This window comes from Tursiops truncatus, chromosome 11 (assembly GCF_011762595.2).
Source record: "Tursiops truncatus isolate mTurTru1 chromosome 11, mTurTru1.mat.Y, whole genome shotgun sequence".
NCBI classification, from domain to species: domain Eukaryota; kingdom Metazoa; phylum Chordata; class Mammalia; order Artiodactyla; family Delphinidae; genus Tursiops; species Tursiops truncatus.
In genome coordinates, this window is record NC_047044.1 from 16,668,422 (window position 1) to 16,812,600 (window position 144,179).

The 144,179-nt window shown below is 41.8% G+C and overlaps 1 protein-coding gene across 2 annotated transcripts; it reads right to left on the reverse strand.

Moving 5' to 3' along the window:
- Positions 1-50,075: 50,075 nt before the first annotated feature.
- On the reverse strand, positions 50,076-87,773 carry C11H12orf75 (chromosome 11 C12orf75 homolog). 2 transcript variants are annotated; one of them, XM_073788242.1, is made up of 6 exons: positions 87,474-87,773; positions 73,060-73,084; positions 56,163-56,198; positions 55,262-55,341; positions 53,877-53,907; positions 50,076-50,949 (listed from the first exon to the last, which is right to left on the reverse strand). In XM_073788242.1, the coding sequence occupies exons 1-6, from the start codon at positions 87,517-87,519 to the stop codon at positions 50,901-50,903; spliced, it is 267 nt and encodes an 88-aa protein (XP_073644343.1). In that variant the 5' UTR covers positions 87,520-87,773; the 3' UTR covers positions 50,076-50,900. The 2 variants fall into 2 exon arrangements, with proteins under 2 accessions (XP_073644343.1, XP_004325703.1); XM_004325655.3 differs by having other exon boundaries at positions 53,877-53,912; positions 87,474-87,765.
- Positions 87,774-144,179: the final 56,406 nt, after the last annotated feature.

Below are 144,179 nucleotides of genomic sequence, written 5' to 3' on the forward strand. Positions count from 1 at the left end.
CTACACGCAGAGGCGGGGCCAAATCCAAAGCTGAGCCCCTGGGAGCTGTGAGAACAAAGAAGAGAAAGGGAAATCTCTCCCAGCAGCCTCAGAAGCAGCAGATTAAAGCTCCACAATCAACTTGATGTACCTGCATCTGTGGAATACCTGAACAGACTACGAATCATCCCAAATTGAGGAGGTGGACTTTGAGAGCAAGATTTATGATTTTTTTTCCCTTTTCCTCTTTTTGTGAGTGTGTATGTGTATGCTTCTGTGTGAGATTTTGTCTGTATAGCTTTGCTTCCACCATTTGTCCTAGGGTTCTATCCGTCCGGATTTTTTTTGTTTTTTTTCTTAATAATTATTTTTTTATTTTAATAACTTTGTTATATTTTATCTTACTTTATTTTATTTTACTTTCTCTTCTTTCTTTCTTTTTTTCCTTCCTTCCCTCCGTCCTTCCTTCCTTCCTCCCTCCCTCCCTCCCTCCTTGCTTTCTTTCTTTCTTTCTTCTTCTACTAATTCTTTCTTTCTACTTTTTCTGCCTTTTATTCTGAGCCGTGTGGATGAAAGGCTCTTGGTGCTGCAGTCAGGAGTCAGTGCTGTGCCTCTGAGGTGGGAGAGCCAACTTCAGGACACTGGTCCACAAGAGACCTCCCAGCTCCACATAATATCAAATGGCGAAAATCTCCCAGAGATCTCCATCTCAACACCAGCACCCAGCTTCACTCAACGACCAGCAAGCTACAGTGCTGGACATCCTATGCCAAACAACTAGCAAGACAGGAACACAACCCCACACATTAGCAGAGAGGCTGCCTAAAATCATAATAAGTCCACAGACACCCCAAAACACACCACCAGACATGGACCTGCCCACCAGAAAGACAAGATCCAGCCTCATCCACCAGAACACAAGCACTAGTCCCCTCCACCAGGAAGCCTACACAACCCACTGAACCAACCTTAGCCACTGGGGACAGACACCAAAAACAACGGGAACTACGAACCTGCAGCCTGCAAAAAGGAGACCCCAAACACAGTAAGATAAGCAAAATGAGAAGACAGAAAAACACATAGCAGATGAAGGAGCAAGTTAAAAATCCACCAGACCTAACGAATGAAGAGGAAATAGGCAGTCTACCTGGAAAAGAATTCAGAGTAATGATAGTAAAGATGATCCAAAATCTTGGAAATAGAATGGACAAAATGCAAGAAACATTTAACAAGGACCTAGAAGAACTAAAGATGAAACAAACAACGATGAACAACACAATAAATGAAATTAAAAATACTCTAGATGGGATCAATAGCAGAATAACTGAGGCAGAAGAACGGATAAGTGAGCTGGAAGATAAAATAGTGGAAATAACTACTGCAGAGCAGAATAAAGAAAAAAGAATGAAAAGAACTGAAGACAGTCTCAGAGACCTCTGGGACAACGCTAAATGCACCAACATTCGAATTATAGGGGTTCCAGAAGAAGAAGAGAAAAAGAAAGGGACTGAGAAAATATTTGAAGAGATTATAGTTGAAAACTTCCCTAATATGGGAAAGGAAATAGTTAACCAAGTCCAGGGAGCACAGAGAGTCCCATACAGGATAAATCCAAGGAGAAATATGCCAAGACACATATTACTCAAACTGTCAAAAATTAAATACAAAGAAAACATATTAAAAGCAGCAAGGGAAAAACAACAAATAACACACAAGGGAATCCCCATAAGGTTAACAGCTGATCTTTCAGAGAAACTGCAAGCCAGAAGGGACTGACAGCACATATTTAAAGTGATAAGGGATAAAACCTGCAACCAAGATTACTCTACCCAGCAAGGATCTCATTCAGATTCGATGGAGAAATTAAAACCTTTACAGACAAGCAAAAGCTGAGAGAGTTCAGCACCACCAAACCAGCTGTACAACAACTGCTAAAGGAACTTCTCTAGGCAAGAAACACAAGAGAAGAAAAAGACCTACAACAACGAACCCAAAACAATTAAGAAAATGGGAATAGGAACATACATATCAATAATTACCTTAAATGTAAATGGACTAAATGCTCCCACCAAAAGACACAGATTGGCTGAATGGATACAAAACAAGACCCATATATTTACTGTCTACAAGAGACCCACTTCAGACCTAGAGACACATACAGACTGAAAGTAAGGGGTGGAAAAAGATATTTCATGCAACTGGAAACCAAAAGAAAGCTGGAGTAGCAATTCTCATATCAGACAAAATAGACTTTAAAATAAAGACTATTAGAAGAGACAAAGAAGGACACTACATAATGATCAAGGGATTGATCCAAGAAGAAGGAAGAAGATATAACAATTGTAAATATTTATGCACCCAACATAGGAGCACCACAATACATAAGGCAAATACTAACAGCCATAAAAGGGGAAATCGACAGTAACACAATCATAGTAGGGGACTTTAACACCCCACTTTCACCAATGGACAGATCATCCAAAATGAAAATAAATAAGGAAACACAAGCTTCAAACGATACATTAAACAAGATGGACTTAATTGATATTTATAGGACATTCCATCCAAAAACAACAGAATACACATTTTTCTCAAGTGCTCATGGAACATTCTCCAGGATAGATCATATCTTGGGTCACAAATCAAGCCTTGGTAAACTTCAGAAAATTGAAATCGTATCAAGTATCTTTTCCAGCCACAACACTAGGAGACTAGATATCAATTACAGGAAAAGATCTGTAAAAAATACAAACACATGGAGGCTAAACAATACACTACTTAATAACGAAGTGATCACTGAAGAAATCAAAGAGGAAATAAAAAAATTCCTAGAAACAAATGACAATGGAGACACAATGACCCAAAATCTATGGGATGCTGCAAAAGCAGTTCTGAGAGGGAAGTTTATAGCAATACAATCCTACCTTAAGAAACAGGAAACATCTCGAATAAACAACCTAACCTTGCACCTAAAGCAATTAGAGAAAGAAGAACAAAACAACCCCAAAGTTAGCGAAGGAAAGAAATCATAAAAATCAGATCAGAAATAAATGAAAAAGAAATGAAGGAAATGATAGCAAAGATCAATAAAACTAAAAGCTGGTTCTTTGAGAAGATAAACAAAATTGATAAACCATTAGCCAGACTCATCAAGAAAAACAGGGAGAAGACTCAAATCAGTACAATTAGAAATGGAAAAGAAGTAACAACTGACACTGCAGAAATACAAAAGATCATGAGAGATTACTACAAGCTACTCTATGCCAATAAAATGGACAACCTGGAAGAAATGGACAAATTCTTAGAAATGCACAACCTGCCAAGACTGAATCAGGAAGAAATAGAAAATATGAACAGACCAATCACAAGCACTGAAATTGAAACTGTGATTAAAAATCTTCCAACAAACAAAAGCCCAGGACCAGATGGTTTCACAGGCGAATTCTATCAAACATCTAGAGAAGAACTAACACCTATCCTTCTCAAACTCTTCCAAAATACAGCAGAGGGAGGAACACTCCCAAACTCATTCTGTGAGGCCACCATCACCTTGATACCAAAACCAGACAAGGATGTCACAAAGAAAGAAAACTTCAGGCCAATATCACTGATGAACATAGATGCAAAATTCCTCAACAAAATACTAGCAAACAGAATCCAACAGCACATTAAAAGGATCAGACACCATGATCAAGTGGGGTTTATTCCAGGAATGCAAGGATTCTTCAATATACGCAAAACAATCAATGTGATAAACCATATTAACAAATTGAAGGAGAAAAACCATATGATCATCTTCATAGATGCAGAGAAAGCTTTCAACAAAATTCAACACCCATTTATGATAAAAACCCTGCAGAAAGTAGACATAGAGGGAACTTTCCTCAACATAATAAAGGCCATATATGACAAACCCACAGCCAACATCGTCCTCAATGGTGAAAAACTGAAAGCATTTCCACTAAGATCAGGAACAAGACAAGGTTGCCCACTCTCACCATGCTTATTCAACATAGTTTTGGAAGTTTTAGCCACAGCAATCAGAGAAGAAAAGGAAATAAAAGGAATCCAAATCAGAAAAGAAGAAGTAAAGCTGTCACTGTTTGCAGATGACATGATACTATACATAGAGAATCCTAAAGATGCTACCAGAAAACTAGTCGAGCTAATCAATGAATTTGGTAAAGTAGCAGGATACAAAATTAATGGACAGAAATCTCTGGCATTCCTATACACTAATGATGAAAAGTCTGAAAGTGAAATCAAGAAAACACTCCCATTTACCATTACAACAAAAAGAATAAAATATCTAGGAATAAACCTGTCTAAGGAGACAAAAGACCTGTATGCAGAAAATTATAAGACACTGATGAAAGAAATTAAAGATGATACAAATAGATGGAGAAATATACCTTGTTCTTGGATTGGACGAATCAACATTGTGAGAATGACTCTACTGCCCAAAGCAATCTACAGATTCAGTGCAATCCCTATCAAACTATCACTGGTATTTTTCACAGAACTAGAACAAAAAATTTCACAATTTGTATGGAAACACAAAAGACCCCGAATAGCCAAAGCAATCTTGAGAATGAAAAACGGAGCTGGAGGAATCAGGCTCCCTGACTTCAGACTCTACTACAAAGCTACAGTAATCAAGACAGTATGGTACTGGCACAAAAACAGAAATATAGATCAATGGAACAGGATAGAAAGCCCAGAGATAAACCCACGCACATATGATCACCTTATCTTTGATAAAGGAGGCAGGAATGTATAGTGGAGAAAGGACAGCCTCTTCAATAAGTGGTGCTGGGAAAACTGGACAGGTACATGTAAAAGTATGAGATTAGATCACTCTCTAACACCATACACAATAATAAGCTCAAAATGGATTAAAGACCTAAATGTAAGGCCAGAAACTATCAAACTCTTAGAGGAAAACATAGGCAGAACACTCTATGACATAAATCACAGCAAGATCCTTTCTGACCCACCTCCTAGAGAAATGGAAATAAAAACAAAAATAAACAAATGGGACCTAATGAAACTTCAAAGCTTTTGCACAGCAAAGGAAACCATAAACAAGACCAAAAGACAACCCACAGAATGGGAGAAAATATTTGCAAATGAAGCAACTGACAAAGGATTAATCTCCAAAATTTATAAGCAGCTCATGCAGCTCTATAACAAAAACACAAACAACCCAATCCAAAAATGGGCAGAAGACCTAAATAGACAATTCTCCAAAGAAGATATACAGACTGCCAACAAACACATGAAAGAATGCTCAACGTCATTAATCATTAGAGAAATGCAAATCAAAACTACAATGAGATATCATCTCACACCAGTCAGAATGGCCATCATCAAAAAATCTAGAAACAATAAATGCTGGAGAGGGTGTGGAGAAAAGGGAACCCTCTTGCACTGTTGTGGGAATGTACATTGGTACAGCCACTGTGGAGAACAGTATGGAGTGTCCTTAAAAAACTACAAATAGAACTACCATAAGACCCAGCAATCCCACTACTGGGCATATACCCTGAGAAAACCATAATTCAAAAAGAGTCATGTACCAAAATGTTCATTGCAGCTCTATTTACAATAGCCCAGAGATGGAAAGAACCTAAGTGTCCATCATCGGATGAATGGATAAAGAAGATGTGGCACATATATACAATGGAATATTACTCAGCCATAAAAAGAAACGAAATTGAGCTATTTGTAATGAGGTGGATAGACCTAGAGTCTGTCATACAGAGTGAAGTAAGTCAGAAAGAGAAAAACAAATACCGTATGCTAACACATATATATGGAATTTAAGGAAAAAAATGTCATGAAGAACCTAGGGGTAAGACAGGAATAAAGACACAGACCTACTAGAGAATGGACTTGAGGATATGGGGAGGGGGAAGGGTAAGCTGTGACAAAGCGAGAGAGAGGCATGGACATATATACACTACCAAACGTAAGGTAGATAGCTAGTGGGAAGCAGCCGCATAGCACAGGGAGATCAGCTTGTGACCGCCTGAAGGGGTGGGATAGGGAGGGTGGGAGGGAGGGAGACGCAAGTGGGAAGAGATATGGGAACATATGTATATGTATAACTGATTCACTTTGTTATAAAGCAGAAACTAACACACCATTGTAAAGCAATTATACCCCAATAAAGATGTTAAAAAAAAAAAAGAAGTTTTAATGATTTCTGAAGATTCTGAAAATCTGAGTTTTTCCTGGTTGCCCCATCTCTCTTGCTGACTCCACAAAGTAGAAGACCATGGATGACTCTGAATACCTGGCTGACTGTTTTATTTATTTATTTATTAACAGTTGATGGGACCCTATTTATTTGTTTATTTATTTTATTTATTTATTTTTGGCTGTGTTGGGTCTTCGTTGCTGTGCGTGGGGTTTCTCTAGTTGCGGCGAGTGGGGGCCACTCTTCGTTGCAGTGCGTGGGCTTCTCATTGCGGTGGCTTCTCTTGTTGCAGAGCACGGGCTCTAGGCGCGCGGGCTGCAGTAGTTGTGGCTCCTGGGCTCTAGAGCACAGGTTCAGTAGTTGTGGCACACGGGACTTAGTTGCTCCACAGCATGTGGGATCTTCCTGGACCAGGGCTCAAACTGTCTGACTATTTTAAATGCCAGCTAATTATAGGGCACTCATTAGAAATCATCTCATAGAAAACAAACTTATGGTTACTAAAGGGGAAATAGGGGAGGGAATAAATTGGGAGTATGGGATTAACAGATGCACACTACCATATATAAAATAGATAAACAACAAGGATTTACTGTATAGCACAGGGAACTATATTCGATATCTTGTAATAAGCTATAATGGAAAAGAATTTTTAAAAAGAATATAGATATATACATGTATAACTGAATCACTTTGCCATACACCTGAAACTAACACAATATTGTAAATCAACTATACTTCAGTTAAAAAAAGAAATCATTTCAAGTATAACATCTCTTTATTGATCTGAAAAAAAAATTGATATTGGCTGTCTATAAAAATAATTTGCATTTCATTACTAGGAGGAGTCATTAGTGCTGGGAAACCATGGGAAGCAAACCCAACCCATGAAGACCCTTGGTTTCAAAAGACAAACTAACCACTACGAATTAATCTAATTATTCAACCTCTTCCCATCAGAATAACCCAAAACGACTGGACTTAGGTGTTGAAGTAGCTCATCCACATCAACCTTCAAGAGGTATCCAATGGTTGAAGTTCCATGTTTTCCAGGTCATGTCAGTTTTGCATTCTTCTCCATAATATATGCATTTGTTTGCATATCAAAATGTTTTTAGGTATTTGTCAATTAAGTTACTTAATTTTTTTCAACAGAGTTTACTAGTGACATCTACTCTCTGGTTTGAAGCACCACATGCATCTTGCAACTTCTCACACATTTAACCCACCACCAAACACCCAAGGGTCTTACAGATCAGAGAAACTGGTATAATGATGCCCCGACACTATGGGTTCGGCTGGCTGCTCCTCAGGCACCTGTTCTGGATACTTTACAACATTAACTCATTTAATTATCACAACCACCTGTGAATTAGGTACTAGCCATAGTCTCATTTTACCCCTGAGAAAACCAAATCACAAGAGGTTAAATGACTTGCCCAAGTTCACATAAAGTGTGCTGAGTAGAATTAGGATTTGAACGCAACATTTAGCTCTGGACCGCTAGGCTAGCCTGCCTCTCAAGTCCATTGGTTCATGACAGAGAACCAACCTGCCAACTGTGGACTATAATAAAAGAGTGTGTTAGAAACAGACAGGAATGTAAACAGGCACAGACTTTGCAAGCAACTTGTCAGTATCTGTCAAAATTTTAAACGCTCACCCCCTGTAACCTGGCAATTCCATTTTTAGGCATCCATCCTAAAGATTTGCAGATATGGACAACAAGACACAGGATATGTGTCTTGCAGAGCTGCTCTTGCAGAGCTGCTTTTAAAAGGGGGAAATTGGAAAGAGTATAAATGTCCATCTATCCGGAATTTCTTAAATTAACTCTGGCACATCCATACAATAAATTACCATCAGGTTGTTATAAAGAACAAGGTCAGTTTTTACATGTGGCATAGGAAATCCTCTAAGGTACGGGGTTAAGTAAAAAAGGCAAACCGTGGAATTGCTATGTACAGGATGAGGCAGGGATTTAAGCATTTAGGTTGAAAACAACATAAAACAAAACCGTATTTTTGTACATGAAGCCAGGCTCCATGGCAAATAGTAGTAGGGGTTTCTGTATTTAACAATGGTTAGTGATACTTCCGAGAGGCAACGTAGTAAAGGTTACAATTAGTCACAGGCACGCCGGGAGGGTAGGAAAATGTCCCGCTTTATCCAAGATGCTAGAGAAACCAGAAGAACATCCTGCAGGATAACAGGGGCAAATCAAGAAGGACTTTGGGGGATGTTGCAGGGAATATGGAATAATGATAATCCCCACCCCACCTCCTGACTGTTCAAAGGTTGTCTGCATCCCACAGACAGATGTTCCAATGGTTGCTTAAAGTCACCCAGCTACTTAGGAACTGAGCTGGCAAGAGATAGCCGATGTCCTGTAAGTCCAAGGCTGCTCCACTTTCAATGCAGTCAACTCTGGATTGTTGATTCTTAAGTTGCATTCCAAGTGTTTTCAAAGACTGTCTTAATCTCCGGCACAAATTATACAAACAAACTAGAACCCAGGTTATCGGACTCCAGAGGCCCCCGAGACATGTTCAAGGAGAGCAAAAATGTCCTTCTCAATAAGAAGCTTTGATTTTGCATGCTCAACCTGTGTGTGGGCTTTTAATTTTCAATTCTTGGTATTTTTCTCCATTCTGTTTCATTGCAGCCATCCACCAATAAATACTTTTTAAAATTCTGCCCACTCTCCTGGGCCATCGCATCTCTTCTGGTACATTCTGTCATTTGGTCACTCTGCTGCACTTTGTAGACCTTGCTTTTTTCCGCCTGAAACTTGAAAGGCCCAATTACATTAGCCCAGAGTCCGGTCAGATTACTGCAGGGATGCTGCCCTCTGCCGGCCATCGCCAGGCATGACCCTTTAAGAGGGACACCTGACTCTAGAATTCAGGCAAATAACAACAGCTATTATGTTCTGCCTCCTTTACATGGATTATGCCATTGAAGTCTCACAACAGCCCCATGACATTAGAAATTATTATCTACATTTTCAGAGGAGAAATCTCAGTCCCCAAGGAGTTAGGTAACTTGCCTGAGATCACACAGCTAACAAGCAGCAGAAACAGTATTTGAACCCAGGGGTATCTACCCTGCTAGCCATTATTTTATACTGCCTCCCAGAAAGGAAGATAGCTAACAATTTTTGAGCAACTGAAAGGTCAGTTAATTAACTTTAAAAAACTCATTTTCTTACCTGTGGCCACATGACCAGTAAGGCAGATCTTTCGGGGTCCAAAGCATTGGCTTCGTCTCTGTGTCACTCGTGCAGATGCACTGGCCCTAGGAGGTCACTGGCAAAGGGCACAGTGGACTGACAGCCTCCAGCTGCTGTGCTTTCAGCGTGTGCACCGAGGCCACACTCTTCCCGGGTTCACCCCACCAGTGACTGAGCACCAGGCATGGACCAGATCCCGCCATTTCTGCCCAGTGCAGGACTCCTCTAAGGCCACCTCTGCTGGACACTTCCTATCAGCCTGCACCGCAGTCTGAGGCTCTTTCCTACCCAGTCCCCCTTCCTGCCCTCATGTCACAGGTGTCAGACCCGCATTGTGGCCTGAGGGTCCCCCACCCACCCTTGCCCCCTGCTCCTTTATCCCTCACAGCTGTTACCCCCAGTAAATTCCTTGTACGTCTCATGTTCGTTTCTCAGAGGACCCAAACTGACCCCCTTTTCAGCTCGAGTCATCCAAGGGCACGTTTCTCCTTCAGTGGAACCACCAGTACTTATTATTGTTAATTCCTGTATACCCTGAAAGAACAAAGTATCAAGAAAAGAAAACATCAACGTTCCACGCAAATGCTGGATCTCTCCATGTGTACGCTAGGAGCTAGTGACGGGCCCATGGAGCACCCCAGGCCCAGATCAATCACACACGCTTGGGGGTGGCGACTGTCTGTGGAGGTGCCAGGCTCTAGGGTTCTTGTCCCATCACCCACCATCCCACATGAGGTGGTCCTGGCAAAACTACGAAGAGAGCACTGTTTGTTTTCGCAGTCTGCCTACCTGCCAAGAGCCACATTCCTTACGTGCGTCCCTCCTGATCACATCTCCGAACGTGGAATCCCAAGTGGATTTGTCCACCTGGCACAAGAATTTACCCTCCACGATGTTCTCACCTCCCTTCCAATAAGTAGATCTTACACCTTCCATTTAACTACCCATGTAACATGGATCAGGTGCCCCGGTGGTCAGCCATCAGTCTGGCAATTTGGCGACTTCCCCCAGGTGAATCCAACACTAATCTTACCCTCACGTTGGTCGCATCAAGCGGAGGAGGTTAGTCGTGAACATCAGCGACTATCCAGCAGGATAAACAGCCATGAGAAACAGCAGTGTGGGGGAGGGGACGTCTGGGATTTGTAATCTGAAGGCCTGGACCAGCGTCCTGCATCTGCATCTTAGGCAAGTTCCCCATCCTCACCCAGCCTCGTTCCCAATTTTTCTATAAGTAGAGACCCAGAGAACAGTATGTCCTTACCACGGGCCACATGCTCTGGTAGATAAGAAGGCTTTGAAGTCAGGCAGACCTGCATTTGACTCCTGGCTGGATAAACCTGAGCAAGGGATCTGGTGTCTCTGCACCTCAGTTCCTCCATCTGTATAATGGGTACTAACACACATCTCGCAGTGCTGCTGTGACCATTAAGCGTGGTATGTAGGGCTTCCCTGGTGGCACAGTGGTTGAGAGTCCGCCTGCCGATGCAAGGGACGCGGTTCGTGCCCCGGTCTGGGAGGATCCCACATGCCGCGGAGCGGCTGGGCCCGTGAGCCATGGCCGCTGAGCCTGCGCGTCCGGAGCCTGTGCTCCGCAACGGGAGGGGCCGCAGCAGTGAGAGGCCCGCGTACCTAAAAAAAAAAAAAAAAAAAAAAAAAGAATGGTGTGTATGTAAAGTATCTGTTATAGTAAATATGAGATACATGGCTGCTATTCACCAAAATCTTTTGGTTAGAAGAAGAAAAAATCATAAGGTATAACTCACCAGACAGAGGTTGGCTGTTACTGTTACTATAAATGCCGCAGAAGGAATGGAATTAAGGGGTCTGGAATCCAAGGAGAGGGGGACTTAGCTGAACCAGGGAAAGAAGAGTCAGGCTGTGGACAGGCAGAGGTGGAGGGGACAGCAGCCCGGGTGTGGGGACCCGCAAAGGCAAGAAAGCACAGGGTCTACTGGGGAAGCTGGCTGGAGCCCATTCCCTAGGGGCCCTGTTGGGTGAGGACAAAAGAATCAGAGAAAGGAAGCCAGGACAATGCCTTCATGAGAGGAAAGTGTGGCTTGAGAGCTCATGAGAGGAAAGGAGGCAAGAGAGGGGCCTCAGAGATCTCAGGCCCCTGGCAGCTTCCGAGGAGTTTATAATCCCACGGGGAAACGACACATGCTGTGGGCACAGTTAAGTAACATCCAAGACACTGTGGGAAGGAGGGGAGAATGGTAGCGTGGCTACAGGAGCTCCAGAGTCACTTGCCCGGGGACAGGGGAATGAAGAGAAGATTCTATCAGACAAGAGGGAGAAGGCAGGTGTCCCAGGCCCGGATAGCCAGAGGCCAGGAAGCAGCAGAGTCACAACCAGGCTGCTCTTTCTACTTACATCACACTCGCCAGAACTTCCCATCCACTAGCCTGACCGTCGTGGGGCTGAGGTGGGACTAAAGGACGGCCACCCCTCAGCCTGCTCCACCACCACTTCCCCACCAGCCCGGGTGCAGCTGTGCTGTCGGGATGGGCTTTAAAGGTAGCACGTGCCCTGCAGTGGGTGTTCCGACCGAGAGCCATAGCAAAGGGCAGTTTCATGCTGAGCCCACAGTGCGCATTCATGTTTTGCAAGTCCCTGCACAAGCCCACACTCCTGACTATGCCACAGGCAGATAAATGCACATAACCGCCTCACTCCCTCTGGGGCTGGCTCTTGCTGGAGCAAGCCTTGCACCTGGGAGGTACTCACATGTGGGATAAATGAAGAAATAAATGAAAAGGTATCCCTACGTCCAGTTGGGCGGGAGGTGAACTTCAACCACCTTATCATGACCAAGTGTTGAGGAAATTCTACTGAACTTTACAAAACGTGTGGTGTGAGGGAATCTCTTGTGAAAGTGGGGGGCAGGGGGGTGTGTTTAGCCTCCTGGAGGTAACAAGAGAGAAAACAGAGACAGCACATCTGGATGCAAACCACAAGAGCTTATGTCCTCAAAACTGGTGAAAATCTTGATAACAGCTGCCTGTTTTCACCAGTTGTGGAGATGGCTGGCACAGGGGCAAGGGAGTGGCCGAATAAACTGCAAGCTCAGAGAGACAAGGGGGCCCAGGCTACTGTCCACTGGCCTCTTAGTTCCCTGCAGCCTGACCTAGAAAAACCAGTCCAAAGGGTCCCAAAGAGCAGGCTCCCAAGACCCTGAGAGGAGAAGGAACCACCTGGCGGTTGGCAAACGGTCTCTTCCACAGGCTCAGCAGCTGAGCCCCACACCCTGGGGAAATGGCAGGTACCCGCAGGGATCCTTTCAGTCTAGTGAAGCAAGACAGCAGCAGCGATGTCAGGGAAATGCAGAGCCTGGCAACAGGGAAGGGCACCTCTTGGCAGCCGCTCTACCTTCATCCACTCAGTGGGGTTCGAGGCACTAGAGACGGCATTGGGACCACACTTAGCAGAGGAGATGCTGAGCCCTACGTGTTCTGGCGGGGGCATTTTAATGTGGAAGGTTCTTCCCGAGACTTTGAAAGGACTGTGCTCTGACGGTCAGTTTACCAAGGAAAGATATGAGGCCCACAGTCAAGCCAGGGTGTGTTCTTGGTTACGTGACAATTGGAACAGATCCCACGGGCTCAATTCCTGTTTGCAGACTGGACCCCTGTCATGTCTGGCTTTCCATGTGTCCAAAGCATGAGGGTTAAATTGCGTCTGTCAAGTTGGCTAGGCTTTGGTACAAACACTAGTTGTTGGTCAAACACTAGTCTAGATGTTGCTGTGAAGGTATTTTGTAGCTGTGATTAATATCTACAATCAATTGACTTTAAGAAGATTACCTTTGATAATGTGGGTGGGCCTCATCTCATCAACTGAAGGTCTAACAGCAAAAAAATGAGGTTTTCCGGAAAAGGAATTCTGCCTCAAGACTGTGATGTAGAAATGCTGCCTGAGTTTCCCAGCCTGCCAGGCTGGCCTACAGATTTTGGATTTGCCAACCTCCACAATCACGTGAACAAATTCCTTAAAATAACCCTCTTAGTGTACACAGACACATACTGTATTCCATTGATTCTCCTTCTCTGGAGAACCTTGTCTGATACACAGGGTAGTTATTAACATTTCAGGTGTGAGGTGAACAGAGCAGTAGGTGTCAGATAAAGGGGTGAAGCCAAGAATACGATGCTCTCACACAAGTGTCCTGGGAGGTAGGTTGGGGCTGGAATTAGCCCCATTTTACAGATAAGGAAACTGACACTTGTCAGCGATGTGTCCCAAATCTCACATCTTATGGATGGTAGAGAAGAGATCTAGATCCTAGTCTTCCTTCTCCAAATGCCTTGTGCTCTTTCTACTACATCTCGGAACCACTTATAACCTATAACCAGTCTCTCTGTGCCACCCTCTCCATTCAGAGCACACCCTCGGGCCCCCATTCACAGTGGAGCACCTAGTCACAGACAGCCCTGCATCAGCTGAACTCCGGGCCGGCTCTAAGTATGATACTCCTCCACCCTCTCCATGCTGATGGCATGTCAGTTCTCCAGTACCCAAACACAAAGATACTCAGCCATCTTTTACTTCATCTTTTTCTCACTCCCCACATCTTATCACTTAAGTTTTAGAGGTTCAGCCTTAAAGATGTCTCACAATCTGCCCTCTTTTTTGTATCTCCCCACCGAGACCACACATGCTCATGCCTTGGGTTCCTTCTCACCCATGGGCTGAGCACCGAAAACAGATTTTGAGAACAACTGAGCTCTTGTGGGATGGAAGAAACCAGTGGAAGAAAGACCAGGTGCTGATTTTTGTGACCAAAGTCTTGGACTCCTTGGACATTTTTAAATGCCTTTGCTCCAACAATTCTCCTTTTATTGTCAAACAACCAAAAATCACTTATCTACTATGTTTCAGATGCTAGGTGGGCTTGCTAGAGCATTTCTAAATGGGGACCATATCTCACTCCCTGGGGAGTATTTGGGGAATTTCCAGGGGCATTTTTTGATCACAGTGTTGTGGGTTTGGGGGGATTTGCTGCTGGAAACTAGCAGGTGAGGCATAGGACAGTTCTGCACAATAAAAAATGATCCCCATCCCACGCAATTTTCAAATGTCCTGCTGGAAAGACATATAGACAAAATACAGACATATATGTACATATAGACAAAATATATATATATATAGACATATAGACAAAAAAATCGTAATTTTCTGATTATAATTTTGTCTCACATATAAGTATCAAGGTACTTTTTGCACATTTTTAATATATATTCAATGTATATTGTACACAAGGAATGCAACAAGTCAAATGGAGATGGCATTGATGTGCTTGTTTGTGGGAAATCACTGATGTCAACACACTCAAGGAACAGCATGGGCTGCATCACACCTGCACATTGGTCTGTGCTGTGGGTACAGAGTAGGCATGCAACCGCAGTGTTGTCTATCTCTGTGGTCCGGCCCCAGCATTGCATTCTGAAACACTACATGCCATGTAATTACAGGTTCCTTTCCTGTTTTTCTCCTTTGTAAAACAGTTATGCAGGCGGGAATGTAAAATGCTGCATCCGCTATGGAATACGGTGTGGAGGGTCCTCAGAACATTCAACACAGAATGACCAATGATCCAGCAATTCCACTTCCGGGTAGATACCCCAACTAATTGAAAGTGGGGACTCAAATAGACATTTGTACATCCGTGTTTCCTGCAGCATGATTCATAATAGCCGAAAGGTGGAAGCAACCCAAGGGTGCATGGATGGGTGAAAGAATAAACAACATATGGTATAGACATACAACGGAATATCATTCAGTCTTAAAAGGAAGGAAATGATGACACATGCTACAACATGGATGAATCTTGAAGACTTTATGCTAAGTGAAATAAGTCAGTCACAAAAGGACAAATACTGTATGATTCCACTTATATGAGGTCCCTAGAGGAGTCAAATTCACAGAGACAGAAAGTAGATGGTGGTTGCCAGGGGCTGGGGGGAGAGGGAAGAGGGAGTTGCTGTTTACTGGGTACAGAGTTTCGGTTTGGGGAGATGGAAAAAGTTCTGGAGCTGGATGTTGCCGGTGGTTGCAGAACCATGTGAATGTACTTAGTGCCACCGAACGGTACACTTAGAAGTGGTTAAAATGGTAAATTTTATGTTACGTATGTTTTACTACAATTTTTTTAAGAGTTATGCGTTTTATTGGTTTTTATGCGTGTATCAGCAGGATAGTAAAGAGGGCATTTCAAAATATTTGTTTTTAAAAGGAAACATTACAGGGAGAACAAGCTGTCTAGAATTTTATGCCCTTAGCGCTTTACGGCATATTTTATTTTGTCGGGAGACTTTTTGGCACCCCTTGAAATGTGTGGAGACACCTAGGCATCGCTAATGAAGGGCTGGGGAATGTTGGGACACAGAATGTAAGATCCCAGGGGACTCAGAAAATTTATACTTGAGCTTAGGAGAATTAGGGCTGAGAGAAAAGCTATTCAGAGTCCATTTAAGTTTGATGTGAGCTAGCATGTCTGGGACTGCAAGCATTTTATATTTATGGAGCTTCTCATGCTTCATGACACAAAAGCTCTCTACCTGTAGAGTCCATTAGCAGAGGTAGCTACGGCAGAGTGCAAGTCATGTCTGCCTTGGCCACGTGAGGACTGTCCGTGTGATTTAGGACAAATGTCTTAACTCTGAGTCCCATTTGCCGCAATCTGTAAGACAGGAGTAATATTTACCCACCTTATTATGAATACCTCCTATTTATTGGATACCTGCTAAGGGCCAGTTTCTTGGCAGACGTTGCATCATTTCATCATTTAATCTTCACAGCTGCCCTGTGAGTTAGGCATCATCCCTATCACATAACTTAGGAAACCAAAGCAGATGCTGTCGGTCCCCCAGCCAACTCCTCCTGGCTCATGGGAGGGCATAAATGTCACTTCCTGTGTCTCTCTGGCTGCGTGAGCCTCCTCTGCCTAAAAACAGGCATCCGGGAAGGGCCGGGGAGATGAAACCCCATGAGCAAGGCTCAGGCAACGAAGGATGGGAGTTGGTGGGTAAACAGTCCAGCACCCTCACCCGGCAGTAGAACAATCCAGGATGTGCCCTGCTAAGTCTCCCAGAGGCCCCTGTGGGACTGAGACCCGCTCTTGGTTTTCCTCCCTTCCCTGCCTCACGCCCCACATGCCCCACTCTATGCTTCCTGGAATCAGCTCCCAAATAGACCACTTCCCTCAAACACTTGTCTCAGGCTCCGCTTGCGGGGGAACCCAAAGGAAGACAGCAGGGGAGACTCAGAGAGTGAAGTTACTTGCTCGCAATCCCACAGTCAGAAAGCCTGGCTGAGCCCCAGTGGCCAGCCCACTCCTGAAGGCAAAGTCCCTCTGCCTTCCACCTCCCCTGGGCGTTGGGGACTGAGTGGGACAAAGCCGATGAAGAGGAGGCCTCCCTGCACAGTAAAGGGTCCTCATGTTTTCACCTGACCTTCATCATAGCCCTGGGGGCTGGATCAGCAGGCTAGTTCTAGGCCCACTTTATAGGAGATGGAGGCCCCTTGCACAAAGTTACTGGCTATTAGTGACCAACGGCAAGATGATTCTCTGCTCCTCCCAACCCGTTCTCCATGTGTCCCTGCCTTTCTCTGTGACCAGGAGGCCAATACTACTGGACTTCATCCTCAGGCCCCTCACCCTCTGGCTTCCAGGTGGGGTCAGCCAATATAAGGCATGGGCAGCAAGAGAGAAAAGGGGGGTTTGTGAGGCCCCCCTCTCTCCGAGGGGCTATTAATTTTAGCAGTGACTGCATTCCTCTACCTGAGCCACAGCTCCTATCCGACCCCTTTAATTTTTAAAAAACACTTGGATTTTCCCAGGTTTTATTAGAAATCTAAGATCCTGAGAAAGAGGGGAGGAAATGACAGATGTCTGCTAAGACCCCAGGACACTTTCCAAGGGCTAGTTTGCCCTGACCCTGTTTCATGGCTACAGCTCTCACGCCCTTGACTTGCCCTTCAGCAAATGTTATGGCTTCTGGCTCTTGCTGATCCCAGGGTGTTTCTTATCCCCTACCCACACCTCCATAAATCTATAGATAATCCTTTCATTACACCCTCTCCAATTAACCCCTTTGAGGTACCATTCTCTTCCTTTCTGGGACTCGGGCCTGAAAGGCTTAGCAACCAATAAGAGGGGGAAAAAATATAATCCTTATGGAGCAAATACCATTTTCCAGGCCCAGAACAAAGCTCTTTTCATTCATGACACTCACGGGAAGGCTGTGAGGTGGGTATAATTATAAGTCCCATTTCACAGATTAACAAACTGAGGCTGTCATGATACATGGACCAAAATCCAGGTCAGTTAGAATTGACAGTCCACGTTCTCTCCCCTTCCCCACAAAGACTACACTGTTCTCTAGCCAGACTTGCCTTTATTGTAAATAACTGTTGGGACCACAGCCATCCAGCCTTGACCTGGGCATGTCAGGAAACCCGAAACACCCTGCCTGTGGCTAGGGTGTAGCATCTTTGTGGCCAATGAGCGTTCCATGAATGGAAACAGCCTTTCCCTTCTGTGAGGAAAGGCAGGATTTCATATGAATGTGTGATGGCTGGCAGGGGGCCAAGAATAAGAGCAGGAAATGGGAGCCCGAGTGAGATAACTGCCATGAACATTAAGGGGAGGGGGCAGAGTAAACAGAGGACTTTCAATTTTGCAAAGCATTGGAGAGCTCGTTGGATTAAGGAATGGCCCTTGGAGAGAACTGGGGGATATTAGGAAAAGGGGGAGACAGCCTTGGCAGGCAGCAGAGACTAAGTGCTGGTGGAGGAATTAAAGGGTGGGGCGAATGACTAGGAAACCACAGAATAATGCAAAACCCAAAAGCAGGCATCTGAAATGTGCAAAAGAAAAAAATAAATTATAAGGCAAAACATAGCTGACCAGAGTTTGTGCTTAGTAGCCGAAAATACTCAAAACAACATCTTGGAATGAGAAACACATGGATTAAGAAGCAACTGTCATTCGATTTAGCAGCTTGAGAAATGTGACTTGTCCCCATGGGGGTTTGGAGGAGGAACTAGTCAGAAAGAAAGAGTTCAGAATTCTAAATAAAGTTGCGGGGCTGAATGGGCCCACAGGGCTTGCCCCAGTACTTGACAATTACGAATAAAATCCAAAATACCAGATTTCACAAGGTCCATTAGAATATAGAAATGTTCTTCTCCCTACTCTACATCAATCCACAGCTTACCCATTATAAAATACTGTCTAGCTATTTAGCACCTACATTCCAGACACTTTACATATATTATCCCTGATTCTCCCAACAACCCTACAAGTAGTAGTATTGTCCTCTTATACAGATTTGGAAACTGAGGCACAGAGTGTTTGAACAACTTGGCCCAGGTCACACAAGAGGTTGGTGAGAGGTTGAAGAAGGAAGGAAACCCAGATCACACTTTCTCCCAGCACATTCCATTACCCCATGGAGAGTCTCAAAACCTAGGCTTTCTAGATGGCCCAAACCTCTCTTTTCAGAAGGAAAAATCAAGGAATGGAGAGGGGATAGAGATGCCTATGGAAGTGGTGGCCCTAGAATTTGAGTGGAGATCTATGGGGTCTGGGGAGAGAAACCTTGAGATCACTGAACCCAACTCCTCTATTTTATGCTGACTTGATCCCTCCAAGATCTCGAAGCTGTGGCAGCAGGGAAGCACATTTGTCAAGCACGGTAGCACATCCTCCTACTATTCATGTATTCATTCGTTCATTCAACAAACATTTTTAAGTGCCAAGATCTATGTACTATGAAAATATTTTTCCAATAAGCAACTGGAAGGTGTTAGATTTGCATTTTCTTTTGATTTGATCTTTCTTTTTCACTTTAGCACATTTCCACTGAATTCACTGCATCAGGTCCTCAAACGCTCCTCCAAAAACTTTGTGCAATGAATAATCAGCAGACTGCTATCTTTAGAACATTTATGATCAAATAGCAGTCCCTGGTTTTCTCCAGTCGTGATTGTGTTTTCTGTTCAGTAACACTGACAGCTCTGAAAGCATGCATTTTTCTTTAGCAAATATGAATGGTAAAGGCCTCTTATATTCCCTTTTCTGAGCTGAGGAGGGTAATTGAAAGGGTGCTTTGTAAAAACTCTGAAAAACACATGAGTTTACCTAGAGTTTTATTAGAAATCTAGAAACCTGGGAAGGGGAAATAAAACCATGTATGTTTGCCAAATCCCAAAACATTTTCCCCATTTGGTCAGATCAAGTGCCAAGTTCATGCTGGTCTACTCATCAGTAAATTTTTGCTGTGTAACAAATGACCCCTAAAACTCAGTGACTGAAGGTAATAAACACTTATCATTTTCCCTGATCCTGTGGGTCTGCTAGGTGGTTCACCTGGGCCTCTGGCCTGGCCTTGGATGAGCTAGGTTGCCACACTCACGTGTCTGGGACTTACCTGGGTTGAGTGGGGCCCCTCTCCTCTCAGGGGGCTGGCCTGGACTTCTCCACATACCGGTGAAAGAGCTCTCAACAGCAAGAGAAGGGCAAGGCTCAGTGGACAAGCACGTTTCAGGACTCTCATATCACGTGTGTTCCTTGTCCCATTGGCCAAAGCCTGTCATGAGGCCAAGCCAAATTCAAGGGGTGGAAAAACAGACTCCACCTCTTAAGTGGGTGGATCTATAAAAATACTGTGGCCATTTTTTTTTCATATTCCCTCAGCTGCTGGGAGTTTTGCTGGCTGAGGTCCCTCAACTATCAGCCCTCTCGAAACAGCTCATGTTTTCCTGAAGAAAGCCACCTCACTCAAGGACGAACCTCCTTCCCAGGGGCAGCAGCCTGCAGTGGTAACTGGTCACTACAGGGATATAAAGGCTTAGCCCCTTGCCCAAACTTGAGACAAGTCCAACGGGTCATCCCAGCTTCACAGCTTCCTCAGTGGTCAGCTGAGGCCTTTACTGAACGTGAATTTCAGTCGAACTCCTCTGTCTGGTCAGTCCTGCTGACTTCCCTTCCACCACAGGTGTCCGTCCTGATCACATCTCCCAGAATACCTATCACAATCTAATCTCTGTCCCACTGGCTGCTCCCTGGGGACCCCAACCTGACAGATGATGCCAGGAGTAGTCTGAGAAAGCAGATGCTAAAATGGACTCTGAGGCTGTATCACCTGCCAGCCGACAGGCAATGAAAACCCCATTACTGTTGATACGCAGAACTAATTTAGCCCCTGACACAGATGGCAATGAAACTGGTAAAACTTCCACCAGTGGTGAAATGGAATGGGATACTGGTGGAAGAAATGGTCCTAGAGGGTGTGACATATCAGGCTTTTGCAAAAGATGGAGGAAATAGTCATTATAAGGAAAATGGAATTGAATGGCCATCACTGGAGAACAATGTATGCTTTGGAAAAAAGATAACAAAAGATTGCGAATGACTAACAGTAAATAAAAGTTTAAAAATAAGCACAAAGCACAAAGCCCTCCTTAGCCTCACATAAAGAAAATTCTTATCTCCTGCAACCAAAGACTAAGTTCTCAACCAAAGAATGGAAGGAGTTGGGCTCTTGATGCCTTTGTGAAGCAGAGCCACTGTTGTCAGCTCAGGTGTTTACATGAGAGAGAAATCAATTTCTACCTAATTGAATATATCATTATTTGGGGTCTATTTCATATCTAGTCCAAGTTATACCCTGCTACAGGCTGAATATTTATCCCCCAAAATTCATATGTTGAAGCCCAATCCCCAATGTGATGGTATTGGAAGGTGGGACTTTGGAGAGGTGGTTAGGCCATGAGGATGGAGGCCTCAGGAATGGGATTAGTGCCCTATAATAGAGGCCCCAGAGAGCTCCCTTCTTCCTTCCACCATATGAGGACACAGTGAGAAGTTGGCAGCCTGCAACCCAGAAGAGGGCCCTCATTCTTAATGTTCCATCAGCAAGTACCAACTGGGAAGCTCTCCAGAACAAACATCCCAGTTTCTTTAAGAAATAAAGGGGAAAATAGAGATAGAGACAAAAATCTAGAGATTGTATCAACAAATCACAATATGGGACCTTATGTGGATGCTGACTCAAAAACTGTTAATAAAAAACCTTTCAAATTTGTGAGACAACTGGAAATATAAACATTGGCTGGATTAGTTGGTGATATTAAGAAATCATTGCTAATATATTTAGGTGAATTAATAGGCTTGTGATTATGTTAAAAACAAAATTCTAATATTTCAGAGATGTACACCAAACTATTTACAGATGCAACGGTATGATCTGAAATTTGCTACAAAATAATACTGAGGGAGATTAGGTGGAAGTATAGATAAAACAAGTTTGGGCATGGTTTAATCATCGTTGAAGCCAGGTGACGGGTACATGAAGATTTATCATATGAGGCTGTATATTTTTGTGAATGTTTGAAATTTTCTACAATAAAAGTTAAAAGAAAAACATGCAGAGGGACCTGATTTGATGGGTGGGTGGCTGGATGTGTGGGTGATAGCAGAGGGAGTTTATAATTCAGAGCCTTATGTTTAAATTAGGACAGGACCTCACCTAGTGGTTGCATGCCCAGGAAATGGGGAGGAAGTGGTAAGATAATCTGGGTTATTGAAGTACCACCCCAAGAACAAGGCAGGAATGTCATCAGAAAGACCTAGCAAGAGGTGGGGGGAAATCAGCATGGTAAACACATAGACACTTGCTGCTTATGACTGCCAGACTAATTTCCAGATCCCACCCACTGGCAGACACAGGGCACTCAATGTACTGCCAACACTGTGTAGATGGATTCCAGAACTGGGCAGGACTGAGCTTGCCAGTGAAGGTCCCCCATGCCTCCAGCCAAGCTCGGCAGGAGGAAGGCAGACAGTAATACCTGCAGTGGCTTAAGCCTCTGGAGGGAACACTGAGACAATGTTAGGATTGGAGTGGGAGTGCATAATAGAAAGGTTCCTTTCTGGGAAAAGTTCTCAGCCTCTATATGGTTTAGGCTACCATGTTGGAACCACATGACCCGACCCCTCTGGTCACAGCTGACCGATCCAAGAATGCACACTTAACCCAAGGGGGAAAATATCCATAGACTGAGCTTAGTCCATCACATTTCTCCTCAAGAATGCAAACTAGTAAACCAAGAAACCCAGATTGAGAACTGCAGACCACACCATCCGATAGTAGAGGCATTGGATTTAGAAGGTCATTGCTGTGAACTGAATTTTTGCGTTTCCCCCCACCCTCCAAAAAATTCATATGTTGAAACCTAATCCCCAATGTGATGGTATTTGGAGGTGGGGCCTATGGGGGGTGATTAGGTCATGAGGGTGGAGCCCTCATGAATGGGATTAGTGCCTGATAAAAGTAACCCCAGAGAGCTCCCTCACCTCTTTCTGCCATATGAGGAATCAATGATGAGTTGGCAGTCTGCAATCTGGAAGAGGACTCTCACCGGAACCCAACCATGCTGGCACCCTGATCTCAGACTTTCATCCTCCAAAACTGTGAGGAATAAACTCCTGTTGTTTATAAGCCCCCCGGTCAGTGGTAATTTGATATAGCAGCCCCAACAGACTAAGTCATGTGTTCCCAAAATATGCATGTGGGTTTGGCTCCTACTTACCTGTGTGACTTGGGGTGAGTTGCCTGTTCTCCTCGAACCTCAGTTCCCTCACGGATAATGGGGGCATAATAAAGGTAACTGTTTCAATGTGATTTTCAGGATAAAATGAAAATACTTATGAAATACTTACACAGCAAAAGTTTAATAACTACGAGCTATTGTGATTCATACTAGCAGGGTTCATGCTACCCTAGGCTGTGGCTCTGTTTGTCCACGTGAGAGCAAAGGAAGCCAGTCACAAGAGGCAACCACACTAACCTATGCTGAGCACTGCCCGGCACCAGGTACTGTGCTAAGTACTTGACAAGCGATAACCTACTGGAACCTCTCAGCCACCAAGAGTCTGACGACGCTCACTTCACCAGCGAGGAAACAGGCACACGCCGATTTGCCAAAGGTTTAGGAAGTGGCAATGGCGGGGATGAACATCCAGCTTCCGCGTCCTGAGCCCATGCCCTCAACCACTCTGAGACGCTTATGCAGATGAGGAAATGGGGCTCAAAGGAGATTATGCAGCCCCAAGAAATTGCAGGAGAAGGGAACCCCTGCACTGAGTGAAAGCCAGAGAGTGTGACTTGGGGCCCGAAAGTCTGGACCCGGGTCCTCTGAGGCCCAAGCATCTTAGTTTTCCGATGAAATAACAGTCGTAGCCCTTGAGTGAGCCCCCCTCATTTTTTTTAAACTAAAGTCTACACTTCATTCAAATTTCCTTTGCTTTTAGGTAATGCCCTTTTTCTACTCCTGGATCCCATCCAGAATACCACATACTTTTCGTTGTCATGTGCCCTTAAGGCTCCTCTTGGCTGTGAGAGTTTCTCAGACGTTTACTGATTTTCATGATTTTACAATTATGAGTACTAGCCAGGTATTTGTAGAATGCCTGTCCATTGGGATTTGTGTGGTGTTTTTCTCTTGGTTAAACTGCGCTTATGGGTGTGGGGAGGAAGATCACAGGATAAAGTGCTATTTCATCACATCCTATCAAGGCGACATGCTATCGATGTGATTTATAACCGTTGATGTTGACCTTAACATGGTGCTTTTTATTTATTATTTAATGCTCTTCTAAGTAAAGTTGAAAATTTTAACTATTAGCATAAATTATAGTCCATCTTGATATTGTACAAAGATGTACAACATAAAGAGCAAATATAAGAGCACTTGACTCGTGCAGAATTACTCAAATTGCATAATTCATATTTTGTAGCTCATACATACATGTGTATTTATTTCTTCCCAGAACAGTGGAAATGCTGCACAAAGCTGACTCAACTGTTTTTATTTTACTTCTTGGTACGTGCACATGTGCACATTCTGCACATGTAGAATGGAACTGGAACTGCGGGCTGTTCTGTCTTTCCTTCTTTGTCATCATTTTCAACATAAGTGGTTGGCAACTACGAGGAAGTAACACATATCAGAAAGGATATGATTGGGTTTCTTGGTCATTTGTGTTTCTTGGAATGTGCCTATGGGTTGGAAGTTCCAAGTGGAACAAAAAGAGTGGCCTCTCCTGAGCCCCCGCTCATTTGAGTGAAGTGTTCTGTTCTCCGTTCTGACTAAAACAACAGGAATCATGATGTGCTTCCGTCACCCACAGGAGAATCCTCTGTACTAATCTGCTGCTTAAGGGGTCCTGGTGCCAGGAAAAACATCGTGTCATGGGTTTACTCACTCAAATGTCTGGCTCTTCTAAGGGAAGTTCATTCCAACCCTACCCCGTCTAACGGTTGCTCCTATATGGCATCCCGTTCACCAGAGTGAACCCTCCGCTCCCCTCACAGAGAGGGCCTTGACTGAGAGACAGGGGGCAGTACATGGCCAGAACAAGATGTAGTGTGGGGCGTTCTCTTTGGAGAACATGTCCCCTCAGGCACGAGTCACAGAATAAACTGAGACAGGGCAAAACCACTAACAAGAGAAAAACTGGAAAGCCAAAACGTTGAAGAGAGTGCAAAAAGAGCTTTTTAAATGAGACCAGACTCAAAAATAAAGACTTTCTCTTCTAGCCTGCTTGTTTTTCCACCCATCACCTCCAACCCTCAAATTTTGTAAAAAGCCATTTTAAAAAACTATAAATTTTTCCATCTGAGGCAAAAGTTGTTAAATGGAAAGAGCAAATGTGGCAGAGAATACCAGCTGTCAAACATCTGAAGCCGACGGGGAGACCTCGGCCATCTCCAATTTCATACAACTTGAAAAGCCAACATGGACTTTAAAAGACAAAAGAAAAGTGGATGATCCTCTTTAAATAAGGCAATAGCTAAGAGTAGTGAAGCCACGCTGGCTGCGTGTGGAGAGAGAAGCACAGCAACTCCAAAACCAGAGTGCTCTGGGGCCGTATCTGGACACCAAGCAGCTAGTGACCTTGAGCAAATCCTTAGCTTCTCAATGCCTCGGCCTCGTCATCTGCATAAGGAGGGTGATAAAGATAGGCCCTGCCTCAGGGGGCTGCTGGGAAGGTTCACGCACAGTGCCATCGCGGACACATGCCATAGGTGCCTGTTACTCTTTATGATAAATGTAATTATAAAAAGAATGAAATAATGCCATTTGCAGCAACATGGGTGGACCTAGAGATTAGCATACTAAGTGAAGTAAGTCAGAGAAAGACAAATATCATATGATATCACTTATATGTGGCATCTAAAAAGATGAACTTATTTACAAAACAGACATAGAAAACAAACTTGTTACCAAAGGAGGGAGGGATAAATTAGGAATTTGGGATTAACAGATACACACAACTATATATAAAATAGATAAACAACAAGGACCTATTGTATAGCACAGGGAACTACAGTCAATATCTTGTAATAATCTATAAGGGAAAAGAATCTGAAACAGAAGATATATATATATATATATATATATATAGAGAGAGAGAGAGAGAGAGAGAGAAACAGTTTTATATACATATATCTGAATCATTTTGCTATACACCTAAAACTAACACAACACTGTAAATCAACTATAATTCAATTTTTAAAAAGGTGATTATACAATTTTTTGCAATTACTATGACATAATTATAAGTAAGGAAAACCAAAGTTGTCCCCAAAGCTTATGCAACATATGTGACCATGGGAAACCTGAAAACAAAATGAGGGTAATTCCCAGGTCCCCAGTTTCCAGAATCATGGGCGTCGTGAAGGGGAAGGAGTGGGGCTTCTGCTACAGCTCCCTTGGGTGCTGTGAGGCACACTCCACAGCAAGGGCGCTGAATAGATGAAGAAAACTGAAGGGGAATTAGGGCAGAGGGCAAGCGTTAGAACTGGTCGAGCACTGCCTCGGTGCCAGGCTCTGGACTGAGATACACACACACACACACAACCTCATTTAATCCTCAGGACTCCACGAGGAGTCAGGCACTACTGTCATTCCCACTTTACAGGAGACAAGGTCGAGATTTAGAGACACCCCATGATTTACTCAGGGTCACAGAGTACGTGAAGGAACCTGGATTTGAACCTGAGTCGGCTTCCTGTCCAGCCTGCACTGTCTTCCTGTAACACACAGCCCTCTCCCTTCTCCTGGCCTCAGGTTTCCTCCTCTGTAAAATGGATTTTGAACTGCAGGCCTTTGTAGCGCTCGCATTCCATGTTTCTCAAGATTGTGAAAATCTCTTTCAGCCAGGTTCACCGTTTTCCAGCCAAGGGAAAGAGGAGATGGGCCCTTTCACAAGCATGATCTTGTCTCTCAGGTCATTACAAGTGAAACTGCACGGAGGATGATAATGTCGCTAGCACAGGGGCCCCACGAGGGGTCATGTCGATGTCACACACTCGTCTCCGAGGCCTGGAGCTGAACGGGGAGGGTGGGGGATCTCACCAGGAGGATGGAGGCCGGTGTTGAGCACGCTGAGTCCTCAATGCTGAGTCAGACCCTGAAACCCGTGAAGGAAGAGGAGAAAACCAAAAAGGGAAGCACCTGTGAAACAGCACGTGAAACACTTACCAGCTAAAATGCGTTTTGCCTCCTTAAATAGGATGATTGATTAGTCAAACTTTGAGTTATTTTTACTGAGGCAGGACTGGCATGTGCAAGACAGGAGGCCGTCTCCAGGATGACCCGGGAATCTTCAGTCTACGGAGCTCAAAGAATAGAAATGCTGCCACCAGAGCCTTTTATGAAGCAAGAAGTGCTTCAATAAGGAACATCTGGCCTCCAGCAGCCCGAGTAGCTAATACGGACGGGTTGGAGACTAGCCAATCAGCCTCCAAGTTTGAAATTCCCCTGACCCTGTATATTTCTCCCTGGACCCTGGATCCGGGAGGTAGATTGGTGAGCCTTGCCTCCTGTCTCTTCGTCAGTCGATCTCACAATACAACTCCTTTTCTCAAAAGCTGGCTCTGTCATGTTGGCTTCTCTGAGTGTCAGGCAGTGAGCCCTTGCTGGGTAACACCCAGGTTCACCTGAAGCCGCAGCCTGTCCACAGTCTATGAGAACCGAGAGCCCTGCGGACCCTGAGCTGCTGGAACATATTCCCACTGACTTCAAGATATGATAGCAATAAAGAAATTATGATGTTTGAATTAAGGAAAACACAAAAAGGCCTCCGTTTCCTAGATGATGCCATCTACTAGCGTTTACGCACATCATCTCAGTTACTCTTCACTGCTAGCAACGGGATGGGTACCATGATCTCTGCTTCACAGATAGGGAAGCTAAAGTTCAGAGGGGTTCACAGACGTGCCTGAGGACACACAGGGAGCAGGGAGTCAAGCCAGGAAAGCAACCATGGCAGCCTAATCCATAGACCGTTGCTGAGCACCACACCATCCTGGCTCTGGAAGAGGGGCATTCACGCTCTCAAAAGGCTGGGTCATGGCTAGAGGAGCTCAGCAGAGACATAGATGTGTGGGGTGCCCCTCAAAGCGTTAAAGGAGAATGCCCTGTGCTGCAGAGTGAGTGAAGGTGTTGGCAACATCCAGTGGGAGTGGCTGGCATACCCAGGATGCAGAGCACTACTGCAGGTGGAAATGATGGTATCCAGGATGTGCCAGGGACAGGGCTGGGACAAAGGAGAGCAAGCTGGGATATTTGAGACAAGGCCTCATATATGCACCTTCACACTCAGACACACACACACACACACACACACACACACACACACCCCAAGATGATGCACTGCATCAAGGCTCCTCAATAAGGACTTCCCCGAAGGAAGACAGAATTTGCTAAAAGACCTTTGTTGTTGTCATCGCAGTCATGGGTGTACTGATCAGTTTTTAAGTTCTTCCAGGTGGGACAACAATGTTTGGTGTCGGGTAGCCTGCTAAACCCCCTGGGTGAGGGTTTGGGCCAGCAGGTAGCCTCTGCTCTGCTCCCCTCAGCTTTTCCAGATGCCATCCAGGCAGAAGTCTTCCTGGCATAGCAGGGGTGGCCTCCTGGTGCTGTGTCAAACCAACCAGCTTTAGGATCCCACTGGCCTGGGGTCAGTTCTCTTCCCTTGCACTGACTACACGACCGCAGACAAATCACTTCACCTGTCAGTGTCAGCTGCCCCGTCTACAGCACAGGTCCTCACCACACAGCTTTGTGGTGGGTTCGATAAGATAATACAAATACACCACTGAGCACAGTGCCCGATTTGTGTCTGACCCAGAGTGACCACTAAGGAAAGGGCGACTCTTATTTTTATTGGAAGACACAGAGCATTTTAGCACAGAAACTATCAAGCCCATCACAGCCCCCTAAAACAAGAACATCAAAAGTAGAGACTTTGAGATCAGTTGGAGATTAGAACCTGCACTCTGCTCACATAAAAAAAAAGTCCAGCTGTTGAGGCTAGGGTGGGACAAAAATGCTGATGCCAACCATCAAAAAGGAACAACTTAGGGCTTCCCTGGTGGCGCAGTGGTTGGGAGTCCGCCTGCCAACGCAGGGGACGCGGGTTCATGACCCGGTCCGGGAAGATCCCACATGCCGCAGAGCGGCTGGGCCCGTGAGCCATGCCCGCTGGGCCTGTGCGTCTGGAGCCTGTGCTCCGCAACAGGAGAGGCCACAACAGTGAGAGGTCAACGTACCGCAAAAAAAAAAAAAAGAAAAGAAAAAAAAAAGGAACAACTTAGACACGCATTTCTGGGTGTCCAGTAGAACTCAACAGGGGACAGCCTAAAATTCAAGAGGAAGGACACAAGTTCATTAGAATGTCCTCAAGTCGCCAAAAGCCTCTTCCAACAGCTTGACTCTCAACCACACATCCTTAGTCGAAAGAACATCATTTAAAAAGCCGTCCGAGGGCTTCCCTGGTGGCGCAGTGGTTGAGAGTCCGCCTGTCAATGCAGGGTACATGGGTTCGTGCCTCGGTCCGGGAGGATCCCGCGTGCCGCGGAGCGGCTGCGCCCGAGAGCCATGGCCGCTGAGCCTGCGCGTCCGGAGCTTGTGCTCCGCAACGGGAGAGGCCACAGCAGTGAGAGGCCCGCGTACCGCAAAAAAAAAAAAAAAAAAAAAAAAAAAAAGGATCTTTCTGTACTGAATCCTTCCCTGAAACAGGCAATGGCAGAAAGGGCTCAATAGAGGCCCAGAAATGTCAGCCGGGAAAAGGATTCAACTACACGCACGCACACCTGAGAGCCATATGAAGGCAAAGGGGGGAAAGAACTTAGGAATTGAAACAAGGATAGAGAACAGTGTATTTACATCTATTGCAGCATAACAAATGACTCCAAAATTTAGCAGCTTAAGATGATAACAGATGTTTATTATCTCACAGTTTCTGTGGCTCAGGAACTCTGGGGCACCTTAGTCGGGTAGTTCTAATTTATCTGAGCATGTGGTCCTCTGCCCCAGGCTACAGCAACCTCCACCTCCACCTTCCCCCCTTCCCCACCCAAACCTACAGTTCAAAGCAGCTGTCCGTCTCCCAAGAGCTTGGGGTTGGATGGTTGCTGTTGTTTTGTTCTGGGTTTTATTTTTTATTTATTTCCTGTATTCCGTGTTTTCCTCTAAAATTTTTTCTGAATTGATTGGGGGTTGGGTTACAGGTAGAGCTTTTGAAACCTGTGCTAATTCACCATCTTGGAAGGATCTGGAAATCTCTTGTAGAAGTTGATATTTACAGTAAAGACCCTACGACCTGAATGACTCCAGAGACTGTCAACCAAAAAAGATTGTGAAAGCAGGGAATCTTTTTTTTTTTAATGATACATACATACCTTGAGTATTTTATTTTAACTTTAAAACCAAAAAAACCACACAAAAAATCCTGAAATATTCTGTTATTGCTACTGAGAGGAAATCAGTTCATTTCTTATTATCATTAGAAAAGAAGGAAGGAAGGGAGGGAGGGAGGGAGGGAGGAAGGGAAAGCAAGAAAGGAAACAAACTAGTGCAATGTTAAGATGTTTGGGCCAAGGGTTTTGCTTTGAATATGGGTGGGCTGATTGGAGTTCCATTCTTTCTTTCTGGCATAAATCACCACCGTTTTGCATTAGCTAAGATATCCTATTTCTGTTTCTTTAAAATGGAATAAGAACTTAAAGGTGCTTGTAAGTAATCTGATTGAAGAGTCCTTCTAAATTTTTGATAAATTTTTTCATCCCACAACTATTTTAATGAGTTTTTTAAAGTTTTTTTTAGTTTTTTTTTTGCGGTACGCAGGCCTCTCACTGTTGTGGCCTCTCCCATTGCGGAGCACAGGCTCCGGACGCACCGGCTCAGCAGCCATGGCTCATGGGCCCAGCCTCTCTGCAGCATGCAGGATCTTCCCGGACCGGGGCACGAACCCGCGTCCCCTGCATCGGCAGGCGGACTCTCAACCACTGCACCACCAGGGAAGCCCATTTCTTTAGTATTTTTTAAAATTTATTTTGGCTGTGTTGGGTCTTCGTTGCTGCGCACAGGCTTTCTCTAGTTGTGGTGAGCGGGGGCTACTCTTCACTGTGGTGCGTGGGCTTCTCATTGCGGTGGCTTCTCTTGTTGCGGAGCATGGGCTCTAGGGCCCATGGGCTTCAGCAGCTGTGGCACGTGGGCTCAGCAGTTGTGGCACACGGGCTCAGTAGTTGTGGCACACGGGCTTAGTTGCTCTGTGGCATGGGGGATCTTCCCGGACCAGGGATCGAATCCGTGTCCCCTGCACTGGCAGGATTCTTAACCATTGCGCCACCAGAGAAGTCCCTTAATGAGTTTTTTAAGCATCTCATTTTTACGTTTTGAAACAGACTAATGTTCATAAAACAACTCTTTTTCTACACTCATGTTTCATCCATTTTTAACATTTAAAAAATATTTTATTGGTAAAGAGTTGCATTAAGTATAATTGGTGGGATAGTTCTGGAAACAAACACAGTTCCCTCTTGGTAAGAACACAATGAGTTGGGAGAAAAAGTGCGGGGTTCTGTAGCGTAGCCCAGTAGCCACGGCCATTTAACACACCTTGAGCCTCATTCAGTAAGTTTTAGAGAGAGAAAGGAGAGTGTGGATGTACTCACATCCTCTGGCACGGTCAGAGGATGGCAAGACCATTAAATGGACATCAGTTAGGAGAGGGTCTACACTACCTCTACCAAGGTATGATTTGGTAATCAGTTAACAAGTTAGAGACCTCACTGCAAGACAGCCACTCCTGTAACTGAAATACTTATCCCCTGTTACAATTCAAGCACTTCTGGGGAAAATGATACATTCAGTGACTATCATCCAGAAACAAAAGTCAAACATCAGGGACTGGCCACAGGTGAGTTCTGAAAGCCAACCTCATCTCCTTTACAATGATGCCAAGTCCACGCTGTCCACTCTAGTCCTGCAGATGCCCATCAATTGGTACAGGATTCTCACCCTAGTTACTCAAATACAATGTCGCTTTAACTACACTGGACACAGTTTCTCCCCTGTCCAAGACGGCATCTACAGAGGCAGCCTGGAAAGAAGGTTTCCCTCCTGGGAGGCAAAGTAATAAGAACATGTATTCCAACACTGGCTACACTGGTTGCTAGCTATGCAATCTTAAGCAAGATACTTAGCCTCTCTGAGCTTTCATTTCTCCATATTAAATGAGGATTCATTTATTCAACAAGTGTTTCCTAAGTGCCTGCTACATGTCAGGTACTGTGTTAGGCCTGCACATCCATAATTAATAGACATAGTTAAGATTACATGTCCTGGTTAAGATCACGTTCCAGTGGGGGAGACATAAATAAGTATAATTTATATTATACAAAATTGACGTAAGTGCTCTGAGGGAAAGTTACAGAACATCATACTAGAGTACGGGAGAGGCAAATTCAGCCTGGAGAGGTCATGAGAGATAACTGTATTTACCTCATGGATTCTTGTGAGGATGAAATGAGATTGAGAACCTGAGTAGTGCCGGGCATGTGGCCAGAGATCTATAAATGGTCACTACTTCTGTTATTCAGCCACGGAAGATGTCAGCCTTGGGGGGTGGGGTTGACGAGGGTACAGATGCCACATTTCCTGCTCAACATGCCAGTTCCGTCTTGTGTGTCTGTGGTTCATTCTACCTCAGAGCTGATGGGGGATGGAAAACCAACTCCTCTCCAGAGAGAGCAAGTAGAAAGAACAGCAAGTAGAAAGGCCTCCTGGTGTTTAAATGGAGCCAATAAAGGAAGGCTTCAGAAATATCCTGCTCATGAGAGGAAACCAGTTCATTTCTCTTTATCATTAAAAAAAAAAAAGAAAGAAAGAAGAAAGAAAGAAAGAAAGAAAGAAAGAAAGAAGAAAACTAGTGCAGAACAAATGAGAATACCTATCCTTAACCAAACAACTCTTGCCAAGAAGAGAGCTCTGAGCAACTTGGGTAAGAAGTAATATAAAGGGGAGCATCTCAAAAATCTCCATTTGGGCTTCCCTGGTGGCGCAGTGGTTGAGAGTCCGCCTGCCGGTGCAGGGGACACGGGTTCGTGCGCCGGTCCGGGAAGATCCCACCTGCCGCGGAGCGGCTGGGCCCGTGAGTCATGGCCGCTGAGCCTGCGCGTCCGGAGCCTGTGCTCCTCAACGGGAGAGGCCACAATGGTGAGAGGCCCTCATACCGCAAAAAGAAAAAATCTCCATTTACATCCTTCCAAAAGTTCTTCTGGCCATTTTCCCTGAGGATCCATCCCCACCTCAGGCTCCAATGAATCCACGTATTCCCCTAAGGGGGCCTCTTCCCTGGCTACACAGCCCAGCTGAGGACCAACGCAGACTGGTTAGTTCAGAAAAAAAACTAAACGAGACTAACATTCCTTCTCCATGAGATTTTTCTCTCTTCCATTCAATCTAGAGAAGGAAATTTAATCTCAAGGCTAGGAGAGCTGTGAGGAATGACCCAATATAGTCATTTTCAAATCATTTCTAGCAAGAGAACACTTTTGTCCAATGAAATTTTATCCAAAACCATAATGCAGAAAATGGGTAAAGTAGTATTTTTTATATAAATGTATTATTTTATGTTTTTCTTCCAGTTTTATTGAGATATAATTGAAATTCCACATGGTATAAGATTAAGGTGTACAGCATAATGACTTGACTTATATACAACAGGAAATGATCAACACAGTACGTTTAGCAAACATCCATCTCATGTAGATACAAAATTAAAGAAATAGAAAAAAAATTTTTCTCCTTGTGATGAGAACTCGAGGATTTGCTCTCTTAACTTTCGAATATAACACACGGCAGTGTGAATTATATTTATCATGTTGTTAAAGGTATCATTTTAATTTCAAGTTATCTGCCATTGAATTTGATTGAGGTTCTTTGGATGAATCCAACAAATTATACTGTGGGATTCTGCATAATGTAGGAGAGTTCGGTCCTATATTAGCTTCAGCATCTAAGTTGTGTTATTGCTGTTGCACAGTTCCAAGAAGACCTTGATTTTCACAGTTAGGCAATGTGCCAGTAATTATAATTACAATTCGCCATCTTTACGTTGCACATGAGAGAAACTCAGTTCAACTCAGATTAAGGAAAACAAAATAGAGGGAGCATTTATCAGTTCCCATAAGAAAGAGTCAAGGACTTAAAGAGCTTCAGCCCTGGCAATCTTTTCATCTCCCCCTCTCCCCACCTCTCAACCCTGCTCTCCCTCAAGGTGGCTTTATTCTCAGAGAGCATCCCTGTATTGGAAGGAAAGGTGGCCTCAATAGCTGTAGGCTTACATTATAGTTAAAGCTATGATCATAAAGGGAAAAAATTTTCCCTAAAGTTCTGGAGAAAATTTCAGGGCAGATGCACATTCTCTTCTCAGAAGGGATGACTACAGATAATGACAATAGGGAACTCTTCTTGACCAGGTTAGGGTCACATTGTCATCTCGGGATGAGGGAGGGTGTGAGGTCAGCCCTTCCCATCCATGAAGAATCGGTTTCCAAGGGGGAGGAGGGCTTCTGTTAGCAGAACAAGGGGAAAAGGACAGTGTGCTAGACAGACAAAACCCATAGTACCACGGCTCACTTCATTTACATAAGTAGCTACACAGGTAAAAGCTTTCATAGCTCACCTTCCAACCTCAGTTTACTGGAACAGACTCAGAGCTTGAGAGATAGTAGGAATTAATTGGTCTAACAATGAATCACTAACATTAACAATTATTCACGTTCCTTAACTACTAACTGTTGTCTTAGGAGGGATGTGACGAGCAAGTCTTCAGCCAATTTTGATTTTCCTTGTTTTGAAAAACCAGAACGCTTTTCAAACATACCTTGAAACATTCGATGACAACATTTTTAATTACTAGAAATCTCAATTTCTGTTCTGTCAGATTGTTACAGAATACTTCACAACTGGGCTTCCCTGGTGGCGCAGTGGTTGAGAGTCCGCCTGCCGATGCAGGGGACGCGGGTTCGTGCCCCGGTCCGGGAAGATCCCACATGCCGCGGAGCGGCTGGGCCCGTGAGCCGTGGCCGCTGAGCCTGCGCGTCCGGAGCCTGTGCTCCGCAACGGGAGAGGCCACAACAGTGAGAGGCCTGCGTACCGCAAAAAAAAAATAATAAGAATAAGAATCCTTCACAACTAATTTATTTTGTTTTGAATGTTCAGTCCACAATTGTGTTACAAGAATTTATCCACTAGCAGTTTCAGGCAAGTAGATGAGTGCTGGCCTAAATTGTTTCTAAATTTTAGTGTAACACTCCAGCCCCATCAGTTAGTGAGACTTCCACCAGAATTTTAAATATGTGCAGAGCTCTGGTCCAAAGTTGCATAAACCATGCAACATATGTTAAAAAGAAAAATGGTGGTGACCCGCCCCCCCCCCCGGCTTTGCTACATGGTAGGATATGATACATTTGAGTCTTACTGTTCTTTTTAATCAATTTTATTGAGGGATAGTTAACATGCAATAAAACGAACCCATTTCAAGAGTATATTTCAATGAGTTTCCTAGATAATTAAAATTAACTTTAATAATGGTATTCTAGATTATAATCTTTAGCATTTACATGAGATCTAAACTTTCCCATCTTAAAAATAAGATCCCTGGGATTAACATGACCAGATATTTTTAAATATTATAAAGCTATAATAATCAAAACAGTTTGAGACATTGAAGCACTGTATTAGCTTGCTAGGGCTGCTATAACAAAGTACCACAAACTAGGAGAAATGTATTGTCTCAGAGTCCTGGAAGCTGGAAGTCCAAAATCAAGGTGTTGGCAGGGCCAGCTCCCTCTGAGACATGGGGAAGGATCCTCACCTCTTACTGACTTCTGGTGGTTCACAGGTACTCTTTGGCATTCCTTGGCTTATAGGTACATCAACCCGGTTCTTCTTCTTCGTATGACTGCCTTCCCTCTGTGAAGGGGGACATCTATCTCTGTGTCCAAACGTCCCCTTTTTATAAGGACAGAAATTATATTGGATTAAGGTCCACCTTAATGAACTCATGTTAACTTGATTACCTATGTAAAGACCCACTTTCCAAATAAGGCCACATTCTGAGGTCCTGGGGGTTAGGACTTCCACATGTCTCTTTCATGGGATACAGTTCAACCCATAATAACCAGGAATAGCAGATGAAGTAGAATTTTACCAGAATTGACCCAAACACCAAAAAAGTGATAAAGGTGCCATTTCAAACCTGTTGAGAAAAGATGGATTATTCAATACATGATGCTTGAACAACCAGGCAGCCGTCCAGTTGTATCAACAACTAAGTTGTATACTTTGCACTGTGTACCTGATCACTTCCCAGTTCCTGGTTCTAGTCCCTGGGGAAGCCTCACTGGCCTTGGGTTCTATGAAATACTCCATTATCCCTCCAAATAAATTCACGTTTTTACAAGGACTGGCTTGAGTTGGTTTCTGTAGCTTGCAACCATTTCAGAGGCTGATGGCCTCCTAACTGGGCCTTCCTTCTCACAAGGAAAAGTTTATATGTCCTTCATTAAAAAAAACAAAAAAAAAAACACCAAAAAACCTTTCCTCTCTGTCACCCTGCCTCCTTCCCAATTCATCTGGCTTCTCGCCTCCACCTGGAAGTAGGCTATTTGAAGTCAGTTGGTTCCTTCTGTGTCTTCCATCATTCCAGGCCTCCCAGGAGAAGTGATCAGTCCGAGCAGAAGCTGTCCTTTGAGGGCCACTAGGAAGTCTGCAAAGCCAGCTAAGATCACAACTATTTTAAAACCCAGACATCAAAGTATTTGGATGGGATCCAAAGTTTCCTGCCTCCCCAAGACCTCCTTCCAGAAGAGAATCAAACTGTCGAGGAGGGGGAAAAATCCACCTTAATTGGACCTCTGATTCCCAAAACTGCTATTGGACTTCTTACTACAGAAAGGAGCTCCTTGGTAGCTGGCTTATTAAAATATTTTTCTGAAAATTGGTGAGATGGAGGGCAGCCCTAAAACCAGACAAAGCACACTTCATGCCAGAGGCTTTCTCTCTGTGAGGTTTCCTCTTACAATGTCCAGTTTGGCTTTTCAAACAGCAGCAAGAGCCCCCGTCTATTGAGCACTTACGATGTGTCTGGCGTGCGTAAGACTCACATGATTATATTCTTGAATCCTCTCCATGGCCGCATAAGGTAGGTTCTATTTTTATTCCCATTTTACATATGAGGAAACTGAGGCTCAAGGAGGTGAAGTAGATTTTCCCAAGCCCACACATTTAGGAAGTAAGGAGCACAAATTTGAACCCAGGGTTTGTCTGACTTGAGTCTGCTCTCAACCACTAATCTGAGAATCCTAAGTCAAAACGTCTAAAGGTGCCAAGTGGGAGCAGAGAGGATGGTGTGGACCAGGGGTAAGACATGGGGAATGGCAGGCAGAACGGGGAGCCCGAGGGCCCCCATCTGAAGAAGGCACCAACTGGCGGCAGCAGCCAGTCCTAGCCCTGTGGGGAAGTGGCCCAGTGTGGCCAGATTTTCCATTTTCCAAGAGAAGCTTGAAATCTGGATTTTATATGAAATCTCCCAACTTTTATGGGAACTGATTCAAATATTTTTAGAAAAAAACACGGTGCAGCCTGGAAAACTGGCATCCGCAGTCCACTGTTAGGCAGGAACTCTTATTCCCCACTCCTCGTGTTTCCTGTGGGAAGAACTTTACCTGGACTACTCCCATCCTTCCCCTCTGATTGGTCAGTTTCCAGGAAGGAACTGGGCTTGCTCAGCTAATCTCCATCCTCCTCCTGAGCCAACCTGCCCTGGGGTAAAGCTTCAAAGAAAGGCTGGGTGGGAAAGTCCATCTATAGAGGGATGCGGCACTCACAAACCCACTTCCTTGTGAGCAGAAAGTCGTGTTCTCCAAACTGCTTTTGTGGTGTTTTAATTTCCTGTGGATGCCATAATGAAGTACTGCAGAATGTAGTCTCTCACAGTTCTGGAGGCCAGAAAGCCAAATCTAAGGTGTCAGCAGGGCCATACATCCTCTGAAGATTTTAGGGAAGAATCTTTTCTTGCCCTTGCTAGCTTCTGGTGCCTCCTGGTAATCCTTGGCATTCCGTGGCTTACAACTGCATCACTCCCACCTCTGTCTTCATCTTCATATGACATGCTCCCTTTGTTTTTCCTTCTTGTAAGACACCAGACATGTTGGATTTAAGGCCCATTTAAGCCGGTATGAACTCATCTTAACTAATTACATCTGCAAGGACCCTATTTCCAAATCAGGTCACATTCTGAGGTGCTGAGTGGACATGAATTTTGGAGGGGGATGCTATTCAACTCAACAGATTTTTTTTAAGAGTGATATTTTAATCTCCACCTGTCTGATTCCTGTGTCTATCTCTACACTGGTTCCAACTGGGAGAGGAAGAAAAGACTGTTGTTTCTTTATCTCCTAAAAGTCCAGCTGTCATATCTAACACGAATGTTGCCTATTTGCAATCTCTAAACCAGTGGTCCCCAACCTTTTTGGCACCAGGGACCGGTTTCATGGAAGACAATTTTTCCACGGATGGGGGGGATGGGGGGGATGGCTCAGGCAGTAACGTGAGCGATGGGGAGCGATGGGGAGCGGCTGATGAAGCTTCGGCTGCCGCTCACCTCCTGCTGTGCGGCCCGGTTCCTAACAGGCCGCGGATCGGTGCCAGTCCGTGGCCTGGGGGTTGGGGACCCCTGCTCTAAACCACACAGTAATGAGGTCATCTCTCTACTGCATACTTTTTTCTTTTCTTCCCTGTCATTTCCTCTTATCTCTCTTTGTTTTTGCTTTTTAACCACTCTTTTGTTAGTTAAGTCTGTGACAAATATTACTATGCTGTAGTAGAAAGTCTTTGAGGTTGTACAAACCTAGACTCAAGCCCCACCTTGCCATCCACCAGCCCTTTGGGCCTGATTCCTCGTGGAGTCAGGGAAGGCTTCCTGGAAGAGGTGGCTGAAGACGGGCAGCAGTGGCAGGACTTCTGGTATCCAGTCACAACAGCATGAGTGTCCAGTTCCATCACCATCAGTGTCTGCACTGAGCGGCAGCAGCAGCGGTGGGATCTTCACTGGGGCAGCCCCCATGGGATGGCCTGGGTGTTGCTTCTGGCTGAAATAGCCTCAGAGCCTGACACTCTCTGCCTTCCTTCTTCTCCCGCACCCCAGATTCTTGCACTCCTAATATCCTTTCATTGATTCATTTTATGCTAAAATTAGTTAAGGCAGACTCTGCTGTTTCAACAAAAGCCCTGACTGTTATAGTAAATAGTGTCAGGGGTTGTCACTGGCAGTGGACACTCGAGGACAAGGGCATCAAGGATGGATTTCTGGCTCGACTGGCTCTGAAGTTGGGAGATTACAGCTAAAATTGTAAGATGGGATTCTAGTAGTGCATGGCATTTCATGGGTAAATCCAGCAATTATATTATCACCTGGGATCTCTGGAAACAAAATGTCCTTGAAAAGTGAAGCTTAAGCGGGGGGCCAGGGGTCACATGGCCATTATCCTGAGCAGTGCGATGGGCTTGAGGGATTCAAGGACTGTGGGTGGTAGGACGGATCATGGTCTGCACTTCTGCGTTCCTGTCTAAAAGGATTCCCCATCCTGGCAACAATAAGAAAGAAAGGATGGAGGGATGAAGGGCGGGAGGGAGGGAGGAAGGAAGGAAGGAGGAAAGAAAGAGAAAGAAAGAAAGGGGGAGAGAGAGAGAGAAATGAAGGGGGGAGGGAGGGGGAAGGAATGAAGGAAGGGAAGGAAGGAAGAAAGGGAGGGAGGGAGGAAAGGAGCGGGGAGGGAGGCAGAGGGGGAAGAAGGAAGGAAAGAAGAAGGGACTTAGATTCTAAAGTCTTCAGGTTAAGTTGAAAGACCATGGATGAGACTTCACTCTGTGCTGGGTAGGAAGCTGGACAGATTCAGTATGTACTTGCACAGCAACAGTATTGGTAAGAACCGGCAGTTTCAGGTAACAGGCATTGCAGAGCAGCTGCCTGTTTCCCATGAAGCAGCCATGCTGTCATTATACCACTCATCTTCAAAGTGAAATGGGCACCAATCCCATCTTTCCCTGGAACGTCCTATGTGCTGGTCATTCCCTAGCACATTCTCTTAATACTCCCTCAGCTTTCTATGTGCTGTCCTCTAGTGCTCTATTTGTTTTTTTTAAAAAATCAAGTTCCAAAATGTACTCCCTCCCACCTTCAATTATCGGCCTCCATTAATATTGGACTTGATTATTTAAATTGTCAGAAGTTCAATTTTTAATTTTGCATGAGCAGCACTTTGATCAAGATTCAAATGTGGGACTTCCCTGGTGGTCCATTGGCTAAGACTTCACACGCCCAATGCAGGGGGCCCAGGTTCGATCCCTGGTCAGGGAACTAGATCCCACATGCCACAACTAAAGATCCCTCATGCGGCAACTAAAAAGATCCCGCAAGCGGCAGCGAAGATCCCACACGCCGCAACTAAGACCTGGTGCAGTCAAATAAATAAATAAAATAGTTTTTAAAAAAAGAATCAAATGTAATGTCAGTTGTTGAACGTTCAAATGTTCACAGTACATATATTGAATTTCTTTACACAATACCTATTTTTTCTTTTTAAGATGCAATGTAAAAAAATTTGTCTGGAATTTCCCTGGTGGCACAGTGGTTAAGAATCCGCCTGCCAATGCAGAGGGCACGGGTTTGATCCCTGGTCCGGGAAGATTCCACATGCCGCGGAGCAACTAAGCCTATCAGCCCGTGTGCCACAACTGCTGAGCCTGTGCTCTAGAGCCTGTGAGCCACAACTATTGAGCCCACACGCCACAACTACTGAAGCCCGCGCGCCCTAGGGCCCCCATGCCGCAACTACTGAGCCCATGTGCTGTGACTACTGAAGGCCACGTACCTAGAGCCCGTGCTCCACAACAAGAGAAGCCACTGCAGTGAGAAGCCCACGCACCACAATGAAGAGAAATCCTCACTCGCCGCAACTGGAAAAAGCCAGGGCGCAGCAACGAAGACCCAATGCAGCCAAATATATATATAAAAATAAATAAAACTTTAAAAAAAATTTGTCTATGAGAAAATCCATATGTTAGCTGTGTTCTCAACTTGATCTGTGTCCCCAGTTCTTTAATTTCTGTTGGTATCAGCAGCATGATGAATTTCGTAAAGGAGAATTGAGGGAGAGGCCAGTGCTTAGAATAATACAAGACATGAGGGGACTCAGTACATATTTTTTGAGTAGATGAATAAAGCAATGGGCAGCATAATGAGGTACATGAATAGCTTTGGGCACCATCCTGGTTCCCTCATTCACACTCCCCATTCTCAGACCTGGGAAAATATTTGGAGATCCCATTTACCAGCAGACAATCACAAACTAATATAAATACTACATCTGCCCTTTTATCCTTTCTTCCCCTCCCCTGAATTTCCCAGGGCAGTCAGCAGTGAAATAGGCTGACCTAACATCAGCCCCTGGAGAAATGAGAAGGAGTTATGTCCTGACTTAAGAAAAGTGTCTAGAAGAATAAAATAAATAAAATAAAATAAAATAAATAAAATAAAATAAAATAAATAAAAACAGTTTACTCTTTGATATAGTGTATGTTTCATTATGCAAGTAATTGGCATGTGTTACAAATGGGAGTAATCCAAACATAAATAAGGATCCATGTGGTCCACGGCAATGTCTTTGGCACAGATTCAGTCTTGTAATCCTCATAATATTGATGACGTTACTGAACACTTACTCCAGTCAGGCCATCTTCAAATCACTTTACATATATTAACTCACTTGATTCTCACACCTCTGAGAAGTAGAAACTATTTTTCTCTGGGTCTTTGGTTTCCTTGTTTTGTAAAATGGAAATAACATTTGTTCCTATTATGATAGGATTATTGTGGAAATTCAATGAGTTAATGCATGGCATGTAGGAAACACTTGATACCTATTGCTTTTTTGATATTTTATCGTAGTTACTTGTCTCCATTTTACAGATTAGGAAACTGAGACACAGAGAAGTTAAGTAAATTGCCCAAGATACATAGCTAGTAAGTGGCAAAGCCAGGATATAAACTCTTGGCCATTATGAAGAAACTGATGAATCCTCGTATGCATGAATATATTAAGGAAAGTAAGATAAGGATTACTTCCCACCAGCAATAAAGGGGGAAAAAATTAAGCTGCTATTAGATTTGATTCCACCAGAGGGCAGTAAATGTATGCATTACACAGGCATGACCCTAGCCCACGGAGTTTGTCTTTTTTTTAAGACGTTAAAGTCTGAAAGTTATCGCAGATTTTATGCCGATTGTTAAGGAAGAAATCAATTCAAACTTTTTCCTATCACCTTAAAGTGTAGAAGATTGTTGTGAGGGTTAAATATAATATAGTTTAAAATGTCTTATAAACTGTCAAGATCTGGTAAACTGATGAAAGGACTTCATCCATCAATATTCACTTCATTTTTTATTCACGCCTGTGAGCCTCACTTCATTTTTTATTCACGCCTGTGAGCCTAACACTTCACTAGTGCTAGGGGTCAGGGTGTACCAGGCATGAAGGTCACTGAACAGTGAGAGACAAGGACCCTCCCCACCACTGCACTACCCCCCACTCACCCTTATTCTGTGCGTACACACACACACACACACACACACACACACACGGGATAATTCTGTATATAATTTTTATCTCTGCTTTCTGAAATATACTATGCATATTTTCCCATTGAATTACATATTCTTCAAAAGCATGATTTTTCTGACTATGTAATATTCCTGTGCAGCTGACTCATAATTTTTAAGTATTCCTTTATTGTTGAACACAGCAAAGGAAACAACTGAGTGAAGAGAAACTTATGAAATGGGTGGAAATATTGTGAACCATATATCTTTCTGATAAGGGGTTAATATCCAAAAAATATAAACTCAACTCAAGAGCAAGAAAACAAATAACCCAATTAAAAAATGGGTAAAGAACCTGAATAGACATTTCTCAAAAGGAGAAATACAAACAGCCAAGTACATGAAAAGGGTTCAACGCGACTCATCATCAGGAAAATGTAAATCAAACCCACAATGAAGTATCACCTCACACCTGTTAGAATGGTCATCATCAAAAAGACAAACAGTAAGTCCTGGAGAGGATGTGGGGAAAAGGAAATCCTTGTACTCTGTTGATGGGAATGTAAATTGGTGCAGTCACTATGGAAAACAGTAAAGAAGTTCCTCAAAAACTTAAAAATAGAACTACTATAGGATCCAGCAATTCTCCTTCTGGGTATATAGCTGAAAGAAATGAAATCACTATCTCAAAGAGGTATCTGCACCCCCATATTTACTGCAGTATTATTCACAATAGTCAAGACATGGAAACAATCTCGGTGTCTGTTGATGGAGGAATGGATAAAGAAATGTGGTGTACATATACAATGGAATATGACTCAGCCATAAAAAGAAGGAAATCCTGCCATTTGCAACAACATAGATGAACCTGGAGGACATTATGCTAAGTAAAATAAACCAAAGAGAAATACTGTCTGATCTCACTTGTAAGTGGAATCTTACAACAACAAAAAAATGAACTCATAAAAACAGAGAGTAGGGCTTCCCTGGTGGTGCAGTGGTTGAGAATCTGCCTGCCAATGCAGGGGACACGGGTTCGAGCCCTGGTCTGGGAAGATCCCACATGCCGCGGAGCAACTAGGCCCGTGAGCCATGGCCACTGAGCCTGCGCGTCCGGAGCCTGTGCTCCACAACAAGAGAGGCCGCAACAGTGAGAGGCCCGCGCACCGCGATGAAGAGTGGCCCCCGCTCGCCGCAACTAGAGAGAGCCCTCTCACAGAAACGAAGCCCCAACACAGCCAAAAATAAATATAAATAAATAAAAATTAAAAAAAAAAACAAACAGAGTAGAACAGTGGGTACCAGGGTCTGGGAGAGCGGGGGAAATGGGGAGATGTTGGTTAAAGGGTAAAAAGTTCCCATTATGGAGGATGAATAAGTCTAGACATCTCATGTACAGCATGATGACTATAGTTAATAACACTGTGTTGAATACCTGAAATACGTTACGAAAGTACATTTCAAGTGATCTCATCACACACAAAAAAATGTATGGGAGATAATGTGTTAGCTTGACAGTAGTACTCATTTCACTATGTATATCAAATCATGTTGAACACCATAAATATATACAAATTTTATTTTAAAATACATTTTAAAAAATTGAAAAGCAAATGGTCTGTAATAGTCCTGATCTTCCTCCAAAATCCCCCTTCCCAGCAGCCCTCTAACCTCTACTATGACTCTCCCATTTGCCATCCTTTTCCAGCCACACTGAGTTCTTTACTCTTCTTCAAATATTCCAGACACACTTCTGCATGGGGCATTTTAACTTGCCAATTCTCCTTAAAATGTCCTTCTGCTGGAACCCACACGGGTAGTTACTTCTCCGTCAGTCCTTTGCCTTCAAACGTCATCTTTTCGGTGAGTAATTCCCTGATTGTCCTATTTAAGATTAAAATTGCAATACCCACCTTTCCAACTAGCTCTTTATTCCCCCTTCTCTAGTTTAGTTTTCCCCATAGAACTTATTACTCTGACAACTACATATATAATATTTATTCACTTAGTGCATCTCCCCTCTGTAAAACCTAAAACACATGATATCAGGGACCTTTGTCTGAATTGTTCACCACTGCATCTCCAATACCTAAAACAATGCCAGGCCTAGAGTAGACACTCAGAAAATAATAGTTTGATGAATGAATCAATGAATGAATTAATTCTGCTAATAATCCTAGAGGAAAATTAGAATAGATTTTGTCCCATTCATTGAAAATTTCCAAGGCACAGAAAAGCCAAATGATTTACCAAAGGCCTTAAATCTGTTCCAAAGATACTACTGCTCTAGAGAAGACACCACAGTCTGTCCCTGTCTGAGAGTCACAAATTATCTTGCTTTCACACCAACCCAAGGCCATTTCTTCATAATACGTTCCTGGGACCCAATTCTAAGAAGAATGGAAAAGAATATACAAGGCACCTGCATCCTAGGGAGTCTGCAATACTCTTCTATTAAATATTCAGAGGATAAGCAAAATAGGTAATCCAGTGCTAAATTATCTAAGTGTTACAGATTCTACTGGTGGAGAAAGAAGTTTGTCTTCATTTAAGGGATTGCTTTAGTGGAGAGAGAAGTGGGAGAGCAATGTGATGGCTTCAACATTATCAAAAACCCAATTACTAAGCACCTGGTTATACCTGCTGCTAGGGTAGGCATTGCCCTGCCCTATGGAATGTTTGTTTTGTTTGGAATATACACTTCTGTTTCTTCATTTTCCTTAACCCTCTGTGTTGGTTTCTATGCATTAGATTAAACAGCCAGCCACCTCTCCAGTCTGGAAGGAGTGTCTCGTATAGGAGATGGACCTTATTGTTTGTCTAACAAATGTTTCTACAAATTGCACTGTGTCTGAAAACTCCAAGTCTTTTGTATTATGGATTAAATGGGAAAGGCCCACCTTCACAAAACACAACTGCAAGTATTGATCATGCTTCCTACAGAGAGAGACTCACAAACCAGGAGTTGGAACAGACCATAAGACAAAGCCTTCTGATGGCCCCCAGGTGAATGGAGGGACCCAGCAGGTAAACTTCACAATTGCTTCTGTCCACAGTGGTTTCGCACAGGCTTCAGGAGAAGCTCCAGCGCGGCCCACGATGCTCTCCGCAGCTCACCTCGCCCAGCTCTCCGACCCCATTCCCACCTCCTCCCACCCACCCAGGATGCACTCCCAGCAGTTCCCAGACCACGCCGAGGGTCCTCAGGGCTCTGCGCCTTTGCACCTATGGCTCTCTGCCCAAACTTTTCTTCTTTTCCTGCCTATAGTTGGCTACCTGGTGCTCTCCCTTGTGGCTCTGCAGGGGACTGCTCTCTGGGGAGTCTTCCCTAAGCCATGAGTCTGACATGGGTGCCCCTATGCTGTGCTCCCAAAGTCATCATGGTCCCCTGGGCGTTGCTCTGTGTTTATTACAGGTTAACCAGTGTAACCCCACTATTCTAAAGAGCCCCGAATGTAGGGGGTGGGTCTTCCAGCAGTACCCTTGGTAACTAGTGTGCCCCAAGTGGGGCACAGCAAGAACTCAAGTGGTGATGATTGATAAACAACTAAAAATCAGAATGTGGTATCAGAACCCAATCTATGGAAAAGCACATCATTTTGTACTGCTGGGATTTATCATGTGCATTAAGTAAAAGTAATGTAAAGAAAATGGAAGAAAATGTAAACTATCTTCCTGCGAATGAGTTCCTTACATAACTTTTCCCTCCTGAAATTCTTCACAACTTTGGGCATAGATATGACATGACTACATAAAGCTCCCATTTGCAAAACGGAACCTGTTTTCTTCTCCTCTTCAAGCTCTTCTCAATTCAAAAGCCCAGAGAGATAACTTCCCAGTTGTACTAACTTAGCCCCTTCTGTCATTCTGTTCCTCTCCCCAAAGCCTAGTCCAGCTCACTTTTTTTTTTTTTTTTTTTTTTTTGCGGTACGCGGGCCTCTCACTGCTGTGGCCTCTCCCGTTGCAGAGCACAGGCTCCAGACGCGCAGGCCCAGCGGCCATGGCTCACGGGCCCAGCCGCTCTGCGGCATGTGGGATCTTCCCGGACCGGGACGCGAACCCATGTCCCCTGCATTGGCAGGCGGACTCTCAACCACTGCACCGCCAGGGAAGCCCTCCATATCACTTTTGAGAACTCAGTTCATCAAGCCAGCCACTTTTCCATAAAATCCCAGAAGTTAGCTGTACTTGCCAAACCAGATTTCTACATTCCAGAGACTGAAACAGTTCTTCCAAAACTAAATTCTAGCAGTCTCCTTTAACCAAGTCTAGGAATAAATGTCTCCTGACCTAGAAGGTTTCTTAAGAAAACCTTTTCTAATCTAAACAAACAATTTTATTAATCAGAAATTCTCTGAAACTCCTCTCTCCAGTACACATACATTTCAATAAAAATCTTACAACGAAGCAGAATATAGTTTGAAAAGCTATTAACTCTTAAATTTCAGGCATTTTAAAGGCTTCTCTAATCTCTCACTTTTCTTTTGAAAGCTCCTAATGTTAGTAATTATTCTTCTCTAAGACTTTCACTCAAGATCTTTGCAATACCTAATAAAAATTATAATCATTAACCTTAAGACATAGGTAAGTGGGTGGTAAGTATTATTAACTGGTAAGAATCATGAGGTTCTAAATTTAAATAATGTCTAGTTGAAGGAAAATGGTAAGACTTGTCATAATATGGAAAACACTGTTCATTTATAATTAAATTTGATGAAGTTTTAGGAATGCGTTTTAACTAACTTTTGAATTGGATTTTTATTCTGCTTGCTATTAAAAGTCAACCTAAGAAGAAAAAAAGGATGGGGTTTGTCAAGAACCAACATGAAAACACTACCAATGGGCAAAGCTTGAACAATTTGAGCAATAAAATAGTGACTATAGTGTTGGATTATAACCTAAAGAAATTAATATCTATGAGTCCATATGGATATAAATAAATGATTGAATAAAAAGTAGATTTGGGAGATAAGACAAAATATTCCTTAGAGAAGAATTCCAAGTAACACATGTGAAGGAACAAGGGGAGTAGAAAATCAGCATTGGAACACCACAGTGTATGCTACAGGCAAGGTCCAAAGGTGAATGCTAAAATTAGCGGATAAATCTTTAAGGAGAAACAGGACATGTGCAGAGTCTCAAAGTATCTCCCCCAAAATAATTAATAATTACTGTGGTGTTTGGTTTTTCCCCTTTCCCTCTTGATCTGAAGTATAATTGACCTACAACATTTTGTTAATTCCAGGAGCACAACAGAGTGACTTGATATTTCTATACATTTCGAAATGATCACGAGTCTAGTTACCATCTGTCACCATACAAAGATGCTACATTATTATTGACTATATTCCCCACAATGTACATTTCATCCCTGCGACTCCTTTTTTTGTAACTGGAAGTTTGTACTTCTTAATCTCCTTCAGCGATTTTACTCTTCCCCCCAGCCCCTCCCCTCTGGCAAACAGCTGTTTATGTCTATGACTCTGTTTCTGTTTTGTAATGTTTGTTCCTTTGTTTTGTTTTTTCGATTCCACATATAAGTGAAATCATACAGTATTTGTCTTTCTTTGTCTGACTTATTTCATTAAGTATAATACCCTCTAAGTCCATCCATGTTGTCACAAATGGCAAGATTTTCATTCCTTTTATGGCTGAATAATATTTCATTATATACATAATATATAATGCTTATATATAAAAGTGCATGCACACATACACACACACACATATATTAAAAATGCTTTTAACAAATTCCAGGGACTTCCCTGGTGGCACAGTGGTTAAGAATCTGCCTGCCAATGCAGGGAACATGGGTTCGAGCCCTGGTCCGGGACAATCCCACATGACACAGAGCAACTAAGCCCGTGCGCCACAACTATGGAGCCTGCGCCCTAGAGCCCACAAGCCACAACTATTGAGCCCGTGTGTCACAACTACTGAAGCCCGCTCGCCTAGAGCCCGTGCTCCGCGACAAGAGAAGCCACCGCAATGAGAAGCCCGTGCAACGAAGAGTAGCTCCCACTCGCCACAACTAGAGAACGCCCGCGCACAGCAACGAAGACTCAACGCAGCCAAAAATAAATAAATAAATATTTTTTTAAATGGCTAAGATAGTAAATTAAAAAAAAAAATTCCAGAAATTTCTTGATACTCTTTCCTCCAGGAGGTTGAGCTTAATTCCCCTCTCCTTTGAGTGTGGTCTAAACTTATGATTCACTTATAAGGAACAGAGGATGGAAACAGTAAACAAGAAACCTTACAGTGGAGAAACCTGACAGACGCCCCTATCCAAGTGATCATGGTAAATATCACCAATAACAAGTTATGTTGAAATCATGAGATATTATGATATGATGTGATGAGAGGGGCGCTTCACCTCTGTGGTGAAAAACAAAGAAAGACTGAGAAAAATGCCAGGGAGAAGAGACTCAGGAGACAGGATGACTAAATGCGGCAGAATGCAATGCAATCTTGGGTTGGATCCCGGAACAGAAAAAGGATAGTAATAGAAAAACTAATGGAATCCAACGAGAGGCTGCAGTTTAGTTTATAGCATTGTACCAAAGTTCAATTTCTCAGTTTTGACAAATGTGCTACGTTTTGTAAGATGTTATTTAACATTAGGGGAAGCTGGTCAGACATAGAAAGACAAGGAAGGACAAATATCATATGATATTGCTTATACGTGGAATCTGAAAAAAAATGGTACAAATGAACCTATTTACAAAACAGAAATAGAGTCACAGACGTAGAAAACAAACTTATGGATACCACGGGGGAAGGAGAGGGATAAATTGGGAAATTGGGGTTGACATATACACACGACTATATATAAAATAGATAACTAATAAGAACCTGCTGTATAGCACAGGGAACTCTACTCAATACTCTGTAATGACCTATATGGGAACAGAATCTAAAAACGAGTGGATATACATGTATACGTATAACTGATTCACCTTGCTGTACAGCAGAAACTAACACAACATTGTAAATCAACTATACTCCAATAAAAATTAATGTTTTTAAAAATGAAGGCATATAGGAACTCTCTGTACTCATACTCCTCTGTAAATCTAAAGTTATTTCCTCATACTCCTCTGTAAATCTAAAGTTATTTCAAAATTAAAAGTTTTCAAAAAGTGCATCTGTTATCTCTAATGGGATAAACTGCTGATGTTTCACCGAAATTCCATCATGGACATGTGGATATGGGACAGGAGTAGGTGTATCGTAATCATTTCTCAGTGACTCTAATCTTCAGCTTTATTTTTCGGATCAATCGGATGTCCCTCTAGAGAGGTAGGAGAGGGAGGGTGGGAGGGAGGCTCAAGAGGGAGGGGCTATGGGGATATATGTATACATATAGCTGATTCACTTTGTTGTACAGCAGAAACGAACCCAACATTGTAAAGCAATTATACTCCAGTAAAGATATAAAAAAAAAATTTGATGTTCCTATGATAGTTGTATGGACCAAATATACAAGATAATGCTTTTCTTCTTGTGAAAAATTTTGGTTTTTCATACTAATCTATTTATACATTTTTATTTTTATACTGATATATTATATCTATACATCACAATGTGTGACTTACTTGAAAGTGCTCTTTTGAAAAATAATGAAGAAATCCAGGTAAAGAGGGATAAAAATGTTTTAATTGTTGAAATACACTGGTAAATTGAGTGACTTACATTTCAGTACTAAGTGGATACACACGATCACTATTGAATTAAGAACTTTCCAAATATCCGACTAACATCAGTGACAAGTCCTTGAAAACAGTGTAGAACTAACATGATGAGATGCTCTGATCACACACAGGTAGAATGGGAGACTCAATGGCTAGGAAGTATTTGTAGTTACCTAAGCCTTTGACTAAAGAAAATAGGAAATTAATCAAAATGTACGTACGGCATGCAAACCTCAACAGTTTAAGTACTGCCACGTAGTACACTGTTCTCAATAAAGAAACTCCTCTGATGTTTAAATAAAGCTGAAAACCAAATAGTAAAAAAGGAAGGAGATAACAGTAAGAATCAATTTAACAATTTTACAGCTAAAAATTAACATGAAGTAGAAATAGTGAAAGATAACAGACAAATATATTACTTTGGGTAATTCATCGATAGTGCCTTATTATTGTGAGTTATAAATAGATGAAGGATTTTGTTATATAAAAACTATCAAAAACGTATCAGTGAAAAGACATGATCTTCATGAGCTGTGGGGATGGCCAGGGTGAGAACGCAGCTGGGACACAGCAGCCAGCTGGGCAAGAACCCTTTGTAAGCTTGTCTTCCGCAGGTGGATCAAATATAGTTCCATATACGTGTGTTGTTTAACCAATTGCTTTCTAGTACCACAACATTCAATATGTACCATGGCTTTAACTATAAACTAAGAATTTGGGGCGGTGGGGGGTGACTGCTTAGAATTTCCTTGGAGATGTCTGTGCACGTTACAAAATCCCACAAAGCAAAAATTCCATCCAGATCTTGATGAGCAGGCTATGAAGGCAACAAACAAAAAAGGGAAAAGAGTTAGCAAGCGCGAAAAGGCACCACTTAGATAAAAACGTATCAGCGTTAAGCCTGCAAATGATTTACTGATTTTCTTTTCAGTAAAACACATGTTCAACATCTGTCCAGTACTGATTTGAGACTGAATATGTGGCCAGCACAGTGCGAAGCACTGATGACACTTATATGAAGAGACCAAGTCAGGTGGAGAGAGAGACTTCTGAACTTATAACCAAAATACAACAGGAGGATGCCCGAACCAAGCTGCACGGCAACCTCACAGAGATACCAACTGCTCAGCCGCAGTCTATCCCTTCCTTGTTTGGTCAGACCCTCTCGGGAAGAGGGGCGAGCCATCCACTTCACCTCGAGCTCCCCCAGGGGATCTGATGCAGCGAGCCCATCCACTGGCATTTGAGAAGCATCACTGTGCTGGCAGCACTCCGTATACCTAAATGGGCATAACTTTCACCCTTGGGTCATCTAGGGAAGAAACTACACATTTGTATCGTGATATAAGTAACTTTGATTCTGAAATCATTCCTCAATTTGCTTCAAAAAGTAACCAAATCAGGGCTTCCCTGGTGGCGCAGTGGTTAAGAGTCCACCTGCCGATGCAGCGGACACGGGTTCGTGCCCCGGTCCGGGAGGACCCCACATGCCACAGAGTGGCTGGGCCCGTGAGCCATGGCCGCTGAGCCTGTGCGTCCGGAGCCTGTGCTCCGCAACGGGAGAGGCCACAACAGTGAGAGGCCCGCGTACCGCAAAAAAAAAAAAAAAAAAAAAAAAAGTTACCAAATCAACTTTGAAGCTGGGTCACTGAGTGAGTTCGGTGGCTTTATTTCTAGAGAAGTTTTATATGTTAGGTCAAAAAAAAAAAAAGTGTCTCCAATCTTTTCCATAAAATGTCTCTTCTCATCAGGGTTTCTGCCCAATAATTTAAGCTCAGGTGACATGCATCCAGATGCCTCACAGATAAGTACCACAATGGGCGCTTAGCAATTGAGTAAATGGACAGCCTATCAACTTAGAAAACTTTTCAGATAATTCAAAAGAGGCAAATGGATTGTTTAGCAATAGAGGTAAAGAATGGTGGAAATTGAGAGAGAGGGATGGCAATAAAATAGTTTTTATTTTTATATTGATAGCCACGAGCAGTAGGGAAATATTCTACCTAGCTGTCTAATGTTATGTGGACTGACTAACCAGCAATAGTGCTCAACTGTTATCAGGAAATTTTAGATCCATATACAAAGCTGGACAATCATCTTGTGTAACTCTTGTCATGTAAAAACTGAAATTGGGTGAAGCTGGGAGAAGGTAAGGGATTCATCTAAGGTCCTGTGTTAACAGCAGAGCGACCGAGTCTCCAGATATCTATCTACACAGCACTTCTTCCCACTCTATTCAGATGCTTTTTGAAATACACCCTGTTTTCAGGAGGGTAAACACTAATATATGTTTACTTTCAACTAGATTATCTTTTCTATTTGATGCAAATAGTAAAACTACTGCTGCATCAGGGAAAACTAGCAGGGAACTTAGAAATCTACATGAGACTTAGAACTCTGTTAAAAATAACTAGAAATAGAAAATCTCCAGCAAGTTCCTAAAGAGAAGCTCAACACCCTAACGCGGTTATGGGCACTAGGGAATAATGCTCCATAATGCTGTAGCCTTGATGACAGGGTCTTTGAAAAAGCAGCTGCCCAATATTGTGGTATTTCTTGTCCAGAAGAAACCAGTTACAGCTTCCATGTCCCTTTCCTCCAGGAGGAAAGCTTATTTGTCTCCACCTGTGAGCTTATTCTGCAACCCATCCCATCCCAGACACCAGCATCAGTACTGGCCCTCAGCCAGAAGCTGGTTCAATATCAAATCAGTCTTGCTTCTGATCTACCAATGGCTGGATTCTGGTTACAAAAAAGGATGATGGTACAGTGATGATGATATTGATGGTGATGATGACAATGACAATTATAGCAGAAGCTACCATCTACTTCACATTTAATCCTAACACAAACCCTTCAATAAGCATCAGGGGAAGAAACTTGCCCAGCTAGAAAGTGAAAGAGCCTGAATTCAAATCCACGGTTGTTTGACACCCAAAAGAGAATGGGCTATCTCAGGAGACAGAGCATTCCTGATCACTGGATGTTCAAAAGAGGTGGGATGTCATTCAGCAAGACTGAAAGACAGTGGGGATCTAAGCATTGCATGCATTTTGGTCCAGGTAAACAGAAACTCTTCTCCTCAATGGAAATGCTGCTCAGTAGCTTCTAGAGACTAGTACCCAAACAGTAGTTAATAAATGAAAGCTATTTTTCTTCTGTCCTTGTTCTTGTTTGTTTGTCTTATAATTCTAACTCCAAGCTCTTCACCAGGTCCACAGTGCTTCATCTTTTAAACTTGGTCTATATTTTACTATTCCTTCCTGAAAAACTGCATCTTTGCACACTGACAATTGCCTATCTCTACTGGAGTTTTGGTACTGGTACATCTTCTCTCTGTATGTCAACTACCCCTGACTATTGCCAAACATTTAATATTGATCCTAATCTAATTCCCAACCTCTCTAGTCTCTCCTTGTCTGTCACTTCCAAGGTCCTAGCCCCTCAAAGATTTTGGCAATGAAGAGTGAAACCCTGGTAGTATAGGCAAACAGCTTGTTCTTATTAAATGAATTAAGTTACATTTGAAAAAATATTAATGAAAAAAAGTAACTGCAAAGAAAATTGATCTAGTCATTAAAGACCTCTTTACAATAAAATATATTGGGTTCCATAGATTTAACCACAAGATGAGACCCCTCCTCATACTCAAGTTCGAGATTTCTTAGAAATATAGAGCATTAATATCTACAGTTCATTCATCCAGGCTGAATATATAGAATTATTTAGAAAAATATACAGTACCTCTTGATTATTGTCATGATATTACTTTCTTCTAATCTTAAAAAAAGAGAAAATTAAGAAAAGTTAAATATTCAGTTATAAAGAATATATTCCAGTTTCCTACAAAACTACAAATAGTTGTGACATATATGTATTTGCTAGTCTAAATCATCGAGTAGAGAAAAAAAAATGAGGAACAAATAACCATAGTACGTTAAGAAATAATAAAGGCTTGTGTACAAATTAAATCAAATATTACATATATGTAATTTTATGTGTACATATTAACAGTTCTTTAAAACCATATTATCAGACAACTGTACAGTGATTAGTAAATCAGCATTCTTCACCACGAGCCACACTTAAAAATTTACTTAACGGACTTCCCTGGTGGCAGAGTGGTTAGGAATCCGCCTGCCAATGCAGGGGACACAGGTTCAAGCCCTGGTTCAGGAAGATCCCACATGCCACGGAGCAACCAAGCCCGTGCGCCACAACTACTGAGCCTGTGCTCTAGAACCCAAGGGCTACAACTACTGAGCCCATGTGCCACAACTACTGAAGCCCATGCACCTAGAGCCCGTGCTCCGCAACAAGAGAAGCCACCGCAATGAGAAGCCCGAGCACTGCAATGAAGAGTAGCCCCTGCTCGCCGCAACTAGAGAAGGCCCGTGCACAGCAAAGAGGACCCAACACAGCCAAAAATAAATAATATAAATAAAAATAAATTAAAAAAAATTTACTTAAGCAAGAAGCTATCTACAAGGCTGCAATCGTACCTATTATCAAAAGAACTTCATTAGCCCTGCAATTACTAACTACTAAAACTCAGAAAAAGGAGTCTCCACTTCATTTCATTATACAAAAGACAGTTAATTTTCTTCTAATCACCAGACTACTTATCAGTCACATTTATAATATATTATAGGAATGTACCTTTATGTTCTACAAAAACTCCATAAACTTACTGAAATGTTTGCTTTCATTTTCACACTGATCATCACTGAAATTAACAAGAAATTTAAAATATCCATGGAGCATAATGACAAACAGAAGCTAAATTTTGCTCTGGAATTACTCTCATCATGTGGGTGGCAATTTCAACAAGTGATTACAATGAGCAGATATGGATTTTTTGGGTTTTTTTTTTAAGGCCGCACCGAGCGGCATGCGGAATCTTAGCTCCCCGACCAGGGGTCAAACCTATGCCCCCTGCAGTGGAAGCACAGGGTCTTAACCACTGGACCGCCAGGGAAGTCCCAGCTATGGCTCTTACACACAGTTCACTGCAAGTCAGAAATATGTAGGGTGAGTCAGGCAAGCTGAAATATACACTTCATACGTTTTTCACAAAGCAAAAAAAAATAAACATGTAGAGAGAGTACACATCACATGGTTTTACTTACTTTTTCGCACAGTCTTTGTTTGATTGGACACCATATTGACAGCTTCAGATGGCAGACCAACATACACCCCTCCATAGTTTCTTGATGAAAAGAAGCAGAGATAGAAAAAAATCAGACCAAACTACGTGGTTACTAAACATTTGCAGAAAATGATGAGAGCATGGGGCCTTCAAACAATTATAGAATTATTAAAATAACTCATGACTTTCCAAAGTAGAATTCAGAATATTATTGCCCTTGGAGAGATCTTGTTTTTCCATGTTAAAAAAAAGAAGCTATATATAAAAAAAAGAAAGCTGTGTAGTAGAATTTTTAGATATTTTACTTGCAGTGAGAAAGAAGAGAAGTTAGGATTTTTACAATTTAGTAGAGTAATAAATATCAGTAGCGTGACATGTTACAGTTAATCAGTCAACATTTATCAAGAATTCAGAGTGGTCAATGTGGTATGAGGTGCTATGGGCACACAAAAACACTTTACCTGTAGGTAGGTATAAAGTGAGAAGGAAGAGAGAGAGATAAGGAGTAATGAGAGTGGAGTTCTGCTAATCAGAGGATGGAAGGACGGAGAAGGCGGAAGGAAGGAAGAGATATCATCCAATTTTAGAGAACAGCACATCCAAAGGCCACAAGATGGAAACTAGCACAAGCCGTGTGCACAGGACAAACCAAGCTTGTTTGGAAGAAGCAAAGATTATGGTCCCTGGGCAAGATATTTATCACACTGCATGCTCCTACCTGTATTCTCTGTGCCAAAAGTTTTCCTGGTGGAATCTGTATTACTGGCAATGTGCTACAGTGGTCGATTAAATGCATGAGTTAAATTAATTCATGTTAAATTAAATCCATGAGGTGGGACCAAAATTATTCAAATTAAAGGTAGCTTCAACACCAAACATACCTCCTCTTGTCATCTTCTGTTATTGATTCTTCTGTTCTAAAAGGTCAAAAACATTTGCTATGAGCTGTTTGGTTACACAGTCAGAGACTTCATTTTTGGCTCTGAGAAAAGAGGGACTGACGAGTTAAAGCCAATTTTGTTTATTTCAAGTTCTTCCATCAAGTATTTCTGTAACACAGGATTCTCTCTTCACCTCAATCATTTATATACTAAGAAATTGGCAGTTTTCTACTTACCAAAAAGCGCAAATCCATCAAATGCCAATAAGTCCAATTGCTGAACAAGATCAAACACTGAGGTAACCATAATGGAAAAGAATATAAAGAAAAGAATGTCCATATGTGTATAACTGAGTCACTTTGCTGTACAGCAGAGATAGGCACAAGACTGTAAATCAACTATACTTCAATTAAAAAAACAGAAAACACTAATTCGAGGGACAAAAAACAAAAACAAAAAACCTGAGGGCAGCCAATACTGGAAAGAGCACATTAATTGGGTGTCAGGAAGCCTGGGTTCTTGTCTGGCTGTGCCACCCGCTCCCTGTGTGACAGGCTGTGGGCAAGTTGCCAGCCTGTATCTCATCTGTAAAATAACAGGGTCGACCAGATGACGCCCAAGGTCCCTTCTAGTCCTAACACACTATGAGTTTGTGTCTCTTATGCCAGTTCAGCAGCACAGTTCTAGGTATGAAAGATTTCCTTAGTGCAAAAAGAGTTAAAGTCAATTTAACTTTCTTTTATCTAAAAAAAACAGCCATTTTATACATGATCTACTACAAAGAGGGAAATGTTCAAAGGAAATTTCTAGAGGGAATCACTACTTTAAAATGCACAGTATCTTTCCTTGAATAAGAGGAATCCATATTCTACTAGAATTCCTTGGCGTATTTTTAGATCAGGAAGTTTACCTTGAAGTACTAGCTAGCATACATTAGTTATTTTTCTGAAAGAAAAAAAAAAACAAGGTTCAAATGTAACTCGCTGAACTCAACTTGTAATTATAAGGGGCTTCAGTTAAGAAGAAAGCAGACTGAAAACATCTAAGCAGCTTCACTGAATCTTTTAATTGCTGGGATTGTCATATCATGGTTTCACACATTTAAAAGCTGTGAACGTATATATGTACATGAGATTTTGCTTCATTGCAACAGCCCGTAAATCAGAAGTCTATAGAGAAAGGAAGTGGAGATTTGGAAATTATCTGTTAAACACTGGCCATGCACACAGAAAGTAGAGGGCAAAAGCCACCCTGCAATCTAATTTGTCCAAATTGAGCCCATAACCCACTTTTAATTATCAACTTCATTTATCTCTTGCTAAAGTTGGATCGTTTTTTAATTCAAAGGTGTCAAAGTCATGCTGTATTAGAACTGGTGCTATGCTTATTGAAGTGGTATAACACTTTCAGGTGCTGTTTACCAGTTTTAATTAAAATGGATTTATAACCCGTTAGTACAGATACTAGGAAAAATGATGGTGACAAACTCGTTCAAGATTATCAGAACTGTTTACTCTGGTTCTGAATGGCCAACATTATAATGAAATTGTTTGTGAAGCTGAAACCGGCAGATTTGGACATATACAATGTCTCATTTTTTCTCACAGATATTCTTTTCATATCCAATGACATATCTGTGTATTTTAAACCTTTCCCCTTTTGCCTAATCCATCTTAAGGATTTATTCAGTGTTTTAAAATATATTTAACTTCCCCTAATGTAAAAAAATAGTGAATTATTTTTAATCTATTATCTCTCATAAATTATTCAATGCCCTAAAACCCAACTGTTTTAGGTTTTGAGTAATGGCCTGGCCGTCCGAACACCTGGGCTGCCCCACCTGTGCACAACTTGAAATCACTGTACTTGTTTCCCCTCACAGAACATATTTTGAAAGATTTTGTTATCAACTGGCCTTACTATCTCACTTGCTGATAATTTTCTTAGACACACAAGTGCCAAAGGGAGCCTCTGATGTGCATGGGATGGTTCCCACGGGGTGTTTGTGTAATTCGAATCCAAGGCAAATAAATCTTATATTTTGCTAATGTAGAGCCTGGGCAGCCTCCTTGTAGGCACACGCAGATTTCCGTTCAGTTTCTAAAGTAATGAACATAGCCTGTGGTCCTTCTTCGAAGCTGCCAATCCAGAGCGTCGGGCTAGGAACTGCGCTCGGGCCGGATCACCCCCCACCATGGAGCCCTTGGATGAGCCACTGTTTTTCATGAGGGACTTGATTATTTTTCTTTTCTGGTCACGACAGCTTTAGTGGAAGGGCAGTGGTTACTGTGCAGCCTGCAGCTGTGATTGCTGACGGATCACAAGACTTGTTCCTAAAGCAGGGAAGGAAGTGGGGAGGAAGCGCAGGACAGAAAGCCACACGGACTCCGCCTTGGCGAGAACAGCAGTCGCTGACAGAGTCTGGAGGGCCCTCGATCACGGACATCATGGCCCTATTTTCTGTTGGTACTAAAGACAAAGAATGAGATGACCTCACCCTGGAGTCTTCCCTTAGAAAACAGAGACTGAAGATTGAATTAGTCCATGCTGGAAACGACAAAGTGAAAAAGAGGCCGATTCACATTAGATGAGCTGGAAAAGGCCAGACCACACTGCTCGGAGTTAATTGGTCCAAATATCTCCACAAACTCAGCCTACCCGTACACTTGCTCCTTTAGACAAGAAGCAAGTGGACATACCTCAACCAGGAGAAATCTCCTAGTGTAGCAATCCACTTCTAAATAATAGTTCTGAAGCACAGTGCAGGAGTCAATGACCAGGTGCCTACAGGCAGAGGCACTGAAAATGGGAAGTGTGAATGAAGGGATTCAGGGACGAGAACACCCCTGAATCTACCATAAATAGGGAAGAAACCTTGAGAATAAGGCTTCTACCAAGGGAACCAAAACACGGGGTTGTAGGAGGCAAGGGACCAGATACCATCGATCAAATCACCTAAAAACAAAAAGTGAAAGGTAACTTTCACCAGTTTCCCTCCCCGCTCCCCCTGCTCCGGTCCCAATTTCACCACCATGGAGGCTGATGTCAATAAGGGGAAGGAAAGCCAGCACAAATTACCAAGGGGTCGACAACTGGAAACAACTACATGGCCTAGCAACACAAAATCTGCTCTGGCCAGGGAAACTGTGCTGGACTCACCCTCCCCACGTTCTGCAACGCAGGGGCGAGGACTCTGAGAAACATCCTCCTTTGCCACCCGGCTCCCTGTTAGGTTCTACCAGATGGGATGCTCAAAAGACATGAAATGCAAAAAGAGGGGAAAGGGCTGCTCCTTCTAGCTCTGCGTGCTGCTCCAGCCTACAGCACCCCAGCAGCTGGCTCCAGTTTCCAGGACTGGCCCTGTTAACACTCCTTTTCGGGTCACTACAGCTCAAGTGGGTGGGCAGTGGCTACTATGTGGCCTCCAACTGTGGTTACTGCTGGATTACAACATTCAGCTGCGATTACACCAGCCTGGCAGTGCCCTCTCTCCAGAAGTCAGTGTCCCAGCCCCAGAGAACCTCTCCTCTTCCAGGTCCTAGATTCCAATAACCCCAACTTCCTTCCTTTGTCACTCCTGCCCTAGGAACAGTAGCCACTTCCTATTATAACCCTCCCTACGACCTCAGCCTTCCCTTCTTACATCCTCAATCCTCCATGACCTGTTCAACCAATTCCTAATAGTAATTTCTCTCTGCTAAAATATTTAATGTGGTTTCCTTTACCCTGACTGGACACGAACTGACACATTACTTGGTAGCAAGAGTAGGGTTTATCTCCCAGCCCTGCATTGAACGTGTCTCACTAAAGCATTTAAAGTACCTGTTATTTCCTGTTTATCAGGCCCAATTACCATGTCATCAGTGTATTGGACCAGTATGACGTGCTGTGGGACATCAGTAACATCAAGATATTGCCGAATAGAGGATGAACGGCAACACTGTGATGGTATACTGTTGGCCTTGCCAGGTAAAAGCAAACTGCTTCTGTTATCCTCGCAAACCAGTTCAGAGGTAAAGTATTCGTCAAAGGTTGCAAAACAGGAGCTAGGGGCTATGTTGAGTGTTTTCAATAAAGATACCACACCTTGAACAGCAGCTGAAATTGGAATCACCATTTCATCAAGTTTACAAGAATCCAAAGTCACTCTCTAAAATAAATCTGCCTTCCACATGGGCCAAAGAGGCAAGTTAAAAGGAGACATGAGAAGCGTCTTCATTTTTTCAAGTCTTTGGTGATGGCACCAATTTCTGCAACTCCACCAGGAATGCAGTATTCCTTTTTGTATATTATTCTGGTATAGAAGGGAAATTCCATAGGCTTCTACTTGACCCTTCCTACCAAGATAGCCCTTCCTTCACAGGTCAGAGAGCCAATGTGGGGATTCTTCCAGTTGCCAAATACATCTACTCTGATTATGAACTCACAAACTGAGGAAATAACCAGAGTATGGGATCTGCAGACTACTGGACTCACTGCAATTTTTAGGTTAGCCAAAATTCCATTTTTTACCTGATGACTATAAGCCCACACATGGACTGATCGCCCATAATGGCATTTTGGGTCCTCAGGCGTTAACAGCAACTCAGAGCCAGTGACTAGAAATCTCTAAAAGGTCCAGGCACTTCCTTTTGTTCTGCACACAGTTGCTCTAGTAAATGAACACAAATCCTTTGGGGAAGATGTGAAAAAATATCTACCGTACATACATGTGGCCGTGTTTAAAATTCCCTCAAGGGAATGTGGCCTTAATTACTCTGAGTCTGACTTGGGTTTGGAAACTGGGTTAAGAGGCTATGCCTTTCCATTGTGATGACTCAGCTTAGCTTTCTGGCTCACAGACCAGAAGTCTTCCTCTTATAAAATATACAGAGGGAGAAAATGAACCCTTAGGTGGCCATCTTTCTCATCTATCCCTAGGGAGATTGTGATCAACTAGCTCTCATTAAAATTCCTTCCAGGATGAAACATTCTGCCTCTTCATCCCTGCTGTCTGTTATGGCAAGTGTGCCCACCTTGTCTTAGGTGGTTCAGTTCTTGGCCTCTGCTTCTCTGGGATCCTGTCACACCCAAGGAAACAAAGAACCCATCTCAAGGGCAGCATGTCCCCACTGTCATAGCCACGTTATAGAGGACAGTCATCTTGGATACTCCCTTCACTATGTGTCTCTCAATTTGCTCAGTCTCCTAGGGAAGGGGGTCTCCTCCGCAGTGGGGAGCAGCTCACACTTGAGAAATTCACACCAGCTTTCCTATCTCTTCAAGCCTTTGGATTCCTTCCTCTCCATCACACCAGAGAAGTTCTGACATGCTCCTCCCCTGGTGAGAGCATAAGCTCCTTCAGTTTAGTTTCGTCAACCAAGTTGACTAAACTGTTAAGAGTCCTAGCCATGCACCTAAACTAAATCTGGAATCTCTGTTAAATACAACAATATCAATAAATTCAGTCTCAGCATACACTGCTTCTCCTTGGTCTCACACCCTTAGAAGCCATTTCCATACATATTCCTGAGGATTCTGGTAGAAGAAAATGCACAAGCCTGCAATTACTTTGCAGTATAAGCTCTTTCTTCCCAGGTCAGACATTGTGCTTGTCCCGTGGGAACATCCTGAGATCTGATTCTATTTGTGGGTCCCGTAGCAATAAGGGGTGGTTGCAGTAGGCCCTGAGGGGGACAAGCACCCCCTAACAAGGCAATCACCCAGGCGAGGGGACCCAATTCCATGCCTCTTACCCAGCTGGTCTACCCCATTCTCAAAGGCCCTGCCAGGAAAACAGGAAGTTTCTGGCTGGCAAAGATGGGGAGAGAAAGTCAGCTCTTCATCATTAGCTTCACCTCAATTTTAATTTAGCCCAGTCTAGTGCTCTTGAGAGAGGAAATGGGAAATAGACGAGGCTACAACAGCTGTCTCTAATCTAACCAGGGACTAAATGGCCACAGACTACCCCCTGCAATGTGTAACTGAATCTAAAACAGCTAACAAAGAAAGCCCGGCCACTTAACACAGTCTTAATGCCTTAATATCATGGCAAGAGGTCACGGCCCCCCTCGATTTCTGGCGTCCCCAACTAAGTGAAGAGGAAGGCAGGGTGGAGTGTTAAGAGGCAGGTAGGCTGGCTTTTTTTATTCAGTGGTGTAAGCAACCACCCATTTGAATAATTTTGAGGGTCTGGAAAGGCTAAGATTTAAACATAGTTTAATTCTACCTGTTGGCTAAAGTTACAAATTCAAGTTCTCTATTATCCATCACATGTGCCTCAGTGTCAACGAAGGGAGAGGCACGTGAAAGAGGAGGCCGGGCCCCAGGGGAGGGGCTGGAACTAAGAGCTGGGGTTTGGGTATAAACAGGGTACGTTTCACAGTGGTGCCCAGGACACATTTTAGAAGGAAGACTTACTTCTTGGGTCCAAAGAGTAAAGGAGCGAAGAGGTACTGAAAGACCTAGATTAAGTTTAGCAAGTAGTGCCTCCATTTTTTTTTTTTTTTTTTTTGCGGTACGCGGGCCTCTCACTGCTGTGGCCTCTCCCATTGCGGAGCACAGGCTCCGGACGCGCAGGCTCAGCAGCCATGGCTCACGGGCCCAGCCGCTCCGCGGCATGTGGGATCTTCCAGGACCGGGGCACAAACCCGTGTCCCCCGCATCGGCAGGCGGACTCTCAACCACTGCGCCACCAGGGAAGCCTAGTTCCTCCATTTTTAAATCCCCATGAGCCACTACTCTACAGAGTAAACTTGTGTAATAAACTTGTTTTTTTCCAGAGGGAGCATGACCGAAAGCCTCTTGGTAAATTGCTTTCTCTGGTCTCAAGACAGTGTCTTATTTCTGGGCATATACAGCATCTGAAAATTTGTGGAAAGTGATGTCACATTTAGAAAGAAAATGTAATAGTGCAATATTGTTTAATCAAAAGGTCACGTCACATCTTTTGGAAAAAAACTTTTAAACCGCAAGAACATTTCCTAAGAACCATGGAGCATATGTTAACAATTTGGGACCAGGTTTAAAAAATACACTGGGCATTTAATTACCATCGGGTCTCTCTTTGTTAACAAAGATTTAGCTTCTTTTATCAAAGGACAGGTGTTGTAGGAGAAACAATGTGTCCAAGTTAAAGCCATCCACTGAGTCTCATGATAATCTCCTAGAGTGAGATCATATGCTCCCAGTGTCTGACTCAGATTTTCGGCCACTGCATTCATAAAAATGTTTGCAGAGCCAAGTGTGATTGAGGGTGACCACCAGTCTGTCATTTCCTCCCACTTTGGGGATTGCTGAAAAGCTAAATCCTCAGTTGATAGTTTAAAAATGACACATCTTGTTATAAAACAGAAACTAACACACCATTGTAAAGCTATTATACTCCAATAAAGATGTTAAAAAAAAAAAGACACACCTTTGCAGAGCAATATAGTGTTTAGTGATCGCTATCTTACCAAAGTTGCCCCTATTTGGGGCGATGTCAGAAAAAGAAAAAAAAAAAAAAAAAGCAACCGTTGGTTTCAAAAGTGCTTTCTTATATCTCAGAGTTTCCACCAAATACTTCTAGCCTACTTCCTTTGAAGCCAGCGTGGCACTCTCCTCACACTTCTCAGATTGAGTATCTACACTGATCCTGATTCTCTAGGTCACTGCACACCCATCTGCTTCCTACTAGCTTTGCAGACCTTCTCCTAAATGAACCAGAGACACTGAATTTCTCTCTAACCATAAAGCACTGAATTTCTCTCTAACCATAAAGCTCTGACTTCTTTTAAGTCAAGGTTCCAGAAGGTGAGACACTTCCAAACCAGCTCCATGTCTGTGGTTGCTCTTTGGGGCTGGCTGGCTTTCCTCTGCCTGTCCTTTCTTCATTAATGTATTTCGTGCATATACCTATTTAAAGCTAACTCTCCACACAAAACACATAAACCTTTCAATCCATTTATACCATCCTATCAATAACGATCACTTCAATGAAGTGAGACCTTATTCAGAGTTACTACAGTAAATATAAACCACTACTTTTTTTCTTCTTCAGTAGCACATGGTAATCAGAATATTTTCGTCACAATATTTGCTTAGTTTCTGGGTTGTATAAAATAGCTGTCCCAAGTGACCTACAAAAAGGGTTTCAAAGGTAAAATAATGGAACCACGGCATGGACACATCATGTGCATTCTCTAGAACAAACACAGATGATAAACATCAGGCAGCCGCTAGCCACTCCAATTAATAGCTCCTCACGCACGGTGGCTACAGGTGCCTTAAAATTCAGAACGTTCTCACTGCCCTAGACTTCCAGAACGACATAGTTCTGTGGCAAAGAAAGGATTTTTCACTTATTCATCAACAAAAATGTTCTAAATACAGAGCTATTCTTATTAGCGATGATCTAAAAAGCAGAAAAACAGGCTGCAGCCTTTTCTTTTTCCATATTTGCAGTGTCACTACAGAGGCCAAACTTATTTTGATTTGTAAACGGTACAATTTCAACACGGAAGCCTCAGGAGATCATGCGTGTAGCTCCAATGATCTATTTTTAGTTAGCATTCATGATCATCTTTTGGAATAAGCTTATTAATTGACAATGTTTACTTCCATTTGACACTACCATCCTCTAGATAAAGTGGAATCATTTAATTTTCTCTATAATATGTTTTTATGATGACCCCTCCTTTTCACGGAGGTTCCAATCGATTCTACCAAGCATTTAATTACATATGATATTGGACAGAATTAACACTTTATCATTGACTGTTAGGGCCTATATGTAATCTCATTCATGTCTTCACAATTTCAAAACTTCTTAGGACAGTTAGCTTTAAGTCTCTCTCCTTGGATGGGTCCCTTTCTTTCTTCCAGAATGTACTACCGGAGAACATGAGTGACATTTGCTCTTTGTATGGGGTAATGGATCAAGAATTAAATTGCAATTTCCCTACCCCTCTTCTGTTCTCCTTCTAAGAAGCACACAGTGCTGGATTATTTCAACATTGGGTGTAGAAGTATCCTTTGCTACAAAGCAGGCAGGAGTGTTCTCTCCCCTTTAAGAAACCTTGCTTTTCCCAGATGTATCACTTTTCTCAAAACCTTGGGAATAAGCAGCTTGTTTTCCCTCGTCCCAGGGTCTCCAAACAGGAGACAGAGCCAGAATGCTCCCAACCTCCCCAAAGCACTCCTTTAGATGGGGCCAATTTCATTTTCACTCAAAAACTCTCCTCGCTGGCATCAGCCCTGCCATAACAGCCCCGGACGCACTAAACATCTCGGCCCTGACTCAAAGGTTTTCTTCCTAACCGTCATTACCTTGGACAATTTTAAATCCCATGAAAACCACCTAAACGACCTCTTGCTTCACATTTTGCTGACTTCCTCTATCCCAGCAACTTTTACTGCTGCTCTAAGAACTTAATCCCAGGAGTGCTCCATGGAGCTTAGTTCCTGCAATTATTTCACCTCTGATATTTTAGAGTAGACAATCCCACTCCTTAGGGAAAAAAAAAAATCCTTCTTTCTCCCCTCCCCACAATTCCCAAGAAGCCTCCAGCCCCAGCTCTCCCCATTCATCAGCCCCTTAGGGCTTCCCCTCCCCCTCTCTCTAGCATGTGCCTTGCAGTCAAGCATTTCAACCATACTTGCCGGTCACAACCAACCCCTCTCTATCCCTGAATGAACCCACTCAATTGCTTCTCTGCCTTTTATTCCACTGGGTCCCACCAAGGAAAATCTGAACATGTATTGATGAGCAACCAATGGGAATGTGAGATTTCTAACCACAGCAAGGCCCTCAATGCACTGGGTCTTCTGCCCTCAGGGATTCATAACAGAGGCACTGCCAAATCTTTTCAACAACCCTTAAACCACCTAATAATTCTAGCTACCATTTACGGGTGGGGGGCGGGGGGACAGGATGGGGGAGCAGGATAGCAACACATAATACCAAGTATTATCCTAGGAGCTGAATATACTGTACTAATAACCATCATAACCATTAAGCAGTTACTTAACCTCTCTGTGTCCCATCTCCTCATTTGTAAAATGAAAGAGCACTACTGTCTTCATCAGCCTGTTGGGGGTACTGAATGAGATAATGTACTTAAAGTGCTGGAAATCACTCTATGGTATGCAATTCTCAACAAAGATGAGCTATTAAAATTGAGAATGATGAGGATAATGATGAAGACGGTTACCCTGAACAGTTATTATTATCCCAATTTTACGGATAAGAAGATTAAAGACACAATATCACACAGCTAGTAAAGGATGGAGAGCAGTTTAAACAGAGGTCTGTCTGCTTCCAAAATGCATGCTTTTTCAATGCTACTTCCACCCCGGAAGACGGGTAGAATTTTTCAATGCTACCTCACTTCAGAAGACAGCCTTGCCTGCCATGTCACAGAGGAGAAACAAGGCTATCAGATACCCTCAGGCTTGTAATTAGGAGAGGGCTCAGCTGACACGGGTGTATATGACACGAGAAATTTATAAAGAATTCCAAGGAAACTCAAGATTAGAGATACATAATTCCATGTTTTAAAAAAGACAGAGCTGGGCTTCCCCGGTGGCGCAGTGGTTGAGAGTCCGCCTGCCGATGTAGGGGAGACGGGTTCGTGCCCCGGTCCGGGAAGATCCCACATGCTGTGGAGCGGCTGGGCCCGTGAGCCATGGCCGCTGAGCCTGCGGGTCCGGAGCCTGTGCTCCGCAGCGGGAGAGGCCACAACAGCGAGAGGCCCGCGTACAAAAAAAAAAAAAAAAAAAAAAAAAAAGAGCTTCAGCATGTTTTTGTTGTTGTTTTAAAGATTTTTTTGTGTGATGTGGACCATTTTTAAAGTCTTTATTTAATTTGTTACCATATTGCTTCTGCTTTATATTTTGGGTTTTTTTGGCCTCGGGGCATGCGGGATCTCAGCTTCCCCGACCAGGGATTGAACCCGCATCCCCTGCCTTGGAAGGCAAAGTTTCAACCACTGGACTGCCAGGGAAGTCCCTTCAGCGTGTTTTATGATAACTCATTCCAAGATATTTTTCTCTATAGCTGTCACCTTCCATAACAATAAAATTACTTTACCCAGAAAAAAATCTTAATGAAATATCACTTTACAAGTTTTAAGTGAAAGAAGTATTTGAATAACCTTGTTTAAATTGAGTGGCCATGAGCTTTTATGTTCAACAGCAGACATTAAATTTGAGTCAACTTGTTATTCAACATATATTTGGAAAATTCACATATATAGAATATATGTATTATTAAAAATCAAGAGATTTTTTTTGAAATAACATGGAAGGTGACCTACATGGAGAAGCTGCTTCTCTTCTGCCTGCCCAGTTATAATTCTCTCCCATTCTGGTAACAGCATCACCACTCTCCCACTGTTTAGCCATATGGTTAGGTGAGGTTAATGACACCAATTGGCTGCAGCAGCAGGCACGTGACCCAGGCCTGGCCAATGAGAGCCCACGTTCCCCTGGCCCACTGACTGGTTCAGGGAGAGGCACCTGACCCCACGTCCTAGCCAGGGAAAGCCTAGCCCTAGGACTTTTGATCAAACTACGGAGAAAGAGAAGCTCTTTTTCTACAGGAATTATTAAGCTGATGAGATAGAAACTGGCCATCTCCATCACCACTGGGGGAAAGCTGCCTTAGCATGGAGCCAAAAACAGGAAAGTAGAGATGAGAGTTTCTTCCTGTCATTCAATCACCTGGATCCAGCTGTGACTAAGGCCTAACCCTTGGAAGTTTTCCGTTACACATGCCAATAAATTCCTTTATGTTTGTTTGTTTAGGCCAGTTTAAGCTGGGCTTCTGCCATTTCCAACCAAAAATATCCCAACACGACCTATTTGTGCCAAATAGCTAAGATAATTCGCAGAAATAAAATAAAAGCATGGCTGGGGTAAGATGGGAATAAAGACACAGACCTACTAGAGAATGGACTTGAGGATATGGGGAGGGGGAAGGGTAAGCTGTGACAAAGTGAGAGAGTGGCATGGACATATATACACTACCAAATGTAAAATAGATAGCTGGTGGGAAGCAGCCCCATAGCACAGGGAGATCAGCTCGGTGCTTTGTGACCACCTGGAGGGGTGGGAAAGGGAGGGTGGGAGGGAGGGAGGTGCAAGAAGGAAGAGATATGGGAACATATGTATATGTATAACTGATTCACTTTGTTATAAAGCAGAAACTAACACACCATGGTAAAGCAATTGTACTCCAATAAAGATGTTAAAAAAAATAAATAATAAAAGCATGGTTGATTCGCAGGTTTGTGAAAATAGCCAAATGTCATCACATTGAATTTACTTCTGTTTTGTTCTGCATGTTAGTGTACTGTGATTTATTTTTGAAAAGAGAGGGAGAGAAAAAAGAAAGTCTCGGGCTACCCTGGTGGCGCAGTGGTTGAGAGTCCGCCTGCCGATGCAGGGGACACGGGTTTGTGCCCCGGTCCGGGAAGATCCCACATGCCGCGGAGCGGCTGGGCCCGTGAGCCATGGCCGCTGAGCCTGCGCGTCCGGAGCCTGTGCTCCGTAGTGGGAGAGGCCACAACAGTGAGAGGCCTGCGTACCGCAAAAAAAAAAAAAGTAAGTCTCACTCCCTGATATACATGTGGGTCTGTCTTATGATGATTAAATTTCTATATATCTTCACCCATGCTTTCCTCCTTATCTCAAGTTGCTAAGGGGACCCTTCTATGTTTTTAATCCTTCTTGCATGTTGTAGAATCTATGTACATTGATAACTCCCTCAGCCACACAGATAACACCTCCCCAAACTACCCTCAGCTCTTCGTACTCAACTTGCTCCTACCCTTTTGCCTATGGGCACACCTACCTCTCCTCCATGTAAAAAATAAACAGAAAAAGAAAAACAGACTTCAATATACAAAATCATCCATACACATAACTAGGCAGAAATAATCACAAAGAAACGGAAGAAAACAGTGTAAAATATAAATGATGATTGTCTCTGGTGGGAGGATAATAGCTGATTTTTTCTTTTTAAAAAAAATGCTTTTCCATACTTTCTGAACTTCCTTAGTATTCCTTTTATAACAAATATATTTCTTGGGACTTCCCTGGTGGTCCAGTGGTTAAGACTGCGCTTCCACTGCAGGGGGCACGGGTTTCAATCCCTGGTTGGAGAACTAAGATCCCACAAGCCACACGGCATGGCCAAAAAAAAAAAAAAGAAATGTATTTCTTAAAATATGCTTCCTCTTTAAGCTACTAACATCTTTCTATCCCTTACTGCCTTTTTGTTGTAAAACAAAAGACCAGGCATCCCTTCCTCACTCCTAAGTTCGCTTTCACCCTGACTCCATCAGAGAACTCACATCACCCAACTGAAACCAAGTGACCAGTGTGGCTGTCACTCTACATGCACTGGCTTCTCCTCTCCCTTTAGCCCATGTGATCTCTTTGGATCATCAGCCATCCCTTCCCTTGGCTCAAGTTTGAAACCACAGGGTCATCTTCGCCTCAGATTTTCCTTTCCTTTACTTCCCCGTTCAGTCATTCAACGGGTCTTATCAATTGTATTTCCGAGTGCGCCTTGAACACACCACCTCTGCTCCTTTCCAGTGTCCTGTCTGCTGTCTAACCCTCTCGTGGCCTCAGCGCCATTAATCCCCTGTGCCTCCACCCCTCCCCCATCTCACACATCCCACTGCCTTGGGAGTCATCACCCTAAAGCTCAAACACAGTCATGTAATTCCCCACCTTAAAATTCTGAATGGCTCTTGAATGCATATAAAAACCAAGTACAATGACCGGCCTGGCACCAAAGGCCCTCCACAAGCCGGCTCCAGCCCACCAGCCTCATCTTCCACCTCTGCTGAGCCTACACCACAGGCTCAGGGCAGACTGGTTGACTTCCCAGAAGAGCTGGGGCTCTCCTGCACCCATGTGCCTCCTTTCGTGCTCTTTCTCCTGCCCTGGGTTGCCATCCTTCTCCTTCCTACACAAACTCTTACTCACCCTTCAAGACCCAGACAAGCATTAAATTTTGACTATTTAATAATTAACTATTTTAATAATTAACACTTAAAATCACACTGTATTTTGGTCCCCAGTAGCCACTGACCTACTTTAGGGCAGAAATATCATTTTATTTGTTATTAAATCCTGGCTTCTTGCCTACAGAAAGCAGGCAAATAAACAGGTAAGTGGAGATATAATAAAAATCCCAAACCTTCCCTAGAGAACTATTTTTATTATATATTAAGGGAGTAATCATAACGTTTCTGACTTGTAAAAAACAATCGTAATTCCCCCCCCAAAGGCTTTTACGTGGTCTGTACACTATGGTGGTTGCCCTATTTGAGGTTCTGTACTCTTAGCATCCATTACGTGAGTTTGGCCACTTCTTTTGCCTTGAAATCAGTGTCTTCAGATTTAAAACAAAAAGAAAAAATTTAAATCTTCATAATATAAGTTTAAATTGTCTTAATTTCTTAGCTCCTTTCATGGCACCCCCTAATTTCATAGCACCCCCCAATGTTATGGTCAAGCTTTATAAACCTACAGCTTCTGATTTTTTCTTAAAAAGGGTTTGAATATACCTTTTGTGTGAGGAAAAATAACACTATAATATTCTTCAATTTTTTCCAATTAAATTTACCATATTTATTTTTTAAAGGGTCATTTATTGAGTAAAATTACGTCTTTTTAGTTATAGAACCTATGAGGTACACAAAGCCACAGAAGTTTAAATTCTAGAGAATTCAGGATTTTAGAAAGTAGTTAAATGGCATCTCATGTCCTGGAGTAGTTAATGTTGACAAAATGTCCACAAAGGTATCACTAAATCTCCTTAGAAATTTCCATGCTTCTGAAAGAAAGAGGAAGTCATGAAATCAATCTCTCCTTAAAAAGAAATGATGGAATTCATTTATTGAACACTATGTCCACAGCACGATACTATTAACTAGAGGGGAGTTCTCTCAATTCCCAAGGGAGAAAAGACAAGGAGATAAATAACACTATAAGCCCAATATGACATATCATAAGACAGGTCCAAGCTGCTGTGAAAGTTCAGAAGAGGAAGACATATCCAGTAGAGAGATCCAGGAAGTTCTTCTCGTAAAGGATAAGATATAAACCCAGGAGAACAGATAGAATTTTCACAGACAGAATTGGGGAAAATGCCATTCCAGGCAGAGGGAACAGCAAAAAAAACAAGGAGCCAAGACAGGAAACAGGAGGTCAGTTTGAGACCATGAGAGTGGTCTCAGAGCAGGACTTCAGCTCACCTCTGGGTCCTTGGCCTCATTCACTCTCTAACTGCAGGGTTTCTTTCCCCCTAAAGGCTGAAACCTAAAGGGCCTTCCTATTCCCAAAGGATTCTGGGCTCAATCCCGTGGGCAGTGGAGACTAATCAAAAGTTGGGAGTGGGGGGCCTAAAAGGGCAGGGGATTAATCTGGCAACAACATATAGAAAGGGAGGGAGAGACTGAAGAGAGACCCAGATACTGCAATAACAGGCACAGGTAAGGATGCTGAACACATTGTTGCTAAACGTTTTGGTAATAAACTCAACCACTGCAACCAGGACACTGAAGCATTCTATACTGCCTCCTTTTATATGGGACTCGAAAGTCCCATATAAAAAGCTTATTTAATTCCCAAAAAACTTTACAACCCTATTCTAATCTTCTCCAGATTCCTTTTTATAATTAAAAAAAAAGTCCAACTCTGCTTTTGACGAGAGCTTTTAAGGCCCACCACTCCATTTGCCCCTGCTGTGAAAGCCTTTAAGAAAGCTGGGAACTCGTACATGTGTGCTGGCGGGGAAGATACAGCCAGGCGCTCCTCTGCCCATGCACAGGAGCCTTCACCCCAGCCCCACTCCCAATAAAAACCAAAGCTGCTCACCCCTTCCTTCACTCAGACTGAATGGACCAGTTCGGGAGCCACCCCGCTCTCCCCAGAAAGCCTCATTATGTGAGCAATACACCTTTTCCTACCCTCTTGGTGTGTGTGTGGCACCATCGCTCTTGACATCCAAACCAGCTGGGGTGGCTTGGGCAGAGGTTGATTCCACAATCCATGGAGTGACTGCAAACACTCTTTTTGTTGTTGTCGTTCTTGGGGTTCTCCATCCCCACCTTCTCCCTCCCCCAATCCCAATGTCCAGCTCCCTAATGGCACTTTTTTTTTTCCAGAACTGCTGATTTTTATTTATTTTTTTCACTGAAGTATAGTTGATTTACAATGTTGTGTTAGTTTGTGGTATACAGCAAAGTGATTCAGTTATATATTTTCTTCATATTCTTTTCCATTATGGTTTATTACAGAATATTGAATACAGTTTCCTGTGCCACAAACACTCTTAAATAGTGAACTACTGCAATGTCCTTACTATACCTAGATTTGAGGTAGGAAGATGCAAAGAAGGGGCATGATGGAAACACTGAAAGGGTCTTGTGGTATGAAGTTCAACTCAATATTGATTACCTTGAATGGTCATATACATTCACTCAAACATCTAATTATCGACTTTAAAACGATTCAGCGTGCGTTTGGTAAATGCTTGGCTCCAGGCCCTCCTCACGGGCTAAACTCTAAGATGTTGCATAGTCATAGGAGCTAGGTGCTTAATTCTTCCATAATCACTTGCTTGCAATTAGAAGAAATCTCTACACAAGCTGGTATAGAAACAGAGTTAAACATTTCCCTTTCTTAAAGCTCTGAGTTAAAATGCTAGGGCAACTGAAACGCTAAAATGAAAAGTCACAAATAAACCCATTCTTCAAATAGCCCTTTAGTTATAAACCAAACAATAATCTTAATTTGTGCTCAGTACAGAAAGTACTTCCATGTCTTTTCAGCCAAACCTACATATCTAAAGGTCATAACCATGAAAACAGTGTCTTCCTCAGAAAGAGTTTAGAAAATCATAATATTAAGTACTTACACATCTTTAGCTGCTCCTGCAGGGCCTAGAAAAAAAGAAAAAGATAGCTTTCCATTATCTTGATAGTATTGCTACAAAAATCTTAAGCCCAATACCCAACTAAAATAATATTTTATAAGAGATGAGTTGAGAATATGATTTTTTGAAAGATCATCTTAAAAAAGAAAAGGAGAGCAGGAAAATCATAAAATCCAAATCTTCGGTTTAGAATTTATTCTGCCCATTTTTAACAATTCCTATAAATTATAAGGTGTTGTTTCTGAAAGGGATTTTACAGACCGCCCAAACTAATCTGCTCATTTTACAGATGAGCAGATTAGGAAACTGACAGATTTGAGAAATATTTTCTTTTCTAAGCTAGTACCTACATGGAACTGTTATAAGTCACGCTATGTACTAATCATAAAGTAAAGCAAAGTCACAAGACAAAATGGAGGTGATGTCCTAAATAAATTAGCAAGACTCAAGGATGCCAGCCCAGCTCCAAAAGGAGTAACATACATTTCTAACTCTGCTTCTATTTGCTACTGAACCCTCTTGTTTCTGCTTCCCACTCACGTGCCAAAAACAACCCATCTCTTTTGGACCCCAGTCCTATCACTTAACACAGATTCTCTGCCCACAGCACAGTTCCATCTGCACTTCCTCCCCCTAATACCCTTACCTGAACAATACAGAACTTGGTTCCAACTTTACAAGCCACATGGCATTAAGTATACTTTAATCTCTTAAAAACTCACTTCCCTCTTGTGACAAATGAGGAAAATAAGAATACCTTTCTCAAAGGTTATTGTGAAGTTCTTTAAAAGATGTATATCCTTATCAAAATACTAATGACATTTTTCAAAGAAATAGAACAAATAATCCTAAAATTTTTATGGAACCACAAGAGACCCTGAATTGCCAAAGCAATCTTGAGAAAGAACAAATCTGGAGGCATCATGCTCCCTGATTTCTAACTATATGACAAAGCTATAGTAATCAAAACAGTATGGTACTGGCAAAAAACAGGCACACAGATCAATGGAACAGACTAGAGAAACCAAAAATAAACCCATGCATACATGGTCAATTAATTTATGACAAATGAGGCAAGAATATACAATAGGGAAAGGACAGTCTCTTCAATAAATGGTGTCGGGAAAACTAGACAGTCATATGCAAAAGAATGAAACTAAACTATTATCTTACATCATATGCAAAAATTAACACAAAATGGATTAAAGGCTTAAATGTAAGACCTGATACCATAAAAACTCCTGGAGGAAAACACAGGTGGTAAGCTACTTGACACCAGTCTTGGAAATTAATGCTTGGATCTGATTCCAAAAGCAAAGGCAACAGAAGCAAAAGTAAACAAGTGGGACTACATCAAATTTTAAAACTTCTACACAGCAAAGGAAACCATCAACAAAATGAAAAGACAACCTACTGAATGGGAAAAAATATTTCTAAATCACATATCTGATTGGGGTTAATATTCTAAATATATAAAGAACTCATGAAACTCAACAGCAAAAAAGAGAGAGAGAGAGAAACCAACCTGATTTTAAAATGAACAAACATCTGAATAGAAATTTTTCCAAAGAAGATATACAGATGGTCAACAGGCACATGAAATGATGCTCAATATCACTAATCATCAGAGAAATGCAAATCAAAACTACAAGATATCACCTCACACCTGTCAGAATGGATACTATCAAAAAGACAACAAATAACAAGTATTGGTAAGTGATCTGGAAAAAAGGGGGCACCAGTGCACACTGTTGGTGGGAATGTAAATTGGTGCAGCCACTACGGAAAACAGTATGGAAGTTCCTCAAAAAATTAAAAACAGAACTACCATACAATCCAGCAATTCTACTTCTGGGTATTTATCCAAAGAAAACAAAAACACTAATTCAAAAAGATATATACACCCCTATGTTCATTGCAGCATTACCCACAATAGCCAAGATTGAAAACAAGTGTCCATTGCTGGATAAATGGATTAAGGAGATGTGAGATATATATAGATATACCTATATATATAAGAGGCTAGAATAATAGAATTCTACCCAGCAATAAAAAAAAGAAGGAAATCTTGCCATTTGCAAAAACATGGACGGACCTTGAGAGAATTATGCTAAGCAAAATAAGTCAGAGAAAGACACATACCATGTGGTTTCACTTATATGTGGAATCTAAAAAACAAAACAAATGAAAACAAAACAAAAGTCAAAGATATAGAGAAAGGAATGGTGGTTGCCAGAGGGGAGGTGGGTTAGGGAATGGGCAAAACAAGTGACAGGGGTCAAGAGATATAAACTTCCAGTTCTAAAATAAATAAGTCATGGGGATGTCACGTACAGCACAGTGACTACAGTCAACAATACCGTAGAGCATACTTTAAAGTTGCCAAGATAGTAAATCCTAAAAGTTAACTATGCATGGTGACAGATGGTAACTAGACTTATTGTGGTGATGATCTCACTGTGTATACAAATACGGAATCATTTCATTGTACACCTGAAACCAATACAATGTTATATGTCAATGACACCTCAGTAAAAAAAATTTAATAAATTTTAAAAATTATAAAAAGATATAAACAGCACAAAGTCTGGCACATAAAAATAGCTCACTAAGTTGTTATTATTAGCAGTCACATTTTCCTTAATATCTCAATTTCCATATCTATGAAATGGGAATTAAATTAACTTCTGCACAAGTCACAGAGGTGTGAAAATAAAGGAAAATGTGCTACAAAATAAACAAGTAAGTCTGCAAAGAAGTTATTGCCAAAATTGTAAAAACTGTACCCCAGTGATATTAATCTAGGATCTATAATTCTGCAAATTCAAAGCAGAGCATAAAGGTAATCAAGACTATGTCTCAAATAAATTCTTTTAAGGCTTTGACCAAACCTGAACTTTGTAACAAACTTGAGTCATTACTCAGGGAAGAGTAACATTTCTGTTCCCACAATTCTCATTAAAATTATATAAATAAAAACTGCTTTGGAATCTGAGATCATAAAACCAAAAAAGAAAAACGTAAAATTTTTTAAACCTTAACATAAGAACAGTGGAGTGTTTTGATAGGTAAAAATAAAGGATTAGTGCCACCAAAAACCCATAAAAATTAACGTTTTATTTCAGAGTCAAAACAAGCATAAGAATCTGGAAGAAAGTCTAAAAAGAAAATAAATATCCTCATTTTCTTATTTTCATTTTCATGGAAAAGGACAGGGAATGATTGGGGGGTTGCTGCACTCAGGGGAAGGGAGAGCTGGAGGTGTTGGGAACTGATTCTGTGATGTCTTACAGAGAGAAGAAAGCGATCATGATGGGTCATGAGTGCTGGGCCTTTAGAGATGAAGGGCCATCAGGCACAAGCCACAGGGAGGGCACAGCAGACAGAAGCTGCCCCACTGTGTCTCAGGGAATGGCAGCAGGGTGGTAGGGAAAGAACAGCGTGGAACTGGAAGGCAGAAGACCCAAGTAAAATTCCTGCTCCAGTATTTGTTTGACAGTCACTAGTTCACCCAGCTTCAGTTTCTAATACTGGGCCGACAAAGGCAGCTGAGAAGACAAAGTACAATAAATGGCTGTGAAATTCACTTCAAAACAGCCACACGTTGCCTCCTCAGTACCTATTTTAATCAGCCACCAGCAACCCTGCATCCACTTCACCTTGACTGCACCAGGCTCCAGGCACCCTTATGGCCGCTTCCCTGCTGGGTTCACCATCTAACATCCCAGCAGGCTCAAGGCAGATGCCACGTACTACCTTCCAGAAGGAAGTCAGCAGGCCATTTCTTCTGTTCTCAAATGTCCCTCATTTAAAGGGCAACGTCTATTTAATAACTGCAAAGTGAAGGAGGCCAAGAAGTTAAAAACACTAAATCCAGTATATACATATGACTGTAATGTACACTCCATCTTTATAAAAGGGAAGAAGATGTGCATCTTCTTAGGAGCAAGGTAGCAGGGGGTTAATGATAAGGTTATAACCAGGGCAGGTAGAACACGACTCCCAACACACAGCTTCACAGAGAAAAAGGAAAAAAAAAGACGACTGTAATTGTTGAAACCCTCAGCAAAACTATCAGAATATCTAGGCATATAAAATGTGAAATATCTCTTTGTTCTGCAAAAGTATAAAATCATAAAATTATTAGAAATAGAAGAAAAATTCTGATTACCCTCAGTGCAACATTTTAATCACACTTCACCTATGTATTGATTATAATTAACCAGACGGAGAGTTCTTCTCTAGATAATTCATGCAAAAGATCCTTTGACTACAACTATTCAGATAGTGCCAAAATCCCATTTGCTTTAAGTTATGTTTATGGTTCATGTGATTCATCATTTATTGAACAAATATTTATAGTGGTGTAGCTACTTCTTTCAAGCCGTCTGGGATAGAACATTTGTTCCTGTTAGTACCACTTCATTTCCTGCCAAAATGACTCTTTACTATTTGAACATAGCCGTGGTACCTTAATATAAGGGAGGCAAGGTAAACATGTTTCTTGTGTGATAAAAGCACCACAAAATATATAGACCATTAGAATTTTTGTCAGTCAAAAGATTTAATGACTATTTTCCTAAACTGTAGTACTGATAATTATAATTTTAAATATCTTCCTAAAAAGTAGAAGGCGGGAAGGTCTGCTCTCAGAAAAGTATCATATAGAGTTCCAGTGACAAATATTGTAAATGGTTAGGGTATGTAAAGAAGAATATTTCCTTCTGAATGTAACTGTTTCTTTAACACTTAAAGATTATTGCTTGTTCACAATATCACTTCACCGTTATTATGTACACCGTTGGGTTTTTTTTTTTGGCCGCTCTGCATGGCACGTTGGATTCGCCGACCAGGGATCGAACCTGTGCTCCCCGCAGTGGGAGCGTGGAGTCTTAACCACTGGACCGCCAGGGAAGTCTATACCTTTTATCAACACTTTCATCAAAAGATTTTAAAATTGTATTTATGATTCTCCAAGTCAAAAGCCTCAGTCACTTAAAAATGCATAGCAAATTCAATTTATTTTAAACATTTAAAAAACTTAATCTGATATTGAGGAGTCATAGAAAGATATTTGATCTTTGTTCCCCATTCCTGGCACAGAGCTTCTAGAAACCTTGGAATTTCCTGAGAGAGAGGGGTGATAGGAACCTCTTTCATTCCAATGAGGAGACTCTTGGCAGCCCCTACACAGCTTCAGGACGGGAGCTGGTCACCAGAAAAGGCAAGGCTTGATTAGAAGCTTGGAACTTTCAGCCCCATTCCCTGTCCTCCTGGGAAAAGAGAGGGGCTGGAGATTAAGTCAATCAGCAATGGCCAATGATTTGAACAGTCATGCCTATGTAGTGAAACCTCCATAAAAACCCCTGTAAGGGGCTTCCCTGGTGGCGCAGCGGTCGGGGGTCCGCCTGCCGATGCAGGGGACGTGGGTTCATGCCCCGGTCCGGGAAGATCCCACATGCCGCGGAGCGGCTCGGCCCGTGAGCCATGGCCGCTGAGCCTGCGCATCCGGAGCCTGTGCTCCGCAACGGGAGAGGCCACAACAGTGAGAGGCCCACGTACCGCAAAAACAAACAAACAAAAAAACCCTATAAGGACAGGGTTCTGAGTTGAACACATCCATGTGCCAGGAGGGGGAAGCCCCCAACTCCATGGAGACAGAGACCCCCTGCCCCTGAGACCCTTAACATGTCCCCTGTACCTCTTCATCTGGCTGTTCATTTGTGTCCTTTATAAGAAACTGGTATGTTTAAACCAGTAAGAAAAGTGCCTTCCTGAACTCTGTGAGGCATTCTAGCAAATTGTCAAATCTGAGGAGGGGGGCTGTGAGAACCCCCAAATTTGCTGCCAAGTCAGATGGCAATGCAAGTAAGCTGGGGACCTGATCCTTGCTACTGGCATCTGAGGTGAGACCATCTCGGGGAACTGAGCCCTCAAACCTGTGGTGACAGACGCTAACTCTGGGTAGGAGCATCAGAATTGAACTGGATGGTAGGACAGCCCAGTTGGTGTACGAGAACTGGAGAAGTGGATAGCATCTGGAGGGAATAAACCTCTCAGATATTCTTCATGTTTTACAAAAATCAGGTACCCCCATAAAAATCGGGTACCCCCTGAACAACCTTGAAATGCTTTATGAATCACACCAAGATTAAGTTGCACTGTATTTGCTTCAGCAAATAATTATTTATGCTCCAGGTATAGTTTGTAAACTATATTTTCTTATTTTATCCCATTCCCAGAACAAGTGCAGAAAAAGCCTTGTGTATTAGTTCCACAGCGCTGCTGTAACGAATCACCCCTAGTTGGGTGGCTTAAATCAACAGAAATACGTGCTCTCAGAATTCTGGAGGCCAGAAGTACAAAATCAAGGTGTCAGGAGTTCCCAACTACCTACAGAGGCTCCGGGGAAGAATCCGTTCTAGGCCTCTTAGCATCTGGTGGCAGTAGGCCCTCCTTGGCATTATTTGGCTTGTGGCCACATAGTGCGTTTTCTGTTCTACACCTGTCCTCACACCACCTTCTCTCTGTATCTCTGTCTTCTCCTCGTCTGTCTCTTATAAGGAAACTTATCACTGGATTTAGGGCCTACCCAGACAACCTAGGATGATGTCCTCATCTCAAAATTCTTCGTTTAATTATACCTGCAAAGACCCTTTTTCGAAACAAGATAGCATTCACACATTCCAGGGATTAGGATGCGAACATATCTTTTTAGAGGTCACCATTCAACCCACTATACCTTCTCATCCCTGGCCTCCTCCACCTCTCCAAAAACAGAAATTCCCTTTTGAAAAGAAATACATAGCAAAATTAATCTTGGGGGAGAATTAAGTTTAATATGACATATCATACATTCTGCAAACACAGACAAAATTTTACTCCTTGTGCATGAGAAAGCCAGCTGCAAGATACTACATCAGTTCAGTGATATTAAGTAGATATTTATAACACCTTGGTTCCTATAGACAGATGTTCCTTTGTAATCTAATCAGTCTTATAAGTTAAAAAGATTGAGCTGTACTGCCCAGTATGTTTTCAATATTGTTCAGTCATACGTTTATTGTTATGAGTTTCCTTACATGTGCCAAATTCTAATATAAAGAAAATATTTCTCTCTTTTAAAAGGTCACATACATCTGTCTATTAGAGAATATAGTCTATTAATGCCTTTTTCATCACTGTTCTCTATGCACTTTATAGCTTTCATGTAACATACTGGAAATATTCACAAGTAAATGAATTGCTAAATTACATATTAAATCATGTCTCTTTGTTCAGACTGAGTAGTGATAATTTAAACACACACACCAAAAAATAAAACTATGTATATGAAGAATTTCTAAAAGGTACTAAAGATTTACAAATCACTCTTCTTTCAGCATAAATCATCAGAAATATAAATGATTATGGCTCTCATGGGAAATAATAAAAATATGCAGAAACATTTTACTCTTTATTTGTTTTATAAAAGAAAAACGTCCCTCTGAGAACTGTATAAACATAACTACAGAAAAATAAACAGAGTTCCCTCTAATTTTGACAGCTTGCTACGTCTCCTCTGACCCATAATAGTTCTAAAACTATGTCATAGTCTCAATTTGGCCCAAAGAAGGAGAACAACAGCTCTTTAGTTCATCTAAAGCAGTGTTTATTTTTTAATAAGCCAATAAGAGATACAGATTCATTAGTCATTTCTTCAGTAATGCAGAAAAAAATTCAGGTCAACGTGTCCTAGAAATATAATTTTTTCAAAGTATAGTTGCTTTACAATATTATATTTCAGGTGTAGAACATAGGAGTCAATATTTTTATAGATTATGCACCAAACTTATTAAAATATTATTGACTATATTCCTTGTGCTGTACCTTACATCCCTGTGACTTACTTATTTTATAATTGGTAGTTTGTACCTCTTAATCCCCTTCATCTATTTCACCCATAACTCCACCCCCAACCCCTGGCAGCCACTAGTTTGTTTTCTGTATCTGTGAATCTGTCTCTGTTTTGTTATAGTTATTCATTTGTTTCATTTTTTAGATTCAACATGTAAGTGATAACATAGAGTATTTGTCATTTTCTGTCTGACTTATTTTACTCAGCATAATACCCTCTAGGTCCATCCATGTTACTGCAAATACAATTATGTTAATGAACGTGGAAGCTCTTACAGAAAATCTCTTTGCTTACAGGTTGTCCTTGCTGGGTAGCTATGCTTTCAGCAGGTAAAAATTAATAAATAAAGGTAGTCATATAAGTACAGACATAAAGTAACACATTGACAGTTAGCTGCTATAATTTAAGCCATGTCTAGATTGAGCTGTAAGTGGCTCAGGGCAGAACTTGGGTAATTCACTTGGGTCACCTTCGTGAACCATTCACATGGTTGCAACATCGATTCTGGGGAGTTGGAACAAGTGAACCTCCTGATTCTGCTGCATCAGCGGTAACTGTCTGAGCACAGGCGTTTCCACACCCCTCATCATTCACATCACGTCAAACGCGGTACACCCAAGAGTATATGGGTCGCCTGCATCCTCTTACCTTCCTTTAGAGGAAGTAACATCTCCCAGTCGCCCAGGCTTTAACAGTTTGGGTTCATTTTTCCTTCTCCCTTCCCCTTCCTCCCTCACATGGAACCCATCCTCAGCCTAGCTGGCTTCCAGGGGTCCCTGACATCAATGCCTCCATCACTCACCGACGGCCCTCTCACTTCACTCACTCCTGACAACAGCGTTAAATTATGTCACTCTACATGCTCGCTCTTTCCTTCTATACCAGTCATGAATGTCTTTCCCTATATTAATAATAAATAGCATATTGAGTACTTACATGAGGCACTGCTCTAAGCACTTTACATATATTAACTCATTTAATCTTGAGTAGGTTCTATAACTACTCTCCCATTTTACAGCTGAGGAAACTAAGGTACAGACAGTTTAAGCAAGTGGCCCAAGGTCATGCAGCTGATAAATGATGAAAGCAGGATTCAAACTAGGATTTTTTGGCTCCGGTGCCTCCTCTCAATTCTGAGGCCTTCCTGCCTCTCTGTCCTCCTCACCCCCATCCTAACTGTTCTTACTTCCAACACCCTGCAACCAACATGAACTACTAACCCAGTCAGGCCTGACTTCTCACTGCCCTGAAATGCACCGAACCCATTTCTGTCCCTATGTTTTCATACGGCTCTAAAAATGCCCTCCCTTCTGTTTTCTGCTTATTCAAATCCTACCTATTCTTCAAAGTCAAATCGAGTCCCACCTCCTCCAAGCAGGCTTCCCTGATTGCTTAAGGTTTTATTTCATTCCCTCCAGTGTTACATCAGTCACAGGGCACATGATGAAAATTTAGGACTCAATTTTACAACTTCTTTGTTTCCCCAATATAGTTATTTATTCAACAAAAGAAAAAATTTTAAGACCCTAAAAATTCCATTGAAAGTTTGGATATTGGTCTAGAGGCTGAGGGTCCAGCTGTGAACAAGATGTGCGAGGCTCTCATGAGGCCTACCTTTGGGGAAGGGGAACAAAAAAGACAGTAAATAAATTAACAAAATATCAGCTCTCCAGCAAAGAGTGTTTCAAACAGATAGAAAACAAGAGTGAGTTCAGCATAAAGAACAGAAAGAAGGATGGTGGGGCTGGGACCTAAGTGAGCTGGGGGGAAGTAGCACAAGATATTAATGACTTCTTTGATGATATCAGCAAAATTTTATATTATTCCCCCCCCCCACATGGCCTGGACTAATACTGAGCATGGTGGAAGAATTTTAATACTACCAAACCATTTACAGATGTAGATTAAGGCCGGACCATACAGCTACAGCAAAAGAAGAGAATGCAATTACCTATCTAATTGAGGATAAGGAGATAACTAACCTAAGTAATTGGACTCAAAAGAATTAGAGTAACTCCCTGGGTACACTGATAAAATAGGATAAAGAACTGGTAAATTCCTCCTCCACGCCTTCTCAGACTATTAGTATATAAATAACAGAAGAACCATTATAGAAACATTCTAGTAGTAAGCTATGGTCAGATAGCTGCCAGTTACACATCTCTGGTAGAAAACCCACAGCTCACCAATTCAATCAGCTACCATGAGCAGAACACTTCTGAAATGACTCTGCCCTGCAAAAAGCTTCTACAGCCTGCAAAATAGCCTGCATCGAGATAGGCTCTTGTAGATATCTGGAACCGTCCAAACTTTGAAGGGATTTTCTGGTTCACATAAAATAGGATTTTCTGGTTTACATTACAGACTTGCTCAACAATCTACATGTATGACTGTATACAGGAAACGACTGACCTGCTGGGGATCATCAGTTCACATGCAAGGGTGTTCATGTCTCGGCCTAATTAGAGAATACATTCAAGGGAAAACAAATGGATAGAGAATCTGATTGCTGAGTGAGAGAGTGGTGGGGACGGAGAGCAGAGAAAAACACACAGAAAGCAAAAGCTCCCTGCCCTATAGCAAACGCAACTCCTTAAAAATGGACTCTTTATGTCAGAAAGAGAAAGATAAATACCATATGATATCACTTATATGTGGAATCTAAAATATGACACAAATGAACCTACCTATGAAACAGAAACAGACTCACAGACATAGAGAACAGACTTGTGGTTGCCAAGGCGGAGGGAGGGTGAGAGAGGGATAGAGTGGGCATTTGGGGTTAGCAGATACAAACTATTATATATAGGATGGATAAATAACAAGGTCCTACTGTATAGCACAAAGAACTATATTTAATATCCTGAGATAAACCATAATGGAAAAGAATATAAAAAAGTATATATATGTATAACTGAATCACTTTGCTGTACAGCAGAAATTAACAAAATGTTATAAATCTACTATACTTCAATTTTTAAAAATGGACTCTTTAACCCAGATGTTTCTCTACAGTTTAGGGTCTAGACTCTACACTATGCAGGAAAAATGTACTGAGTCTTCAATGAATGGAAAATACAAGAAGTCCTTGTACAATTCTAAGTTGGGAAAAATCAAATTCCTACATTGAGAGGGTGATCTTATGAAAACATTAGAATGGAGAGAGCGCTTGTGTAAGCAGAACGGTTCTCATGATCCCATCTACACTGAAGCACTGATAGCTTGACTCCTCCCCAAAGATTTCTCCGATTAAACTAGCATCTTATTCAACATCTCCTGGGCATTTGGACGTTCGATGTATATTCTACTACACCTTGCTTTGCAACTGTTCTCAAATGGTTAACCCTCCTACCTAGACAATCAGCTTCTTAAGAGGGGGAAAGTTTGATTTCATTCTACAATCATCCCTTGCTGGCTGCCCCTACCCTTGCCCTAAAATTTCCTAAAAGGGTACAAAGCTTTGCACATAGAGTTAGAAATCTACTATAAAGGAAACCTAACCTGAATTATCTAGGGACTGAATGATCTGATTCCTTCTGGCCATTTGACCATTGTACTGTACTTTAGTTTTTCCACATGTTGGACATACAGAATCAAATTTACTCAAGTACACCGCTAAATATCAATTTGTCATAGAAACCAATTTCACCAGACAAAAGCCAAGAAAAGCAGTTGTCCAAATAGCTCAGGGAAAACAGAAACAATTATCTGGTTTTACCTGAATTGCTTAGGTAGTAAAACAGGGCTTACAATGGAGATTTCAGGTTGGGGGCATCATTATAAAGTGCAAATGCATCCTCTGAAAGTAGATTTGCCATGTTCTTATAGAAAAATATTCAAGGAAAACCATCTCACCTTCAACATTGTAGTTTCTACTACTATATAATAATTACAGTACAGAGTACAAAAAAGTAAAATGAAATGCCCACAGTAACACAGCCAGCACAGTGCCAGTGTCAAGCTTGAGCCTCACTCTCCAGACTCAAGTTCAGCACCTGCCCACCATCTTTCTCTGAACTGTTTTCTTAACCTTCCATCTCTCCTCCTTTCTGAAACAGAAGTCCTACCACCAGCTGATAGAAAATTTCAAAATAACAATGAACAAATCCCGAAGCTAGCCAGCTGGACTCCCTAGCAGAGAAATGTTCGGGGGGTGACTTCTCAGAGACAAGGGCAGAGCCATCAAAGAAGTGATGCAACAACTCCCAACTCAAATGTTTTCTCCTCCTTCATGTTTTACAGTCTGCCCTCGGCATCTTGCTCTTCTCTGAACATACAGTAATTTTTAGCAAAGAGCGAGCTTGAGGAGAGAACAGCATGCTCTTACAGGAGCTGTCCTTCGTGAACAAAAGTGAGGCTACTCATCAAGAAGAAATGCACTTGGAATGTTTTTTTTCAATATAACTGTATTTCCCTTTACATAATAAGGGATGTGCTCCTGGGGTGGGGGGGGGGAAGGTCAACCAAATATTTGTAAAGAGCATTATATTTTCTCTGTTTGTTACATTACCACTGCAGAGCTCCCTTATCATCATTCTGGTTTAGCAGTGGAACTCCTCCCTCTATCCCCAAACCTGACAAGCAGTTCATTAATAAACAAAAATGTAAATGAAGTAAACTAGCTCCACTTTAAAGGAAATCTGTTACAAATCCTTCCTATGATTTCCTTTTTTGTGTATTGTGGTTAATGGTTCTTAACCTTTTTAAAAGTAGGGTGAACATGCAGTGGAAGGCATAGGGCCACAGTGCATGTTAGATCGAGAGATATACACTTGACACTTGAAAAGCGCAGGGGTTAGGGGCCTCAACCCTCCACAGAGTTGAAAATCCGAGTATAACTTATGGTCAGCCCTCTATATCCGCAGTTCCACATCCTCGGATTCAAATGACCAAAGAGCGTGTAGTACTTTAGTATTTACTATTGAAAACTATCCGTGTATAAGTGGACCTGTACAGTTCAACCTCATGTTGCTCAAGAGTCAATTGTAATTCCTGGTGCAGGAAATGGCCTTGACACTGTTCCAGGTTTCCACGCAGAGCTCTCTGGCCACTCTCAAGTTAGAATCCTGTCCTTGCCTTAAGGCACTAACTAAGCTAACTAACCTATGTCACTGTTACAGGAATTGAAAAATGTGTTCCCCAGTGGCTCTCTGCCTATCACAAGATTGAGAATTTAATTCGCGATGGTAAATGTTACCTGCAAGAGATAAACTTTTCAATGAATTATTACCTGGCTTCATTCAAAGCTCTAGGACTAGAATCCCACATATTGTAGCACCGTTTCTTAAAATATTCCATTTGTGTGGTCACTGACAGCCAAAGAGGAATAACAAACTTGGCAATTAAATGAGCAGATTTCCATATCTGATCCCATACGTGAACATCAAAATAAACTTTAAATAAATGAAAAAGGCTTAAATTTTAAACTACATCTTCCAGGAGGTCTGGGTTAAGGGAAGTGACAGACCCAAGGTCACAAAGTCATTGACAGGGCATCCATGCCCGCCTAGGAAAATACTGCAGCATCAGAGTGCTGTTCCCATTTGCTGGCTAGGATGGAATGTGGCATCTGATTGATCTCAACTGGATGAGATATGAGTTCTTTATCCAAAAGACACCAAAATAGGTCAGCAGATATTACTCAAAACAGATCCAGACTCGTAAATCAGTAGACACTAGCTGGATCAAAGAGAACGGTTGAGTTTTGGAATAAGTCACTCGATACAAAGCCTGGCTGACTGCGTAAATCTGTAAAAGACTTCCCCTGCCAATCAACAAAATGAAGAGGTGTAAACAAAACTTTCAATATTTTTTTATTTTTTTAATGAAAAATATACGAACAGATCACTGCTAATATTAAAGCTCTGTCACACATATTCTAAAGCATCCTCAATACTGCAGGTTCTCAGAGAAATCGTACAAGCAGCCCAGCGGGTCTTAAGCATCAAGACAGACTCGGATGAATTTTTAGAGCCCTGTTTGCAGTTCTTCCCAACGCACTAGCAGCCCCCTCCCCCCAAAAAAGTCCTGAATTGTTCTGCTGCACTTTTCCAGGTGCAGCCTCTGGGTTCCGAGGGGCTGGGGGCGAGGCCTGCGGGAGCGACTGCGGGACGAGGGGGTGCGGACGCCGGCCACGAGTAGGAACCCTCTCTCCCAGGAGGGTTCCGGGTCTACGCGCTGCAGGGGAGCCCCGCCGCCAGGACTCCCCGCGCTCCCTCCGCAGGATCGCTCTGCAGGCTCGCCTCGTCCCGGCGCGACCGCCCCCCGCACAGGGGGGACATGCCCTGCTTTCGGTCTTTCCAAAACCGGACAGTCTGCACCTGTCCCGAAAATGGGGGACGGGGAGAGGGGGCTGCTCGCCCGCCCTGCCCGAGGTCCCTGCATCCTTCCTTCTCGCCGCCTCTCTCCTGGCCTCTCCCGCAGAGGTGGCCCGCCCTGCAGAGCTCCCCACAGCCCCCGAGTCGCCGTCACCGCGCCCCCAGCCGCCCGCCGCGCTCACCTTGGCCCGCGCCCGCGCTGGTGGCGGTGGAGTTCCCGCAGCCCATCGCGCCGCCGTCCAGGGAAGCCGCGCTCGGAAGCTGGCAGCCGCAGATCCTGGGGGCGGAGACGGAGGCGGAGGGCGTCGCGCCCCTAGCGGGAGGCCGGCAGGAAACACACTGGGCGGAGGGGCGCGCGGGGACAGCCCCCTCCAGCTACCGACGGGCGCAAACCTGGGCACCGCAGGCTTGGGCGGGCCGGGACGGAAACCACCGGGCAACCCTCGCCCCCGCCGCGCCCGGCTCTGGGACCCAGCAGGACCAACCCGTCACCTGGGCAACCGCGGCGCCGGCCAATCCGCAGCCTCCTGCGGGCTCCCCGGCTGGGCATTGGTCGTCGTTAAGAGGGGGCGGGAGTTTAAAGTAGGTTGGGGCGAGGGCGGGGCCGAGGGGCGTTGCCGGTGCAGGCTGGAGGGTGAGGCTGGACGGCAGAGGATGCCCACCTGCTTGCCTTCCACATCCTCTTTGCCTTTTCTTCCTTTTCGCCACTTCCCCTCCCTGCTCCAGGATGTGGGGAGGAGAGGAAGGGTCAGGAAACAGCTGTTTTGAGCACGGTGGGCGCCCAAAATATGTTACAGACTGAAGCCAACACTGAAATCCATTTCTGCTCTAACAGAAAACCAATGCAACTCTGTTCCCCCATCCACAGTTGCAACATAAGTCTTCCCCATGTTGGTCATATTAACCTACTCGACTTTAAAATGGATATCTGCCACAATTGTGATGATCTGGATCCAGAACCTTGAGGCAGGAGATAGGTGGGCCCCAGGCTGAGCAGCTGGAATCTGTGCCCTGTGGACAGATACTCCAAGATAAAGATAATGGCAGGAGCAAAGATGAGCTGAGTCCTGCTTGGATAGAAGATAAAGAGACCACATATTTCTCATTCTTTTTTTTTTTTTTTTTTGAATTTTATTTTATATATTTTTTTATACAGCAGGTTCTTATTAGTTATCCATTTTATACATATTAGTGTATATATGTCAATCCCAATCTCCCAATTCATCACACCACCACCCCCGCCCCCCGCCGCTTTCCCGCCTTGGTGTCCATACGTTTATTCTCTACATTTGTGTCTCAATTTCTGCCCTGCAAACCGGTTCATCTGTACCATTTTTCTAGGTTCCATATATATGCGTTAATATACGATATTTGTTTTTCTCTTTCTCACTTACCTCACTCTGTATGACAGTCTCTAGATCCATCCATGTCTCAGCAAATGACCCAATTTCGTTCCTTTTTATGGCTGAGTCATATTCCATTGAATATATATACCACCACTTCTTTATCCATTCGTCTGTCGATGGGCATTTAGGTTGCTTCCATGACCTGGCTATTGTAAATAGTGCTGCAATGAACATTGGGGTGCATGTGTCTTTTTGAATTATGGTTTTCTCTGGGTATATGCCCAGTAGTGGGATTCCTGGATCATATGGTAATTCTATTTTTAGTTTTTTAAGAAACCTCCATACTGTTCTCCGTAGTGGCTGTATCAGTTTACATTCCACCAACAGTGCAAGAGGGTTCCTTTTTCTCCACACCTTCTCCAGCATTTGTTGCTTGTAGATTTTCTGATGAAGCCCATTCTAACTGGTGTGAGGTGATACCTCATTGTAGTTTTGATTTGCATTTCTCTAATAATTAGTGATGCTGAGCAGCTTTTCATGTGCTTCTTGGCCATCTGTGTGTCTTCTTTGGAGAAACGTCTATTTAGGTCTTCTTCCCATTGTTGGATTGGGTTGTTTTTTCTTTTAATATTGAGCTGCATGAGCTGTTTATATATTTTGGAGATTAATCCTTTGTCCGTTGATTCGTTTGCAAATGTTTTCTCCCATTCTGAGGGTTGTCTTTTCGTCTTGTTTATGGTTTCCTTTGCTGTGCAAAAGATTTTGTTTCCTTAGGTCCCATTTGTTTATTTTTGTTTTTATTTCCATTACTCTAGGAGGTGGATCAAAAAAGATCTTGCTGTGATTTACGTCAAAGAGTGTTTTTCCTATGTTTTCCTCTAAGAGTTTTATAGTGTCCAGTCTTACATTTAGGTCTCTAATCCATTTTGAATTTATTTTTGTGTATGGTGTTAGGAAGTGTTCTACTTTCATTCTTTTACATGTAGCTGTCCAGTTTTCCCAGCACCACTTATTGAAGAGACTGTCTTTTCTCCATTGTATATCCTTGCCTACTCTGTCATAGATTAGTTGACGATAGGTGCATGGGTTTATCTCTGGGCTTTCTATCTTGTTCCATTGATCTATCTTTCTGTTTTTGTGCCAGTACCATATTGTCTTGATTACTGTAGCTTTGTAGTATAGTCTGAAGTCAGGGAGTCTGATTACTCCAGCTCCATTTTTTTCCCTCAAGACTGCTTTGGCTATTCGAGGTCTCTTGTGTCTCCATACAAATTTTAAGATTTTTTTGTTCTAGTTCTGTAAAAAATGCCATTGGTAACTTGATAGGTATTGCATTGAATCTGTAGATTGCTTTGGGTAGTATAGTCATTTCCACAATATTGATTCTTCCAATCCAAGAACACGGTATATCTCTCCATATGTTTGTATCATCTTTAATTTCTTTCATCAGTGTCTTATAGTTTTCAGCATACAGGTCTTTTGTCTCCCTAGGTAGGTTTATTCCTAGGTATTTTATTCTTTTTGTTGCAGTGGTAAATGGGAGTGTTTCTTAATTTCTCTTTCAGATTTTTCATCATTAGTGTATAGGAATGCAAGAGATTTCTGTGCATTAATTTTGTATCCTGCTACTTTACCAAATTCATTGATTAGTTCTAGCGGTTTTCTGGTAGAGTCTTTAGGAATCTCTATTTATAGTATCATGTCATCTGCAAACAGTGACAGTTTTACTTCTTATTTTCCAAGTTGTATTCTTTTATATCTTTTTCTTCTCTGATTCCTGTGACTAGGACTTCCAAAACTATGTTGATAATAGTGGTGAGAGTGGACATCCTTGTCTTGTTCCTGATCTTACAGGAAATGCTTTCAGTTTTTCACCATTGAGAATGATGTTTGCTGTGGGTTTCTCGTATATGGCCTTTATTATGTTGAGTTAGGTTCCCTCTGTGCCCACTTTCTGGAGAGTTTTTATCATAAATGGGCGTTGAATTTTGTCTAAAGCTTTTTCTGCATCTATTAAGATGATCATATGGTTTTTATTCTTCAATTTGTTAATATGGTATATCACATTGATTGATTTGCATATATTTGCATCCTGGGATAAATCCCACTTGATCATGGTGTATGATCCTTTTAATGTGTATCTGCATTCTGTTTGCTAGTATTGTGTTGAGGATTTTTGCATCTATATTCATCAGTGATATTGGTCTGTAATTTTCTTTTTTTGTAGTATCTTTGTCTGGTTTTGGTATCAGGGTGATGGTGACCTCATAGAATGAGTTTGGGAGTATTCCTTGCTCTGCAATTTTTTCGGACAGTTTGAGAAGGATGGGTGTTAGCTCTTCTCTAAATGTTTGATGGAATTCACCTGTGAAGCCATCTGGTCCTGGACTTCTGTTTGTTGGGAGATTTTTAATCACAGTTTCAATTTCATTTCTTGTGATCGGTCTGTTCATATTTTCTATCTCTTCCTGGTTCAGTCTTGGAAGGTTGTACCTCCCCTAAGAATTTGTCCATTTCTTCCAGGTTGTCCATTTTATTGGCATAGAGTTGCTTGTAGTAGTCTCTTAGGATGCTTTGTATTTCTGCAGTGTCTGTTGTAACTTCTCCTTTTTCATTTCTAATTTTATTGATTTGAGTACTCTCCCTCTTTTTCTTGATGTGTCTGGCTAATGGCTTATCAATTTTGTGTATCTTCTCAAAGAACCAGCTTTTAGTTTTATTGATCTTTGCTATTGTTTTCTTTGTTTCTATTTCATTTATTTCTGCTCTGGTCTTTATGATTTCTGTCCTTCTGCTAACTTTGGGTTTTGTTTTTTCTCTTTCTCTAGTTCCTTTAGGTGTAATGTTCAGTTGTTTATTTGAGATTTTTCTTGTTTCTTGAGATAGGCTTGTACTGCTATAAAATTCCCTCTTAGAACTGCTTTTGCTGCATCCCATAGGTTTTGGATCATCATGTTTTTGTTGTCATTTGTCTCTAGGTATTTTTTGATTTCCTCTTTGATTTCTTCAGTGATCTCTTGGTTATTTAGTAATGTATTGTTTAGCCTCCATGTGTTTGTGTTTTTTACATTTTTTTCCCTGTAATTGATTTCTAATCTCATAGCGTTGTGGTCAGAAAAGATGCTTGATAAGATTTCAATATTCTTAAATTTACTGAGGCTTGATTTGTGACCCAAGATGTGATCTATCCTGGAGAACGTTCCATGTGCACTTGAGAAGAAAGGGCAATCTGCTGTTTTTGGATGGAATGTCCTATAAATATCAATTAAATCTATCTGGTCTATTGTGTCATTTAAAGCTTGTGTTTCCTTATTAGTTTTCTGGATTAGTTTTTGGATGATCTGTCCATTGGTGTAAGTAAGGTGTTAAAGTCCCCCACTATTATTGTGTTACTGATGATTTCCTCTTTTATAGCTGTTAGCAGTTGCCTTATGTATTGAGGTGCTTCTATGTTGGGTGCGTATATGTTCATAATTGTTATATCTTCTTGTTGGATTGATCCCTTGATCATTATGTAGTGTCCTTCCTTGTCTCTTTTAATATTTTTTATTTTAAAGTCTATTTTATCTGATATGAGTATTGCTACTCCAGCTTTCTTTTGATATCCATTTGCATGGAATATCTTTTTCCATCCCCTCACTTTCAGTCTGTTTGTGTCCCTAGGTCTGAAGTGGGTCTCTTGCAGACAGCATATATATGGGTCTTGCTTTTGTATCCATTCAGCGAGCCTGTGTCTTTTGGTTGGAGCATTTAATTCATTCATGGTTAAGGTAATTAATGATATGTATGCTCCTATTACCATTTTCTTAATTGTTTTGGGTTTGTTTTTGTAGGTTCTTTTCTTCTCTTGTGTTTCCCACTTAGAGAAGTTCCTTTAGTATTTGTTGTAGAGCTGGTTTGGTGGTGCTGAATTCTCTTAGCTTTTGCTTGTCTCTGAAGCTTTTGATTTCTCCATTGAATCTGAATGAGATTCTTGCTGGGTAATCTTGGTTGTAGTTTCTTCCCTTTCATCACTTTAAATATGTCATGCCACTGCCTTCTAGTTTGCACAGTTTCTTCTGAGAAATCAGCTGTCAGCCTTCTGGGAGTTCCCTTGTATGTTATTTGTTGTTTTTCCCTGCTGTTTTCAATAATTTTTCTTTGTCTTTAATTTTTGCCAATTTGATTACTATGTGTCTAGGCATGTTTCTCCTTGCGTTTATCCTGTATGGGACTCTCTGTGCTTCCTGGACTTGAGTGGCTATTTCCTTTCCCATATTAGGGAAGTTTTCAGCTATAATCTCTTCAAATATTTTCTCGGGTCCTTTCTCTCTCTCTTCTCCTTCTGGGACCCATGTAATGCGAATGCTGTTGCGTTTAATGTTGTCCCAGAGGTCTCTTAGGCTGTCTTCATTTCTTTTCATTCTTTTTTCTTTATTCTGTTCTATAGCAGTGAATTCCACCATTCTCTCTTCCAGGTCACTTATCCGTTCTTCTGCCTCAGTTATTCTGCTATTGATTCCTTCTAGTGTAGTTTTCAATTCAGTTATTGTATTGCTCATTTCTGTTTGTTTGTTCCTTAATTCTTCTAGGTCTTTTTAAAACATTTCTTGCATCTTCTCAATTTCTGTCTCCATTCTTTTTCTGAGGTCCTGGATCATCTTCACTATCATTATTCTGAATTCTTTTTCTGGAAGGTTTCCTATCTCCACTTCATTTAGTTGTTTTTCTGGGGTTTTATCTTGTTCCTTCATCTGGTACATAGCCCTCTGCCTTTTCATCTTGTCTATCTTTCTGTGAATGTGGTTTTTGTTCCACAGGCTGCAGGATTGTAATTCTTCTTGCTTCTGCTGTCTGCCGTCTATTTCTCATTCTTGAGGTCGAGGAGACCTCCTGAACCACACACAGCAAAAAGTTTCCTCAGAGGTCAGAGAAGGGAGGGGGCACTAGACCATAGTATGCTCTGTCAACTACACTTTCTCTGAGCCCACCCACGTGTGTCTATGCACATGTACTTTTTTCCTCCTAATAAATGCTTTACTTGTTTCACTACTTTCCATCTCTTGGTTGAAATTCCTTTCTCCAAAACAGACGATCCAGGGCCTTGTCACTAGCCACTGGCCCTCATGGTCTAGTGGCTAGGATTTGGGGCTCTCACTGCCATGGCCTGGCTTCAGTCTCTGGTCAGGGAACTGAGATCCTGTTTCAAGCCACTGCAGGCCAAGTCCACCCGAGATCAACCTGAACTCTGATTTAATGACAGAACTGTGAATTTATGTGGCATCTTTCAACCTAATAGTTGGGCAAGTATTACTGGAGTCAGACTGTCTGAGTTAAAATCCCTGCTCTGCTGCTTAATAGCTGTGTTACTTCAGCAAAATTACTTAACTCACAACTTATCAGTTGTTTTACCTGTAAAATGGCACTAATAATTCTGATACATGCAAAGCACCTAACACAGTGCTTGACCCTAAATAAATGCTGGCTTTTCTTTTTTTAAACCTATTAGAAATGAGCACTATTTCCCTGAAAGTAAGGACTATCTGGTTTATCAAATTGTCCTCCTGGCTCATAGGACAGACTCAATAGATGTTGTGTGAGATGAATTCAAGCCAGGAATTAAATCTCCATATTAAATCCATTTAATATTTATAGAGACTATAGCCTGGGCCAAGACCTTTGTTAAAATTAAGTTCCAGGGATACTAACATGTGGGAGAGGGTCTAACCAGGCAGACAGATTATAAACAAATTAATTACAATATAGCAGGGATGCTAACAGAGGAATACAGGGAACCCAGGGGATGCTGGGATACTGGTACAAAGACTTTCCTAAAGGCATACAGCTGTGTTTAGATGAAACCTTGAACTAGAACAAAGGCCCTGGTGGATGGTTGAACATGATCTTTGGGACAATGGTGAGGAGTGGGTAGTCCTATCATTCAGGATACAAAAGACACACCATGCTCCGTTTGAAAATTAGGTATAGCTGGGCTCATGCTGAGATGGTAATTAACTCTTGGGCAAATAGGGCATTTTTGAGTTGTGTGCCGTCTTAGAAGCGCTGCTTCTCTACCTTGGCCTCCACCATCTTGGTTCAGCGGCTACCCCCTTACAAATACAGAATTGGTGAGGGAGAAAGAGGGGAATTATCAAACAGCCAAAAGAAACACTCTTGCTTATTTCTTCACTGTATGACACTGGAGCCCTAGAACACTCATAAGAAAGAGAAAAACAGACCCTGACATCCAGAAAATGGTCTGACATTCACAGCTAGGTCTTCATGTTCTCCTATTAAAGATAATTGCACAGAACACCAATATCAGAGATGGTGGCTCAATAACTCTGAGGAAGTAGACCAAAAGTAAGACCACTCAGTTATCTTGTCTGAATATGACAAAAACAAAGTCACTGGCAAACCAGAAAATACCACCCAATCCTGACTAATACAAATGATTGCTACTTTTTTTTTTTTACCAGTTATAATTTTAGCACTATTCCAGTCTTCCTGCCTTGTAAGTGAGATTCATTAAGGATATCCTGTCATAGAACTGTCCATGCTTCCCGACAACATCCAATCCAGAAATAAAAGTGCTGCTGCCTTAAATCCCAACCAAAATCACCTAACTTGAACCCAGATCTTTTAAGTCCTTTTCTAACACTCTGTTACTGAGATGCTTCATGGTTCCCCATGGTGTGCATTCTCTGTCACTATGATGAGCAATAAACCCAACTTGTTCAACTACCAGGATGTTCCTGGAATTCTTTGACTGGAGGACATTGGCCCTTGTAAATCATACGTATTCTGCCTTATAAGGTTATAGAGTGTGCTATCTGCCTATTCTTTGGACAAACACTATTGTGTGTCTCATTTGTGCCAGCCACTCTTCTAAATGCTTGACATACAGCAGTGAACAAGGCATAGAGGAAAAATCTAATGCAAGGAGACAGATCAAAATCAAAAAAAAATAACTTCAGATACTATAAGTGCAATGGGAAAAAAAATAAAGCAGCATACTGGACTAGGTTCCTAAGAGGGAGGTCTGTGTTAGGTTGGATGGTCAAGGAAGGCCCCTCTGAGGAAGGGCTATTTTAGCTGAGGTCTGATTGATGAGAAGAAATTAGACATGTGAAGACCAAAGAAAGAGCATTCCAGGTAGAAGGAATGTGACGTGCAAGAGTCCTGAGGCAGGAACAAGCTGGGTATGTTTCATAAATGAAAAAAAGGCCAGGATGGCTAAGCTAGAGCAGAAATGGAGGGGGTTCACTGAAGAAGTAGGCCAAATTGCACTGGGTAGGATGGGCTTTGGAAGAAGTTAAGATTTTATTCGAAGGGTAATGCAAAATCATTTGATGATAAGTTCCTAATAAAATGTCAGGCATACAGTAAGTGCCCCATGTTAGTCAGTCCTCTCCCTAACATGGAGTGAAAGAATAAGTCTAGTGTCTCCTTTTTAAGAACTTATTTTATTTCATGGACAATGGCTAACTGCATTTGGATGTTTTCGAAAAACAATGAATCAAAAGAAAATCATTAATGCATGCCTCATTTCCTGACTGGGCAATTTTAGCTTCTCTCTCTGTGCCAGTTTTAAATCACACCATTTAGCTGTTGTTTTCATTCTTCAAACAAGAACTGATGTGGTGTGAAAGAGAGAGAAAAGGCATGTGACTGAAAAGGATCCGACAAGAAAGAGTAAACAAGGTGCAGGAGAACATGGAGCTCAGTCAGTCTCAGTTTTCACGGTTCGTCTTCTGTAAAGGACTCTCCACAAAAAGTTGGACAACCTGAGTTGTATTTTTGTTTTTCTATTTTTCCCTGTTGACAGGTTGCAAGACAGCTGCCTCAGCTCTGAGTAGCTCAACCACACATGACAATACTCAGCAACAAAGAGGGAGCTTTCCCTCCTTCATATTCCTTTCTAAAGCCAGGAGGCACCCAGAGAACTTCCTCTCCCATTTCATTGGCCAGGATCAGATCACATGCCCCTTCCTGATCCAGCCACTGGGAAGGTAAATAGGACACTTATAATTGGCTCTGGTAAGTTATAGTTGGCCCCGGTCATGACAGGAAGTGCAGGATAGACACCTGAACAAAATTGGGGCTCTGCTGGCAAAAAAAAAAGGAGGAATAATTAATAGCTGCTTAAATCAGTAGTTGTGATAGATATTACAAATGTGCCCCAATATCTAGTTGTCTTCTGGATTAGGTGTCCCACCCCCCTTGAAGATGGGCACAGACATGTTATTAGATTTAGCCAATGAAATATGAGTAAAAGTAAAATGTGACTTAGAGGCTCCATGAGTTCTGGTCTCCTGGGAGTTAGGAGTTAGCAGAGCAAGAGATTTATTACAGGAAACACCTGAAAGATACAGGGAGGAGGGATCAGAAGGAGTCAGGGAAAGCCTTTCAGGCTGCATTGCAGGTCTGTCACCCACAGGGAGACTAAGAAGAGAGGTCTATAAGGAGGACTGGGTAGGAAGAAGATCAGACTGTGGTGCAGCTTTGAGAAAGTCTTAGCCAAGGCAGCAGAACTTCAAGTGCAGATTGCCTGTAAGGGTGGTTCCATGCTGGGCAGAGATGGCCAGGCCCTAGTATCCCAGCCAGGCTGCAAGCTGCCCAGAGAGATCTTGACCTCAGCTTGACTACAGCAGCAGATCCCAAAGATGCCAATAGCTGGAGACTGTCAGCCAGCTTCATCCCTCACAGCTGGTTCTCTCTTGAAGGGAGATCTGAGCAGCACATCTCCAAGCCTGCCGCACATGCCGCGCATGAATCTTGATTGCAAGTGCTAGATTCTCCAGCTGTGAGGACCCTAGAGGCACATGTGGAGGAGTTTCATCCTCCAACAGCCTAGAACCCTAAGTCGCTGCATCAGGCAGGTTCCCACCCAAACCCCCACGGGACCTGCAGCATGAGCAAGAAAGACACTTCTGCTGTGTTTAAGCTGCTGCTGAGATGTTAAGGTTATCATAATATACCAATAAGTATATCATAACATACCATATCATATCAAAACAGAGCATAGCATTTCATAATGTATCATAACACAGATATAGCAATGAAACCTGTGTTTGGTACAATATACATTTTCAAATGTATGAGCATAAAATTGACCACAGTATTTTTCTTGGATTTTGATCTCTTTTATATCCATGGGTGTGCTCTCTTTTGCTGTCCCACCGTGTTTATTTGCACTTTCTTTTCTTTCTTGATTAGTCTTGCTATAGATTTGTCCATTTTATTGGAGCTTCAGAGTCCATTTTTAATTTTTTTACCATCTCTTGTTTTGTTTTGTTTTCATTTATTTCCAGCCTTTATCTTTATTATTTTCTTCTTTCTAATCTCTGAGTTTACTTTGTTATTTTTACAACTTCTTGAGTTAATCACCAAACTCATTTAAATAGTTCTTCTAAATATTGCTTATGCTGCATCCCAAAAGTTTTGATATTTCATATTTTCACCACTGTTCAGTTGTATTTTGTAACTTCCATTACCTATTAATCCATGAATCATTGAGAACATTTTTGTTTCCAAATGAATTTCTTTTTAAAATGCGTTAATATTTTTACTACTGATTTTAATTTGTCTTGGAAAGAATTATCACTATGAAAATGATGGTTTGAAATATACTGGGACTTCCCTTTTCATTCTCCATGTTTAATATTTGGACATTTTCAAAACATTTTCATATGGCATGTGCTGCTTATTCAGCCCATAAGTGACATTTTTTAACAGACAACATTGAATATATGTATCTCGCATCTCTCTGATTAAACCGTTAGCTCCTTGAGGACAGAGATGTGTCTTCCATTTTTTATCTCCTTTAGTGCACTATGAGAGCAGGTAAAATGTCTTTGTGTGAGTGTAAATGGACAGGGGTGAGGGAGAGAGAAAGAGAATCATTCACTGTAAAAACATTTTTAGCCCAAATGCCGTTATTCATCTAGGACTGGTTTTTCCAGAGAACTTACATCATTGTTCTGAAAACAATAATGAATTTTTGAGCACTGACTGTGGGTCAGGCACAATGATAACTGCATTGCATGAATTAGCTCATTTAATCCTCAAGGGGATTAAATTAAAATCCTAAGGAGTCGATTCTGTTGGGTGGTTCACAGACTTAATAGGAAGATTGGGAACAGACCTGGGAAGCAGTCAGAAGGCAAGGGAGACTGAGCAATGGGGACACTGCAGCCACGGTGCGCTGTGCCTGTCCACGAGTGCCACCATACCTGCCACCAGTGGCACTATATTTGCCTCTGTCTCTATCCACCACTGCTGCTATCACAACCCCACCCCACCCTCACTTAACCACGTGCCACTCTGCGGCAAGATTCAAAGCCCCAGGAGGAAAAATCCAAAGTGAAATGCTATGTAATGTCAGAGAGAAAAAGAAGTTGTCTCCCTTCCATCGAGAGAGGGAAAGGGGAGCTCTGCCTCCCATCGTGACTTAGTAGGTGATTTCCCCCAAACCTGAGAGAGGGCTCATTTTCTGAGTAGTTTTAAAAGGCATTTATCTACTATAACATGTACAGTGTTTGACTTAAGAACACTGATTCCGATGCTCTCATCTGAGGGTGAGGAAACTCAGCAAAGAGGTCTATTCACCATGGCTCCGTTAGATAGCAGAGCAGGAACTTGGCACCCCCCCCACCCTCCATCTCCAGACTATACTGTCCTGCCTCTTTCATCCTTAAAGATACACTGGACCACTGACAACCCTCTGACAGTTCTCTTCCCTTGCAGATATTATTCTTCCTTTGGTAGACAAGAGATTGAGGGGTGTGAACTTTTGAATCTCAAATAACCATCAGATTTGGCAGGCGGCTTTGGCTCTGAAAACCTAGAACATCAGTTAGAACTCAGAGTTCCTGGCTGTAGAGGCAATGTTGGCAGGTACTTAGCAGGAGTCCCCATCATGGGTAGAAGAGGACAGTCATGTCTCTCCCTGGTGACCGGCCACAGGCACATCTCCCTGGAGCTGAAGTTTGGCCTCAGTGGCTGCCACACCATAGGTCTCCCAGCTTCCAGGGCATTCTGACCTCTCTGGTTCCCCGATTCCCTCCCTTTCTCCCTCAGGTCAGCCAAGAGCCAACCCGAGCTTCCAAAATGAACTTTACCAGGAAACCAAGAGACAGCAGCACCCACACCGTAATTTTTTCAACATAGAGAAGGGTAAATTTACACATCTCATCCTAACTAGATAACCAAGTATTGAGAAATACATCTTCCCAGGCCAGGGTCCATTTCCCTCTCACTCCTCCTCTGGTGTCCACGCTCCTTAGCTGGAGTAGTTGAAACAGAAATTCCCATCTCTTCCACAGTCCTAATGCATCACATAGCATGCCCAGATGAAGACTGCTTCCACGTGCCCCTACTGCCCATCAGCCCTCTCACCCTTTGGGTGAAATTTGACAAAAGCAAACCAGGAAAGCATTGCCTCATGGAACTGAAAAGTACATAAGCAAAGACTACTTCAGCTGTGCTTTGACAAGATACAAAAAGTCATCAGGACTCAGTTTCACACCATCTCTCAGCTCGGTCCCATTCTCAGGTCCTACTCAGTGGCCCCTGGTAGGATCAGACTCTCCACATCATGGTGGCCAAGACAGCTGCATGAGATCCTCATGTGTGCTCAAGTTCCAGGCCAAAGAGAAAATTCATGCATCTTTTCTGGTAATTCCTGCTCAATTCCCAATTGTCACTCTGACTGAGCCATTTTGCATCACATGCTCATCCGTGAAAGAGTCATTGAGGACAAGAGGGTGTGGCAATTTGATTGACCAGGCTCACTTCACCCAAATCACTCTGCCCAGGCTGCAGGGAGTAGGACTGAGGGCCGGGAAGAGAAGACCTCAGTCAGGCACCAAGGTGGGCTCCCCTTCCCTTTTCATTCCTTGCACTAAAGAGAGCCTTTTCAAGGGACTTCTCTGGTGGTCCAGTGGTTACGACTCCACCCTTCCAATGCAGGGGGCATGGGTTCCTTCCCTGGTCAGGGAACTAAAATCTCTGCATGCCCCGTGGCGTGGCCTAAAAAAGAAAAAAACAAAACAAAACCAGAGTGCCTTTTCAGAATGTCAATCCGATCAAATCACCCCTTTCCCATCTTAGAATCTTCAATAGCTGCCCATCACTCTTATGATAAAAAACAAAAGTCCTAGACTTGGCCCCCAAGGCCAGTCTTGGTCTGATCTCCATCCTCCTCTCCTCCTTCTATGCTCCTCTTATCCCCTTTTTGGGTTTCTCTTTGTGTCCCTCCCACCACTACGGGTTTGCACTAGCTGTTCCCTTTGCCTGGAATGCTCTTTTTCTCTCCTCTTTGCCTAATTAATTCCTGGTTAGCCTTCAAACTTTACTCAAGTGTTACTTCTTCAGAGAAGCCTGGTCTCACCTCCCTGAAAGGGTTAAGTCTCCCTATTACAGAGCCTCTTTGTCCTCAAAGCGCTTGTCACAGTTGCAGGTTTAGGTTTCTGTGTGGCTCTTAGCTTAACCTCTGTGTCTCCTATGAGGCTATCTGTTCATTAACACAGAGATCGGGCTTGGTTTGGCTTCATCGTTGTTTCTCCAGCACTACGCTCAGTGCTTAGACCAGTAGGGATGCAGGAATATATGTGAGCATCTATCCATGCCACTGTAGGGCTGACCTAGAGAAGCCGACAGCCAAAAAACCAAAATAAAACAAAACAACAACAAAAACCCACGGATAGATGCCCCCAAATCATCGGCTGAGGTAAGTACAATGAAGAAATTCAGCCTCGCAACAGGCTGAGATCAAACACACAAGTGGAGGAGCTCCTTACATGGTGATGGTGACTTTTTTTTTTTTTTTTTTTTTTTTGCTGTATGCGGGCCTCTCACTGTTGTGGCCTCTCCCGTTGCGGAGCACAGGCTCCGGACGCGGAGGCCCAGCGGCCATGGCTCACGGGCCCAGCCGCTCCGCGGCATGTGGGATCTTCCCGGACCGGGGCACGAACCCGTGTCCCCTGCATCGGCAGGCGGACTCTCAACCACTGCGCCACCAGAGAAGCCCTGTTTATGAATTACTTTTTACATGCTATTTTTGAAGATTTGAAACATGGTTGAATAATCTTCAATGGCTTAAGAAAACATGCAGTAACATTGACAAACAATGTTAAACTTGTAAATAACCTTTTACTTGAATTACATTTAAGATCACGTATTTTAAATTATACAACACGACCAAACCTTAGAGAAGACTGGGAATGACAGTTTAGATGCATATATATGAAGTTTTCCTTACAACAGGCTGTCATTTCTATAAGTTCAATATTTAAAAATGGGATTTTAACAGTTACATATTTGTTTCTCTAAACAGGAAAATTAAAGGAAGCTTGATATTGAAATCCTCAAATCCACATTTCTCCTGAAAAGCCCCTTTCTTCCAAAGGAAGTCCCTTCCTTCTGGATTATTTTTTCACAGATGACTTTAAATGAAACCAAACAAGCTGCATTGTCACCCCTTAGGTTTGCCTTACCAATGTATTTGAAAGCCAAAGCAATACAGTCTAACATGCTAAGGAAACTTTTTCCTTTAGATACAACATGATCATTTCCAAGTGAATTGGCCATCCATGGAGATCAGTCAAACCTTTATGCTAGAATATCAAAAATTTGGCTAACAGGGCCAGACTGTCAATATCATGTCTAAATTTAGTTGCTAATTGGCCTATCAAAGAGCCTCGTTGCCATGACTAACTAAACAATATACATGAATGGTTAAGATTAAATTGCTTGGAAAAGAGGGAAGGAACTGGAAGGTGAAAGGGGGATATTTAATCATTAGCTAAAACGCACGAAATTTGGACTCCTGTGTCTGGACACAAAGGGATTTCTGAAGAAAGTGATTTCCACATTCAGGCCCCTTTATTAAAGAAAATCTTTCAGGATTCAGGGAGATAATAAGGACATCATTTTCTGATTTTAAATGCTTCAACAGATGACCAAAAAGATTTATTAAATTACAGATGTTTGCTAGCTTGAAGATCTTGAAATGTGATCTTGGATACAGAGGCTCAGGCCAGAAACTTCCTCGATTAAAGCGATTCTAAATCCCAGTCTCTTAGAGACACTCAGTCCACTCACCTTGAGTTTCTCCTTCTTCCCCCACAACTGGCTGCTTCTAACCTCTCCGTGAATCAGACTTCTCCCTACCATGCTTTGTTTAATTCTGCAGAAATTCAGTTTTCTGAAAGCCTTAATGATAACCCTGGTGAACATTCATATTATGTTTAAGATAAAACAGGGCAGGAAATTGAAGCCTTAGAACTTTGAAGTCAGACGGACATAGGGTCAGTTCCCTGTCCTGACATTCATAACTGAATAACCTAAAACCCCCTAACATCTTTAGACCTACCGTATGGAGATCATATAACAACAGAAAGCGCACAGACTCTTAGAGCCAGACTGCCTGGGTCCAAACCCTAATTCGCCACTGACTAGTAAGTTATCTAGGCACTCTCTGTCTCAGCTTCCTTATTTGTAAAAAAAGGGAAAATAATAGCAGCTACGTCAGTAGGTTGCCATGAGGATTAAATGAGTTAATATATGTAAATCACTTCAGTATCTGGCACAGGGCAAGAGCCACATAAGAGATTTCAGTATTAGTAGTCATAGTAGTAGTACTAGTAGTAGTACTAGTAGTAGTACTAGTAGTAGTAGTGGTAGTAGTAGCAGTAGAAGAAGAAAAAAAATGTTATTATCACTATTGCTAACAGTTTTGTGTGAGAATTAAGTGAGATCATAAAGTATCTCACAGAGTAAGCATTCAATCAATAGTACAATACGTATTGTGTATTTCCAGCTTCAGAAAATCTAAAGGCAGTGGGTGCTTATTCTCATTCATTTAACGATAAACATTTTTAGTGAGCAATTATGAAATGCCGCAGACTGTGGCAGGTGATGACCACACAGAGATGCAAGGATAGGAGGCCAGTCCTCACAGCTCTCAGGCTAGCAGGGAAAGAAATGTGCCGTTGGTTGTCTTGGGTGCTATGGTACACATTTGCATGGGATTCCATGGCGCCCCAGATGGAGGAGATCAGAGAAGGCTCTAAAGGGGGTGACACCTGAGCTGAACCTTTAAATATGAATGGTCCAGCCTGATAGAGAAGACAAGGGCTCATTCCAGGAGAGAAAGCAGCCACCTCCCACACTGCTGCCAAGGCATCTTTCTGTCCCAACACACTTGATCATATCATTCTCCTCCTTTACATCCCATCTTGGCTCCTCACTGCCAAGAAGACAAAGGCTAACCTCTCTAGTTGGCATTCAAAAGCTTTGTACCATCTGACACTTCCTCCTTTGTAGCTCCATTTCCAGCCACTCCTCTTCCTGAGCACTGTGTTCTGAGCACTCCAGGCACCTTTGCTCACAGAGGTGCCCCTGCCTGGCATGTCTCCCTCCCCCATCCTCCATCTAACACTTTCATATTCAATCCTCAAGACCCATCAAATGTTACCTTCTCAGCAAAGGTAACATCTCCTATCTTCCCAGGAAGAAATCACTCCTCCTCCCTCTATAACGTAGGTGCATTCCTTACCACATTGTATCATTAGGTCTTGTTTATCCACTACCCTCCCCCACCAACACTAAAATACAAATTCCACAAAGGTCAAGGTTCTATTCAACTTTCTATTTTCAGAGCTTAGCCAAACACATGGCAACCTCTCAATAATCTTGAGCTATTATTTCTCTGGTGGATGCTGGGAAAATATTCACTAAGTCATGGAGTCAGTCAAGGAGAACTTGTTGAAGAAGGAGTCACTCAACCAGATCAGAGGTCATCCACAGCAATTTCGTGCAGGAAAATCAAGCAGAATTTCCTGACTTTCTCGCTCCTTAGTCTTTGGAGCACTTGCTTTTGAAATGTACATCCAATAAGAGAAAAGTCATTGGAAGAAACACACTTTTGGAGTCTCCCATCCCATGAGACCCAGTCCTGGAATTAGAGTTTCTCTTGCCATCCAGTGAGCTCTCATAGAGCGCTATTAGAGACCGTGACCTAAATTCCCCTCGGCAATAAATTGGAAGTAATTCCCACCTATTGGCACAGAATGAAATCCTTATCCTCCATAGCTGTCCAGGGACGTACATGAGACCAATTCAGGCTCTGCCATTAGAAGTGGGGACTTGACCCCCAGATCCCCTCACTGAATGGTGCTGAGAAGTGCTTCACCAACATCACTGGGAATGAACTACATCTAATAGGAGAAAGCCTATGGCAGCAAAAGTAGAATAAGGGCATTTAAAATTAGCAACTTTGTTTTCTCTCTCATTTGCCTTGTTACCAGGGTTGGGCTGCTGGAATAGTCATATTATGCAGTCATGCACATCAAAAATTGAGATGGGCATTATCTACCCCATACCACATGTGAAAGCTCCCACATGTACTTCTCCTGCAAGTAGGTCACCCTCCTGTGCCTTAGACCCCACCCCTGTGCTACCGAAAAAGACATCTCACTTCTATCACTTTTCCTCTTTCCCACAGAGATCATCAGCTTTCACTTCTTCTCTGGCTTTCAGAGTGAGAATATCTCTCCCAGTTGTAGAAATAAATTCTACTGTTCAATTCTATCCCCCTACTGTTCCTTCCAACTGTTCTCACTTCCCCAGTTTATGGCATACCTCCTGTCTTTCTAGATCTCTCTGTCTACTCATCATGAGTATTTGTTGAGTAACTTCTAGGGCCTCTGGACTTCTTCTAAGGTGGTGAGATTAGTAAAACCTCTACTTTCCACAATACTGTTAGGTATTGCTTCTTGCCACTGAAATCATCTTAACTGATATACTTGGTGACAGTAGTGGGCTGCTCTAGTTTTGGTTTTTTTTTATTGCAGTATAGTTGATTTACAATGTTGTTAGTTTCTAGTGTACATCAAAGTGAATCAGTTATACATATACATGTATCCACTCTTTTTAGACTCTTTTCCCACATAGGTCATTACAGAGTATTGAGTAGAGTTCCCTGTGCTCTACAGTAGGTTCTTATTAGTTATCTATTCTATATATAGTAGTGTGTATATGTCGATCCCAATTTCCCAATTTATCCCTCTGGGCTGCTCTAGTTTTGACGTACCCAGAACTTCTTCTCCCTTCTCCTTATCACAAGAACCAGACTTTCATTTGGGTAACTCTGCATCTCCCATTCAACGTGGTCCTGATGGGACTGTGAGCCATGACAGCTCACCAAGGAGAATTGGTTCACAGTGGACTGTGATCCAAGCTGGGCCAATCCAGCTCTTCCCCAGGAATCTGAATCTTGAGCAGAGTAACACTAGTATGGAAAGTAGGTGGAGCTGAGTCATCCTGATGGCAATGCCTCAAAGGTCCTGTTCATGGAATCTCCAGGTCTTCTGTGTTTACTTTTTTCCAAAGGCCTGCTGTTAACTAACATAGTTAAGGCAATTCACCAGGACCCAAATTCAAGGTAAATACGATTTTGATAGAAGGAAATACTCTTAGCTTTAAAAAACATTTATTTCATTTTAACTACTTTGCTATTATTTAGCCATTTATCTGTGACAAATTCCTCCTTTGATTCTCTAAAGCTATGTCATTTCCTTTCAACACATTCCATTTTTTTTTTTTGGCGGTACGCGGGCCTCTCACTGTTGTGGCCTCTCCCGTTGCGGAGCACAGGCTCCGGACACGCAGGCTTAGCGGCCATGGCTCACGGGCCCAGCTGCTCCGCGGGGCGGAGCGGGACCGGGGCACGAACCAGTGTCCCCTGCATCGGCAGGCGGACTCTCAACCACTGTGCCAACAGGGGAGCCCCACATTCCATTTTTTTAAAGTTAACCTGACTTGGTTTCTAACTATAACCAAAGGAATATAACTTATATAGTGACTAATAAATACATAAATTAATGAGTACTTCTTCAGAAACCAATCTAGAAGTACAAACTAAAATATGCATCTCTTCCATATTTATCAGAGGTACAATATGCATTCTCATGCAGTTTGAATTCTTTTTTTTTGTTTGGTTTTTTTGGGGGAGCTGTGTAGGGTCTTAGTTGCAGCACACAAGATCTTCGTTGTGGCACGTCACTGCAGCATGCAGGCTCTCTGGTTGTGGCTTGAGTGTTCAGTAGTTGTGGCGCACGGGCTTAGTTGCCCGACCAGAGATCGAACCCACGTCCCTTGCATTGGAAGGTGGATTCTTAACCACTGGACCACCAGGGAAGTCCCAGTTTGAATGTTTAAAGGAGTAATTTCCAAAATGGGATAGTCCCATGGCTGATAAAATCCAAATTCGAATCTCTGTGTGTTTTGAAAGTGCTCAGTTTCTATTCCAATTGTTCCTGTATATGTTTGGCAAAAAAAATTTAAGCTTAAAAAATCTTTTGAGTTTTGTTTGATTTCTTTTTTCATTTTAGAAACTGTGATGTGGTTAAAATAAAGTTTGATCTTCAGGCCTTGGGAACTCATCATGTCCAGCACTTGTCACAAGCTGGGAGATGTTCTGGTTGAAGGGGCAGGTCCTTTCCTCTAAACTAAGGAATTTAATGGACCCAGTAGTCTCAGGTCCCCCCCCACACACACCATTCATAATCTTTTCTAAGGGATAAAATGGACTCCAATTTACATTACTTTAATCAGTGCTCTTAGCAAGTCTGAATTTGACCAGCCAAGATTCACCCTACAGAAAAACACATTTCACTGCTAGTGGATGACAAGCTGCTCATGCAGGAGCCCCAGAGAAGCTTCTTGGCAGGCTTTTTGACTTCTAGTTGTGTCCTAGAAGACTATTCAAAACCTCCACCCAAGGTTTTGGATAGCATTTTTCAAAAATGAAGTCTTTATCTCTGGACAGGAAAAATAACTTAAGGCAATTCACCAGGACCCAAGTTCAAGGTAAAGATGATTTTGATAGAAGAAAAATACTTTTAGCTTTAAGGGGGGGGCAGTATTTAATTTTAACTACTTTGCCACGATTCATCTATTTATCTATGACTATCACTTGTTTATTCTGGGCTCTGCATGCAGATCTGTAAGTACCTTGTTTAGAGACCACTTCACTCTGACACTCTCTCAGTAGAAACGTTTCCTTATTCTTATGATAAATTCCACTCATTATCTTCCAGACTTGCCACCAGTTGCCTAGGAAACTTTTCTTCCTTGTGCATATTGGAGAATTGTGTTTGTCTTTTTAAAAAAATCTCTTTGGAGGCAGTTGTATATTGCATTTCTCATTCTTATCAGGCAGTGGAAAGGTAAACATAGTTTCTAATCCTGATGCAACAAAGTTTCAGCCCAACATGGAAATGATATATCTTAAAACATGTTTTGCCACATGAGCTAAGACAGTGGTTTCTAAATGCTAGTTCATGGATTAGTTTACATCAGAAATAATGGGGGAGCTTCTCTGAAAAGCACAAATCCCCAGGCCTCCCCTGATTCTATGAATCAGAATCATTTTAATGGAAAACATATTCTTTTGAAAGACTGAAGTGGAGCTACATATACTACATAAAAAAGGTGTCCAGGAGACAGTGACCTGGAAAAGCAAACTGCAGAATGGTGGGTATAGAATAGTCACATTTGTGGGAAAAAATATATGTAAATATGTATCAACGTTTTTGAAAGGCAATACGCAATGATATATTAACAGTGGGATTATTGTAGGAAGTACAAAGTGGAGGAGACGGGATTTACTTTCCACTTTCTACCCTTCTGCACTTTTTGTGTTATTTTTACCAAAAACACATACTACTTTTGTAATTGAAATTAATTAATCAACAGTGGAAAATACGTTAAAAGCCTCCCAGGGCTTTCTAATCATCAACCAGTTTTAGGGACTGTTGCACTAGGAAAATGAGATCAAAGTCCATTAGTATAATTTCTCAATTAAAGGAATTGCACTTTCTCTCAAGATGCAAGTTCTTCTAATTATCCTGTTAGTACCAGGTCTCAAAGCAATGTTGACACTCGCTAGCACTATGTACACAGAAAGTAACAAAGGAGAATACATGATGGGGGAATAAACAAACAACTTACATTGAAATTTAGAGGTGGAAACATTATAGCTCAAGGAGAAAGAAGCCTTAAAACTACTTTTACTTTTACAGGGATGGAGACTGGGAAGGTAAATTCCTATCTGCCATCTTATACGCCCCATACATAAAATTACTTCGTCTCTCCTACTTAAATGAAAAGATCCATAAATCAAGGAAAATTTTTACTGCTTTAGTTTCCTCCTGAAAAGTTTAGTTGTCAATGTCCAACATATTGAGTGTTATTATTAAGAACTATAATCGTTTATCATTTTGATAGGTCCTAATGAAATAGGCTGAGTCAACACCAAATGCAATATTCTTTAGTATTCCTCAGTGGTAAAATTCCCTTGTCACTAGCCAAAGAACAAGGATCTTCTCTTTAGATTATAGCTTTGAGAAACTAGCTTTAACACATTTTTGCTTTCCTTTTTCCTCCTCCATGCTGGACTCTGGGCTTGACACTCTGCCACTAGACATTTAGAGATCAAAGCAACTTTACAAGCTTGCAGAAGAAATCTAAGGACAGAAATTCCTGCAGGTAGGAATTTAGAAAGATACAGATTCTCAACTCAGGCCCTTGTAAAATTTCATAAACAGAAGCCTCAATTAAAAGAGAGTCCGGAGGCCAGAAGGGGGAGCTCTTACACCCCACAGGCGTAGAGCCCAACAGGAAGTAGAAAGACTTTCTATTCTTGCCTGGAAAGAGCTCAGCCAATGAGAGACTGTCACTACTCAGCCACTGAAAAGCCACTGTACTTCAAATTTTCAATTCCTCCGATAGACTCTGTTTACTATTGCCCTCCCAACTTCCTTTCCCCCTCTTTAAAAGAGCTCTCCTCTTCTTGCTGTGTGGGGATTTGCATAGGGCTTGCCGTGGTTGTGGGTCTGGATTGCAGTTCTTTGGTGTTCCCCCTCAAAAAGCATTTTTGCTGGAGAAATAACTAGCAGTCTATTTGTTTTAGGTCAACACCCTCCATCAGAACAACAGGTGGTACCAGTTCAACATTCAGATTCCCAGTGGCCACACCTAGAACTTTGATTCAGTAAATTGTGACCTGGGCCCAGAAATCTGACTTTTAGCCAGTGCCCAAGTGATTTTGATGCTCCTCATATGGGAACCATTGGAGACAAGTTGCAGCCACAGTCCCAGTTCTGCACAGCCTCCCCCAGACATGAAACAAATAAACTTAGGTGTTTAAGCTACCAAATGGAGGTTTCTGTTATTTGCAGAATCCAATAAAATGTACTTCTTAGCAAGCCAACAAGGCACCCTGTTGTATAGGGAAAAGAAAAAATATATATATTTGGTCATTCACATGACAAATGTATTTCTCATATATATTTGGTCTTCCTCCATGGTTCCTCGCTCACAGCTCCCCAAACACTTGGAGCTTCCTAAGAGTCAAAAGTGATAAATGTGTCTTTTGTTATGTGAAAGAGGTGACTTTTGGAAAGCACCTAAGAATGGGGGCTGGTTGCCATTGGAGCCAACCATGTGATTAGAGGGTTGGAATTTTCAGTCCTACCCTCCAGCCTCCAGGGAGGGAAGAGGGGCTAGAGGTTGAATCAATTACGAATGACCAATGATTTAATCAACTGTGCTTCTGTAATGAAACCTTCATAAAACCCCAGAGAACAGGGTTTGGAGAGCTTCCAGGTTGGAGGTGCTGGGAGAGGGGTGTTCCTGGAGAGGGCATGGAACCTGGATGCATACCTTATCTTATACATCTCTTCCATCTGGCTGTTCCTGAAATCTATCCTTTTATAATAAACCAGTGATCTAGTAATGAACATGTTTTTCTGAGTGCTGTGAGCCAGTCTAGCAAGTTAATCAAATCTGAGGTGGGAGTCATGGGAACCTCTGATTTATAGCTAATCAGTCAGAAGTCCAGGTAACAACCTTAAAGGGGGAGGGCATTGGGGCAGTCTTGTAGGACTGAGCCCTTAACCTGATGTGATGCTGTCTCCAGGTAGATAGTGTCAGAATTGAGTTGCATTGTAGGATACCAGCTGGTGTCTGGAGAATTCCTTGGTGCTATGAGGGAAACCGCCACCCACACGTTGGAAATTGAATCTCAGAACCCAATTTGCTCCCTCACCCTCATTTAAGCATCATACCTACTGATCATCAGTTTCTCTAAAAAGCTTCCTTTTCTTTTTTTCCCACCCTTGTTTCCAAAGAGTCTTCACATTTCACACTTTTAACTTTGGAAGCATCTCTCTCAATTCCAAGAAGTTTGTCCTACCTTTTTGTCATTAGTATTTTTTAAATGTGAATATGAGATGCCTACTTACAGATTGCTTTCTTATAAAACAAATTATAACATAATCCACTGTAAATTGAAAAGAGAGTTTACGGACAGCTTCAAAATTGTTAAGCTTTAGCAGTCATTAATTCATCAATTTATTCATTAATTAAACAAATGCTCATTGCATATGTATTATATGCAGAGTGATGTGCTAAGCACTGAAGGATATTCAAAGAAATTAAAATCCACCTTCTTCCCTGGAGTTAGAGGATGAAAGATATACAAGCCTGAAACAGTTATATAATAATGCAAAGATAGCAGGTGACCAAGTAAAAAAAAAAAAGAGGTTTTGCTAAAAATTTATTGTCATTTAGAAAGAATAGATTAAAGACCTAAATGTAAGACAATATACTATTAAGACTCCTAGAGGAAAACATAGGCAGAACAGTCTGACATAAATTGCAGCAATATTTTTTGAAATCCATCTCCTAGAGTAATGGAAATAAAAAACAAAAATAAATGAATGGGAGCTAATTAAACTTAAAAGCTTTTGCATAGCAAAGGGAACCATAAACAAAACAAAAAGACAACCTACAGACTGGGAGAAAATATTTGCAAACTATGCTACTGAAAAGGGATTAATTTCCAAAATACACAAACAGTTCATACAGCTTAGTATCAAAACACAAACAACCCAATCAAAAAATGGGCAGAAGATCTAAATAGACATTTCTCCAAAGAAGACATACAGATGGCCGACAGGTACATGAAAAGATGCTCAATGTTGCTAATTACTAGAGAAATGCAAATCAGAACTACAATGAGGTATCACCTCATACCAGTCAGAATGGCCATCATTAAAAAGTCTACAAATAATAAATACTGGAGAGGGTGTAGAGGAAAGAGAACCCTCCTACACTGTTGGTAGGAATGTAAATTGGTACAACCACTATGGAGAATAGTATGGAGGTTCCTTAAAAAACTAAAAATAGAACTACCATATGATCCTGCAATCCCACTCTTGGGCATATATCCAGAGAAAACTCTAATTCGAAAAGATACATGCACCCCAATGTTCACTGCAGCACTATTTACAATAGCCAAGACACGGAAGCAACCTAAATGTCCATCAACAGAGGAATGGATAAAGAAGAAGTGGTGTATATATACAATGGAATATTACTCGGCCATAAAAAAGAATGAAATAATGCCATTTGCAGCAACATGGATGGACCTAGATGTTATCATACTAAGTGACATTAAGTCAGAAAGAGAAAGACAAATACCATACGATATCACTTGTGTCTAAAATATGACACAAATGAGCTTATCTACAAAACAGAAACAGACTCTCAGACATAGAGAACAGACTTGTGGTTGCCAAGGGGAAGGCGGAATGAAGGAGGGATGGATTGGGAGTTTGGGATTAACATATACACACTACTATATATAAAATAGATAAACAACAAGGACTTACTGTAGAGCACAGGGAACTTTACTCAATATCTTGTAATAACCTATAATGGAAAAGAATCTGAAAGATATATATATCTTATAGATAATATATCTTATAAATCTAAATATATATCTAAATCACTTTGCTGTATACCTTAAACTAACACAAGATTGTAAATTAATTATACTTCAATTAAAAATCATTTTAAAAAAGGAAAGAAAAAATTTTTAAATAGAATGGAAATTACACTGGCAGGAACAATTTTCTAGGCAATTCTTTTTCTAAATAAAATGTTCGCTTTAGCAAATCAAGTTTTTCAGACAAATATTTTTCAAGGGGAAATAGTCTATTTTGGAACAAGGAGGGTTATTTATAAAAAAGAGAAAGAGTGAGAAAGTATTTGCAGAAGAAAGCAAATGTTTCCATGTCCATCCCTCAGTTCCAAATGTCTCTTTATTATTTTTCTCAAGGGACCCATTAAGCCCTCAAATAAATATGAAGCTGAATTTCAAAACATTCCTGCAAGCTAGAATTCCAAAATGGTGAGGGGAATGATCTCTTATTATACCCTCTTTGTGTATGGACTGTGTACTCTCACCAGCGAGACTGTCATTGCATTGGATGCAAAGACTGGTGCTTCCTCCAAGTCCCCACAGTGTAAGTTCAGTGCCTCCTCCAATCTGGAGCAGGAGAAAACCTTTTGAATTAAATTACCAAGAGACAATGTATGTGAAAGCACATTAAAGGCAGAGAAGTTAATATAGAAATAAAGCTGTGCAGCTGTTATCAGATAAAAATGGAAATAGAAGCCAAGAAAAACATTTTCATGCTTTTTGTTTCACTATACACTCACGTATTCCCTTCAACGTGTCATGCAAACCACATCTAGAAGCTATAGGTTTAGAGTAATAGAAATGTGACATAATCAAGGATCCAAGAACTCTACTTTGCAAAATGTCACTTTCCTTGAGCAGTAGAAAGCATATGGTCTTTTGTTAAACAAATGTTTTTTTAAAAGGCTATATCAAATGCATCATTTATCAGCCATACTTCTCCCATCATAAAATAATTTGACTTGTCCCTGAAAAAAAAACAAATTAAAATGTCAACTTTAGAATTGAAATTGACAGCTTCACAAATTTCTTCACTTCTTCCACAAATGCCAATAATGGACACCCTTGAGTGCAGAAAAGAAAGGGTGTTGTGTAGATTTGCTGAAGATACCCCCTGGACTTCCCAGAACATTCTAATGTCAAATATTTTGTATCATGTCTCATCCACATCCCTGGACTGGTCAAACCAAACATCTTTGTAATAAACGTCTATTGTTTTTTCTACTTAGGTCTCTTGCTTTGCAAGAACCGCTCCTATCCCCACTTCAAGCAGGTGGCTTTGTTGGTGGCTTCCAACTAGAATAACAGGGATAGGCACATGACCCTTAAAAACATCAAAGATTATTGTGTTCTCTTGATTAATTGACATCTATATTATTATGAAATTACCTTTACCCTTCTTTACCCCTGGTAATATAATCTTTGCTCAGAAATCTAGTTGGTAGGGTATCCATAACAATAAACTGATAGGAAGTTTTGCACATCAGAGCTTATCTAACTTCACGATTTCAGGATTTTGCGGGAGAATAATGTTCAGAACAAACTCTAGATTTTTTCCTTCCATATCTTAAAACTGTGGTCAATATCCAAAAGCATTATCATGAAAAATGGCCATGGGTGTTTTCACTGGCTCTCATTTTCCCTTACTGAGAAATGTAAGGCTTAAATTTTTCAGATGATCGTAATTTCTCAGGGCCTGACCATACATGGTCATTAAATATTTGGAAGGCTTTTTATCTGGATCTTGGCTACATTCCAATGGCGAATTAAATTCTGCTTCTTGAAATCTTAAAAGATCCCTTTACTTTCTTTAAAATTGTGGTAAAATACACATAAAATGTACCATCTTAACCATTTTTAAATGTACAGTTGAGTAGTGTTGAGTATATTCCCATTGTTGTCCAATCCATCTCCAGAACTTTTTCATCTTGCAAAACTCTATACCCATCAAACAGCAATTCTCTATTTCCCCTCTCAGCCCCTGGCAACACCACTCTACTTCTGTCTCTAGGAGTTTATCTTCCCTTTACTTTTCAAACCACATTTTTACCTCATTAATATCAAAATATTAATTTTTTGTAAAAATTAAGACAATTTGGAAATGTACAAAAGGAGAATATTAAATTCTTCCCATTCCCAATCCCATAGCCCAGAGATAATGACTATTAACAGATCTGTGTAGATGTAGCTGTGCTTTTAGTCTATGCATCTATTTAGGAAGGGATGGGGCGGCTTGAATTACATCCCCTCCTGAGAGATCACCTGATTACTGTGCCTCTAAATGTCATGGTCTTCTCACTGACCTTCACTCATTGTGGTTCCATGCTTATTTTGTGCTGTTCACAGATAACAATTCATGGACTCCAAGCCCCTCTCTCCCGAACGTGGGTGATTGCTATGTCTACAACCCCATCCCCTTGCAGGGACCAGGAAGTGCATATAAATATGGAGCTTCCATTTAGGACCTTATCAATTACTTCCCTTCTCAATACTACCTTAGAAAAAAGTAGCAGGATTTACTAGAGGGGAGCATAAAAGATTTAAAATAGCTGATAATAAATAAAATGGTTTATTTAAAATAAACTGTCTACTGGTACTTCCCTAGTGGTCCAGTGGTTAATAATCCACCTTCCAATGCAGGGGACGCAGGTTCAATCCCTGGACAGGGAACTAAGATCCCACATGCTGTGGGGCAACTAAGCCCACGCGCCACAACTAGAGAACCCACGTGCCGCAGCTGCTGAGCCCACACGCTCTGGAGCCCACATGGTACAAGTAGAGAGAAGCCCGTGTGCCTCATCAAAAGATCCCACCTGCCACAACTAAGACCCAATGCAGCCAAATAAATTAATTTTTTTAAAAAATAATAAAATAAAATAAACTGTCTGCTAAGTACTACTTTTCCCACCGACAAAAGGACAAGTATCCCATGTAAACTCTTCACAGGGCCTCCTACATGGACTCACCCTGTTCCTATCTTATTCCTTGGCCACAAGTCTGCCATCATTTCTGAGATGCCTCCTTCTTCAAGCCTCCATCAAGAGACTATCTATCTCCCCACCTTTTTGGAAATCACATCCCCTAATGGACAGGTTGTTCTCGCCCATGTTTCCTCACCTGCTCCAGCACTACGTGCCCTGGTCTAAGCTGTTCAGTCTGAAATAACTCTCCAGAGACTCCAATAGGGTGGTCCCCAGGCTTCCAGTTCCAGGTTTCCCCAACCTTGTGAGTTACAAATATGTTTCAATATTCTTCCAAACCTCCAGTTGGATCAGACACCCACATAGAAGCACACTGTAACACGACGCCTACCCCATATCTTGCTGTTACCAACATCTGTATTCTTTCAGGACTGATTAACATAACATTAGCTGCTGGAACAAATACTCTCAAATCTCAGTAGTGTGACACATGAAGCCTACTGAGAATGTTCTTGGTTGGTAGGTTACCTTCCACATGGTAATTCAGGAGCCAGACCCCTTTCACCCGCGGCCCTGCATCCCTCAGGCCTTCAAAATCCTCTACCGAGAATCCGCTGGATTTCTCTACATTTAGTTAGCAGACACGGGAAAAGACACAATACATTGGCAATAAAGACAATACAAATGGCCCTTAGATATATAAAAATATGCTAAACCTAAAACGTAAAAATCACATCCACGTTGGGATATACTTTTTCCTCTATCAGATTAGTAAACTATCTTAGTGAGGGTTTCAGGAAAGAGGAATTTTCTACCACAAAACTGGAGAGAATGTAAATGGATAAATCTTCCTGAGGACGAATCTGGCAATATCAAAATTACATATCCACATAGCCTTTTATCCCCTCATCTTATTTCTGAATATTCTTCCTACAGATATAATCACACATGTGCAATTAACATGTGTATTGATTATTCATTATAGAAATGTTGGTAATTGTAAAAAGATTGAGAACGACCTGAAAGCGTACCAGAGAAATCTGGTTAAACTGATTTTCCACGTAGTAACACCCTACAGTCTTTTAAAAAGAATGAAAAAGTGCTTTATGTATTGATATGAGACAATTTCCAAGTTATATTGTTAAACGTAGAAAAGCAAGATGCTAAATAGAATGTATAAATGCTGTTATGCTAAGATAATGCTATATTATTATAATATAATAATGCAATTAGAATATGCAGTTATATGAAAATAGGATGGATAAAAACAAATGGATGGAATAAGGTCTGTATCTAAGTTGGTAGTATTAGATCAATGATATTAATGTCATTTTTCTTGGTTTTGAGCATATGCTAGATGTTTTGGGGGGAAAGCTGGGTAAAGTGTATGTAGGAACTCTCTATACCATTTTTGAAGCTTCTTGTGATTCATAAACTAGTTCAAAATATAAAGTTATTTTTAAGAAGAAATTGATACACGTACACATACAAATATATATTTATGTGTGAACGCATAAAACATCTGGAAGCAGGGATACACAACCAACTGAAAACATGGATTGACTCTGAGAAGGGGAATTAAGTGACTGGGGAAGATATTTCTCTGTATTGTATACCTTTTTGTTCTTTATGACTTTAAAATGTCATTTAGGGACTTCCCTGGTGGCACAGTGGTTAAGAATCCGCCTGCCAATGCAGGGGACACGGGTTCTATCCCTGGTCCGAGAAGATCCCACATGCTGTGGAGCGACTAAGCCAGTGCGCCACAACTACTGAGCCTGCGCTCTAGAGCCCGCGAGCCACAACTACTGAGCCCGCGAGCCACAACTACTGCAGCCCACGCACCGAGAGCCCGGGCTCCGCAAAAAGAGAAGCCACCGCAATGAGAAGCCCGCGCACCACAATGAAGAGAAGCCCTGGCTCGCCTAAAGAAATCCTGTGCAGCAACGAAGACCCAATGCAGCCAAAAATAAATAAATAAACTAAAATAAATTTTTTAAAAAATCTCGTTTAAAAAAACACAGCTTTTCAAATAAGGTTTTGAGCAGTGAAGGTACATGATGAAAATCAAGGAAGAAAAATAAAAATATCAAAAGCGAAGAGCAGGTTTCAACCCTGGGTTTCTCAGAATGTGATCATCAGCAGTGAAAATGGTGCTTCTTCCTTTTAGAGTTTAGAAAAGAAACACCCGCCTTCTCTAGTGTTTGCTTTGCTCTTTCTTTAAAATTCATTTGCTGAAACGAGCATTTTTTTAACAACTGAGTAAAAAGAAGGAGTACCTAGAACCAGATAGATGTTAGAGAAATTTGCAGTCAGTCATCAGCCAAAATGTAAAAGTAAATTTTTCTCTTTTTCAGGATACTGAGAATCATTTAATTTTTTCTCTAGAGTTTGTTACATTAGTTCAGGGAAAGCATTGATGACTGTTCTGAAATTGTTTTCTAGCTTTTTAAGCATAGTAGATTCATATTCATATCCTTTATTATATAGATTAGTGTGTTTCTAAAGCAAGGCATCTGTAGTATTCAGAAGTAGGGGATACTTTTGAAATCGGCAGAGTAATTTCAAGAATTATTGGAGGGAGAGTATTGAAAGTATTTTTCAAATTAAAAATTATCAGAGAGACTAATTTTTCATTTTTCTGGCTGAACTTTTAAAAATCAACTTTCATTTCATTTCTTACCTACCTTTAATAGATTATTTAGAGTGAGTAACCCTGGAACGGTTCCCATGACTGAGTCTGTAAATCGACACTAATTCATTCCAACAACTGAAAGCAGCCTATGTTGGTTGCTATTTTCGAAAGAAAATTAAAGAATGCGGCTGGCGGTAGAGAGTATTTCTTAATAAATAAGTAACGACTTCTCAAGGAGCCAGAAGTGGTACAGCATAGTAGATTTGAGAGTTAATGTTTGCCTTTTTACATTTTAAAGACACACCCAATCTAAAATGCACTAGTAAATTATTGGATACTTATATGGGCTTCTTGTGGAATTAATCTTTGTTAGTTAATGACCAAGTGCCTTCACCCACCTGAAAGGAAGGGTTTCTTTGGTTTACAGAGATTCCAAAGAGCCCTGGGCAGATGCAGAGCTGAGGAACACTCATCCTTCCCAAGTCCCAATCTCTCAACCTTCACTACTGGCACCTCCATCCACCCAGCTTATATCAGTCCTGACTCTGCCTGCCGTTTACTCACTGCTAACGTTAATTTCTCCAAATCTCTAATGTCTCATTTGTAATATGAGACTCATAATATCTGCCTAATAGAATTGTAGGGTTTAAGTGAAATAATGTGTGTGAAGCACTCCATGCGTAGTTAATGCTGACAAAGCAGCCTTTGATATCCAGGCACTGGTGTGCTCTCCTGCTGGACATAAACCATCTCACAGGATATTAACATCAGACAAGGCCACTCTGAGACCATGATAAAGCAAGATAAATGAAGGTTGCATGTAGCCCACAAAATACCAAACATCCCCCGTCTCTGCTAAAATCAGTGACTGCTACTTCCTTACCAATTACCATACAGCTTCATCCCTGACTCTGGTCTGCCTTGCCTAGAGATAAGATTTATTGAAATGCCCAATCGTGGTATTTTGTCCCTGCTTCCTGATAGCATCCAATCTAGAGTGGGCTCTTGCTTTATCAGACCCTCCCCAAGATTACCCAACCAACACCCAAATCCTGTCATAGTTTCTTTCTAATACCCCTTACTGAGATGCCCCATGGTTTCCATGGTGTGCATTGTCCCTGGCTGCCGTGAGCAGTAAACCCAGCCTGTTCAACCACAGGTGTGTTCCTGATGGACTGAAGAAGCTCCTTTGGCTAAAGGATGTTGACGGTGCTCAATTAACGATAGTTATTAGTTTGGAGAGTCAGTTTCTCTTCCCCTTGTGATGTTGGAACATGCTTACAAAAGGTAAACACTGTGTTTCTCATGGGTGTTAAATTGGAAAATCCAAGATAGTCTTAGCTCTATGGTTCTGAAAGTCTGTGATTCTGAACTTGACACTCCCAGAGATGAATGGAGCTCATTAATTTATTCTATATTATTTCATTTACAAATATATGAAGACCAAACCTTATTGATATGCCCACGTACAGCACTGTTCTTAAATTTTGCTGTTGTAAAAATCAATTTCAGAAGAATGGCTAAGGCTGTGTGTTCTACATTAAATTGATGACATTGTGGGTTAGTTTCATGAAAAAAAAAATCTTGGTGCTATTTTTAATCTCCTCTGGGATCACTGAGTGCTGGCTAAGAAGGAATCTCAAGGTATTACAGAATACTTTTCTCTTTATCTAGAATTCCCTGCATGGCAAGTGCCAGGTTATTATTTGGCTTACAATCACTCTGTCCTTGTTAGTTCAGTATGTCCCAGATTTGAAATGATACAAAGTTTTGGCCTTGTTTGTGTAAAGGCCTATTCTTGATTCAAAGGCAGTAAAAGCCCCATAGGTCTGTAGGGCATGTTGGTCCCTTAGAGCAGGGAGGGAGCCAGTGACCTTGGCATTATGAAGGTGCACCTGAAGCGACTGTCGATAGACAGCTACTACTCCCACTTTAGTTTTCCTCTCCTCATATCCACTAGAGGATGGTTAAGGTTCCTTTTAATTCTAAAATTCTATCAGCCTAATATTATACTTTAAGATCCTTGCTCTAACTGACTGCCACTTTATTTCTCTCCATCCTATAATATAACATAAATTCAGCAAACATTTTCTGAGCACCTACTATATGCAAGGCACAATTTTAGACACTGTGGAGACTACAAAGATGAAAAAGACATGTCCTCACTCCAAAAGATCTAGAAAGTGGGTGGATGGAGGTGGATGGCACAAGGATACAGACGAACAGGTTCATGCAGAACGTGAAAAATGAGTTTGTGAACTCCTGTAGGGAGGAGCCCGGTTAGAAGGAAACTGAGGGAGAGAAGTTGCCATGTAAGAGCTGTCAGCTGCTTCTCCAAATGGAAACAGCAAATCATCTTGGTGCAGAGTTTCTCAGCTCTGGGAAGAACTATGTAGGTGGCTTCTCCTACCAGTGTAAATGGAAGGAAAGTTGTTACCTGTTGTCCTGGGGGAGGGTGTAACAGGACTCTGGTCTGACAAGGGCTACCCTTTGGAGGATCAAGGGTACTAAAAACTGTTAAAGAATGAATAATTTTTTAAAGATGGTATAATAATGACTCTTATACAAACGTATAATGAATATTTATCAAAGATTTTAGTTAACTCATTAATTAATGAAGTAGCCATAAGATGTTGCAATCAGTTCAGAAGAGAATTCAAAGTATCCCACTTACATAGGTCAATCATGAGTGCAAAGATAAACTTAGAAATAGGTGCAAAACAGGCTTCTTTGGGTGAGGAAGGGGAAACAATTGTCCTTACAGCAGAGAGAATTTGCCTTTATCCATGGAAAAGTATAGTTTACATTGCTATTAGCGGTCTTCAGATTACAGTTATAAAATCCCTTAAAGACAGCAGAAGGCACAGAGCTCCCATACAATCAGATAATCCAGAAAGATGTGCCAGAAAACACCTTGTTTTTCACTGAAGACAAATAGTACTCTTTTGGTTCATCTTAATGACTTTGACAATTTTCCCTACAAAACTCTAGGACACTGGGATTGTCCTGACTGAATTCAGTACTGAGAGAAAAGCAACAAAGGCCCAAGGAAGAGCTCTCCAGAGGGAACAGGAGACATAGGCTCAACAGCCAGGTCTAGGGTGTTGGTCCCAGCATGTGGCAGAAGTGGTCCCTTTGCTCTGGAGACCGCTGGCATGGTGGACATGCTGCAAGAATGGAGACAGAGTATGTGAGTGTGAGTCTGGGACCTGGAATGTTGGAGACCATGAAAGAAGTCTGTGCAGGTACTTGGGACAACAGAGGTGTCCTACAGCAGTGGACAAGGACCCCCATGACCCAGGTGGGCCATCAGTGGTGGTACTGATAATACAGAAAATTGGATCCTAAATAGACTGATTAGATTTTCTAGTTCTTCAGCTTCATGAGGCATTTGGAAATAGTCCCCTGGAGTCTGAATATTTCAGAGGAGGCAGAATTCCGAGAAACTGTAATGTTTAAAGAATAAGTAAAGAATTGCATTTACAAATTTCTTAGACAAGAGTTCCAGGAGAGTGATAGGTATAGGTGCCAGATTGTAAATGGTTGAGGAGTGAATGGGAGGTTAAAAAGTGATGACAAAATGTAAAATAGATAGGTAGTGGGAAGCAGCCGCATAGCACAGGGAGATCAGCTCGGTGCTTTGTGACCACCTAGAGGGGTGGGATAGGGAGGGCGGGAGGGAGACGCAAGAGGGAGGGGATATGGGGTTATATGTATACATACAGCTGATTCACTTTGTTATACAGCAGAAATTAAGACAACATTGTAAAGCAATCATACTCGAATAAAGATGTTAAAAAAAAAAGTGATGACAATGAGTGAAGTAGTAGTCCTAGTGATAATAATAATACAGCAGATGCCATTTTCTAACTATATAAAGCAATTAGAGCTGGTTATTGTTTAGTCAGTTAAAAAAATAACTGAAGCATGGAATCATAAAAATTAGTTCATAGAGGGCTTCCCTGGTGGCGCAGTGGTTGAGAGTCCGCCTGCCGATGCAGGGGACACGGGTTCGTGCCCCAGTCCGGGAAGATCCCACGTGCCACGGAGCAGCTGGGCCCGTGAGCCATGGCCGCTGAGCCTACACGTCCGGAGCCTGTGCTCCGCAACGGGAGAGGCCACAGCAGTGAGAGGCCCGCGTACCGCAAAAAAAAAAAAAGAAAAATAGTTCATAGATGCCTTAGGCATTATCTGAATTTAAAACACGTAACTGTGTATACAGTCAACAGTCAACTGATACACTATAGCCAAAATTTTTACTTGAGTAAAGGAAAGGTCTGTGATTAGAGTTCTGTATCATGTTTCTTGAATAAACCACACTCATAAACCATTTTGTGGGCAGAATCCTTCTAGAACTTTACCATTTTTCCCAATCTTTTACACTAGTTTTGCCCATCTCTAATTTTGTAGCAATTCTTTTTAGTAATTCACTTTTATCAAATCTTTCCAGAGCATTCATAAAGCATTCAAAAGACATTTCACAGAAACAACTCTCTTTTTGCACTTCTATGGCACTGGTTTAGTAATAAATATGTGATTATTATAACAAGCACAAGTGGGATATACAGGTTTGGTTTAGGAACAATTGCAACTCAAAAGGTGGGAACAGAAGTGTCCAGAAAGCCATAGGTGTGTCCTGGGTGTCTATCTGTATGTTTTAAGAGAGAATGGAGAGTGAAGTTTAATCAGATGGATGAATTAGGTAGATGGCGGTTAACAGAGCTTCTGTGAAATATAACATTGGTTGTGTTCTTACTAGGCCCAAGCATCCCAGTGTTGCTTTAGCCTTATCTCATTTAATCTCAGCAACCAATGAAGCTCAAAGAAGTTAAGTCATTTGTCCAGGGACACACCAAGTTAGTAAGTGGCAGTAACAGAATTTAAACACAGGATGTCTTACTTCAAAACTGGTATCTTAACTTTACAATATTTACAATATTTGCTTTTGAGAATTTTGGGAGTGAACCAGAGGAGAGAGGTGAGGTAGCCTCAGGGGTGTAATATACATCAACTGCTTTGCCTCTTGGGAAGAGCACCCTAATTTTCCTCTGGGATCACACCCCTTCCTTACTCTAAGGTCCACATACATCAAATAGAATTTACCTCCTGGCCCTAGCTCTAGCAATGAACATGACCCAGAAATGGCCAATGAGAGTACTTCATTCCCCTAACCACAGTGATTGGCTAAGATATGGGCACATGACTCAAGTCAGGCTAATGAGGGTCAAGCTCTAGTAGAGTACTTTTCCACACCTTAACCCCCCACCCCCAGGATCACTAGCTAGGGACCATGGCAGCAGTCATCACTGATGCTGGCAAAATCCTGTCTGAACATGAAGTCAACATAGGAAAGCAGAGTGATGAAAAGAAAGAGACCAGTAAGTAATCAGTTTTTGAGCTCCTGGATCTGGCCATACCTGAACTCTGCAATTCCTAATGATGTACAAAACCCAATTTAAAACCCAGCTCGTATCCTCAAGGAGCTGGTGGTTGAACTCAGATCTCATGGATATGTTAACCTTATATCAAACAAAAAATGTTTTTAAAATTCACTTTCCTAATCAAATGTGCCTTGTCTATCTGTCTTTATTTACCTCCCTTTTTCCCTTATACTTCTCGTCACTCCTCCATTACCTTTCTGACACACTAAGATGACTAATTATAATTTTCTTCTTGTCTGAAAATATATTTCCTGTCTAAGTCTACAGGAAGACATGCATGTAAAAAAGCACGAACATTTTAGCTGTGCAACCTCTTTTCAAATGAAATCTTATCTGGAATTCCAGGATATAAACTTGTGGCTGTTTAAGTTGAAGGTGGTACTGGAGCCCTGAGGAGCACAGACTGACAGCCTCTGCTATGACAGTGCTTTTATCCGACCAGTCTCTGATTTATAATAAATGATGATGGGTCTTGACAAAGTACAGACTAGAATTTTGACAAACCTAACAATTTTTGAAAACGCTTTATCAAATCTTGTCAAATACTACACAGATCCACCAAAATGACAATCTGCACACTGTGCTGACATCATTACTTCTTTAAAACAAGCAGAAAATTCATTAAACTAAATGAAAAAAGAAAATGTAGAAGGATATGTCTAGCATCATCTCTCTCTCTCTCTAATTATGTGGCTTATAGGACAAAAAGTAGATATGGAACCAACAAGGTAATTTGACCAGGGCAACAATTTCAAAAAGACTATGTTAGAAAATAGAGAAGGGAGTACCTTTGGAGAGTTCAGGTCTGTATTTTAAGCACCTGTGGCTGCAACAGCACCTCTGAAAAGAAAAATGAACAGCTGTGATACGTCAGTGTAGATCATTTTAAGCAGTAAATCAACAAAATCATCATTGTCACCATCACCATCCTCATTACCACCATCACCACCATCATCATCAGTAACATCACCACCATCATCCTCACCATCATTATTGTCGTCATAATCACGACCATCATCATCACCATCTTCATCATCTCTAATGTTCTGACCACCGAGCCTGTGTCAGACACTGTGTCAAGTGTGCCATGTGTAACATCTCATTTCATCTTCAGCGTGGTCCTCTGAGGTAAATACTGATATTACCCCTAAGCAATTAAGTGACTCGCTCAAAGTCACATAGCAGGCAAGGGTCAGAGCTACGACTAGACCTCAAGTCAATCTGTTTCCCAAGTTCTTCAATGCAACCGAAGCTTGTGAATTAGTCTGGTCTCCCACCTTTTTACTCACCAAAGAAAAAGGACTGTATGTGTAAAGTTGCACAAGTCTGAGATTCGTGGCACCTTATTCATGGCATTGTTTAGTTCGAAGACCTTGAGAGCAAAGATCATCTCCTTCATCTTCTCAGTAGTTCTGTGAGTTAAGGAGAGGTGGGTTTTTGAACTCATAGAAATAGGCAATAGAATAGACAGGTGGTTGCCAGGGGCTGAGAGTGGGGGAAAGGGGGAGATGTTGGTGAAACCGTCCAAAATTCCGTTACGAGATGAATAGGTTCTGTGGATCTAACGTGCAGTCTGGTGATGATAGTTAACAAAAGTGTATTATATATCTGCAAGTTGCTAAGAGAGTAGATCTTAAATGTAATCATCACACACACACAAAAGGTAACTATGTGAGGTGATGGAGGGGTTAACTAACCTTATTATGTTAACTGTTTTACAATATATCCATGTATCAAATGATCATGTTGTACACCTTAAACTTACACAATGTTACCTGTCAATTATATCCCAATAAAACTGGAGGGAAAAAAAAGGAGAGGCAGGTTTTGTTATTACTTACCTCTATCCTAAAGAAGAAAACACAGGTACAGAATATTGTGAAACTTTCCAGGGTTATATTGATACAAGGAATCCTCACCAGTAATAGTGAGTATTATTATTATTATTATTAATATTACAGAGAGTAATCTCTCTGTAATAAACCACTGGATTTCATGCTAGAAGGGACTTTGGGCCTGAGCCCTGATCTTTCTAGTTCCCAACTTGTGTAGTATGGGGTCTAAAGGGCACCTTAAGAACATGATCATAATAGCTAATATTTTTGAGTTTTTACAATGTGTTTTACATACATTATATCATTCTTATCTTTCAGCAACCCTTTGCAGTAGGTACTATTACTTCCCCCATGTTAGAAAAGAGGAAACAGAGGTTCAGAGTGGTTTAGAAGCTTGCTCAAGATGACAAACCCAGGTGGAAGCAGAGCCAGCATTTAGAATTCAATTAATCCTACTTCCAATCCATGCTTTTAACCTGGCACAAATCAGCCACGTCCAATGTACAAAAGGATTGTGTTCCAATTTGTTTGTTTAGAATTGGAACATGTTTTCTCATAGAAACAATTTCTAAAGGGTAGGGCTCCCAGATCAACCCCCAGAGACTTATTTATGCCTTGGTGTTGTTCAAATTCTATTTGCAGGAAAAATTGCGGGAGCAAGATGTTTCAGTGATGGTAATGAAAGTAAATATAAAAGCAAATACAATGAATAAAGAATGTTTTTTATATCTTAAACATTTATCTTAGGGAACTCAAAAGTGACTAGAAAGGGTAAAGGAGGTAGGTGAAAAGTTTTGTTAGATTATGAAAATTTCTCCCAACCAGTTTCAAGCACTTTAGAATTGATTACTGCTGGCCATGAACATCTGCTGGTTATGAATTTCCTATTCCTTGGTCCTGATACACCAGCAACATTCATCATATGAGTATCAGAAAAGATGAAGGGTTTTTTTTTTTTCCAGTTTTGCATCCAACTAGATAGGTATTTGATATAAAAGAAAATGCATGAACTTTGGAACCAAACAGACCGGGATTAAAAATCAAAGTTCTGTCAAAGCAGAGAAGCAATTCAGAAATCTCAGCCCCATTTTAGTAGGGCTTAGGTAAGCTTGTAAGTGGAAAGCATTAAACTTCAGATTTTCTGGTCATTTTTCCGAAGAAAATAGGGTGTAAGACCTTGGGTACCATATGTAAATAATATGCAGTTTGATGTTATTGTAAATTGAATTATTTTCCTTAATTCTTTTTGGATTATTTATCGTTAGTGCAAAGAAACACAACTGATTTTTGTGCATTGACTTTGTATCCTGCAACTTTGCTTAATTCGTTTATTAGTTCTAACAGTTTTGTGTGTGTGTGTGTAATCTTTAGTTTTCTGCATGTAATATTATGTAAACTGGAAGAGAGATAATTTTACTTCTTCCTATCCAATTTGCCTTTTATTTATTTATTTTTGCTGTACGTGGGCCTCTCACTGTTGTGGCCTCTCCCGTTGCGGAGCACAGGCTCCGGACGCGCAGGTTCAGCGGCCATGGCTCATGGGCCCAGCCGCTCCGCGGCATGTGGGATCTTCCCGGACCGGGGCACGAACCCGTGCCCCCTGCAGCGGCAGGCGGACTCTCAACCACTGCGCCACCAGGAAAGCCCTTGCCTTTTATTTTTGTTTCTTGACTAATTTCTGTGGCTAAGACTGCCAATACTATGTTAAATAATTGTAGCGAAAGCAGGTATCCTTGTCTTGTTCCTGCTCTTAGAGAAAACGTTTTCATTCTTTCACCATTGAGTATGATGTTAGCTGTGGGCTTTTCATATATGGACTTTATTATGTTGAAGTAGTTTGTTGAGTTATTGTATCATGAAAATATGTTGAATTTTTCAAGTTTTTTTTATCCTTTCAGTCTGTTTCTGTGGTGTAATACATTGACTTACATTTGTTGAACCATCCTTGCATTGCAGGAATAAATTCCATTTACTCATAGTATATAATCCTTTTAATATTCTATTGAATTATTTTCGCTAGTATTTTTGAATATATTTGCATAAATATTCATATGGGATATCCATTTGTAGTTTTCTTGTAACATTTTTGTTTGGCTTTGGTATAAGAGCAATGGCCTTATTAAACGAGTTTGGAAGTGTTCCCTCCTCTTCGATTTTTTGCAAGACATTGAGGAGGACTGGCATTTATTCTTCTTTTAGTGTTTGGTGGAATACACCAGTGAAGTCATTTGGCCCTAGGCGTTTCTTTTTTGTGAGGGTTTTGATTACTGATTCAATCTCTTTATCAGTTATAGGTCTGTTCAGATTTTATATTTCTTCATGAGTTGGTCTTTGTAGTTTGTGTGTTTCTAGGAGCTTTTCTATTTCGTTTCAGTTATCCAACTTGTTGATGTACAGTTGTTCATTGTACTCCCTTATAATCCTTTTTATTTCTGTAAGATCAGTAGTAATGTCCACTTTTTCTTTTCTGATTTTAGTTATTTCATTCTTCTCTTTTTCTTTATCAATCTAGCTAAAGGTTTGCCAATTTTGGTGATCTTTTCAAAGACCCAGCTCTTGGTTTTGTTGATTTTCTCTAACATTTTTCTATTCCCAATTTGGTTTCTCTCTGCACTAATTTATTAGTTCCTTTTTTCTGATAGCTTTGGGTTTATGGGCTACTTATTCTTGATCTCTGCTAATGGACATTTTCAAGCATTATCTTAGATACAGTTTTCAGTCAATTGCTCAGGAGGTTTGGCACTTTCCCTGTGGAGGGGAAGAGATCCAATTCCATTACTTTTGGTAGACAGTGTAACTTCCTGGATGGAAGTCAGGAAAGATTCATCTCTGGGACTAGATACCAGGTAATATCATCAACTATAGCCTGGCACCACAGAAGTTACTGCTCAAGGCTTTCTTCTTCATTTCATTTTCAATCCCTTTCTTGCTCAGTATGCCATGAAAGCCAGTGGTTCTCAATCTCATTTATCTTGTGTCATTTGAGAGATGACCAAGTTTTCTAATGATTTACACTTATGTTTTTAAATTTTAAAAGATTCAAGATTATCCTTCTAATAACTGCATTTTTACTTGTTTTCCAAAGTGCTTTCTTTAGTAAGAGAGAAAGGAATGGAATTGAAGCTAAACTCAAGGGACCTAAAATTTTCCTTAGTACATGGGAGTGTCATGGGGAGGGTTAAGAACTCCTGGGAGGGCAGGCTTCAGTCTTATGAGGTAATGCTCAGCATTTGGGAAAGCTGATATGAGGTGGGGGAAGGAGGTGGTGTGGGAGAACCCTTGATGAATGACTCCACTTGAAAAAGTAATACCTGGGATAATATTAGGCAGACACAAAATATAAAATGCTTAAAGCAATCACATGGATTTTGGAGATGAATATAAAGTGCTAAATGAATGACTTTGTTAAATGAATGACTGAGAAATCATCCCGTTCTCCATCCCCCTTTACATTTTATGGTTGAGAAAACTGAGGAACAAAAACAAAACAAAAATCTGATTTGCCCAAAGTCATACACTTAGAATGTGACAATGCTGAACTTCAAACCAAGATCTTTTGACTTCAATAACTGGACTCTCCACTTCAGGACATATTATATTAAAGAAAACATTAAAGAAGCATTTGCATCAAACATAAATATCTTGATGGAGTATTAGAACAGAATAATGATAATAGCTAACATTTCTTTGAGCACTCACTATGCACTAGGCACTCATTTAATCCTCTCAGCAACCTTTGGAGGTAGGCAACTGAGACACAGAGAGGTTAAATAATCTGTCCAAAGTCACACAGCTAGAAAGTGGCAGGGCCAGTATTCAAACCCAGGATCTGCATGCTTAATAACACACAGCCCCTCAGGCTAACTGAGTCTGCCACCTCTCAACCTCTTGTGCTGGAAACCCAGGTGTGGCTCAGCTAGAGGAAGACCCTGGCCAGGAGGTTGGTGGGTTCTTAAGAATCAAAAACAAAAGTTCCCAAGGAAAGTCCAAAAGAGTGAGAGTAAAATTGTATCTGATTTATGGGATGGCAATCGTTCTCTCAAAAATGCAAAAGCAGGGCTTCCCTGGTGGCGCAGTGGTTGAGAGTCCGCCCGCCGATGCAGGGGACACCGGTTCGTGCCCCGGTCCGGGAAGATCCCACATGTCGCGGAGCAGCTGGGCCCGTGAACCATGGACCCTGGGCCTACGCGTCCGGAGCCTGTGCTCCGCAACGGGAGAGGCCACGGCAGTGAGAGGCCCACGTACCGCAAAAAAAAAAAAAAAAAGCAAAAGCAGAAGGGAATTAAAAGTAAGTTAAAAGATAGAGAAAGAGAATTAAACCATCTAGAATACAAAACCACTGGGCAACAAGAAGTTTTATAAGTTAAAGGTGACATTTAATGTTTGGGTAACTTTTATTGCATTTCCTTGACAATTACATAGTGAAATTATTTCACAATAGGCCATTCAAGTTTATTAGCACTAAAAAAAAAAAAACCTCCTTCACATGGAACAAAACAGCCTAACACCATCGCTACTTTAATTTTACTTTGCCCTTATTTTTCCTGCTGAGAGCAGCATATTTTGCACACGGCACCTTGTATCTTTCTCTTGGATGGACTCCGGGTTTCTCAAAGGCTCCCACCCCAACCGCAGGGAGGGTTATGTCACACTTAGCAGTGCCTTGGATGGCTGAATACTTTTCTCTTCTTCCCTAGATTCTAATGAAATGGAGTCATTCTATGCTCTTTTAGAAAGAAGTGTCTTCAAATTATTTTGAAGCCAGTTTTGACATGTGATGGCTTCTACCTTTATAGTGATGGTTTTGTAGCATCACAATCTATGCTAATTTGTTACCCAGATGCATGATGAAAGCTTTATCAAGACATTTTTCGCAGTTAACTGTAGGTCTTTTTTCAGCTTGTACATGTGAGCTTATGTTAGAATGTATGCATGCTGGAACAAAATAGAAAACAAATTGGAATTTGAAACGTCATATGGGTTAACCAGAATTTTAGACACAGAGACCTGATTGAAATAAAAAGGTGTTTATGTGGGGTTTGCTGGGACTGCAGCCCAGGACACAGATTCTAGAAGCACTTGAACTGTGTTCTGACAGACTATGAAATGGGGGAGGCTTATGAAGGCAAAAATCACAAGGTTACAGTTAGTTACATGAGTTATTCACCAAGAATTATAATGGGAGCTGGCAAGAAGTAAGGGTGTTTGTTAAGTAAAGATTAGTTGGGGTCTGAAATGGTTGCATCGATACAAGGGGAGACCTTGAGACCATAAGGTTGTAGCTGTCAGGTGGTGTTCTGAATATGGCCGGTGGTGTCCTTGGGTCTGGTATAGTACAAAGAAAGTTCAAGTTTTCGGTGGTACAGAGACGTATCTGAGACCAGATCCTCAATGGTCGCCCATTTCTGTCTGCCCGAACTGTGATTACTCCATAATGGAGTATTATTATTATTATATATTATTTATTATATATATAATTATTATATATCATTATACAATTGTTATAATTATTATATATTATTATTTCAATTTGTCATCCCATGTATGCAGTATAGAAAACTCCATGTCTATATTCAAAAGAGGCTTAGTAACTGAGGGAACCCGACATTGCCAGGAATGAGAAAATCTGAGTTCCTTCCACGATAAAGCCCCATGATTTGGGAAAGCTAGCTAAACTTATCAATCCATTTCCCCATTGGTAATTATAAACTGAGATTGATTTCATTGCCATCATTGAAGCTTTTCCCCCAGAGCTTTGATTACTCTCTCAATGAGATTATTTTCTATTATTTCAGCAGAAATTTCCTATTGTGCATCCATCAGCTAAGTCTGCAATGTAATACTTTTAATCTGTCTCTAAAAAGGATCTCTCCGCCCCATTCACATTATGATAAATCAGCTCTCTGTGAAAAGTATCCAGTATTTCAGGGGGAAAAAATTGGGCTAGGGCCATAAGTGTTCTAGCCAAGTTTCATCATTGAAAGTAAGGAATGATCATTGTATTCTACTCTTTCCTTCTGGTTCCTTGGGGTGCACAAAACAGGGAGGGGGAGGGTTCTCCTTATCCATTCCCTTTCTCTCTAACTCTTTGCTTGAATGTACTTTCTTGAGCCAAGCATCCCTTGCCTGCAGTGGCGAATGCTCCCAGCAGTTGGCTTTGGGCTTGTATCTGCTCTCTTTATCTATGAGATAGATAAAGGTTTTTATCCTCTTTATCTAAAGATAAAGAGGATATCCTCTTTATCTAAAGGTTTTTTTTATCCTATCCTCTTTATCTAAAGTTTCTTTATCTATGAAGTTCCCAAACAAAAGTTGTTTTCTATGAGGCCTCCTCAGGACATCCCCCGTGACACTCTTCCCCAGAAGGTTTAATCATTCCTTCCTCCAAATCCAGTGACACTTTGTAACCACCACTGGTACAGCACATAAAACATTGTACTCTTTTTTATTTGGGGAGGAACTCTTCCCTATTTGTCTCTGTATCCCCCGTGCCAAGATTTATGGCATGTATATCAGTGCCAAGCATAATGTTGGGATTTATTATTGAATTTATTAAAAATAATACAGTGAAGTTTTAGGGACCTCACTTCATGTCCCTGATTATAATAAATATCATGAGGAGAAAGGTAGGTTTTCATGGCAGAGATTGTTTTCAATCTTCATCTTCCCTTTCCTCCATTGTAATAGAACACCTGATTTGTGGCTGGGCACATGGCAATGCAGAAGAAAGGCTGGGTTCCTCAGCCTCCTTTGCTGCTGGGTAAGGCCCTGTGACTCAGTTCTGGCCAATGAGATCTAACTGGAAGTGTCATGTGACAGCTTCCAGGAATCCTCCTTAAAAGAATGCAGGCTTGCACCATTTACTCTTTCCACTTTGCCCCTTTTTTACTTCCTCCTGCCTGGAATTTAGATTTGATGGATGGAGCTGAGAAGCCCTCTTGGATCATGAAGTGACCTTTGGAGTCTCTGTATGGTGAAGCATCAAGATAGAGGAAAAACCTAAGTGTCTGTCTGTGGATGGATGAATGGATAAAGTAAATGTGAAATAGTTAAAGATATATTATTCACTTAAAAAAGAATGAAATCCTGCCATTTGTGACAACATGGATGAACCTGGAGGGCATTATGCTAAGTGAAATAAGCCAGACAAGGACAAATACTGTATATTCCACTCACATATGGAATCTTAAAAAAAAAAGTTAAACTCATAGAAACAGAGGAGAATGGTGGCTGTCAAAGGCTGGGGATGGGGTAAATGGGGAGATGTTGGTTCAAGGGTACAAACTTAGTTATAAGATGAATAGGTTCTGAGGATCTAATATACCTCATAGTGACTATAGTTAATAATAATGTACTGTATACTTGAAATATGCTAAGAAAATATATCTCGAACTTCCCTGGTGGCGCAGTCGTTAAGAATCCGTCTGCCAATGCAGGGGACACGGGTTCGAGCCCTGGTCCGGGAAGATCCCACATGCCGTGGAGCAACTAAGCCCGTGCGCCACAACTACTGAGCCTGAGCTCTAGAGCCCACGAACCACAACTACTGAAGCCCGCGTGCCTAGACCTCGTGCTCTGCAATAAGAGAAGCCAATGCAATGAGAAGCCCTCATGCCTCAACGAAAAGTAGCCCCCGCTCACCGCAACTAGAGAAAGCCCATGCGCAGCAACGAAGACCCAATACAGCCAAAAATAAATAAATAAAAGTTAAAAAAAAAAAGAAAATATATCTCAAGTGTTCTTACCAAAAAAAAAAAGTAACTGTGTAACATGATGAATGTATTAATTAACTTGATTGTGTTACTCATTTCACAATGTATATATATATTAAATAATCAAGTTGTACAATTTAAATATATATAATTTTGTCAATTATACCGCAATAAAGCTGGGGGTGGGAATTAGAGAGAACCTAGATCCCTGAGGACCTCGCAGAGTAAAATGTTATCCCGGCCCTAGACTGCCAATTCTGGGCTTTTATGTAAAGGAGAAATTTCTATGTTGTTTAAGCCATGGTGATTTGAGGTCTTTGTTACTCACCGCTGAACCTAATCCTGATATTGTATTGCATTTTGCTGCTTCCAGGTTGGCGTGTTTTGTAATAATATCTAGAAACCTTCCCCCAGAGGTTTAGATGAATCATATCTAGACTCTCTAGACTAGAAAATTAAATTTATTATATCATCAATTATACACCCACATGCCTTTGGGACATCAATTAGTAGCTTTTGTTATTGAGCTTACTGTATGCCAGATTCAATGCTACACTTTAGATGTATAATTTTATTTAATTATTTTAAAAAGCTTATGATGTAGGGACGTTTATTATCGTCTCCCTATCAGCGAGGAAGCTGTAGATTAGAGAAGCTAAGTAAACAGCTGGCCGGTAACCAAGGCAAGGCAGTCATCCCTCTAAGGCCATGTATTCACTGGATACTTGCTGCACGAGGGGCTGAGGAGAGACCCTTCCTCCACCCGCCCACCAGAGATCTTTATTTGCAAATCCATTGAACGTCAATGCAAATACCAAGAATTCCAGGAGTGAAATTCTGCTATCAGTAAGGTGACCTGGATACACTCCCGGGAGAGATCCAGAGAAAACTGAAGAGCGAGGAATCCATCTGCTGACCTCTCTAGAGAGAGCCAGAGGCCAGAGACACTCACCTCTTCATGAGTAAATTGGTGGGGGGAGTGGGAGGTGAATGCGGGATTGAGGGGGTCTCACAGCACAGACAGATATTGTATTGCATTTTGCTGCTTCATTTGGAAATGAAGTCTGAAGTCAGAATGACACAGGCACGCAGAAAAAAACATCAAATCAGCTCCATATTTAAAGATTAGAGGGTCAAATGCCTGAAACTCATATTCAACAAGAAAGGCATTCAGGAAAAAATGATTTATACCTTTTGCTACTCTGACCACAGGGGTTAACACCCCAAACATACTGAAAGAGTAATGCCAACTAAAAATTGTCACTTGCCATCTACCTCTACAAGGATTAGGTCACTAGCCACTGTAGTCACTGACCTTTAACATACCCTGAAAGGAGTTCAAGGTGGAGATTAGGAATGAGGCACTCTGTGTTCTGGGAAAAACTGGCAAAACAGTCTTTCCGATAGTTAGATATTTTCAGGAGAAGATTTTATGAGCCCAATTCTTTTATCTTCGCATATCTAGGAAAACACTAAAATCATTAACAGTGACATCTGCTCCTCGTGACCAGCCACAGGCCTCTGCCACAATGTGTGTTTGACTGCATGTCCCCCCCGCCCCTTCACTAAAATCATCTATAATACTGACCTTGTCCCAACACCTCTTTGGAGAGTTTCCTCAGAGCTATCTGAGATGCTGTCTCCCGGGGTATAGTCCTCATTTTGCCCCCAAAGAACTTAACTCACACCTCTCACGTTGTGCTTTTTGTTTTTTTTCAGTTGACAGTGATTCCTTTAATCATCCAAGGCACAAATGCTCATTCTTTCAAGAAGTATGGGGTTTCCCTGGTGGCGCAGTGGTTGAGAGTCCGCCTGCCGATGCAGGGGACACGGGTTCGTGCCCCGGTCTGGGAAGATCCCACATGCCGCGGAGTGGCTGGGCCCGTGAGCCATGGCCGCTGAGCCTGCGCGTCCGGAGCCTGTGCTCCGCAACAGGAGAGGCCACAACAGTGAGAGACCCGCGTACCGCAAAAAAAAAATAGGTACTGAGGGACTACCATGTGCAGTGGCTTTGCTGAGCAGGGACTGGGACACGCGGAGGAAGGAACCCTCCAGGATGGCGCTATTAGGTGGGATACCCATCTGTAAACAGATCTTTACAGTGCAGAGTGCCACACACTATCATGGAGGTATGCACAGTGAGAAGAATCCCACCTTAGGGTCAGTGAAGATCTCCAAGACGGAGCAGGAGGGATGACTAGGAACAAGTGACAAAGATGGGAGTGTACGCACCTAAGGAAGGGAAGCGCAAGTGCCAAGGCTCAAGAGAACCTGTCGCCTTCCAGGAATTGTGCTTTCTTAGAAAGTCTGGAGCCCAGGTGTAAGGAAAGAGAGTAGCACTTGAAGTGATCAGCTTTGTGAAAAGCTGTAAAAAATTTACATTTTTTTGGTTGATAGACGTTCGGAGTTCCTTCCTTTGCTTTTCATGGTATTTGAAAAAGTCGGTGGTTTCAAACTCCCCTCTTTCCAAAAACAATGCAGTGAATCACATTGTCTGCAACTAGCATCCATCCCCCTTCCTTCCTAACAGACCACATTTCCTCGTTCTTCACACAGGTCCACTCCTATCCCGCATGACTCTGGAGATGCGGATTCATCAGTAGGTTCAGGGGTGGATGCTGGTTAGTCTACGGAGATTGGTGAACTACCAATGGTCCTGCTACCTGTTTTTGTAAATAACATTTATATGAAAACAGCCACACCCATCATTTCCTATGGCTGCTTTTGTGACACAACAACAGAGTTGAGTTACAGAGACTGTATGGCTGGCAAAATCTAAAATATTTACTGCCTGGTCCTTTACGGAAGAAGTTTGCTGACCCCTGGTCTAAGCCAATCAGAGCATTGAATTCCCCTGGCAGATGGCATTGTTCCAGAGGTGGGCTTGTTGCTTACATTAGACCATCAGATTAAAGAGAAGAATTCATATTTCAAGCTTATAACAATGATTCCCTCACTGCTCTCAGATGGTGCCTCAGCTGCTGCTAATAGGCATCTTATAACAATGAGCTGTTCTAGACACAGCAAAACCAAGAGAGGGAAAGTCTGGGTCGCTGATAATGCTGTTGAGCTATTAAAATCAAGCAACCCTGAAGTCTGCCCTATCTCTGGACTTAGTGTCATGTGAGATGATACATTTCCTTATTATTTAAGCCAGTTGGAGTAAGGCTGTCTCTTCCTTGGAAGTAATAGCATCCATCATTGCTATATGAGTAATGCCATCTTGTTCAAAGAGCAGACTCACAAGAAGCTATGATACCTAAAGCATTGTCACAAACCCAGAATAAAACAAAAGAGACGGTGATAAGAATCAGCACCATCATGAATCCACACATGTTGGCTACAGGGAGAGTCAAGAGGTGGCCACACACCCTTACCCACAGTTGACTGAAATTTTTTGAAAACTAAAGTTCCCAATTCAATTAACTCAAGATGGTTTTCAAAGAATAACAGATTCAATAAAGGAAATTGGAAACTGGGGGAGTGGGGAGGTACTACCAGAACAAGTCCCTTTGACTTCAGAAAAAGTGACAGGTTACTGCCTAAGAGGAAGGAGAAACAAGAAACAGAAATGAAACAAAACAAAAAATGAAACAAAACCGAAAAAGAAATGAAACAATACCAAAAGCTCATGCCAGTTAATATACAAGCAAGAGCTTCCTACAGAGCAGCTTGCAGTAGCCCCAGGGATGACACTATTTATGTTAGATGCTCACAGTTCATGCTTATATAAAAAATGGTCTTGACATACCAAGAGTAGAATTAGTTATGTCCAATCTACTCTGTTTAATAAGGCAAAGAAGATCAAAGTCTCTTTTTTTTCCCCAAGATTTTTGACCCTCCTCAAAAAAGTTTTCTCTTAATAACAAACTGACAATTCAATGACATGGGAAGCACACCCTGTTCCTAAAATGCTAGATCAAAGGAATCTTTGCAAGAAGAGTCCCACTTCAAGACACCTCTTCATTGGTTCCTGGACCAGAGGATTGGACTTTTCTAACTATCAAACTCTGAGTCAATTATAGATTTTCCCAGAAAGTAAGGCTGAGGTATAGAATCACATTTTTGATTTGCAGGGTGGGAGTGGGAGTGCAGTGTGGTGAGCAAAGCAAATGCATTGGAGTCAGGTGGACCTGAGTCCAAATCCTAGTTCTACCTCCAAACTAGCTATGTGGGCCTCTCTTTCCAAATACATAAGACAGGAATAATGGTACATAGCTTGCATGGATGCTGTGAGACCTCAATTACATGTAATATATTATAAAGTATTAGCACACCATCTGACATATATTAGGCCTCCATTTATGGGAGCTATCATTATCTATTATTGTTGCTGTAGTTCCAGGTATTCCAAAATATTCTATTTGATAAGTGAAGTTGCTATAGTGTTGCCGAGTCCAAGCTCACTCTGCTTGCCCCACCACAGGCCAATGAATCGGGAGATGAGGTGCTGAGGCAAGGAATACGACTTGATTCGGAAAGCCGGCAGGCGGAGAAGATGGCGGACTAGTGTCTCAAAAGAGCCATCTTATTGGGGTTTGGATGCCAGTTTCTTTTATAGAACAGAGAGGGGGAGGAGATGAGGAAGTAAAGTAAAAAGGCCATAAGTTTTGCAAATATCCCCTGGAATGGCCGGCCTCGGGGAGGGGATGTGTTAATTTCTTCTTTCTTGTAACCATCCACAGGTGGACAGGGTCCGGATGTTTCCCTGAACAAAGGCATTTTGGTTTAACCTTCAGGCAGAGGGGCAGGGTTCCCAGAGGCAGGCCATTATGTACAGACAGTATCCTTTCAGTGAACAAAAGCAATGGGAAGCAAAGGTTAAAGTAAAAGAAACAGATCCAGCATGTAGTCAGATTTGGCTCTTCCCCATTACAACAGGGCAGTCTCAAGCTGGAGATGGACCAGCCCATCTGCCTCATTTAAGTCTTCAGTGACCTCCTGGGGAGCAGAGTGCGCCAAAGTGCTGTGACTGAGAGTTGAGTCCTCCATGTTGAGATTCTCCAGTGAGGATTCTGAGTCCTCCAGTGTCAAAAATAATGATTTAACAGCAGTTTATTCAGGAACAAGAATTCTATGACATCCTATTCATGGATTGGGAATGATTGCAAGTGGTCATTGGATCCAGCAACCCACTGCCACTTCCAAGTTGTCAGAGTTCAACTGGGGTCATCAGTTGAATTTAAAAAGTGCAGTGAGAGAGGGGCTTCCCTGGTGGCGCAGTGGTTGAGAGTCCGCCTGCCGATGTAGGAGACACAGGTTCATGCCCCGGTCTGGGAAGATTCCACATGCCGCGGAGCGGCTGGGCCTGTGAGCCATGGCCGCTGAGCCTGCGCGTCCGGAGCCTGTGCTCCGCACTGGAAGAGGCCACAACAGTGAGAGGCCCGCATACCGCAAAAAAAAAAAAAAAGTGCAGTGAGAGGCTGAGGCAGTTGATGTGGTCAGTCTAGCCTCTAACATGCCCTGGAGGGACCCAAACTATTCAACAGTGACTAGCACTTAACAGAGGTGTGTGGAAATTAATTATGACTTCCGGAGACTAGGAAGTCCAAGATCAAAGTACTGGCTAATTCCTGGTGTGAGCCCTCTTCCTGACTTGCAGAAGGCCATCTTCTCACTGTGTCCTCACATGGTGGGGAGGGAGCGACCTCTCTCTCTTCTTCTTATAAAGCCACTAACCCCATCATTAGGGTCCCACCCCCACCTTATCTAAGTCTAATGACGTCCCAAAGGGCCCATCTCCAAATACCATCACACTGGGGGTCAGGGCTTCAACATATGAATGGGGGAGGGTGCCTTACTGGGTCCCTAGTATGACCCTTACGAGAGTTCATCACTTAAACAGTTCCACAATTCTCTAAGTCATAAATAGCTGCTGAAAGTGAGACTGGTCAGACTTCCCCAAAATTTGTTTTTTAGCCATGATTAAGTGTGAAACATTTCATCTCAGCTAGGAGAACATGGGGAAAATCAGCTCTGTATGAGTAAGAGTTCTCTAATACAGACACTTCGTGACATTCCTCTCTCCTGAAGAACACTTAGAAATTACACGAGGGCAGAAGGTCACAGACAAGTGAAGGGAGGATGGAAAATTGGCCTATGTCACCCAGAACTCAAGCATCCAAACAGTTCTGTTCTCTCGCTCCTTAGCCTGAGCTGAGCTCTGGAGCCAACTGCACTCCAAACGAGACACACACAGTTTTGATTACCAGACATGATATATGCTACGAGGAAATAAACCTCTAATTTGTAAGAGAAACAATTAGGGGAGGGGAAGAGATTGAAAACATTGGTCTGCACTGAGTGATCTCCTTGAGCCTAAGGGGAATTACCTCTGGAGTAATTTAGTGAGAAGGCCTGAGCTGGTGCAGGGGCCAAAGAGCTGATCTCTGCTGTGGTTGAAAAAAACAAAACAGAACAAAACAAAACAGCTCTGGCAAGATCAAGCATCCATCTCTTGGTACCTGAGAGCAAAGCAGAGAAAGAGAATCCCCAGCAGAAGGTGGAAGCAGAGAAAGTCTTAAAATATGTAGGACTGATTTGGTTACCTCTTGGGAGGTGCAGAGGAAGAGAGAGGAAGTGAAATCACATTTCTCGAGGGCTAACAGGAATATAAGGTCTTAGAAAGAAGGGGGCCTGCCTATCTTGTTCACCAGTGTGTTCCCAGCTTCTATCATAGGCCCTGACATGCAATAGACACTCACTCACTATTTGTTGAAGGAGGGACAGATATGGCACAGAGTCCATTATATAGTGGCATCCAGTAACTACTTTTGAAAGAATCAATTAATTAATGGATACCTACTGTATGCCAGGCATTGTCTCATTCTTTCATTCAATTTACAAATATTTTACTGTGTGAGCTCCTATCATTTGCCAGACACTCTGCTGGATGCTGTGAATTCAAAAAAGAAAAGAGACAGTTCCTGCCTTCAAAGAGCTTACAGTCTTGGGGACATGGACCCACAGGCAATGGCGATGCAATATATAATGACCACAGGCTATATCAGAGTGCAGGCAAAAGTAGATGAGGTCTTAATCTTCCTGGGAGAGTCAAGGCAGTCTTCACAGAGGAGGCAGCCTTTGAACTGAGACTTAAGATGCACGGAGAATCTCAGACATTTCAGGCAATGAGGTTGGTGTGAGAGAAAATGATAAGTTCATCCTTGGAGGAGAATAAATTCTGTGGGGCAAATAAGTGGGAGAGTGAATGGAGAAAGGAAAGAAAGGAAGCTTCAGCCTAATTGATTATAAAGGGTCTGGTATTTCATTTAAAGCAGCTTGAACTCACCCATTGGTTTAATGCTCTGCTGTCGGCTGTCTTGAAATTCTCAATAATTTTATTTTTCTTACTTTATTTTATTTTTAAAATTGAAGTACAGTTGATGTACAATATTATGTAAGTCATAGGTGTACAATATAGTGATTCACAATTTTTAAAGGTTATACTCCATTTATAGTTATTATAAAATATTGGTTATATTCCCTGTGCTGTACAATGTATCTTTGTAGCTTACCTTATACATAGTAGTTTGTACCTCTTAATTCCCTACCCCTATGTTGCTCCTCCCCCCTTCCCTCTCCCCACTGGTAACCACTAAGTTGTTCTCTGTATCTGTGAGTCTGTTTCTTTTTTTTGTTATATTCACTTGTTTGTTGTATTTTTTAGATTCCACATATAAGTGATATATATGGTATTTGTCTTTCTCTGCCTGACTTGTTTCACTTAGCATGATACCCTCTAAATCTATCCATGTTGTTACAAATGGCAAAATTTCATTCTTTTTTATGGCTGAGTAGTATTCCATTGTATATGTATATGCCACATCCTCTTTGTCCATTCGCCTGTTGATGGAAATAATTTTATCTTTGAACTTGTGTTTTGTAAGTGAAGGCCAATAAGACAATGGAGCATACACACAAGCAGAGGAGGTATACGCAAGGTGCACATCTGCATTACCTGCTGCTTCATTCACATGTAGTGTCTGTGATGCTCCATGAGCACAGAACTCCAGTGGGCCTACTACATGTGGGAGTTTAGTGACTCAAAGCTAGTACAAGGTAAGCATATTATGGAAGGCATCAGCCCCCACTGAGTGTTGATAGACTATGTGCATTTTAAGAAGTGAGAGAAAATAGTTCAGCTAGTTTTGTACAATGGGCTATAAAAAACAAATTGTATCATTTCAGTGATTCCTCATATGAGTTAAACACTCACGTTTGCATTTAAAATGGGCATTGAACAATATAAAGATGGACAGTAAAGTTCACGCTGATCATTTCATTCAACTTTTTCTTTCCTTAGGACATTAAGTGATAAATAAAAGTATCATGACATGTTGAGAGACAGACTGCCAAAAAAGGGAAGAAACTTTATATTTTAGTAAACTTAATGACACTTTCCCCTTGCTTTCTGAACATTTTGCACCAGCCTCCACAAAGTATGTAGCTGGCCTTAGTGGAGAGCCATTAAAAAAATCCTGAGCAGGGAAGAAACATGACAAGACTATTACTTTAGAAAAATAACTCTCAGCAGAGTGTGGAAGTTAATACAGAGGGAGGCACAACAAGGAGAAAGAAGATCCGTTATCATGGTCACACTGGCAAAGGATGGTACGGTCTGTGCTAGGGCAGGGCAGGGGGATGGGGAAAAAGGGGTAGAAGTGTGAGGAATTCATGGGCAGAGTTCTAGGGCTGGATAAGTCATTCCATGGGGGAGAGGAAGATAGCTTGACTCCAGACTTCTGGCTTCAGCCCCTGGGTGAAGTCATTCACTGAGACGTGGAATAGAAGAAAGAGTGAGTATGGGATGGTGAGGGAGGAGGGATGGGTTGAAGGGGAAGTGTGGTCTGCGGGGAGAGGGGGTAGCCTCTTCATGCCTGGATCTATGCAGTACTTCTCCCTCTGCCTTCTTTCATCTCAGCTAGGAGAACATGGGGAAAATCAGCTCTGTATGAGTAAGAGTTCTCTAATATGGAGACTTCGTGACATTCCTCTCTCCTGAAGAACACTTAGAAATTATACGAGGGCAGAAGAATATAGTTCCCTGTGCTATACAGTAGGTCCTTGTTTTTTATTTTATATACAGTGGTGTGTATCTGTTAATCCCATACTTCTAATTTATCCTTCCCCTCCCCTTTCCCCTGTGGTAACCATAAGTTTGTTTCCTATGTCTGTCAGTCTGTTTCTGTTTTGTAAATAAGTTGATTTGTATCATTTTTTTAGATTCCACATATAAGTTATATCATAATAATTGTCTTTGTCTGACTTACTTCATTTAGTATGATAATCTCTAGGTCCATCCATGTTGCTGCAAATGACATTATTTCATTCTTTTTTTTTACAGCTGAGTAATATTCCATTATATATAATTCCAATCCCAGGCGTGGGATTACTGGATCGTGTGGTAAATATTTTTAGCTTTTTGAGGAACCTCCATAGTGTTTTCCATATTGGCTGCACCAATTTACGTTCCCACCAACTGTGTAGGAGGGTTACCTTTTCTCCACACCCTCTCCAGCGTTTATTATTTGTAGACTTTTTAAAAAATAAATTTATTTTATTTATTTTATTTTTGGCTGCATCGGGTCTTCGTTGCTGTGCACGGGCTTTCTCTAGTTGCGGTGTGCAGCTCGAGAACGCGGGCTCAGTAATTGTGGCACACAGGCTTAGTTGCCCCGTGGCATGTGGGCTCTTCCTGGACCAGGGATTGAACCCGTGTCCCCTGCACTGGCAGGCAGATTCTTAACCACTGCACCACCAGGGAAGCCCTATTTGTAGACTTTTTAAGGATGGCCGTTCTGACTGGTGTGAGGTGGCACATACTCTTCTTTATAGAACTTTCTTTTCCTTCTATTCCATTAACCTAAACGTAGCCTAAAGAGAATCTTTTCTGACTAACTCATTCTAGGGAATTGTGGCAGAAACGATTGTCCCCAAATTATTACTCCCTTCTCTTTTCTTTCAATAATAGAACCCCTGAATTTTAAAAATTTTTTATTTATTTTTATTGAGATAGAATGCACATATCATAAAACTCAGTGTTTTAAAGTATACAACTCAATATTTTTAGTAGATTCACAAGGTTGTGCAACCCTCATCACTATCTAATTCCAAATTATTTCATTAGCCCCCAAATAAACCCCATGCCCATTAGCAGTTGCTCCCCATTCTCTCCTCCCTCCATCCTCTCTGGCAGCCATTAATCTATTTTCTATCTGTATGGATTTTCCTATTCTGAACATTTCCTATAGTTGGAATCTTATAGTAGGTGATCTTTAGTGTCTGGCTTCTTTTATTTAGTATGTTTTTAAGGTTCATTCACATTGTAGCATGCATAAGTACTTTATTCCTTTTTATTGGCAAATAATATTCCATAGTATGGGTATACCATAATACCATATTTTGTTTATCCATCTATAGTCGATGGACATTTGGGTTGTTTCCCACTTTTTGGCTATTATGAATGATGCTACCCTGAACATTCATGTACAAGTTTTTGTGTGGACAGATGTTTTCAATTCTCTTGGGTTTACACTAGGAGGCAGTTGCTGGGTCATACGATAACTTTAACATTTTGAAGAGCTGCCAAACGATTTTCCACAGTGGCTGTGCCATTTTACATTCCCACCAGCAGTATATGAGGAGAATCCTTGGTTTTTAGCTGGGCATACTAAGTCTGGGAAAAGGTCAATTTTCCAGCTTCCCTTGTAGCTATACATGGCCGCACAACTAAGTTCTGGCTTATAGGATGGGATGTAAGCAGAAGTGGTATGTGCAGTTTCTGGTTGAAACATGTCCTCTGTCGCTTTCTCCAACCTTCTGGTTTGGAAAGTCGACTTAATGACTGGAAGGCCAGCAGCCATCTTGGGCCATGGAGTGACTTTGGGAAGGAAAGCCAGAGGACAGGATAGAAGGAATCTGTGACTGATACCATGGAAGGCCATGCTACCCCCTTGGGCTTTTTAAATATGGAAGAGACATAAACTTCTATGGTGCTTGACACTATTATCTTTTTCTTATTAGTTACAGCCAAATCTAACCCTAACTGATACCGTTACTGAATTCCTTCACTCACTGAGCAAATTTTCATTGAAAGTCAATTAAAAGCCAGGTCCTGAGCTTGGTGTTAAAGAAATAAAGATGTATGAAATAAGGACTGAGAAAACAGAAGCAATCAGAAA

Excerpts from the sequence above, each read along its gene's own strand:
- C11H12orf75 (XM_073788242.1), bottom strand. The coding sequence starts at position 87,519 with ATGGGCTGCGGGAACTCCACCGCCACCAGCGCGGGCGCGGGCCAAG. Across the intron at positions 55,342-56,162 it reads ACAGAAGATGACAAGAGGAG|AAACTATGGAGGGGTGTATG; the intron begins GTATGTTTGGTG and ends CTTTTCATCAAG. Across the intron at positions 53,908-55,261 it reads AACAAAGACTGTGCGAAAAA|AAGAAAGTAATATCATGACA; the intron begins GTAAGTAAAACC and ends TTTTAAGATTAG.